Source organism: Lytechinus variegatus, chromosome 14 (genome assembly GCF_018143015.1).
Source record: "Lytechinus variegatus isolate NC3 chromosome 14, Lvar_3.0, whole genome shotgun sequence".
NCBI classification, from domain to species: domain Eukaryota; kingdom Metazoa; phylum Echinodermata; class Echinoidea; order Temnopleuroida; family Toxopneustidae; genus Lytechinus; species Lytechinus variegatus.
The window spans coordinates 31,572,688-31,683,588 of NC_054753.1; the positions used below are offsets into that span (position 1 = coordinate 31,572,688).

General features: G+C 35.7%; 3 protein-coding genes across 5 annotated transcripts in view; 2 read left to right on the forward strand and 1 right to left on the reverse strand.

The window, feature by feature from the left end:
• The first annotated feature begins 11,138 nt into the window (after window positions 1–11,138).
• On the forward strand, window positions 11,139–26,021 carry LOC121427380 (protein RER1-like). The gene is made up of 7 exons (XM_041623742.1): window positions 11,139–11,264; window positions 19,169–19,259; window positions 19,744–19,848; window positions 20,454–20,553; window positions 21,463–21,544; window positions 24,226–24,361; window positions 25,375–26,021. The coding sequence occupies exons 2-7, from the start codon at window positions 19,182–19,184 to the stop codon at window positions 25,465–25,467; spliced, it is 594 nt and encodes a 197-aa protein (XP_041479676.1). The 5' UTR covers window positions 11,139–11,264; window positions 19,169–19,181; the 3' UTR covers window positions 25,468–26,021.
• Window positions 26,022–38,568: 12,547 nt separating this feature from the next.
• Window positions 38,569–98,761, reverse strand: LOC121427396 (TELO2-interacting protein 1 homolog). 3 transcript variants are annotated; one of them, XM_041623767.1, is made up of 27 exons: window positions 98,749–98,761; window positions 89,711–89,907; window positions 82,221–82,360; window positions 79,093–79,168; window positions 77,847–77,986; window positions 74,734–74,846; window positions 72,755–72,766; window positions 67,816–68,075; window positions 64,999–65,207; window positions 64,165–64,221; window positions 62,725–62,841; window positions 61,097–61,201; window positions 59,321–59,504; window positions 58,305–58,494; window positions 55,459–55,544; window positions 54,636–54,686; window positions 52,973–53,095; window positions 51,801–51,843; window positions 50,820–50,947; window positions 48,727–48,919; window positions 47,862–47,967; window positions 46,651–46,733; window positions 45,142–45,257; window positions 44,400–44,487; window positions 44,001–44,087; window positions 41,610–41,732; window positions 38,569–39,321 (listed from the first exon to the last, which is right to left on the reverse strand). In XM_041623767.1, exons 2-27 carry the CDS (start codon window positions 89,896–89,898, stop codon window positions 39,256–39,258), a joined length of 3,084 nt encoding a protein of 1,027 aa, XP_041479701.1. In that variant the 5' UTR covers window positions 89,899–89,907; window positions 98,749–98,761; the 3' UTR covers window positions 38,569–39,255. The 3 variants fall into 3 exon arrangements, with proteins under 3 accessions (XP_041479701.1, XP_041479700.1, XP_041479702.1); XM_041623766.1 differs by lacking the exon at window positions 98,749–98,761 and adding an exon at window positions 90,311–90,483; XM_041623768.1 differs by lacking the exons at window positions 79,093–79,168; window positions 89,711–89,907; window positions 98,749–98,761 and having other exon boundaries at window positions 82,221–82,302.
• A 10,525-nt stretch (window positions 98,762–109,286) lies between these two features.
• Window positions 109,287–110,901, forward strand: part of LOC121428059 — a 2,167-nt gene continuing 552 nt past the window's right edge. The window contains exon 1 of the mRNA XM_041624635.1: window positions 109,287–110,901. This exon is cut by the window's right edge and continues 552 nt beyond it. Within this exon, the coding sequence (XP_041480569.1) occupies window positions 109,421–110,901 (1,481 nt within the window). The 5' untranslated portion in view covers window positions 109,287–109,420.

The following is a 110,901-nucleotide window of genomic DNA, read 5'->3' on the forward strand; positions in this document are numbered from 1 at the left end:
ACCCATTCACCTCACCTGGGTCGAGTGCAGCACAATGTGGATGAACTTCTTGCCGAAGGAAATTACGCCTTGGCTGGGATTCGAACCCACGAACCTCTGTTTCAAAGTCCGAAGACTAATCCACTATGGGCCACAACGCTCCATATCTTCAATATTTGTTATGAAATGTTATAGAACTGTACGTATTATTTTGAGTATGTATTATTTTGAACATGTATTTCCGCTGTGCTTGGATTATATCTTTTGTTTGAACGGAAATAAATAAATCTGAAAATAAATCTAACAGGTCCCTTTTCGATCAGGCCAGATAGTATATTAAAACTTTTTGCTCGCGCTTCGCGCTGGCAGTAATTGTTTAATTACATTCGAATCTTGTCAGGGATCACAAACATTGCCCAGAATGTTCAATTTTCAATACAAAATACATGAAAAAAAAATAGCTCGCACCATTTAAATAGAGCTTATGAGATTATTGTATACTTTATTTACTTATATTGTTTTAGATAAGAATAAACACATTAGGACTACCCCTTAAAATAAACAAGCAAAATTCAACTCTGAGCGGTCGATCGGGGAAAAATACGGGTGGAGTTTTTTTTTGCCCCCCCCCCCCGCGGATCCAGCTTTTGCCAATAGGAGGGTGAATCAACTCCCTGAACTATTTTAGGGGCCATTACGCAGCTCGAAATTTTCTGACCGCGCCGGTCAGAAAATTTTTACTTTCAAGTCTTGCGCAACTTTTGTTTCAAAGAAGATTGTTAGGAATGCTATAAAGAATATGTACACCAAGGTTAAGCATTCTAGGAGCTTTATCAAGTGAATAAGAACAAAAAGTAACATTAGTGCTGGAAAATAAAAGGATTGGGAGGGAATTCCATATTCGAGGACTAATTGCTTTAATGCATAAAGAGTTGACTGAATGATACAGGGTAATGGAATTTATATCGGGAACGAGTATTTATTGATAATACTTCATAATACATAAAATTTACATAGCGCACTTTCCATCTTGATTAGATGCTCAAAGCGCTTCAGAGCAGAACAACAAAAACTATTTACATATACATGTAATACATGTCTGAACAATAAGTCAATGTCTATCAAAAAAAAAATACTTTTATACAGGTATGTTTTCAGGATGCCCTTGAAGGTGGTCACTGAAGTGAGTCCGGGTTTTCAAACTGTGTGGGAGAGAATTCCACAGGCTAGGTCCTGCATGAGCAAAGGCACGCTTCCCGCATGATTTCTTAGCAACTGGAATTTGTAAAAGATTAAATGATGAGGATCGTAAATTTCTTGAGGGTTGGTAATGACGCATCAAAGACTTATTGTAAGTGGGGGAAGTTCCACTGACTGTATGAAATATCAAAAGAAGGATTTTACAGACTATGAGTTCTTTCAGGGGCAACCAGCGAATAGATTTCAATATAGGGGTGATGTGGTTGCGCTTACTAGATAGAGTTACAATACGCGAAGCTGCATTTTGCAACCTTTACAATTTTCCAAGTTGAGAATCTGGTAAGTTGTAAAGGAGGCTATTACCAAAATCGAATCGTGAAGAAATGAGTGAATGTACCAGTTTCTCTGTTGCTGAGCGAGTGAGATATTTTCTTATGAAGCCAAATTTGCGCAATTGATAACGAACTGATCTGCAAATGTTTGTAATTTGGTTGGACATGGACATGTGAGCATCAAAAATAACTCCAAGATTGCGACATGATTTTGACAAGGGGATGTAAATGCCTGAGATAGAAATGGAATCAATGTTGAATTTGTTAAGTTGAAACTTTGAGCCAAAACTAAAAACTCACATTTACTATGGTTCAAAAGTAACGAGTTTGACTTCAACCAAGTGTCAATGTCCATTATACATCTTTCAAGATTACACAGGGCTTGTGTGGCACTAGTTTGATCGGGTGAAAACGATACAAAAATCTGAATATTATCTGCATATAAACGATAGTGAACAGAGTGACGTTTAAAATTATCTTGAAGCCCTGTCAAATCAATGGAAAACAAAGTGGGCCCTCCAACAGAGCCCTGGGGGACGCCGCAGACCAGTGGTCTAGATGAAGAGGTAACACCATTTATGAGGACTGACTGTGAATGGAATGAGAGATAAGATTTCAGCCATTGTAGGGCTTGCCCTGAACACCTAAACTAGTCAGAGTGTTGATAAGTAGGGTGTAGTCTACGGTGTCAAATGCGGCCGACAGATCTAGGAGTACCATTACTGTGACAGATCCACTGTCCATTTTCTGGAAGATATAACTAGAAACATTAGTTAGGAGCGTCTCGACACTGTGATGAGGTCGGTAGACAGACTGAAATTGGTCAAATAAATCATGTTCTAACAAATAATCTGTGAGTCTTGAAAAGACAACCCTCTCGAGAATCTTGAACAAAAAAGGAAGATTACTAACTGGTCGGTAAATTTTGAGTGATTCACAATCTTAAGATGTTTTTTTCAGTAAAGGAGGAATAAGGGCCGTTTTCAAAGTTAATGGGACAGTGGCCTCATCTATGCTTCTGTTTAATATCAGAAATTGTTGGGGCAAAAGTAGAGGCACAATCTTTTAAAAGAATTGTAGGAATCTGATCTAAATTGCAAGATTTTGGAGGCAGTTTACGAAGAAGATTAAGGATCTCATCTGCAGAGGTATGTTCGAAAGTATCCAGCGTGGAAGTGATGACAGGTTCAGGATTTGGGTAAACAATATTAGGACTCAAACTATGACGAATATTCTGAACTTTCAAACCAAAATAATCAATAAATGATCCAGCCAATACTTTACTATCAGTAGGCTTAGGTAGAGGAGAGGATTGATTGCGGTTCAAAAGTCTGTTGGCCACATTGAAGAGCTTCTTGTTGTCTTTTCCACAGTCATCGACAAGATTGGTGTGATAAGACCGTTTAGCCCTGGAAACAAGAAACTTGATCTCGTTGAGCGCAGAACTGCTCGCGATCCACCTGAAGTTATCTCCTCTCAAGTCTTCGTCGCTCTTTCTTTGCAGCAGATATTGCAGAGTTGTACCAGGGACTGGACTGATGGGATTTTGCTCTTCGTGTTCTCGCTGGTGCATGGGAATCTAGAAGCTTGATGAAGTGCTGAATTATATTGGCTGACAGCATCATCGATATTGTCAGTAGCCGAATAAATGTTGATTCCAGAAACACTGTTGGCAAAATGGTACCATTGCAATTAAAATTTCATGATTATATAAAAAATCAATGTGTTTAATTTATGAAATAATGGGCGTGACGGAGCAAAGGAAACGAGTTCTAACAAATGCGTAAACCATGTTTGAGTATTATTGTATGGTCGTACTTGATGCTTGGTATAGGAGTTCCTGAGGATGGCTGGGATATTACCAGGAAGGGAGACGATGCCAGTCTTATATTTCTTGGGGGGGGGGGAATGAGTTTGCATGTGTATCCGTGTTTGACATAGAACTGCTGGTCATGTCCCGACTTAATTGCTCGATTTTCCTTATGTGATTCCTTGTAGTTAATATCCATTCCGGGAGGATCCGGCCTTCGCCAATAAGGGGAGGGGGGGGGGCGGCCCGGATTGTTTTATTTTTAGCCACATTTCCCCGATCGGCCGCTCAAAGTTGATTTTTTGTTCTGTTCAAAAATTTTAGCATTCTGGGCAATGTCTGTCTGGAGTCATAAACAAGATGTGTATACAGTTCAATAATTACTGCGAGCGCGAAGCGCGAGCAGAAAATTTTTAATTTCAAATATGTTTTGATCTGATAAAAAAGGATCTGTTATCGTAAACTGTTAACATTTCAACAATCAAATTGTGCGAAGCGTGAGCTGAAAATTTAATATTTCTACCTGAAAAATGGAAATTCTAAGCACTTTGTGTAATCATGAAAAGGATAAGTGAACCTAGCTTCTGCATTCTGGACCCTTCAAGGTTTTTTTTTAATGTTTGTGGTTATGCAGGGATCCCAAGCTGAAGAAGCAAGATGGGGCTTAACCAGCATAGTAGGCCTACATTTATTTTCCTTCGCCTTAGATGAGGACTGGTTCCCTTTCAAGATACGTCTAGTCATGCATGGCCTTTCTTTCTAGTAAGTCAAGTTATAAACCGCCAAATGCTCAATTAAATAACCTTTATTGTCATGCTTGCGATTTTTTTTCAGTGAATTCCAATTAAACTAAGAATTGTCTAAGGACTTACTTTTATAATGAAACGATGCACTGCACATAAGCCTTGACCTACTCTTCATCTATATGGTAGCGTAATAGAAACTCGTATAATATCACGATCCAAAGTACATGGTACTAAAAAGTTGATGAACCTCTAATGAAAATAAACATAAAGATTCCAAATTCTGCCATCTTTTAGATATTCAATATGTGAATTCAGGTCATAAAATATTACATTCGATATACAGTAGTTTGTTTCTTTTAGCTTGCTGGTTCGACACCATAGCCTGTGTGTTGGCTCAGCTCTGTTGGTAGAGCGTCCATCGGGAGGTCGGGCCCGGGTTCAAATCCCGGCCTATAGTCAGACCCTTTGATAGTTGGGAGTTGCTTCTACCCTGTTTGGCGTTCAACAACAAAGGGATAGAGCCTCGTCGATCTGGGGCTGCACAACGGCTGCCGGGCCCACGATTGGGAAAAGCAAATTCTCAATTCTCGGAGTATTTCATATTTCATGTCTATTTTAGAACAATAAATTAATATGGATTTTCAATCCATTTTCATTTTTGTCTACTTTGAAAAAGTGGTGGTTCACTAATGGAGCCGATCATTATCGAATATAGTAGCCTAATCTCTGAATCACACATTTTTTTCAGTAAAACCTGGTGAAAATACATCGGCTATTAGATTTTTTGAAAAAGCGCTATATTCTATTATAAGAAGAGTAAGAAAGTGATTGATGGTGAAAATGCTTGAAAAGTGGTAGAGTTGGCAACTATGCATATAGGTCAAGTCCACCCCAGGAAAATGCTGACTTGAATAAATAGAGAAAAAAATCAAATTAGCATAGTGCTGAAAATTTAATCAAAATCGAATGTAAAATAAGAAAGTTATAGCAATTTCAAGTTTAGCTTAAATGTTTTTCACAAAACAGTGATTTTGCACAAGCTAGGTGAGTCAGTCGATGATGTCAATCACTCACTATTTCTTTAATTTTTATTGAGTTAATTATACAATATTTCATTTTTATAGATTTGACAAAAAGGACCAACTTGACTGAATCATATAGTATTGAACAATACTAATTCCACATGTTCAGCGAGGTATTAATCGTATCCCTTGACAATGAGGAGAAAATTAGAATATTTCACATTTCATCTAGAAATTGTGAGTGGATGACGTCATACTCTCCTCATCTGCATATCAGCAAGGATGTGCATACAACTGTTTTGTGAACTTAAGCAAAACTTTTAAATGTCATAAATTTCTTATTTTGCATCCGATTTTGATGAAATTTTCAGTGCTTTGCTTGTTCGATTTTACTCTTTTTATTCAAATAAACTTTTTTGAGGGGGGTGGACTTGTCTCATACTGGGTTCCAGATAATTATGTTAGCTTATATCTCTGTGGTTCTATTAATCGATGTAAAGTAGAAACATAGATTATGCAGAAAATACTTTTGTAGCAAAGGTTGTAAATTCAGTTCATGAAAATAAAGAATAAGATTTTGAGTGTATCGAGTTGTCAGAATGAGGCAGCCTATGTACCCTGGACAAATTAACCTGGTCGAGATGTCCAGGATCAATGGGTCGAGCTCTCTTTGGTTGTCCGGTGGGCGCGACTCGGTGGACGGGCTGTCCGGATCGGACAAGCACACAATGATACTTTCAAAATCATATCATAACAGATAAATTTGAAATATCTTTATTATAAAAAATAATAAATAAAAAATTAAATAAAATGTTTTTATTTAGATAAAAACAGTCCAAAATACTTTTTAAAAAATAGTTTTATCGACATTTTTAAAACTTTTATTGATTGAGTCTGATCAACGTGGAACCAACAGAATTCAGATCATAAATAAACAAATCGTCACATATCCGACTCGACCCTTAAAATATTCACAAAACTGTCATTCGGGACTAGACTACAATCGCTTCGGGATATTCATTAAAGGGGCTAAAGCAGTGGCGGACCGTCACCCGGAGGAGACAAAGCATTGGAGGGGCGTTGTATTGTTTGTGAACAATGCTGTGCCCCTCCAATGCTTTGTCTCCTCCAGGTCACGGTCCGCCACTGGGCTGAAAGGAAGAAAAAAAAACGCAATTCGAAGATAAAGTGAAAAAATACAAACAAAACACTAATATTTTTTCAACAACAGACAAGCATTTTTGTATATCGAGAATTTCCTTTGTTCTCGAATGATCGCTCAAAGATGCAGCATGCATCGTAATTCATACTCTCCTCATCTGACTGAGGCGGTCCAACTCCTATATTAGACCAAACTTTCGACCGGCCGTCTTCATCAGGGCTTTGAGGGATAGTATTCAATTCAATTCAATTTTATTTATTTCATTTAATTTATTTATAGTATTAACTAAAATAAACCGAGAGTCATGCAACAAAAACACAATCTTAATTATCACGCAACTGAAACAAAAAAACAGAACAAAAGAAAACAATGATTGTGTAACATAAAAAACTTAATACATATTACAGGATTTCAAAAAATTTCCCACACAGAATTTCCATATATTTTTTGTTTATATATGTATGTGTGTATACAAAAATAGGACAGGTATATTTATAGTTTTTATTTATATTTATAATTTTGAGTCACTAGTGAGCGCGCGAAGCGCGCTCAGTTGCCAGGTATACTGACCTAATAGAGTCACTTTAAGGACAGTGCCATTAAGCGGATATGTATTTCATTGGTCAAATAATGTACCCGCTCGCATTAAAATTTTTGATATTCAGACCTAAAAAAGGGACACTATAATCAATCTTTTGTAATCATGATACGTACCTGTCTCACTAAATAATGCGAGCGCGAAGCGCGAGCTGAAATTTATGTAAATATTGACCCCAAACAGGAAGATTTTAAGGACTATATTTTAGGAATCCATTAAGAGTATACACATCTCACCATAGTCATCTAATGCGAGTGCCAATAAGCGCTTGCTGATTTTGTTAGAATTACATCTAAACATGCACATAATGCACTTGAATTATGATTAACATACCATCTCACTAATCAAATCTTGCGAGCGCGAAGCGCGAGCTGAAAATTTAGGAAATTCAGACCCGAAGAGGGGCATTGTTTGTAGGAATTCAAAAAGACCATACGTAGTTCACTTACCATATGATGCTTACGCGAAGCGCGAGCTGAAATTTTTTGATATTCAGATCAGAAAAGGGACATTTTAAGGACTGATTCTAGGAATTCATGGAAAGCAGACATATTTCACCAATCCACTACTGCGAAGGAAATGTTTTATATTAAGATCTTAAAATGGGGCAATCACTTTGAGTAGTCATGAAAAAGAAGCATACTATTGTACATAAAACAAGGAAATATATTTGGCAGTATATGCTGTATGTTGACTTGAAAACGGGAGGATTTAGCATAACAGGGTTATATATCTCGTTAAACAGACAATGCGAGCACCAGGAACAATGAAGACATAGACCCTGAGCAAATTATGTTTCGTAAAGTTATGAAAAATGTTTCTTATGTAATATAACATAACATAATTACGATATAATATGACATTATAATGAACAATAATATTTTTTTTCCCACTACGTTTATCTTCCTTTCTCCCTCTTTTTCTTCTTTTCCCCGTTTTTTTTTTGTCAGCCGATGGGGGGGGGGGGGGGACACGTGCCCCCCGTAGTTACGCCACTGGCTACGTATATACAGTGCGTATCAAAAAAAGGTTTACACTTTGAAAAAGCCCTGGGAATTAAAATATATACAACATGTGGGTAATTTTTCACATATAATACTGGGTTTGGGTCTCATCTATCCAATGAAAGTAAAAGTTTTGACAGAATGTTACACTTGAGTGAGCTCTGTCCATTTTTGTAAAGCTCGCAGAAATCTGTTTGCGCAGAAATGCTCGTTTTCACGCTGTGTCAAGGGGAAAGGGCGATATCAATTACTTACCCTGCAAAACATTTCTCATACATTTTCCTTGCACTTTCAGTCAGTTTAGATAAAACGGATACGTTCAAGCATTTTGTAGTAATTTTGCCACCCAAATTGAAATTTCAACACTTAGTAAGCACAACCTTCACCTTTTATGTGCCAGCTGGATCTGAGGACATAACTGAATCTGAACAAAAGTTTATATCAGACATCTTCAGCATTTTTTCACTAAGTTTTTATCATTTAAAGTGGGTTTACATTTCATTTTTCATTTAATACTTGATTCTCCACACTTTTTCAAAGCTTGGCAATGATTAACAAAATGAAAATCAAGCCTTATATAGCCATTACATGCAGTGGCGTAACTACGGGGGGGCATGGGGGGGCACGTGCCCCCCCCAATCGGCTGGCCAAAAAAAAAAACGGGGAAAAGGAGAAAAAGAGGGAAAAAGGAAGAGAAACGTAGTGGGGGAAAGAAGAAATTGTTTATCATAGTGTTATATTATGTTATATAACATAAGAAGCATTTTTCACAACTTTATGAAACATTATTTGCTTAATTGTGTCTTCATTGTTCCTGGTGCTCGCATAGACATTTAACGAGATATATAAACCTGCTGTACTAAAGCCTCCCGTTTTCAAATCAATATACAACAAAATAATATATTTCCTCGCAATTAGAGTTATTATTGTTTTAAGTAGTGATATATTCTTCTTTTCATGACTACTGAAAGTTATTGCCCTATTTTAAGGTCTTAATATAAAACATTTCCTGTCCGTGCTAACGTTCGCATTAGTGGATTGGTGAAATTTTTGCTCTTCATGAACTCCTAAAATCAGTCCTTACAATGTCAATTTTTCTGATCTGAATATCAAAAAATTTTAGCTCGCGCTTCGCGCTCGCATCATTTGGTTAGTGAAATACGTGGGATCTTAGTGAATTCCTATGAACAAGCCTTGGAATGCCCCTCTTCATGTCTGAATTTCCTAGATTTTCAGCTCGCGCTTCGCGCTCGCAGTATTTCATTAGTGAGATGCGTATAATAATCATGATTACAATGACTTCAAAAAGTGCTCCATGTGTTTAGATGTAATTCTAACAAAATGAGCAAGCGCTTGGCACTCGCATTAGATGACTATGGTGAGATATATATACTCTGACTTAATGGATTCGTAACTATAGTCCTTAAAATATCCATGTTTGTGGTCAATATATACAAAAATTTCAGCTCGCGCTTCGCGCTCGCATCATTTGGTTAGTCGAGTACGTAGGGTCTTAGAGAATTCCTACAAACAACCCTTAGAATGCCCCTCTTCAGTTCTATATTTCCTTAATTTTCAGCTCGCGCTTTTGCGCTTACAGTATTTGATTAGTAAGATGCGTATGATAATCATGATTACATGACTACATGTAATGTACTCTGACTACATGTAATGTACTCGCGCTTCGCGCTCGCATTGTTTGTTTACCGAGACAGTTAAGTATCATGATTACAAAACAATTCGCTTATAATGTCAACTTTTAGCCGTCAATATCCAAAATTTTCAGCTCGCGCTTCGCGCTCGCATTATTTAATCAGTGAGATACATATCCATTTGATGGCACTGCATGTCCTTAAAATATCTCTATTAGGTCAGTATACCTGACAACTGAGTGCGCTTCGCGCGCTCCCTAAGTGACCTGAAATTTTTGCTGGTGCCCCCCCAATGCCGTGACCCACGGTACGCCACTGATTACATGTAAATCACAGTTCAGTGTAAAGCAAATATCGTCACGATGGCTTTGGTGTGTGGGGGAGTGGGGCGCAATGCACTCTTCGAAGTGTTTTGGGCAAGGAAACAAGTTTAATAAGGTAAAAGATATCTTCAAATAAATTTTACTAGCTAAATTCTTCATGTTTTTCATGATTAAGGTCAACTTTTGTTCGCATAACTATTTCAAGGTTCTGCGCAAATCATTTTTCACTAACTTTTCAAAATTAAGTGGTGCTCACTCAAGCGGAAATATTTCTCGACAGTTTTATCGTCATTTACTTAAATGGATCTGTACCTATGTTAAAATGTGGAAAAGTCTTCAGAATATTACAAATGTATAATTTAACAGGGTTTTTTCTAAGTGTAAACTTTTTTTTGATAAGCACTGTATATATATATATATATAGGCCTATATATATATATATATATATAGGCCTATATATATATATATATATATATATATAGGCCTATACAGCTCCACAATTATTCTCCGGCTCAGTATGTGTTGTACTTATGAAGAGCTCCCGGCCTGTTGCAAAATTTGCTAAAATAAATAACAATGTACCGTACACAGGGGTATAATAATCATCACGCTTTCCATTTTAATTGTGCTGCTTAGTGAAAAATAAACTGAATTTATTTTTTGAATACTGTTATTATTCTTTCTAAACCCCCATACCGCAGAGAGCGAGAAATGACCCGAATGACCGTTGGCTTGATCTTCGGAAGGCCTGATGAACTTTCAAAGATATAGGCTATCAAAAGTCTTGGCACGATTTTATGGATCTTTTAGTGGTCTTCGTGATCCCGCGTGATTCCAAAAACTTTTTCAACGGTTCAAAATAGTCTTTCAGGAAAATGGTCTTCTCGTGGTCTTAGCGATGAACTTTCAAAGTTCTGGGTATTTTGACTGCAGTCTCTCAAGATTTTTTAGAGCTCACAGAAAGACTCATAAGAGATCATTAAAAGATATTGAAAGAACAGGAAAAGTCCATGGAAAGAATTCGGATCGCTTGTTGCATAAAAGATCTCCGAAGACCATTGAAAGATAAAGTCTAATTTCTGAGTATCAATCATTCTTTCCCGCAGAGATATTTGGGGAGCCATTCCACAGAGATGAAAAATGTCAGTGATCTTGGAGACTGCTGTAAGACCTTGTCAAATTTTGGTCTTTTAAAGGTGTCTCGCCGAAGATATATAGGAGCCTAAAATAGACTCAGTTTTCGGGCTTTGAGAGACCCGGGTCGAAAGGAAGAAGACGGGCGAATAGCAGGCTAGTCTAGCTGCAGAAACAATTCGTGGACGAGTTGTATAGATCTACACTGGTACTTTGACGCCACTTCTCCTGATCTGAATTTTTAAACTCAAGACCGAGAATTTGGTTTTCCTCATCAATTGATTCTCGAAGTTGTATTGCTGGTACGTCATAAATATAATATTCATTATGAGAGTAATATAAAACCGTTAAAACTGGACATATTTGTTGATTCCTGTGAGTCCTATCCTTCATTTTAATTGCGAGATTTGTTTAGCTTGCCTTTGCGGCAGCTGCTGCATCAGCGACCGGGGAGCTTCGGCGAGCTAACCCTTACCGTATAGCCGCATGTTATGGGGTTTGGCCCAGTGTATTACATGACCATGGCATTGCTAGGACCACTCTAGGCGACACCGCAATACTTACCCGTGTTAAGAAACTGAGACTCCACTCACGCGCATTTGGGCAGCCCTAGCTTAGAACTAAGCTTTCTTTCCGTAAAAAATCTTTATTCTTATGATTCAATAAATGTTAATGAATATATAATTACTCTTAAATCGGTACTCACCGGTTCTTTTCTTGAATTTTCTGCCAAATTCCCACGCTTCTGGCTTCAATTCTGCGATGGATTCTGTTGCCATAGACAGCTACACATGCAACTCTATTTATAAATGTAGCGCCCCTTACGAGAGTTGTTAATGCCGCGGAAAAATTGTTAGGCATTTTGGCCTGTGGTCAAGGCGTTCTTTTGTTCTATTTTTTTTATAGGTATGAGATCGAAATCACAGCGACTATTCACACTGTTCCATAATGATTCCGAAAGGAGGTGCAGCACCCCCCACCCACATGGGCGCAAATCCCAGGGGGACACTTCCCCCTAACCCAAAATAGTAGGGGCACATTATCAAATGTCCCCCTACTATTTTTGTTCTTTTATATATGATGGAAAGAAATAGGCCTACATCATTTAAATCGAAGTAAAACATGTATTTTGGACGAGACGACCTTCTTTTGGGGGTGATAAACCTTCCTTTTTGTTTTTTTTTGTTAGTTTGTTTTTGTTTTTTTTGCCTGTTTTCCAGCCCCTGGTCCCCTACCTTAGATTTCCACCCTTGCCTCCCACTACTCTTGATATTGTTTGCGAATCTGTTTTGTAAATTAAAGGGGAATTTCACCCTGATAAAAAGATGATGAAAATATGAGAAAAATCATTTCAAAATATCGATGAAGGTGTTATTTGACAAAAAATGGAGTTGATAGAATTTAGAATGCTTGATTTATTGTGACGTCTATAACGAGCAGTTGCTCTATCCTAAATATAAAATGCCCAAATTTCCCATTTTTAATGGTCCGTAACGACCCACTTTTTTCTTTTTGATAACAAGTATGAATTGATATAGGCCTACTAAAATGTACCATAAAAATCATTATCATGTATTTCTTGACATTTCATTTACTTTTTTACCATAATAATAGCTGCTTGCAAAGGCCTACGCCGTCACAAAAAAAACCGGGGGGCGGGGGGGGGCACTTACATTGACGAGTGGATACCATGCGCGACCAAAAAAAAAACGTAAAAAGGATGTCCTTTTCACGATAGGGCACGTTACCTACGTAACGTGATAAGGGTGTCAAAAACACAAAAATAACGAAAAAAGGGTATCTATTAATTTGCTAGGAAAACCGTCGTGTTTAGGGTCTAATTTGCGGGGATGATAAAACAAAATCAAAATGTTTTATAAAGGATGTCCTTTTTGCTCCAACACTTCGTGTTTAGAGTCCGATTTGCGCGAGGTGTAGAAGGTGGGGTCGTACTAAACCAAATAAGGTAAAGCCGACGACCGAAGGACCCGTAACAATAAAACATTCCTGTACTTGTTTAGGGGTTCATTTCAGGGAATATTTGCCAAGAGTATCGTTTTGTTTCCAATACTTGTTAAGGGTAGGGTTTCACACGCCAATACTTGTTAAGGGGTGCATTTTCAGAATATGGAAATTACGTGTTTAGGGTGCTTTTCGAGACCCCATGGTCGCGCATGGTATCCACTCGTGAATGGAAGTGGCCCCCCCCCGGGCAAAAAAAAAAATCTTACCTTTGAAAAAGATTGGTGGGGGATGGATTTTCCTCGAATGCATACCAATTTTTTTTCTGCTATTTTCATAATAAACTTTAAATGAATTCAACTTTGCACTACTTAATTTTTTCAAAGACAAAATAACAAAATTACATCTCGTCATCATCATCACCACTATCATTAGCATCACCATCATCATCACCACAACCGTCACCACAACCATCATCATCACCAAGATAATTTTCATCATCGTCATTGCCATCATCATCTTTTTTTTTCTTTATTTTTTCCCCATCCCTTCTTTTTTTTTTCTTCCAATATTCCTCCTTTTTTTTAGAGCGGCACACCGTCATGCTCCCTCACTGATTATCCGCCTCTATATGCTTGGTGTTGTATAAATTGGCGGATACCTGAATGAAATACTGAAGAGAAAATAAGGAAAGGGAAAAAGTAAGAAGAAAAAGAAGATGAGGAGAAGAAAAAAAGAAAGCCAAACAAATGAAACAAAACAATGTCAAAATTTCGTAATAAAGTCTTCTACATGTACGTCAGTTTAATAATGATGTTTTCATTGAAATGAGAACAAAAAAAGAATTGAAACCGTAGGCGGCGGAAGCGGGGACGTTCCCCCCTAAATTTGTTGTTGACCTTTTTTTTTTTGCTTGTCAATTTATTTTCCTACGTCCCCCCTAAAATGTTTGGGTTGAGAGCCTTTTTTTTTGCTTGTCAAAATTTTTTAGGTTGTCCCCTCCTAAAATTTGGGGCTTCCGCCGCCAATGATTGAAACAGGACTACATTATAATATAGTGTAAAGAAATAGAGGGAAGCTCCGAGACAATAAAAAGGTTGAAAAAGAAAAAAATGTGAAAACACAAAGCTCTCACAACATGAGCATAATAACAAATAATAACAAATAAGCGAGGACAAGTAGCTGAGGGACCCCCCCCACCACTCTCTCTCTCTAGTTATCTATCTATCTATCCGACTCGATTATATAAGAGAAGAATTTACTAATCAAAATATTATGAGCAAAAAGCACGAGCTGATATTTTTTATGAATATTCAAAACTGATAATAATAATATAATAAACACATTATAATGTAGTCCTGTTTCACAGCATAGAGAGACGCAATCGAATTATTCGATTGCGACAAAATTGATGATCTGAGAATTTATTGTTTTTAGGAATTCATTAAAAGCATAAAGTTGATCAGCATTAAAATATGGCAGGCGCAACGCATGAGCTAAAGCTTTATAGGCATACACCGATAAAAAATTTTAAGTATTTTTGGTAATCATGAAAAAAATTGATATTTCATGAAAGAAAGCTCAAATCCCGAGGAGGAATATTCTTATGAATTGACTTTAAAAAAAACTGTGGTAAGCCCCATTTAATATTTGATTATAAGTCGAATAAAACAGTAAAAGCTGACAAACGTTCGCGTGATATTTGGCAACCTCCCCCCCAAAAAAAAATAAATAAATAAATAAAAAATAAAAAAAAGTTTTTAACTATAATAATGATCGAAGGTAATTTTGTCTCGCGTAGAACTGGACAAATGAAAAAAAGATTGTCACTAAAAAATGAAGGTAATTTTGACCCACGTAAAATTTGGCGAGCCCCCCCCCCCCAAAAAAAAGGAAAAAAGGTTTTAACAAGCAAAAAATGCTAAAAAGGAGAAAGAAGAGACAAGAATAATTATGAACGAAATATCCCCATTACAAATAATGCTGTGATCATCATAAGGGAGGGGTCGCATAACTAGTATGAACAACGTATTTAATTCCAAAATATTTACTACAAATCTCAATAGGGGGATCGGGCAGAAATGCTCACCCCCATCCCCCCCCCCCCCCCCGATCCGCCACTGATTCCAATCAATAATGACATTTATCTGCAATACTGATACTTTGGAATCAAGATACTGAAGATTGATACGCTTTACATAAATTATGAACGTCTGACAAAAAGATAATCTACCGATCACCTGACCGATCAGCTGACCAGTTCGCGTATCACTTCGGAGTTGATCACTCGTCGCAGCTGTGTGGAACGCTCACCGAAAATCAACAAAAAGGGCCTGAAATGTAAGTTTAATGATAATATATTTTAATTTGAACTACTTAATTAATACTTTTAATGTCTCCCCAACAAATGAAAGTCATATCACGTAACTCCAATTTGTATTAAGGCGTACATTTACCAAAGTCTTGGGTTGGAAATCAGAACAGTATTGTCTAACCCATATTTTTGGGTAATGTCGCCTATGAGGTCCATACATGTTAATGTTTGGACCTCATTGGTACTAGGAGTGGCTAGGACCTAGGTAGACCAAAAGCTTCAGTCTCTGTATTTTGGTTGTTCCGCTGAACTGCGTTGGCTCCACTCACCATACATAGACTGAAAAGCTGCATGGTCCGTGGCTACAGACAACGTATAGTGAACTAGGCCTAGCGTTTTATAGATCGCGATTTAAAACTGTTTTTTGAGTGAAAATTATAATATAATGACATACATTATCAGGGAAATACAAACAATTTAAGTAATTGCATACCTTGGACCGGAGATATAAAAAAAATCCACTGGATGATTGAGAAATCTGTCATCTAACTTCTAAGCCATTTTCTCCTGACCTGACGGTTTATCTTGCAAGTTGCCATCTTGAATGACGTCATTATCGCTAATGTCTCGATATATCGCGATTATAACTATTATCGTTTGTCTTCGTGAGTGTATCGTATCGTATTATTGCCTTGTAGGTGTGCTGGTGGAATGCAATATCGATATCACATTCGTACATTGTTGACGCCCTCTCCGTTCGTTTGTAAATATTTCATAGTTTGGCTGCCATTTCGACCTGTTTTCCTGGGTCGTACTCAACTAAACATTGGTAAAGTATCATTTTCATGCATTTTCATCTATATCGTTTAAATAATCTGAAAATTGAAGAATCAAATATTTTGCAAGTTTAGTTTTCACATCCTTAGATTGTAACTTCGATGTGAAATATTACACCAAAGTTTGGACTCTGGTCGGACAAAGGTGCTGGTGTTATAACGAATGGGAGCCCACACGGACACTTTACCGTCGGTAAATGGGGATTACAGTAAAATGGCAGAAATTGTTGAATAAATCCCCAGAAACGACGGTTATTCCTGTCTACGACCTAGGTAGCATTGCGATTGCCATTGCATTGGCATTAAATTGGGTGCGGCCTTTTTACAATACATACTCAGAGCTGAGTCGGAGTTTGGCCCCTAACCATCACAATTGCCTGGAAACAGTACTGGTAGACCCTAGTCCAGTAGATCCAGAGGCGCACGGCCAATATGGGAGACTGTCTCCCATGACTGGAGTGGAGAGATTATCTCCAATATTATCAGAGACATAAAATTTGGGTATCAAATTCAGAGACAGTCTCCAGATTGGGAGACCAATTTACTTTGTTTACATTTGTTGCCATAGGATTACCTTGGCAGGAAATAAAATTGTGATAAGCAGATTCCTCATGAAAAATTACCCCTTTTCACCATCTACAAAAATTCACCGTCTACTTTTGATTTGATAAGGATTTTTGTTGTCATCCACACACAAAACAAATGGGCTTCTGACCTCAGTCAAACAAAAATTTGTGTGGATAAAATGCTTTTGTTGGTGTTTCTTTTGTTCTTTTGCAAAGCAAGTCTCCAATTTGGGAGATTGTCTACCATATTGGCTGTGCGCCTCTACTTGGAAACTTGTCATGAACTACATGTATGACCCATGGAGCTCGTCCAAGAGTAATAATAACATATAATAACATATAACATAATAATGTCAGCCTACTGCTTCAAGAGCACCTGAGCTTCGACAGAAGGGATCCGAATGCAGCATGTACGAGGAATTTCAACCCCCTGACTCTTGAAACCCCATTCTCAAGAACTAATTACTATAAGAAATCCTTCCCCCAATATGGCAAGGGATTGGAATACCCTCCCATATAACTTAATTTCTATAACCAGCTCACAAACATTTAATAACAAATTGATAAGTCTCCAGCTTGACTGGGATGGTCTTCTCTAGCCGACCTCTATTTCCTCCAAGTTGAGTGATGTTCCAGCTGGAGCTTTTCAACATAGCTACCGTGAAACCGGAGTCGTCCATGTAATACTCGTGAAACGTTTATATTATTACTGTTACTCGCCAAAATGGGGTAGAATAGGATCGGAATAGCACTTCGTATAAAAGGGGAAATATAAATTATGCACTAACCTCGATTATATGGATGAAGGTCTATCGTGACACAGCTATCCGGACATCGAGGCACAAACTGGACCCTCAAAAAAAGGAAAGGCTAGACGTCTATGTCGTCGGGTTCATTTTGGTATTGATCGGCCATTTTGTTTTTAATTTTGACAGAAGGAAAACAAACGAGAAAACTTTTCATTTTTTTGACAAGTTTGAGGGTCCAGTTTGTGCCTCGATGTTAGGATAGCTGTGTCACGATAGACACCATGCAAACCCCCCCCCCCCCCCCCCCCCCCCCCGTCGGGGCTCATCAATTTTTGTCTTTATTTCATTAAAATATATAAAGATAACTTGTCCAAAATAAAGATTATTATTGTGTTTTGGCCTGAAACGCACCAAAACGGGGAAAAAATTAAACGGGGATAAAAACAGTGACTTTCTTCAGCTGTCGCATAACTCCCTCTTCCTGGTTTATCCGAACTTAATACATAAACATGGCCATTGAGTCCCTGTACAGATCGAGTTGGAACTTCAGTCTTCAGCGGAACAACCAACATATACAGAGACCGAAGCTTTTTGGTCTAGGCGGACATATGCTCTCCAAAATGGGGTAGAATGGAGTCACAATAGCTCTCAAAATAAAAGAAGAAAATATTAATTATGCACTTACCTCGATATTCGGATGAAGGTCTATCATGAGAGTGATGAGACACAGAATCCTGCTATTGAGGCACAAACTGGACCCTCAAAAAAAGGAAAAGTTTTGTCTCGCTTGTTCTCCTTCTGTCAAAATTGAATACAAAATGGCAGATCGATACCGAGAATGAACGCGACAGAGGTCTAAATTTTCCTTTTTTGAGGGTCCAGTTTGTGCCTCACGATAGACTTTCATCCCTATAATCAAGGTAAGTGCATAATTTATTTTTCCCCCTTTTATTTGGAGTCCTATTGCGACCCCATTCTACCCCATTTTGGAGAGCATATGTCCGCCTAGTATTACACGGATGAGTCCTGGAGCTCCCTGGGTTAAATTGGACCAAAACAAATATACAATCATTGAATCATAAAAATCATGTTTATTTCTATAGTACAAATGTTGAATATTAATGTCATAAAAAATATTCGAAAAATTATGGTCAACAGAAATTATTTACTTACTACTAGAAGCTTGTTTTTTGCCAAAAAATCGGACGTGTAGAGTTGTGTGCCGCAATCAGTTTTGGCGATTTAAATTGCGCTCTAGACTAGACCCCCAAATTATTGCTTAATTGTTGATAAAATGATTTATTTTAGCTGCACAAATGCTGGAGTTTGGCTCCACTCGCTAATACACAGACTGAAGTGTTGTTGGCCTCTATGTAAGCTAAAGACAACGTATTAGCAGTAACGTTAGATCTAATATTCGGCGGAAACCCGATTTTCAGATTTTTTTATACATAAAATGTCACATTATAAAAAAGGAATTACATGTAACTTGACAAGAAAATATATAAATTTTAGAAATATCGTACCTTAATTTCTTCATGTTTGAAAAATGCTAAACTTGTGTTAATTAAAAAAGTGTGGGATTTGAGCATGCCAGCGATAATAAAAATTTGTTCCTCATGATTAGGATTTTTTTTTCATTTTCAAATGTTGACTGGCCTGGCATGTTGTTATTCCCATACTTCAATAACCCCTCCCTTTATTTGACCATCACACTCAGTCTCAAACTCTAACATTTTAAGGATTTTTTTATCATTTGTTTTATCTCATATGTTTTAGCAATATTGCAGCCATGAATGATACCAGTAAAGCAAGTGATACAATCTCTCAACCAAGCTTTTTTAGCAGAATTGGGACTGGTATATCACAGGTAATTTTGTTTTTAATCTCTACTGTGCCAATTGTTTTTAAATTGTCTTGTCCATTTGAAGCAAGGTTTTATTCACCTGCAAAAGAATTTGTGTATTTTTTAATGCACTACAACAAAATACAGGTCAAGTTAATTAAAAGTCCACAAGTCAAAGGGTGAATTTTTGCAAGGAAAATTGTGCTTACACCAAACAAAGTTGACTAACTTTTAGGATATGTGTTTCCACAAGTTATGTTTGAATTCATTAGTAAATGTTTGTGCGAGTATTTCATATTTCTTTGTTAATTTATATATTGCTTTGACTTATTTATTACATTTGTCATATTTTTAGGGCTTTGATGTTACTTGACAATATCAGAAAATAAACTGAAAATGTGAATGATTGAAATAATAAAGAACCTTGTTTAGGGTGTAATGTAATGTGGCATCCATTCATTTCTACATTGATTTGCCCTTTTTCTCACTCTCTATCTCTCCCTAACAGAGGTATCAAAGTCTTTTGGATCGATCTGTACCCTATGCCATTCCTAGGTGGATTGGATTTGTCAGCTTTTATATCATTTATTTAGTCAGGATATTCTTCATTCAGGTAAGCACATTTTTACCATTTTTGTTTTAAATATTTTTTTGAGTAATTTGGAATGTATTTGTAATTTTCTTATACGAGGTCCATTCTGAAGACAATTCATGATAATAACAGGTAACGTTGCTGATAACTTGAAAATGATAAGTTTCTTTTCCCTATAAATTTGACATAATAATTTTCAAGTGTCACCAAGCAGCAAGGCAAAGGCCATTGAAAATAGCATCAAGTTTCATCATACAAAAAAGTTACTTTTGAATGGAAACACGCACTAGATTACCACAGAACCCAAGGCCTCGAAAGACAGGGAACTTCTTCTGACTGTGTCAAGTCTACTAATATAACTAGATGGCATCAAGGCCATAATGTGGGCATCAGAGACCATGGCTTTGGGTTGCTTTGAATTTGATATCTGAATCAGTCTATAGGATCAAGGTCAAAGGTCATTAGCCATGATACCTAGCAGAGGCTATCATCATTGGCTAAAGAGAATTTCAGTTTTATTTTAACAGATACAAAGGGGATGGGGTTAAAGAAAGACAATGGAATCAGCAAATTGGATGGAGTGTGCAGAATTGAAAAAAATATTTATTTTTCCTTGTATTTTTCAGGGCTGGTACATTATAACATATGCTCTGGCGATATACCACCTGAATCTATTCATTGCCTTCCTATCACCCAAGATAGATCCAGCAGTTACAGATGATCCAGGTATGTTTACAATGCTTATTGGAGCAATACAATCAATAGATCAGATGGTTGATCTGTACTCATATAGCATGGTGTCTTCATTATCCATTTAGCCTTTAAATTATGCTTTTCCGTAGATGAACTGTAAAGCAAGAATGCGTAGATCTACATGTATGATGAGTGGCTGGTAATGTCATGTCCCCACTTTCTCTTTTCATATACTAGTATTATTAAATGAAATCATTAAAATGGAACAGAAGTCCTTGCCTTACATCCCTATGACATCACCAATTCGGCCAATTTGAAGTGTCCATATAATTATTATACTTCAAATTGGCAGAATTGTCCATGTAATTATCATAATAATAATAATTACATGGATTACAGTATGATAATAGTTGCATTATAATACATGTAATAGTAATTGCCAATTTTTACAACTTAGATTCATATCATTCTTATTTGTCTGATATTGTTCAAACTTGTAATTTTGTATATTTCCGTTTCCTTTAAAACAATTTAAACAATAATTTTAGAAGTGCATGATTCTCAGACTTATGAATAAATTTCTACTCACACAAAATATTTATTGTGAAATGTTATCTGATTTTCAGTATTTTTTCGCCATTAATTCAGTTTGATTCAATAAATGTGTGTCTAATGATCATCAAGCCTGATCTAATTGTTTGTCTTATTCCAAGTAAACATGATCAGAAAATTATATACACACCCTTCATAGAATACAAAAAAAAGATAAAATTGAAATATTAACAGCTGTCATTCCAAATTATAATTTTGTATAAACTATTAATTACAAAAATTTTTAATCAGAAAGCTTGGTACAGAAATTATGTTGTTTTTTATGACAGGTACATGTATGTTCAAGCATGAATTAGCAATGAAATAAAGAAACTCCTTATTATTTTTCAGATGATGATGGGCCTGCATTACCCACCAAATCAGGACAAGAATTCAGACCTTTCATTAGAAGATTACCAGAGTTTAAATTTTGGTAAGTATCTCTGGTGTTTTCCAGTAGCCATGGATTTGTCTGTCTACCCATCCTGTATTAATTCTTGCAATACTATAGTAAAGTTTGACAGATCATTTTTAAACTCGGTCCATGTATGTAGGAGTACTCATGATCTGATTAGTTTGGGGGTGTCATGAGTTCAAAGATGACAGAGGTCATTGTCGTGGCAACTTAACCATTTTAAAGGACCAATTTTTAAATTGGCTCATGCATTTTATGCGTATGTAAGGATGATCTGATTAGATTTTAGGGATCACATACTCTATGGTCCGGGTCTTCACATTCATGAAAATTTGTTGTCATAAATATAACCACATAACAGTTGAGGGATATACTTGCCTCATGTATAGAGTGACAATGGTTTGAGATTTTAGGGATCACAAGGGTCATAAATTTTAAATAGTGTAGACTGATGTGGTCTGTTAGTTCTGACTCTTGCCTTTGTTACAAAGGGCATTGCGTTTGAATTCTAGCCATGGCATAATTTCATTTAGCAAGAAATTGATCCACATTGTCCTGCACTTAACCCAGGTGGGGTAAATGGGTACCTACATGTAGCAGGATTAAGCTCCCAGAAGCTGGGAGCCAAAGCTAGGGTAATACATGGTCCTGCTTCGAATGGGCGATTAGTAGATAATCAGCACCTCATATAATTAAACATGAATGTCAGTTATGGTAGCGATTTCATAATTAGAACACAAGAATTTGTATGAAATCCAATGAAATGACTGCTGAAGTAGGTATAAATGAAAATGCCAAATGTTTCTGAATAAAACTGTAATTGACAAGAAATGCACAAAAGAAGCATGATGTAGAGACATTTTCCTAGCAACAATAATATTTACACTGTGCCACATTTACTTATTTGTGTTGGTGATCATCAGTGTGATTGTTTTTGTCTCACATGCATAGCAGAGTGAGACTATAGGCGCCGCTTTTCCGACGGCGGCGGTGTCAACATCAAATCTTAACCGAAATGACAGTATAACTTAGAAAGTTAAAAGACCTAGTTCATGAAGCTTACACATATAGGTTAATCACGTTTGACTGAACATCCTGCCTGTGTTTCAAGTCACATGACCAAGGTCAAAGGTCATTTAGGGTCAATGAACTTAGACAATGTTGGGAAAGTCAATATCGAAATCTTAAAGCCTGTGTATAGCTTTGGTAAAGGGTCAATAATGTGATTGATAATCGAATATCATCTAATATGACAGTCTTACTGAAGCGTAGAGACCATTAGAATTCCAACTGCACTTCTCTGAGAAAATTTCAAATATTCAAATCTTGGATATATAGCGCCCTCTCTCGGCGATGCTTGTTTTAAATTTAAAAAATGGGCATTCAAGCACTTATCTTATAAATTTAGTGATTAGATATCCAAAAGTTACAGACAAAGAACATATCTTGAAAGTTTCAGCCCATTCCATGATTTGGAATAGGATTTCATTGAAAGACAAAAACACACAGATATTTTAATTTGATCGGGTGACCCGATCAAGTTAAATTTCCATGTAAAATCGCAAAATTTATCCTGTAAAACACATTTTCATTTCATTTCCTCCACATCATAACTGTTATAGGGCATATCCATTCATATTAGCTAGCAATGAATTGGAATAGTGATAGGTGCATTTTGGTGGATTTACCAAAACTATACACAAGCTTTAAACTAAGGTTAAGTTTTTGAAATGTCATCATAACTTAGAAAGTTGAAACTTAGCCATAAGGGTAATCAAATATTACTGAACATCCTGCCTGAGATTCAAGTCACATGACCAAGGTCAAATGTCATATGAACTTTGGCCATTTGTTGAATTACCATCATAATTTTGATTGTTTATCTGATTAATAAAACTTGGACATAAGAGTAATCAAGTATCACTAAACATCCTATTCAAGTTTCAGGTCACACGACCAAGGTCAAAGGTTAAGGTCAATGGATTTTGGCCATGTTGGAGGGAATTATTAAATTGCTATCATAACTTTCAAAGTTTGTGGATATAGTTTATGAATTTTGGACATAGGGGTAATCAAGCATCACTGACAAGTCTTAGGTCACATGATCAAGGTCAAATGTCATTTAGGATCAATGAACGTCGTACATGTATTACATGAATGGTGCTTTTTGTGAATAATTATTTTATAGTTGATTTCAAAGTAAGCACTGCTGCTTAATTGAATCGCTTGTTAAGCTTAGATTTAATGATTTCACAAAGTTCAGTTAATATAACTACCAGATTGAGATCTGTGATGATATGACAACCATGGTTTCCAGATTTTTTCATTATAATCAGTGTCTACTGCAACTAATTTTTGTTTCATTTATTATTCAAGTTTAGGAGTTATGTTGGTGGATTGTTTGGAATATTTTGGGGCAGTTGAGAAATAAATAAGTTCCTTCTGTCTATATATAATTTTATATTGCATCCATTGTTTTCTAGAATGATTGAATCCGATGGCCAGGGAATAATAAATCTGTATTGAAGCACAATTTAGATACATTTGATGTACTCTCAGGCATCATAAAAGTTGTATTATGTATTTTTTTCCTCTTGCCTTTTGTAACATTTTGAATGCCATATTATATTCAATATTTATCTCATATATAAGAAAATAAACAAAAACAAAATTATGACTCTGTTCATCTTTGATTTCAGGCATTCTGCAACGAAAGCTATATTGATAGCTATGACTTTAACATTCTTTGAACTCTTCAATGTTCCTGTTTTCTGGCCTATCTTAGTTATGTATTTCTTCCTGCTTTTCTTCTTAACAATGAGGAGACAAATTGAGGTAAGCATACTGTAGTACTGTGACAAAATAAATACATGTATTTGCTTTTAAAGACATACATTGATTTCTTCTCCCAAGCAATTGATGCTGATACGTGCCAGCCATCCCCAACCACCAATAAGTTGCCAGGGAAGGTTCTCTGTAATTGCCAAAATAGTTTATTGGTCTTCAAAAAGCAAAAATTTGAAAATGAGCTTATCGGAAGACTCCTTTTATTTCTTCTTCTTTATGCTGTAAGACTTCCTAATTGTAAAGTTAATTAAAAGACAAGAAAATACAAGTTTGTTTGACACAAGTTTTGTGGACTGCTTGGAAGTTTAATTCAAATTGTATGGTGTGCACATCTCATGCTTGAGTGAACATAATCTTCAAACGTTTGAAGAATAACCCTTTATTCTTACTTAGTCAGTTTACACAATCAACCATAGAAATGACTTACTTTACTTTGTCAAAATAGGACAGAATAACCCTTTATTCTTACTCGGTTAGTTTACACAATCATCCATAGACAGGTTTGTACCATAAATGGACACGTTAGAATTAGGTGATATTCAAATAGTAAATTTCTGAGAGGGAGATGGGTTTATTTTTTTTCAGTTGAATCATTTCTTGAGCATTTTTAAAATTATGTTCAGAAAATTCAGAAGTGAAAGAATTGGCACCGTCTTCTAGAATAAAAGTGACTCGTGTGATTTGAAACACGTGATTTTTTTTTTTGGGGGGAGCAAAGTTGGTTCTGGAATGGCTAAGATATAAAACATTGAGAATTATTCATGAATTTTCATTCTATGAGATTTTCATGTGAATATAAATATGATTTATTTGACCACACCCACAGAAATAATCAGATAATTGCATGGACTGTGATGATTGATATATAATCATTATGAATTATTTTGATAAAAAAAACAATGAAAATGTCAAATGTCTTTTCATAAAATTTAGATAATATGAGACCACTTGTATGCTAATTATGCTTGAACTATAACTGCTTTGTTAATTTCATTTGACAGCATATGATCAAGTACAGGTATCTACCTTGGACACGTGGTAAGACAAAGTACAAGGGAAAGGAAGATACAGGCGATGTGATTGGCTCACAATGACATAATGCCCCTAGCAGCGCAACCAATCAGGACACAGATAAACCAACATAGATCTTCTTGAGGTTGTTACAGGTCCCCAAATCACCCATTGTATGTCTGCTTGATATCTGCCTTGAGTGTTTGTCTCAGTAGACATTATCTTACTCATACGGCAATTTCTTTCAAGATCAGTTGTAAATTACAATGGAAATTGTCATTTTGGAGTTGTCCTAAAACCTGTTCAAGTTGTTTCTATCTTTAGTTGGGGTTGTGCAGCACATAGATACATGTATATGTTTTTATCTTTTCCAAAGATTTACAGATTTGTTTTTTGTATCAATTAAAGCATGAGACGGATGCTGAGTCCAGTTGGTCTCATTTTTATGGTGATTCACAGTGTGATTGGAATCACTCTTAAATGTTTTATGCGGTATGTAAGGTATCACTGCATTGGCCAATTAAAGCTATTGAAGAGGACGCACGCTATTGCTTATTAGTAAGATTGTGCATTGTACGCATTGGCATTTAAGCATGATTCTAACTCACCCTCCAGGTATCATTTTATCCTGTTCTGATCTCTGTAGAAAAATTGATACTATCTGAAACTATAGCTTTCCGTCTTATTTCAGCTTTCTCGCAATATTGGAATGCAGTCATGAACTTGAATCAAATGGAAATCAGGAATAATGATCTGTATCCAATCTTGTTTATTTTTAGTGCGAATGGTTCTGTTTCACGGTTATAGATGTATTATTATACTGTGCAGCAAACAGCATGCCTTCCATAATTAAAACTTATATGAATTTAGAAAACAGAAAAATAAAAAGAAAGAACACTGGTTAATCCTGTTGAAATCAGTTAACTTTATCTAAGGCCAATTATGTGTGATCTTAGCTATTCAAAGCACCACTTATGAATCTATTTAATGAATAATGAATTAATTAAACAAACAATAAAGTGCAAATAGCAATATTTAAGATAAAGTTAGATAGTTTTGTCCTTACACTACATCACTTAGCATTAGACCTAACCTATGTGCCCAATTTGAAATCCTTGATATATATATTTTCTCCAAATTGTAATTTTCTTACTGCTCCATTTTGTCAAACTTTCACAATTCTTCCTCTCCCCTTTTGTTTTAAAATCTTACAGAACAATCTGCCATTTAGTTTGCCTTAAGAATTTAAAAAGAAGTTAAAAACCGACTTTGGTATGTTGTTTTTTAACACCAAACTGGTAATTTCAATCATTTAAAGGTTTTTTGTCTTGTCTGCATGCATAGCATAGGCACCGCTTTTCCGGCAGCGGCGATGGCATAAACATTTAAATCTTACCAAGTTTTTGAAATTCCACCATACTTAGAAAGTATAGTAACCTAGTTCATGAAAATCAGACTTGGGTTAATCAAGTATTACTGAACATCTTGCCTGAGTTTCAAGTCACATGACCAAGGGCAAAGGTCATAAGGTTCTATGAACTTAGTATTTTATTATCACGTAAGTGGTGTTTTTTGTGAATGATAATTCATCTTAGTTGTTTTCAAAGTCAACACTGCTGCTATTTCGCGTAATGCAGAAGAAACTGCCAGAGGCGTTCCAATAGTTTTTAGGTTGACATTTGGTTTCTCTCTTTACAAACTTGCTGATAAATGGCTGATACTGCTTTAAATAAGTTCATTCCAAGTAAGTGGTTTCTGAAAGTCGACTTTATAAGTTTACATATTTATCCTTTGTTATGGGTTTCAGTTTTATCACCTTATGAAAGATCAAATTTTCTGATTATTGAAATCAAACTATTTTTAATGCATGCCCTTTACTTGAAGTTTTGATAAGACTTGCCTTTTAATTTATAGTGAAAAGGGATTCTTAATGTTGCACATTGAGAAATCTGTTCATGAAGTGATAGATTTTGACCAGGCGTATATAAAACATTGGGATGTGATGAGTGTGCATCATCAATGTTTTTAAGATGTATATTCGGCATTTTCTTTTTTATGAATTACCAAAGCAAAACCTTACGCAAAATTGCAACATTAAAAAAATTATGATTTTCAATTTTCTGCCAGTTATTGAAATAAGACAGGATACGGTATGGTATTGAAGATTAAATATTTCTTCCTTTTCCTTCAGTTGTTTAAAACCTGTATGAACCCTCCAGTATCTACACAAGAAAAGGGTAAACATGTGAATTTCAAGATATGAATTTTATAAAAAGAAATACATGAAAAAAAACATAATGAACATGTTTTCTGATCTCATTTAATACTGATCATGTTATCATTGTGGGGGGGGGGGCATTTTCAGCCTGCACCCTTACTCTATGCAAGCCACAAGAATGGAGTCTCCAATTAACATTTTGAATTGCCAATTCAGTTTAATTTTCCTCTATATATTCCACTATCAAGAGTAACTATCAAGAATACTATCAGGAGTAATTCAACTATCAAATAAGTCTTTGTAAGACGGGGGCTCAGAGATATGAATATTTTTCACACATTTAGACCAATATAGATAAGGATTGTATTAAAATGTGTGTTGGCTATTAAAGTGTTTTCAACCCATTACAACATATTTCAATGATATTATCAGTATTTTGCTTAAATTAGTGTTTATTTATTTAAACCATCTTGATATTGTCAGCTTGATCACCAAGTACATGGCTATGGATTTATTAGTGTTCAAGTTCTTCCTGTGAGTAGAAACCTATTGTAATTAGAATTTGAAGCTCCCCGAATGATCTCCTTAGTGGTAATCATGTCAGGTCTGTATACAGACCTGATGGGTGTTTCATAAAGCTGTTTGTAAGTTAAGAATGACTGGTGAACCTTTCTTACGCACTAAATTATCACAAATGAACATTATATGATGAATATCATTTACCACAAGACATGCACCAGGCACATTACTGATTGTTCCATTAAGACTGACTTTGTTCTTATCTGCATGATTTACCCACCAGCCCATTGCATTGACTTGATGAAGGAGTCTTGCACATATTTGTTTAAGGACAAGTCCACCCCAACAAAAAAGTTGATTTGAACAAAAGGAGAAAAATCCAACAAGCATAACATTGTGAATTTCATCAAAATCAGCTTTAGAATAGGAAAGTGTTGATGTTCTAAAATTTTGCTTAACTCTTCATGCGTTACGTTCGCATTATGGCACATCCGTAGGCGTGTTTCGTTCGCATTTTTGCACAACCACACATTTCCCATAGACGTCCCCTGTCCCATTGTTTTCGAACAATCGCATACCGTACATGTGTACCGATCGACGGATTATCGCAGTTTACAAATAACAGAATCGTTGAGTTTTCCCAAAAAATCAATACATCCTGATCACAGCCAGGAAGTTCATTGAAAAGGAGAGGATAAAATCAATAACCCTCCTCACAAACAATAACATGGCCAGGTTTATTGTTAGGAGTCTGTGACTCATGGCACGAATGTGAATGAGACCCTAAAATAATGCAACACACACGGGGTTTACAGGTGAACGCATGAAGAGTTAATATCACAAAATAGTTATACATGTATGCACATCCTGGTTGGTATACAAAAGAGAAGATTGATTCCATCACCCATTCACTATTTCTATTTGTATTTTACTATTTCTTGTGTATTTTACTTTATGAAATATGAAAATTTTTAATTTTCTCCTCATTGTCATGTGAAACAAAATTTCATTACTCCCTGAAATGTAGAATTACCATTGTTTTAACATTCTGTGGTTTAGTCAAGTGGGAACTTACTGTCAAATCTGTAAGAAATGGAATATTTTTTAATTCAAACAATGCAAAACAAAAGAAATTGTGAGTGAGGGACATCATTGACTATTTATTTGCATGTCAATGAGTTGAGCATATAACTGTTTTGTGAAAATAATTGAAACTTCAAATAAAAAAAAATAAGTGAAACTTCAAAATTTCATAACTTTCTTAGTACATTTTATCTTGATGAAATTTTCAGCATTATGCTCATTTGATTTTTCTTTATTGATTCCAATGAACAATTTTCTGGGATGGACTTGAATTGATGTGGTCAGGTCTCTTTATTCCTTTGAGTTGAAGTGAGTAATCATAGATGTGACAAATGTCATGAAGTTTTGTGAAACATCCCACATTCTTTCTATTAAGTTTTATTAAACTTAAATTTGATAGAATGAATTTCTAGTCTTACATTGTGATGTTATGTTTGAAGGGATTATTTTCATGTTTAAACAAAGCTGTCCCAATTAATATTTATTGCTGTAAAAACAATTTTTGTTTTATTCAATCAAGACAAATTACTGAAAATGTACATTTGCTGTTAAGTAGGTTTTTAATAACTTCTTGAATGATATAACTACACTGTATATTTGTGGCCCATTTATTTAATATAATTGTAAGTAATATTGCCAGGGCATGGTTAAGTACACTTACTTTTGCTTTAAATTGATTAACTTTGTGCCCATCTAGGCAGCTTTTTATTTAAAAGATACTTTGTTATACTTGGATTGGCACCTGAAATGAGGGTGCTCTTATTCTGTACAACTGTGGTCTCAGACTGTACAACACCAAGATAGAAGCTGAATAACAAAGCAGAATTGTAGCGCACACTATGTTATGCGATTCAATTGTACTAAGATCCTTTTGGTAAGAGCACACATTGCAACAGCTCCATGGCACCTCCATTTTACATATATGTTGTCTGCATTGAAGCAGCGCAGCTAATTGGTTGTGACATGATCCTCTTGGACATTATCTGATTGGCTCTGATTATCAAAATTACAGAAGAATCACAGGAAGATGTCAAATGCCTTGGTCTGCGAACCTTCTGCCACAAATGTTGCAGTGTAATTTTGTTGCTATCTGATCTTAATGCATTTGTGTTGCAGAGTGTGAACTGGCCTTAAAACTGATATGTTTAATGTACAGTGCTTACAATAGGATATTATTCCCACTCAAGTGTTTGTTTTTATTATACTCTTAGTTGTAGAAATAGTTTTAATGTAGTTGTATCATATTATTGCACCATTAACTTGACAGCCACTATGAGAATGAAACATGGCAATGACAGACCCCAAATTAATAGGTACATGTAAAGGGAGTCTTAGCACTGTTTTATAATTATATTCTTGTTTACTTAGACAAATTCTTTATCAGATCATTGTTTACATTATGATTATGACAATAATAGAGTTATTCTTGTATTGCATATTTTAACATGCATCCAGCTCATTGTTGAAACATGTTATGATATCAGAGAAGAATTCAGGTACAAATAGTTTATATGGATTCTTGTTCATGTAAATGTATTTAAATATAAGGCATTTTTTTACCATGAACTGAAAGAAGAAGAATATGTGTTAAAGATTTGTGAATTATAAATAGTAAATCTGTCTTCCTGCATTTATTATTTTGGCTTATTTTTCAATCTGCTGACATTATATACCCATCGCAAAGTCTGCTGCATTCAGGAGTTGGTTGGTTTAGATAGAAACGAACACATCCTTGAAGCTTTGGTTGAAAAACCGTCTACATTTTTATTTGTTTTATGATATTACTAGCAAGCGGCTCCGTCATTCAATTCATTTCTAGTAAACATTTTCTTCCATTTCACAAATTTCCACATTAATTTTATACAGAAATCAATTTGTTATGAATATAAATATGTACATGTTAGGCTCGAAGAAGGAGGCGTACATGTATATCCTAAAAGCAAAGGCTTGTGGCAGGATACGCCTATAGTCATAAATACAATACAGTAAACATTAAAAAGAAAGAGGAAGGGCTAGAAAAGGGCAGAGAAAAGAAGAGCAGGAAAGGGAACGAGAGAGGAAGACGTGAGTAGGGAGGCGGGCATGAGTTACAAAATAAGAGTGTTCAACAATGTATCAGTGGGGGCAAAATATAAATTATTATATCCTACATAAATTAAATCATGTATGCTGATCTGTTTAAAAACTTCGGATAACCAAACATATTCTCACTATTTTGTGATGATGTTGAAAATGAAACGCCCACTGAAGAAAAATTGCTATTCCATGACGTCAATGATGGATGACGTCACAGATCATGATGCCGCAGGCACTAATACGCGTTCTGCATGCTGAGCGTGTGGCTTCAGGGAAAGTAAGTGCTCGCAGCAGGGTTATCTTGATTCAGATTAAAAAAGGATGAACTATGAGTACAAGAACTAGATTGTCAAGATCTAATTTATTAAAATAGGATATAAAACAAGGTCTTAATTTCGAAAGTATTGAGGGAATTATTCATTTTGCTATTCCATGATGTCAATGATGGTTGTACTGGCAAAATGACTACTTTTCCCTTGGGGCGAATGGGGAAAAAATAGTAATGCCAGTCCAACCTTGGATGAATAATTCCCTCTATACTTACTCAAAGCCTGGTTTATTGGTATATATTACTATAAATTGCCTTTTTCTGATGATTTATAAAAAGACCTTTTATTGTAGAATATTGTGACTGATAATATGTTCAGAGAAGATTATTGAACATTTCTATTAGATAGGCAGTTTATGGAAATTACATGCACAGAACATGTATTCAGAAACCACCTGTACCGACCACACAGAAACGTTGTTAGCACTAACAGCACTGTTAGCGAGGTTTTGCCCGCACTAAAGCATAATGTGAGCCCATTGCTAATAAGTCGCACAGAAGCTAACAGTGCTGTTTGAACTAGTCACTAACAGTGCCAAGAGCACCGATAATGACAATGTTTATAGTGGATATCTCTTGCGTAAAACTTTTCTCCTTTTTATATCAAATGCCATAAAAAAGACCTAGATCGATTTAAAAGGGTACTCCAGTCCAGGGGCGGATCCAGTTTCTTCAAATAGGGGGCACATTTTCCCCAAGAAAATTTTTGACAAAAATGTTTTGAGCAAAAAAAAAAGTACATCTGAAATTGAAGGTATTATTGTCCTAACAAAAATTGACAAACAAAAAATAGGGCACTTCATTGCTACCAGGGGAAGGGGGGTACACTTGGGTAAAAATTAAATAGCTGGCATGATTACATTAAAAAAAAGATTGCTATGGATCTGCCTGTGCTCCAGTCCCCAATACATATGAGAGACAAACAGTATGAAATTAGATGGAAAATAAATAAACTGAATGAAGTGAACACCTTAGAGTATTTTTGAAAACAATGATGCCTATCCATGCCACTATGTATATCCTAGAATGGAATTACGAAGCCTAGTCAGCACATGAAGCACGAAGCCAAGTTCCATTTTAATTTTTTCATGATTGATATCATTACCTTGATATTACATTATTTTCCCCATTAAGTAGGTATACTTAACCCCCCCCCACTCCTCTCAGGAGCCAATGGGACAGATGCATATAAAGTAGCAGATGCTTTTGCTAGTAAGCTCAAGCAATTGCTTGACATCTAAAGCTATTGCTTAAAAGAGTATGCATAAACCAAACCATTTGCTTGTGCGTTAAGCATTTGCTTGGGGTTTTTCAAGCTCCGTAAGAGCAGCTTGAGCGTTTGCTTGACCAGGGCCTTTGTGTTTTGTTATAACATTTATGCACGAGTGAATCTCAACATTGGCACGGGGGCCACCATACAATTTTTTGACAAGAAAAAAAAAGTTACCAACAAAAAATTTGGGGGGGGGATCATCCCCCACCTAAAATTTAGGGGGGACATATCCCCCATCCCCCTGCGACCACAGGCTATGAATCTCAAAGTAGCTTATATTTACATGTTTTCTTCCTCGTAATTGCAAATTGGAACCAGTTATATAAACAAGTGGCAGACTGCCTCTGGAAGTGGCGAGACAACCTCTGGCAGTCTTGCCTGCATTACGAGATTCAATACACATGAAGCAGCAGTGCTGACTTTGAAAATGACTATGACAATTATTCACCCCCCCAAAAAAAAAACACCATTCATATAATATGCTTCTCCGTTAATTGACCCTAAATGACATTTTACCTTGGTCATGTGACCTGAACCTTGGGCAGTATGTTCAGTTTAAGTACAAGCAAAGGGTTATATGCATAACTAATAAAGCAATTTAGGCATGATTGCTTTTGCTTTTGCTAGCGATTGTTTTTACTTGAAGCAATTGCTACTTTTTATGTATATCACCCAATGAATCAGATAGTACAAGCAAGTACACACAAAACTGTTGATGACGTGCATTTTTATTACAAAAATATAAATTTCATCTTCATCAGATTACAGGTAAATTGTTTCTTACAACAGAAAAAAAAGTATTGTGAGTTATTGGATTTTTTTTATACACAAAATTAATGGCCAAGTCCACAACAAGTTGATTTAAACACAAAAACAAACGGTGAAACCAAACATAAACACTATAAGTTCAGCAAAAGATAAAACAAAGAAATAGCATTCTTTAGTTTTGCTTAATAATGTCATTATGCAAATGAGGGAACAAATTATGAACACACTCACTATTGCTTACATATTTCCTTTAATGAAATATGCACTTTAATATCTTCAAATGTAAAGAAAGGTTTGACTTCTTGTATATGTGGAATCGCCATGAAATTTGTAACTTATAATTCCTATAGTCAAGAGCTTATCTTATTATCAAATCAATACTAATTGAAATATTTCATATAATATAATGGAAAAGAAATAGTGATTTTGAGACATCATCATCTCTCTCATTTACATATCACCAAATTAATTTCACAAAATTACCATTTTGTGAAATTGAAAATACCATCACCTTCTTAAATCACATCTGATTTTAATGAAATTTTCCAAGCTCTATGTACAATTCTCTGTTGAGTGGATTTGTGCAAAATTGTAGTCAGGCAGCATATGTCATGATTTACCGGCTTCTTCAACAATTTGGCTAAGTCTGGTTTTCACTTTTATGTGATTGGTGACATCACAAGGAACAACTTTCAACTTGGTGACAAATTTCTAATGGTCATCTTGACCATCTTAGGGGTCAAATGGGGTCAATTATTTAAATTGCTCCAATTCTGTTAAGTGACACATAAAATTGTTTGTCTTGTTATACTAAACAAGAAAATGCACACAACCATATACTCTTGACCTCCCATTAAAAAGTTATGACCGGAAATGTCAAAAGGTCAACAAACTTTTGATTAATGGCAAATTACATTAAAGGTGTTAAGAAAGCTAATTTTTTGTGTTTTTTTTATGTGTGCTGCTTGACTAATATTTCACATAAAACCATCATTTGCTTTAATATGAGTTTCAAGCTGAGTCATACTAGCTTAAATTTGTACTTTGTAGTCTACAGTGGCAGGTTCTAGAACTCATAAACCAGAACATTATAAATGAAGAGAAAATAAAAGAGAAGTTGAGGACAATTCAATTCTTTGGCATACTTTTATAAGAAAAATCAACTGTTCATAGCACAATCAGGGGTTATTGAATGGTTCTGAAAGAGGGGGCTGACCATATAAAAAACAATAAAATTGTAATTTGTACGTTCTTCTACATGTATATTGACAAGGGCAGGGGGAGGCAGAAATATTATATTTAACAAGCATCTGAATGAAAAATGATAAATTCATAATTTTTCAAAGTTGATTAAGGCTTAATTAAGTGCAATTACATACAGCTTTATCAAACAACCCCTAAACAGCTTAGACATTCAAATCATAAATGTTAGTTAAATTTTCAAAAGAGTGCAAAATTCTGATTATTATGACACTATCCAATGGGATAGTATGCCATAGTGGCTTCATCTTGTGAGAGTTAGAACCTCATCATTTAATATGCTTTCACTCATCACACTAACAGCAGAAGCCACTTTTATATAAATGTAGCTTGGAAAACAAAGAAACAACAAGTGGAATGCCTCTGGCCGTCTCACCTGCATCACGCAGTTCAATATAGCAGCAGTGCTGACTTTGAAAACTACTCTAACTCGCACAAGATGTTCAGTGATACATGGTTACTCTTATGTCCACTTTTTATGAACTTGACCAATAAACTTACAGAGATATGATGGTTATTCAACAAACAAGTGGAATGCCTCTGGCCGTCTCACCTGCATCACGCAGTTCAATATAGCAGCAGTACTGACTTTGAAAACTACTCTAACTCGCACAAGATGTTCAGTGATACATGGTTACTCTTATGTCCACTTTTTATGAACTAGACCAATAAACTTACAGAGATATGATGGTTATTCAACAAAAAACCCAACATGGCCAAAGCTCATTGGCCTTACATGACCTTTGACCTTGATCATGTGACTTGAAACTCGCACAGGATGTTCAATGATACTTGATTACTCTTATGTCCAAGATTCATGAATCAGATCAATAAACTTTCAAAGTTATGATGGTAATTCAACAGTTACACCCAATTCGGCCAAAATTCATTGACCTTTGACCTTGGTCATGTGACGTGAAATGCGCACAGGATGTTCAGTGATACTTGATTACTCTAATGTCCAAGTTTAACGAACTAGACCAATAAATTTTCAAAGTTATGATGGTAATTCAACAGATACCCCCAAATCGGCCAAAGTTCATTGACCCTAAATGACCTTTGACCTTAATCATGAGACCTGAAACTTGCACAAAATGTTCAGTGTTGCTTGATTACTATTATGTCCATGTTTCATGAATCAGATCCATAAACTTTCAAAGTTATGATGGGAATTCAACAGATACCCCCAATTCGGCCAAAGTTCATTGACCCTAAATGACCTTTGACCTTGGTCATGTGACATAAAACTCACGCAGGATGTTCAGTGATAATTGATTAACCTTATGTCCAAGTTTCATGAACTAGGTCCATATATTTTCTAAGTTATGACATTTCAAAAACTTAATCTCAGGTTAAGATTTCGATGTTGATTCCTCCAAAATGGTCTAAGTTCATTGACCCTAAATGACCTTTGACCTTGGTCATGTGACATGAAACTCTAATAGGATGTTCAGTAATACTTGATTAACCTTATGGCCAAGTTTCATGAACTAGGTCCATATACTTTCTAAGTTATGATGTCATTTCAAAAACTTAACCTCAGGTTAAGATTTGATGTTGACGCCGCCGCCGCCGTCGGAAAAGCGGCGCCTATAGTCTCACTCTGCTTCGCAGGTGAGACAAAAACCCCAACATGGCCAAAGTTCATTGACCTCACATGACCTTTGACCTAGATCATGTGACCTGAAACTCCCACAGGATGTTCAGTGATACTTGATTACTGTTATGTCCAAGTTTCATGAATCAGATCCATAAACTTTTAAAGTTATGGTAATTCAACAGATACACCTAATTCGGCCAATGTTCATTGACCTTTGACCTTGGTCATGTGACCTGAAATGCGCACAAGATGTTCAGTGATACTTGATTACTCTAATGTCCAAGTTTCATGAATCAGATCCATAAACTTTCAAAGTTATGATAGTAATTCAACAGATACACCCAATTCGGCCAATGTTCATTGACCTTTGACCTTGGTCATGTGACCTGAAATGCGCACAGGATGTTCAGTGATACTTGATTACTCTAATGTCCAAGTTTCATGAATCAGATCCATAAACTTTCAAAGTTATGATGGTAATTCAACAGATACCCCCAATTCGGCCAAAGTTCATTGACCCTAAATGACCTTTGACCTTGGTCATGTGACGTAAAACTCATGCAGGATGTTCACTGATACTTGATTAACCTTATGTCTAAGTTTCATGAACTAGGTCAATATACTTTCTAAGTTATGACGTCATTTCAAAAACTTAACCTCAGGTTAAGATTTTGATGTTGGTTCCCACAACATGGTCTAAGTTCATTGACCCTAAACGACATTTGACCTTGGTCATGTGACATGAAACTCTAATAGGATGTTCAGTAATACTTGATTAACCTTATGGCCAAGTTTCATGAACTAGGTCCATATACTTTCTAAGTTATGATGTCATTTCAAAAACTTAACTTCAGGTTAAGATTTGATGTTGACGCCGCCGTTGACGCCGCCACCGCCGCCGCCGTCACCGTCGGAAAAGCGGCGCCTATAGTCTCACTCTGCTATGCAGGTGAGACAATAAATGAACAAATATTGCAAGATTTCATTTAAAAAGTAGCAAATTTGTATATTTAAAAAGCAATTCTTTTACTACATTGCCAATCTAGCTCCAGATTAAAAGATTATTATAGCTCCAGTTTAAAAGATTATTATAGCTCCAGAATAAAAGATTATTATAGCTCCAGTATAAAAGATTATTATAGCTCCAGAATAAAAGATTATTATTTACAGCATACTGTGCTGAAAGATTTTTTTCCCTCGAACTATATTCCAATTACTAGCATACAGGATCATGAGTAAGTGTTACAGTATCTCATACAAGAGTAGTTTCATAATTCATTCAAATTGAAGCAATTTACCAACTGACATGTATATGTACCGTATGTGGCCTGTTTTGATCTTTTTGACCATTAAGCACCCTTTGGAAGTGTGTAGGACAACAAAATGTAATATGTACTATTCAAGAACTGCTTTTTTATCATTTGGAGAGATTAAAAAAAGCGATAAGTTGAAAATAACATCATACTTCTGATGGTACCTATGGACATGTTAGTTGGTTGATTGTTTGAATGACAAGCCAATGTATAGCCCACTCATGTATAGCCCACTAATGCAAGTGATCCTCTGCATCAATAAATCACCATTTTGAATGTGTGAAGGGGGGGGGGGGGTTAGCCCAGGAAGAAAAAAACTGGTAATTTTTTCAATTGGTAACAATTGGTATTACAATAAAGAACAATTTTGGATATATTAGTGAACTGGTTTATTACAGGTGTACAAATGAAGGTCTTTTTATACATGGTAGATTGGTAGGTAAAAAATAATTTGAAAAGAAATTCATGGTTTGATTTGAATACACTTTTATTTTTAGATAACTCTTTGCCCTCTTAGTTTAACTAGAGTTACATTCAGAGGAATGCCAACTTCAACATGAGTCAGATATCACTCACAGTACAAAGCTTTTCTTTACAATAAAGAAATCAAATGCTATTATGGGTTGAACAGGGGTGTGAGTGGTCACAAAAAAAAGATCTAAAAAAAAAAGCTGAAGTGTTGAAAAAGTCTGAATAGAAAGTGCTCCCATACTTTTTGTACAGAGGAAAGCCAAAATAAGCTGAAATTAAGCTGAAAATCAAAACAAAAAAAATCTAAACTCTCACACCCCTGGTTGAATTAGCAAAGTCAATGCAAAACCAAGAATGCATCTTAAAATAATGTGGCACAAGAAGAATGGCAGGCAAAAAGTTAACAGATCTTGACCAATATTCCTGTGCATTGTTGTTTTAAAATTAATAATAATAATAATAATGCTCATTTCTTGTATAGCGCATCACACATAGAATAGCATGTCCTTATGCGCTTAAGGAAGAAATAGTGAAAGGTAAGAATAAAGTAATCAAGATTTTTAGATTGGATCATTAGTTCAAAGTTGGTATTTTATGCATTGAAAAGATATGCTTTGAGGGATCTCCTGAATGTACATAAATCACTTTGATATCTCACTGAATTCGGTAAAGCATTCCAGAGGACAGCAGAGGCATGAGTAAAAGCACGCTCACCATACATGTATGACTTTGTAAAGACAGAGGGAACAACAAATAATGCTTTTGAGCTTGATCTAAGTTTGAAACTCCAAACATAAAAAAAAGGTTTCAAGATAGATAAAAAATCTAGTTATAAATGGAAAAATAAATGGAAAAACATAGTTTTCTGAAGTAGGAAAAAAAAAATTTGGATACTTGGTTTGCTTTTTTTTTCTAAGAAACCTGTACCTCTGTATTGACCATTGCAGTAGGAGTACTTGCTTTCATTGTTTTCCAAGAAGTTTGTCAATATTGCTCCACTCATGTGATTTTGATGATTCACTGCCAAACTGGAATGAAATATATAAAAAAAACTTTCATGTTATTGTTCATCATAATTGAGACTAAATACATGTACAGTAATCATTATTTGTTTTATTTACCTCAAACTCTTTGATTCAAAATACAAAAGTATTTCGAGATATAGGTATATTCTTTAATTTAATAAAGATTTTCAAGAAAGATATGTATATTCTAAAACTCAATAAAGATTTTCACCCAAATAGAATCACAATAAATCAAACATTCTTTACCCCCAAAATAGAAACTAGGAAGGTATGTAACAGAGTGCATCCCTGAAAAAAAAAATTGAATCATTTATCACAATGCTATAATAGCCTATAAAAGTCTCTTCTTTCATTTGGCATTATATAGATTCTTCATTTATGTATGAGTGAGTAAAAATAATTTGAAGAAAGGATACAAAAAAGTCATTTGGTTGGTGGTATCTGAATTTCAATAAGAAAATCATAGGCATATAAAGTTCAATATTTGCTCTGTAACTTGATACCTCAATCACACAAAATATTCCGGAAATAAAGTTATGTTTATAAAAAATAATGCTTGAATTCAAACTATTTTTAAATATAAATACAGCTGTTGGACTTTCTTAACACTTTGTTTTGTTGAAGATCAAACATGCATAAAGACTATTTCAAACTGTATAATGTCTTTAGGAGGGTATCTTTAAAAATATATTTGTTCATAATCACTCATGGGTGAATGAAAAATCTTTTGATTTAATGAGAGAGGAGACTAAGCTTTACAATGATAGGTCATTCGTCTATTGTATTGTTAATGTGTTATGATAAATCATGAATACTTCTCGGTTTTTTTTTGTGGGATGCAATGAATTTCTTAAAGGAATGCACTTCACAAGCTAATTTGGGCTTATGTCGGTCTGTATTACACAACAAGTGGAATGCCTCTGGCCGTCTCACCTGCATCACGCGGTTCAATATAGCAGCAGTGCTGACTTTGAATACTACTCTAACTCGCACAAGATGTTCAGTGATACATGGTTACTCTTATGTCCACTTTTTATGAACTAGACCAATAAACTTACAGAGATATGATGGTTATTCACCAAAAAACCCCAACATGGCCAAAGTTCATTGACCTTACATGACCTTTGACCATGATCATGTGACGTGAAACTCAAACAGGATATTCAGTGATACTTGATTACTCTTATGTACAAGTTTCATGAATCAGATCCATAAACTTTCAAAGTTATGATGGTAATTCAACAGATACACCCAATTCGGCCAAAGTTCATTGACCTTTGACCTTGGTCATGTGACCTGAAATGTGCACAGGATGTTCAGTGATACTTGATTACTCTAATGAACTAGCCCAATAAACTTCCAAAGTTATGATGGTAATTCAACAGATACCCCCGATTCGGCCAAAGTTCATTGACCCTAATGACCTTTGACCTTAATCATGAGACCTGAAACTTGCACAAAATTTTCAGTGATGCTTGATTACTATTATGTCCAAGTTTCATGAATCAGATCCATAAATTTTCAAAGTTATGATGGGAATTCAACAGATATCTCCAATTCGGCCAAAGTTCATTGACCCTAAATGACCTTTGACCTTGGTCATGTGACGTGAAACTCATGCAGGATGTTCAGTGATACTTGATTAACCTTATGTCCAAGTTTCATGAACTAGGTCCATATATTTTCTAAGTTATGATGACATTTCAAAAACTTAACCACAGGTTAAGATTTCGATGTTGATTCCTCCAACATGGTCTAAGTTCATTGACCCTAAATGACCTTTGACCTTGGTCATGTGACATGAAATTCTAATAGGATGTTCAGTAATACTTGATTAACCTTATGGCCAAGTTTCATGAACTAGGTCCATATACTTTCTAAGTTATGATGTCATTTCAAAAACTTAACCTCAGGTTAAGATTTGATGTTGACGCCGCCGCCGCCGTCGGAAAAGCGGCGCCTATAGTCTCACTTTGCTTCGCAGGTGAGACAAAAATCACAAATAAATATCTTTTCAACCTAAATTAGAAGCAATCTCTGAATAAGTACCGGTACACCTACTGTCATGACAATCTGATATTACATCCTACATAAAGCTTTTTATCATGCAGCAAAGTGTACCTTTTTTCATTTTCTCATTACGTCAATTCATTTGCAAAAAATAGAAAATATCGATATTATTTTGTGACAATGGTGATGACAAATCTGACAGAAATCAAGTTTGGAATTATAATTCCAATCTTTACAAACTTGATTTCTGTCAGTAAGATGTGTAACTACATGTACTATACCTTAATATAATGAAAACATGGATGAGGTGGTTGTAACATTGATGAACTATTAACGTCTTGAAGACTCAACCAAACAGCATCAGGATCAAGTCTAATAAAACTATCAAATGTTGACATACAAACCTACAATAAAAAATAAATCAATAACTGATTCAGTTGCTAATTCAATTATGATAGTAATTATTGAGGTCGGACATGTAAGGCCTTTCAGAGTGGTCACAGTTATTCTGCTGTTTACTTACAAAGGAAGCAAGTCTGATTTTATTTGTCTTTTTTTAATTGACTTGTTTCTTGATTTGAGATATTTTTTGTATGTGCTACATAATGCTTAAGGAACTGGAGCCCACAATTTCTGAAATATAGATGTTTCATTAACAAACTCTTTATTATATTTCAACATAAAACAATGACATATTTCCTCATTTACTATTTCTTTTGCCACTGGACAGTAGAATAACTGTAACCAATTTGAAAGGTTCATAAGAATCTTAATCTTCATAATTAATCTTAAGGAAATGGAATGATATTTAAATAAGTGGAATGCCTCTGGCCGTCTCACCTGCATCACGCGATTCAACATAGCAGCAGTGCTGACTTTGAAAACTACTATAACTCGCACAAGATGTTCAGTGATACTTGGTTACTCTTATTTCCACGTTTTATGAACTAGACCGATACACTTACAGAGATAGAATGGTAATTCAACAATGTTGCCAAAATTCATTGACCTCACATGACCTTTGACCTTGATCATGTGACCTGAAACTTGCACAGGATATTCAGTGATACTTGATTACTCTTATGTCCAAGTTTCAAAAGTCAGATCAATAAACTTGCAAAGTTATGATGGTAATTCAACAGATACCCCCATTTTGGCCAAAGTTCATTGACCTTTGACCTTGGTCATGTGACCTAAAATGCGCACAGGATGTTCAGTGATACTTGATTACTCTTATGTCCAAGTTTTATGAACTAGACCAACATACTTTCAAAGTTATGATGGTAATTCAACAAATACCCCAATTCAGCCAAAGTTTATTGACCCTAAATGACCTTTGACCTTGATCATGTGCCCTGACCTCATGTGATGTGAAACTCATGCAGGATGTTTGGTGATACTTGATCAACCTTATGTCCAAGTTTAATGACCTAGGTCCATATATTTCCTAAGTTATGATGACATTTCAAAAACTTAACCTCAGGTTAAGATTTTGATGTTGATTCCCCCAACATGGTCTAAGTTCCAATGAACTTAGGGTCAATACTTAGGGTCAATACCCTAAATGACCTTTGACCTTGGTCATGTGACATGAAACTCTCATAGGATGTTCAGTTATACTTGATTAACCTTATGGCCAAGTTTCATGAACTAGGTCCATATACTTTCTAAGTTATGATGTCATTTCAAAAACTTAACCTCAGGTTAAGATTTGATGTTGACGCCGCAATTTTTGGTCTGACATGCACTTACATAATGTTGTGTGATTTTGGAACCACATACCCGGGTGACACAAAACTGGTCCAAAAGTTGCGCAAGACCTGAAAGTAAAAAGTCAATGAGCGGCGCGTTCAAAAGATTTCGCGCAGCAAATATCGCACAATTCGTTGAGGGGGGGCCTCCGAGGCCCCCCCCCCCGCCTAGATAGGGTTACCGGTAAGTCTCACTCTGGTCTCGCAGACAAAAATTATAATTTTCACAAAAAATACCATTTATTCCATGCTAAATTACCTAGTTTTGTTGACCTTAGACATTGATCATATGACCAGAAACTCACGCAAGATAACTGTGATTACTTTTATGTCTAACTCTCATGAAATAGATCCATTTACTTTCAAAGGTACATTTGAAAAAACATAGACTAGACTTGATTATGATTTCAATGTTGATACTACAACATGGTCATTGACCCTAAATGAACTTTGACCTTGGTTATGTGACATAAAACTCATGCAAAATCATCAGTGATACTCACTTGATTACCTCTGAGTTCATGTTTAATGAAATCGGTTCATACGTGTACACTTTCTGAGTTATGATTACATTTCAAAAACTTAACTTTGGATAACATTTCAATTTTGACACAGTCATTGCAGTAGGAAAAGTGGTCCCAATGTCTCGCTTCTACTATGCAGGCCAGACAAAAATAGGCAAGTCATGCATGATATAAAATTTGCTTTAATGAATATATGTAGAAAAACTACAGAAATATTAATGTATACATATACCCAGAGTGGAGAAACTTGTCATTGGGAGTGTACTTATGAAAAAATATGCAGCGGAATGAGAATTGGAGAGGTTGGCTCTGGTTAAATGCTACAGGAGTGTTTTGCTCATGGAGAAGAGAAGAGAGAGACAGAGGCTGGGTGGGGTGATATGGACTGATTGGTTACCTCTTGTAATACCAATGGTTGACATGTATTAAGATATGGAATACAAGCTTCAACCATTAATAGTAGGTCAGCATCACAGACATCAACCTGTACAAAATAGAAAACAATGATGGTTAGTATCTATTCACTTTAATCGCAGCTCAATGCGGTAAATATCTAGACATTAGTAATAATACTCATATTTATGGGTTTCTTTATTCTGTTATCTCTCAGTAAGGAGTATAAATAATTGGAACCCTGTGACAAATGAAATAGTCAATGCTGTCACCATTAACCAATTTAAGTTATCCATAAAAAGGTAGTGAAAGACTACTTAGTTTGAACCATACTTGAGATGGGGTGGGACAGTAAAGAGGGGCCAAAGTGACTGAAATATTCAAAGAGAATAACTTAAATTACCTGTAAACATAACTGACCAATTCCAGATAGAATGGAATGCTGTAATTTGTAGTAAGCTGTATGGAGATAACTTGATCCAGCTTTCAAACTGCATAAAAGGCAATGAATAAGAACATTCTATATCAGAAAATAATCAATGTTACATAATAGTATCTTTTTTATTTAGGCATCTATGAATCTTATACACTATGTGTATTATCCACAATCATCACTAATCCCTCAGACAACTTTGAAAGGAAATTCTTATTATTTATTTTATAATGCAGGAGACTGCTCATGATGGTGGTCTCCTGCATTCATTTATAATCTTGTTTTGAAAACATATATAACACATCTTCTTTTGTTAATATTTATTTACAATATTTATACTATGCGACTATTAATATTTTGTTATAATCATGTATTACCTTTGTAAATATTGTATATATTTTGTAATTCTGATATTGATGTGAATGCAGAAATAAATCAAATCAAATCAAATCAAATTTTTCCTGTTATTTAGGAATAATGTTAAAGCAAGAAAAATCAAAGTGATTGCCTATCTGATACCCTCACATCACAAGACCCAAAACAGCTGAAATATTTTGGTCAAACATCATACGTAGTCCCATTTATGCAATTCTTTGTTCGATGCATGTTACTCTAAGCATCCTTCAAAGTCTGGTGATTCACAAATCTTAAACAAACAATGTGTCTGCAAGAATGAAATGAGTTTAGACCAGATATCTGTTATGATACTAACCTGACAGATGCTTGTGTTTGTAGGAAATATGTAAGCTTGGGCCAGATATCTTTCACAACTCTCCTGCGAATAAAATCCCTTGCTCTTTCAGCTAAAATGAGAAGAGTCTCAAACGCCTGAAAAGGCAAAGAATGAAGATAAATACACAAAACATTTTTGCAATGTTAATGTATCAAAGGAAAATTAAATGAAAAAATAATTTTGATAGTGATTTGATAAGACTTTACATGCCATTCAACGTCAAAATATAGTTTTCATGCAATATGACACAAAGGCTCTAGTAAACCTTTAAAATCAATGTTAATTGCCACCATATCATTGTAGATCTGGATCTCCTAATTTAAAACGAATAATCAATAGCACCTATGCAAATGGCTATGTCGAAATATTATCGTTCTTTGTTCAAGAACCACGAGTCACACCTGATTTTGCAATCAATACAATATGCAATGATCTTTTGACCCCTAGATGACCTCCAACCTCATTATCCTCAGGAACAGATGTGTGGTATTGTGTGTATTGGTTTTACCCTTTTCTTTTTGTCATATTGATTTTTAATTATGCATTGATTGATTTTTATCATTTGTTTATGTAATTATTGTATGTTTTGTACCTTTTTTAATGGATGTGAATAAAGTGAATTTGAATTGGTATCACCAAATGATTATTTGTACTAAGTGTAAACACAACTGATGTATAAATAAAGATATGAGAGCAAAGCAGAACAAACACTTAAAAAAATGATGGATATGACCTCAAATCATTTGATCTTTTGACCCCTTGATGACCTTCGACCTGATCTTAGCATCATTTGCATCTAATTCATCATCAACAACACACATGTGGTATTACCTAAGGATCATATGTAGCAAGTATGAACACAATTGACGTAGAAAAAAAGAAATGAGAGATAATTGAACAACAACTTAAACATTTTTGTAACAGACCCACGCACATGTACTAATAGGAAAAGTGGCAACTGAAACTTGCGTACTTAATATGCAAATGTGTGCTCAGCAAATTGTTGTACCTGCAATGCACTGATAGTGCACTTGAAAGGGTGACATGCTTTGCTAATTGCGCATATTGAGAATGCGGTCAGGGTTGTTGAATTTCATATGGCCTGTTGTACTGAGAAAGTCTAAGCAACTCAAACAGATAATTAACTTAAAGCAGATTATTATTATTATTAAACCAAAATTACAAGCTTGTAGGTCTTTTGCAACATTTTCTCAGATTCTTGATATTGTGTCAAAATAAAGATACCAATGTCTTGGTCTTTTCTACCATCATTTTTTTTTCTAGCAATGAAAATCTTGTAAGGATGAGAACAAAAGTATGGACATTATGATAAACTTGTGTTGATTTTCTCTGAAATGGGTTTGCACTGTTGTATCTGCGACAGAGTGAATTGGATGACCGCCATGGAAATGGCTGTGTATAAACATGTTAAAGGAAAATCTCACCTGCTCAAGATTTTTGTTATTTAGACTTACATATGACACTTACCTTACATGTGACAAGCGTCTCTTGATCAGTAAACCTTAACACAAAAGATGGCCACAGTTTGTGCACAAGAGGTAATAACACATCTACAAATAAATACAATGTGAATAAAATGGATAATTATTTCATAATAGGAAAGTGTTTATCATTCAGAAGACTCAAAATCCTGTTATGAAATCAAGGGCTAAATTCATTTTAATTAAAATGTGCAAGGCATGTACAATTCATCAAACAAGCCACCTTTAACCAAATATCTTTCAAAATACATTATATATGAAATTATCTTTTACATTCAACATAATGAAATGTAGAGAAGAGTTATTTCAAGATTAGAGATATCACTACATTATTTGTATCAATCCACACATATATGTACAACCCTAGTTATATTCACAAAAAGATATATCAAGCAAATAATCATGGTGATGGACAAACTAACGAGGCAAGCTGAACTGAGGAAAGGTAGTATGTACTTCCAATTTGCAGTCTATTCATGTGAAATCAACAGGTGATGAATCAATGGGTACCGGTAAGAAGTAATTCCTTAAAAAGCTGTGTGCGCTATGAACGCCTAGCTTAGCCGGGTAATGAGCGCCTTGAGCACCTAACAAGGTGGATATGTGCACAATATAAATATCCTATATTATTATTATTTATTATTATTTGCTTTATTTATTTGAAACCTAGATAGGCCTGAATAAAGAAGCCATTATAGATTCTTCAGCAGGGAAGTCTAGCTATACTTTCTCAGAATGATGCTTAAGTTGATGTTCACATGTATGAACATGCAATTGTTGGAAATGTATAATTCATAATCAAATTGTTTTCTCAATGTGTTCAAGTTCCTGGCAGATATTCAGAAAACCATAACCCAACTGACTGACACAACACTATCAAAATTAACAAGGAAAATGCAATCAGATTCAGAGGAACAAATCAATGACACCATCTGCATCAATACTTATGACATGACAAGGTTATAAAAGCTATATAAGCAGGGGTTTCAAATTTCCTTGACCCTGTTACAATTCACACTTTATGCGCTAGTGCCCTTTGGTAAAGGCAATTAGCATCACTACCAGGTCCCTCTGAGAGGACCCATAGCCTTTGATCCTCTGGTTGCTTGCTTGCTTACAAGAATTCAGACTTTCTTAACAATCAGGAAAAATCCCCACCAAATTACAAATAAAAAATGACAAAATGATGTGAATTACCTTTGTGTTGATGCAGAGACTGTACACCTGATTGGACAGTAGTTAGAACCTGAAGTCTTAGGCGTGGGTTTGATGAAGACATCACATGAACACAGTGATTTAATACCTACAACAAATCAAGTAGTTTTAGTATCCAGGTTTTAAATCTAACTAAGGGGGTTTCACCTTGCATTCACTGAAATCACATTCACCTCCTCTTCACTTTATAGAGCATCCTTCTCCCTCAACCCAACCCTCCTACTCTTCTTCACTCACCCCTTCTCATCTGACCAGCCAACCTCAATGCAAGGTGCCCTTCTCAAAACATGATCAATATCCCTCCTCAACATTTTCGTACCAATGTGTTATATTACAAATTAACCACACTAATAACAATACACTGCAGGTTTCAATTTGAGCATAATGCTAATATTAGCCTACATTTTATTCCCATATATCAAAACCCAAGTTAACTAGAGCTTAGGGATCAATGTAAAGAAAACTATATAGACACTTGAATGAGTGCTGTTGAAATATATGCCTCCATCATGGCAAGATCTTGTATTCTTTATTTCTATTCTTAAGAAAATTCTATAATTTGAACCAAGTTTAAAATGTGATTTAAGTATGTATTGTATCTACATAGCGATGAACCTTCACCATCCCTCATCAAATCCTAGGCTAAATGCAAAAAAAATATGTCATGTTAGAGGATCACGCCACATTGTTATGTGACAAGTTTATTTTCAAGTGCAACTGTTGTGACCAAATTTGAGCAAAATTAATAAAATTTTATTCATTTCTAAAACTAAAGACTAACGTACATTCAAACATTCAATCGTGAAACACTACAAGAGGTCATATCATCAATACTAACAAGCCTTACCTGTTTAACATTCTCAATATGAAGAGGTAGTTGTTTGGGTTTATCAGGTTCATCCATCAATATATCTTCATCTGTGTTCGTGTTTAGATTCTTTACATCATCAAGGTTTGCCAGATCTTCCTCAGCTTTATTCAAAGTCTTGATATAATCATTGTAGAAGGCCATGATAGAACTCACTTCATCGCTTTCACAGCTGTAAACAAAAACAAACAAGTGGAATGCCTCTGGCTGTCTCACCTGCATCATGCGATTCAATATAGCAGCAGTGCTGACTTTGAAAACTACTATAAAATAATTATTCACAAAAAACACCATTCATATAATAATACAATACTACGTTCATTGACATTTGACCTTGATCATGTGACCTAAATTTTGTCAGTGATACTTGATTACCCCTATATCCACATTTTATACACTATATCTGTAAACTTTGAAAGTTATGACAGCAATCTCATAATTACCTCTAAAATTGCTAAAGTTCAATGACCTTAAATGACCTTTGACTTTGGTCATTTGACCTGAAACTCACACAAGATGTTCAGTGATACTTGGTTACTCTTCTGTCCACGTTTTTATGAACTAGACCAATACACATACAGAGATATGATGGCAATTCAACAAATACCCCCAATTTGGCAAAAGTTCATTGACCCTAAAAGACCTTTGACCTTAATCATGTGACCTAAAACTTGCACAGGATGTTCAGTGATACTTGATTACTATTATCTTAAAGTTTCATGAATCAAATTGATAAACTTTCAAAGTTATGATGGAAATTCAACAGATACCCCTCAATTTGGCCAAAGTTCATTGACCCTAAATGACCTATGACCTTTGACCTTAGTCATGTGACGTGAAACTCAAGCAGGATGTTCAGTAATACTTGATTAAGCTCATGTCCAAGTTTCATGAACTAGGTCCATATATTTTCTAAGTTATGATGACATTTCAAAAACTTAACCTTAGGTTAAGTTTTTGATGGTGATTCCCCCAACCCCCTCATCTAGGAGACGCAGAACCAGTTGACCATAAATGACCTTTGACCTTAATCATGTGACCTAAAACTTGCACAGGATGTTCAGTGATACTTGATTACTATTATCTTATTAAAGTTTCATGAATCCAATTGATAAACTTTCAAAGTTATGATGGAAATTCAACATATACCCCCAATTTGGCCAAACTTCATTGACCCTAAATGACCTTTGACCTTGGTCATGTGACCTGAAACTCAGGCAGAATGTTCAGTAATACTTGATTAACCTTATGGCCAAGTTTCATGAACTACGTCCATATGCTTTCTAAGTTATGTCATTTCAAAACTTAACCTTAGGTTAAGATTTGGTGTTGACGCCGCTGCCACCGCCGTAGCCGCTGTAGGAAAACCAGCGCCTATAGTCTCACTCTGCTATGCAGGCGAGACAAAAACACTGTACAGTATTATACCTAAATGAATATTTGTCAAACTATAAAAAATATGTAATAATAAATGGGGACACAATATTCACATTTTAACTAAAGCCTTGTAATCATAATTTAGCCCGTCATTGGGAGAATTTACGAAACTAGCATAATACTACTACTAATAATAGGCATTTATATAGCGTCATCTATCTAGAAATAATCTATTCTGAGGCGCAGTGTTCATTATTATTATTACCCCTGCTTTAGCTTGAGCTGCCTTTCAGCGCATTCAAGGATTTAATCCTGCCGGGTACCAATTTACTTCACCTGGGTTGAGTGCGGCAAAATGTTGATAAATTTCTTGCTGAAAGAAATTAGGCCATGGCTGGGATTTGAAACCACTGTTTCAAAGTCAGAAGACTAATCCACTTGGCCATAACGCTCCACAATACATATCAAGTATTGCTGTAATTCTCCATAGTGGAGAAAGGAAACAACTCCTGTTCTTTACAGATTAAACTAATTTTTGACTGATTCACTCTAAAGGCTTGATAAAAAAACAAATACATTTTCTATTTACAATATCTAATCTTCCACATTCATTTTATTTTAATCATTTATTTTTCCTTATAATTTTTCAGATAGATGACAGAACACTCATCAATGACTGTGCACAAAGTACTAACCTTGGTACCTCTTTACATTGACTGTCTTGACTAGGATACCATCTATTGATTGATGATATAAGAGACTCAAGAACACTCATTAAAGAGGTTGCCTGATCCAAATGATGCTCATCCATGAGATGAAATACCTGAAATTAAAACAAAACTAGAACTTTCACTGAAGGAGATTAATACCCCCAGTGTACACCATTACCATGGCAACAGTTTTCAACACATGGAAAAATGTGTCTAGCCTAGTATTACCCAAGACCAATGTGTGAGCTAAATATCATGAGAATTGGTTGAAATGGATGAAGTAGTTCAAACTGGAAGATTTTTTGCCTTAATTTTTGACATATGTTTTTACCATGGCAACACAACTTCCAACAAATGGAAAAAAAAATATGCCTTGCACATCTTTACCTCAAGACCAATATGTGTGCCAAGTTTCATGAGAATTGGTTGGAAGTGGTTTGATGCACAAGATTTACAACAGACCCACCGACCAACTGACCGCCCGTCTGACCGTACACTGATTCCTATATACCCATTTCAAACTTTCTTTTGGCAGTGGTATAAAAATCAGTATTTCATGAGGCTCATCCTCACTCTCAATTCACAATTTTCTCCCAAGAGACCCCCCCCCCGCACCTTCAGACCCCCCCCAGTAATGTGCCTCTGAATAGGTTATTTCTTAGAAAGATTAGACTTATATAAATGCCTATTATCATCATTATAATCTTGAATAATAGACAATTTGAATGTATGGCTCTCTGTGTCAATCACAGATAATAAATTAGCATCAGCAATGAAGCTTGCAACCAACATGGGTTGCAACAAACATGTCCTAAAAAACATGAAAATGGCCATCAACCGATGATATTCTGTATATTCAGCCCACCATCCCAAACTCACTACTTTGATAATTGTTGTGCAGCCCCTGGAATGCATTAATTATGTTTGTAATCAAGTTGTTTTTATAAAGTCAATACAAACAAATACCTCTTGAATGGTATCCTGAAGCAATGGTAGTATATCACATGTGCTGAAATAAAAATGGGAAATTGAGAGAAAAATGGTGTTTTTTATTTTTTGTAAGTCTATGGATCGTATGTGATAACAACATATATATGAAAATATTACAATATTTTGACATTTGAACTGATAGTTAATAGTTGGCCAAACTCTCCTAGTGACATGTAACATTACACTAATATTGAAATAAGTAATCTATGATAAACCATAAGTCTTGTTTTACACATTTATTTCAGTATGTGGCTTGAACTATTATTGCTTACTATAAACTAATCCCATTGACTGCCATCAGGTGCAGTCTTCTAACCAACTATTTGATTTGTTAAAAAAGGGAAACAATAGCATGTTAACATCGCATTACAGCTCTATTCTGTTTATACAAAGTAGAAATAACATTTTAGAATGTTTAGGAAGAGATTGATTTACACTTGTTTATAATTTACTGGTGATTATTGAAATCAATAGAAGGAAATTCACTGTAAGTAATGAGTTGAAGTATGTGACCACTCATGTTGACAAAATTGGATCCACACACCAAATAGATTCCACAATGAAATCTACAGTACTTGACCCTACCGTTGGGTTAAATAGAGGCAGATTGTACAAGACAATCAATGTTGATTGTAGGTCATAGAAAGGGTAGGACCTTCTAAAGTACATAATAAATCAGAATACAAATTGAAGAATTTAGAATGTGGAGGCAGTATTTAGTAAACTTCAGCCATAAATTTTGTTGGAATAGTTGGAAGTTTAAACAACTGTTTTTCAAAAGGCAGTTATATACTAGTTAATGTATAGATGTACATGCATAATTTTTAAGTAAGATCTACCATCAACTGTTTGGTGAACACTGAACACTTGGGTATCTGTTTTGTATGTTGATAATAATAATTGGCTTTTATATAGCACTTTATCAACTACTGCTTCTCAAAGTGCTTCACAATTATTATCACAATGTCACTGGATTCATAGCTTAGTTGGTTGTCATCCTGAACATTATTGGCCAGTAAGATCATTGATGATGATAACCAAGTGTTCTCCCTAGCTATCTCCAATGTATTCCACATAGCTACAAGAATTGATTAGCCCTATAAATGTTTACTACTACCCAAGATAAAAATGACATTGACATGACCTACCTGTGTTGCAAGGTGACCTTGAGAACTAATGGTGCTTTAGGATTCCATTCATAATGTCTTAGTCTAGCTGATACAGAATCAGTCAAGTAGTCTACATTCATCAGTAACAGCTTACTCACTGAACTGAATGAAAAATGTATATATTAGGAACCTTTATTACTAACTCAGAGCAATGTCTTACCCACAGGAATCTTGCAAGGATCCAGGCTATCTCTACAAGAATAACAGTGGTGCAATGTGTGATGAGTCAGAGCAGGAATCCAGCTAAGATGCCATTATATGTGGCTTTCCCTGCACTCATAATTTGTCTAAATATTGATATAGTGATGAATAGACCCTTGCTGCTCTGACTCTTGGTACTTCCCACTTATTAATCCAATGTCTTCTTCAAAGAAGGCCATCATTTAAGACGATATTTGTAGACATAGAGGGAGCATTGTAATATCGAAATTGCACGTCAAATGAGGATCACCTGCGCCCAAACCGTATAATATAGTGAGTATTGGCGACCACCATTCATGGAAGACAAAGATAATTACAACATGCCCAGAAAAATGAATAAGTACTCCAACATGCCGATTGAACTTCAATAATTTCATTTCATAGCTTATCACATTGAATGTCAATAAACTGAGAAATCAAAAACCAAATAAAAAAAACTATATTTTTAAGCTCTCTATAAAACGTTCCAATGTATATTTGTTTGCACCTATGAGTGGAAGCTTTCAGGTGGGTCACACCAATAGGTACCTATGACTTGTTGACAGGACTATTCTTAGGAAAAAGAATCTCAAGTTCTCGGATGAATAATTCAGCTCTAGGTCAAATTTGTCCATCTTTGAATTCATACATGAAGGAAGGGTCTATAAGAATTAGAAATATTACTTTGAATTCATACAATCAATATGAAGGAAGGATCCAATACTTACACAAATAGAAAGGACAAAATTCAAAGGGGTGGTTTTGAAAACCAACGGTTGAGTCCATGGTTTACGCAGATTTCCTGTACAAATAAGGCTTAACTTAGCGCGTATCGGGCACGTGTATACAAAAAGCAAAATGCTGATGCACGCTTTTGTCACAATGCGCTAAATTGACGCCTGTTGCTGTGGTTATCCACGCTATTTTATTCATGATTCCACTCTTCAAACAGTGGATTCATGAATAACCATGGTAACAGGCATCAATTTAGCACACTGTGACAAAAGCGTGCATCAGCATTTGATATTTTTTAAACATGTGCCCGATAAGCGCTAAGTTAAGCGTAATTTATACAGGAAATCTGCATAAACCATGGATACAACCGTGGGTTTTCAAAACCACCCCTGTGAATTCTGGCCAAAATGTCAGGCATGTCTTCACTCCAAGACCAATGTGTGTGCATGTGAGCATTGAGAAAAAACTAAGGAAGTAGTTCAATCAGCAAATTTTACACTAGACCAACCTCCCTTCCGACTGTATGCTGATTATAGTATATACTCATTCTTTTTTTAATGGGAGTATTCAAATATTCAGCCAATAAAACCTTCAAAAATTGCTTTTAAGATTCATTACCTATTATAGTATACTGCCATATTGTTTACCTTCCCCTTTAAATTAATTGACTGAAAAGCAGGTGGTATTTGACTGAATGAATGGGAGTATACATCAGTGTATTACTTACCTATATTCACAGGCCTGTGAGATGATAGCTAGGGTTGTATTGGCATGGTAGCTAGAATCAAAAGAAGGTAATATCATTCATGGTTTACTACTTAATATTCTAATGCTAATAAAACTGATTGGAAAAGGGTATATGAATTATACTCAAATCAAATGATTGTTATTAACCCATTAAACATTGCAATAGTGTATATGTATTGTACTGAAATTAAATTGTGTTTTAAAGGGTTTATCAAGCAGATGACTGACAGTTTTAGATCCTCTCCAAGGGACCTGGTAAAAAATCTATTATTACTACCAATAGTCATAATTCTTAGATGATTGTTCACTACTTCAAACCCAAGTCATTCATTCATTTGCATACTAGTATCACATACAATATGTGCTCTCCATCCAGGTGATAAACCCAGTATGATGTGAAAGTCACATGTCACAGTATTGTATGCACCATAGTGTGGACTGGATGGAATACTCCCCAGGAGTGCAGGATTGAGCACATTGTGGAAAGATTAAATCCAATGACCTGAGCTCCATAACAAAAAGGTTTGCAAACAATTGGTAAATACCAATGACAATCAAGATCCTTGTTGCATGTGCACTCTGTTTAAAATACTGACCACAAACCAATCAGTGCAGTTCTGGTTGCAATTCATCGCAAAACTTTGTTACAGAGCCCTGGTAATTAATAATCAATCTGTAAGAGCTTAGATATATGCAAAGTAAGTATTTAGTGCTGTATGAATAGCCAGATAAATATCACCAAAATTACTAGTTCACAAGTATTAAAAACATATTTCAATGATAATGGAAATGAGTTGACTAACCAAACCAGACTCCTTTCATCTGCCATTCTTTCAAGTACTGGATAGAGGCAATGCATCAAAAATTGATTAAACTCAGCACCTAAAACCTGTACATAGTGAATGAATAAAGAAAGCTGTAAAACCCATTGGATCAAAGAGATGTAGCTATTACTGATGATACTACTACTACTTCTACAAAGAAGACTAACTGAATAATATAAACAAGTGGAATGCCTCTGGCCGTCTCACCTGCATCACGCGGTTCAATATAGCAGCAGTGCTGACTTTGAATACTACTCTAACTCGCACAAGATGTTCAGTGATACATGGTTACTCTTATGTCCACTTTTTATGAACTAGACCAATAAACTTACAGAGATATGATGGTTATTCAACAAAAAACCCCAACATGGCCAAAGTTCATTGACCTTACATGACCTTTGACCTTGATCATGTGACCTGAAACTCGCACAGGATGTTCAGTGATACTTGATTACTCTTATGTACAAGTTTCATGAATCAGATCCATAAACTTTCAAAGTTTTGATGGTAATTCAACTGATACACCCACTTCGGCCAAAGTTCATTGACCTTTGACCTTGGTCATGTGACCTGAAACGCGCACAGGATGTTCAGTGATATTTGATTACTCATATGTCCAAGTTTAATGAACTAGACTAATAAACTTTCAAAGTTATGATGGTAATTCAACAGATACCCCCGATTTGGCCAAAGTTCATTGACCCTAAATGACCTTTGACCTTAATCATGAGACCTGAAACTTGCACAAAATATTCAGTGATGCTTGATTACTATTATGTTCAAGTTTCATGAATCAGATCCATAAACTTTCAAAGTTATGATGGGAATTCAACAGATATCCCCAGTTCGGCCAAAGTTCATTGACCCTAAATGACCTTTGACCTTGGTCATGTGACGTGAAACTCATGCAGGATGTTCAGTGATACTTGATTAACCTTATGTCCAAGTTTCATGAACTAGGTCCATATATTTTCTAAGTTATGATGACATTTCAAAAACTTAACCTCAGGTTAAGATTTCAATGTTGATTCCTCCAACATGGTCTAAGTTCATTGACCCTAAATGACCTTTGACCTTGGTCATGTGACATGAAACTTTAATAGGATGTTCAGTAATACTTGATTAACCTTATGGCCAAGTTTCATGAACTAGGTCCATATACTTTCTAAGTTATGATGTCATTTCAAAAACTTAACCTCAGGTTAAGATTTGATGTTGACGCCGCCGCCGCCGTCGTCGGAAAAGCGGCGCCTATAGTCTCACTCTGCTTCGCAGGTGAGACAAAAATGCTCCTTCAACTTATAAGATGTCTAAGGTAACTACTATAATAATACTACTGCTCAAATCCATTCAACCATATACAGCTGTAAACGGTACTTTTCTGATTTAAAGCAGTAGAAATTTTTGCGTCTGCGTGTGCCACATATGAAAAGTACACATTCAAAACAATCTAGTCATTATTTATTGTATCCAATATTGCAAGAGTGGATATTATTTGTATGTATAACTTCTAACAAAGATACTACAAGGGGAAGATCGGACACTTGGCGAAATTTGAAACGCTCGATAAATGCTTGTGGGGTAAGACGCCCACTAGCGTTGAGTAAGTAAGCCTTCACACATCGGCACGCTGCTTTGTATAGTAAAACATATGGGGGAAATTAGAAAGCGGATTTTGGAGAGAGGTCAAGGGCGGCGTATGGGAATAATTCCATCTTTTACTACCCAGAAACCTCTGAAATATATTCATCTTTAATTCAAGAAAAAAAATTATAACATGTAAAATTCATCTCTCCTTCATTCCTTTACCATTTCTCTTGTATGTTTTGTACACAACCAGGGAGCCGTAATACAAAGGTTAGCGGTTAATCGCTAAATGAAATGACCAATCAAGATCTTTGTTGCATGCGCAGTTTGCTAAGTAGACTGACTATAAACAAATCAGAATTATTCTTTGTAATTAGCAATCAATTGCTAACCTTTGTGTTATGGGACCCTGATCACGATATGCAAAGGTAAAAAAAGGTTGTTACTTACTCAAGTAACTCACTTACACTGTAGGGCGCTCTTCCCAAGAGTTTCATTGCACGGTCTATGTACTCTCCGATCTTCCCCTTGTAGTATCTTTGCCTGTAGCTACTACTACTTTTACTACTACTCTAACTAACAACAACAGCAATAATAGTAATAATAATGATGATGATGATTAAGATGAACAACATTTTTATAGCGCCATTTATCTGTAAAACAACACTCAAAGGCACTGGCTTTGAATATGTCATATATTATTTACAAAGTTGCTGGAAAAGATAAGTTTAGTTTAAGTCTTTAGTTCAGATTTGAAGGTCTCAATGTTGTGACAATAACAACATTGCATTGGTAGATAATTCCAAAGACGAGGAGCAACTGATGCAAAAAGCTTTATCAAGGTAGGTTTTTAGACGGGTACTGTACTACTGAGCACTTGAAGAATAAGTCCAGTAGAATGAAGTCAAGCCTGCAGCTGACTTACACTCATTATAAAATGTTACATAACCTGGAGCCAAGTTTAATATGGAGAGCTTTATAAAGCAGCAAGATCTTATACTGCACTCTGTATTGTACTAGGTGCCAGTGAAGCTCACGAAGCGTTAGTGAGATGCGATCAAACTTTCTAATGCTCATAGGCCGGCGGGCCGCAGCATTCTGGACAGCCTGGAGCCATTTGATGGCTGATGATGGTTAACCAAAAAGGAGACAGGTGAAGAAGTCCGGTCTAGCGGGTATCAGAGCATGGATGATATTTAATAATGATAACAAAATAAAAGTGAGAGTTGAATGTTTACCTGAGCACAGACTGCGATACCATCCAAAAGAAGACATTTGAGAAGAGTATTATGATTCATCTGGGATACACTCAAGGAATCATTAGATGAATGGCTCAATATCAAATTAGTAGCAGGTTGCCATGACAATGATGATTGGCAAGTAGGAACATCCCAGCAAGAAGACGACAAGTACTCATCAAGTAACAAGCTGTCAAATATCAAGATAAACCAAATTCAAAGGATAATATTCAGAGATTATTATAAAATTGCAACTCTAACTGACCATAATATGAATAAGCATCTCCCAAGTTTTTCATTCATACAGTATACAAGTGTATCTGACATCATGTATGGCTCACTACATTCATTTGAAAAAATAACAGGTACAGATTCCATTTTGGTCAAATGATTAAAAGAAATAGAAACAGTCAGCAAACACGACCTTATCAACCTTGAATTCATTACAAGAGCCTACAAAAGTGACCATGTCCACCGGCAAAGAAATCACACAGCTGATCAAGCACCAGTCAAAGTTTCATCTTAGCCTCACTTGCAAAAACTGGGAAAATTTTGAATTCATACCTGTTGTCTTCAATATCAATTAATTGAGTATGCAGGGTATTAGAATGAGTGTCATTCAGCAACTAATAGCATAAAACTTACAACATGAGTTTCACCATCAAATCATTTCCTTCCATTGTGTTTTGTATAAAAATATTCCCCTCAGTTAATTTGCGTTGTAAATCATGTTGTACTTTAGTACTAGTATATGTTTTTAATTTTCAAGATTATTTGAATTGGCTGACATTGTAGGCAAGTTGTATATTTCTAATTAATCTACATGTTTTCACTTTTGTAGTCTTGGTAGTTATTTCCATAAATTACTTGTATATTCTCATTTCTTTTCTTTTCTTTTTTTTACCACTCAGAAACTTTTGTATAAAGTGCTTTATAAATTTTATATATAATTATTATGTGAAGCTATGAGACCTCTATCAAATAAAACTTTTAATCTGTTATTGAAATGTAGTTACCTGACGATTGATTTCAATTCATCTTTGTTTGTTTCCTTCTCTTGCCAGATAGATAGTTGATGATTGGTAGAAATAAGTAGAGTTCCTTTCATGATCTCACTCATGATCATAGTTGATTCTTTCATATATGATGGATTCTCATGGAAATACATCAAGAAGTTATCAATCAGAAGAGACACATTCCCTGTTATACACACACAAAAAAGTAAGTTACCCCTTTAAAAAAAAACTAATTTCCATACTACTGGGAGTTTTTAATATATTTTTACACTAGTGTGTAGATAATTTTATAAGCTACCCTATGAGCGAATTTACAAGCATATTTTATTTCATGCTTCAGCGAGCACCGCAAGAAGGAAAGATTGTCACTTTTTAAAAGTCACAAGCCAAATATCATGACTTTCATTCCATTCTGTTGGAACGAATTCCATATCCTCATCATGATATATCGTCAGAAAACCTGTAAAATCTGTTGACAGAAGTAACAAACACCGTCCATCTTCATTTCACGTTTGTTAAATTTCTAATTTCCTCTCCATTGGACATTGTATACACTTTGGGTGCATATGTTTAAGAATAAGTAACCCCTTATTCAAAATGGTAGAACTTTTTTTTGGCAGTAATGTTGATAAACCTTTGGGCAGAATTCTGTGCAAAATGAAATCACTTTTGTTTATTTATACTTTAAGTGAGCACGGATCAAAGGGGGGAAAATGGCATTTTCAATGTCAGACTCATTTTGAGGGGTTATAAATATAAAGTGAATAATTGGGGCAAATTCAGTGTCAAATGTGACTTAATTGCTGCTATTTTTATCATCCATCATTTTTATCACCACACACTTCCAGACTTTTTACACTTTCATGTCACAAACATACACTAAGGAAAAATACTCTTTATATTGCAAAATGCATTATTTTCCTAACAATTTCTCAGGATCGGTTGAATTTTTGGACTAATCAGTGGTGGATCCAGAATTTGAAAATGGGGAGGGGGCCGAGAAATGGGAGGGGGGGGAGCCACTAACAGTTTCAAATTTTAACATATTTTTATTAAGTTATAGAGGATACTACCATTACCCCTATGATGATATGTCACAAAAAATTGTGCTCACTCAACCATGAAATGTGTTATCCAAATTTTGGGCGAAGTGGCTAGATGATGGATAGTAAAACAGCATTAGCATCATAAAATTCACCAAAAAACAACCTATGCTGACTTTGTAATTACACAATCTGCAAAATGACTCTTGTGACTTTTAAAAAAGTCATTTTTAATTAAATCTTTGATTACTCATGCATGACTCAACTGATCAATCTCATTTTATCCCAGGAGTTGCATAATGAGTATGGAAATCTACTTTAGAAATATTACATCTCAACATTATTCTGTTCAAAAGTTACAGCATTCTGATTTAGGGGGACTTACCTTTTTTGTTGTGTATAGTTACCTTATTGTTATTATTCATTCAATAACAATACAAATAAAAAGGAATTCAATACAACAGAAAATCAGTAAAAACAGAATATAGTTCATATTATCGCAACTCCCAGAGAGCTAAGTGTCCAGTGGTAGATTTTTCATAAAAAGACCCACACCCAATCCTAGTCAATGAAATGAACACTCCATCTTTCTTTTTATTCTTCTTTTATTACACCTTGAGCACTGTAAAGAGTGGAATCAGTGCATTATAAAATCATTACTATTATCATTATTAGATAGATTGCTTGTGATTTAATTGGACTGGTGGCAGAGCAATTGAACAGAGTAACTCACCATAGCGGCCTAAAAGTTGGCAGAGATCAAATATACCTTCATAGATCTCATTGTCAGAGAAATGTGTGAAATTTCTTAAATGACTGCTCCTCACCTCACTAAGTTCTAAAATGAATGAAAAAGAAAAATTTGTAACACAACTTGAACTCTAACATTGCAATCTCTTCTTCTAATGTAAGACCTGGAATATTATAAAAACCATTTATGAGCAATCAATGCATTTTTAACACTTGATTTGGATACTTGATTTTTTTTTCCTCTATAGTATGCATATCTCTACACAAACTCGACAGAAGTATATCTAAAATATAGTACTTGTAGTAAAAGAGGATTGAAAACCTGACCTTTTTAATAAGCAAGTGGAATGCCTCTGGCAGTCTCACCTGCATTATGCAATGCAATATAGCAGCAGTGCTGACTTTGATAAAACAATAATTGAATAATTATTCACAAAAAACATTCATACTGTACTATGTTTATTGACCCTAAGTGACCTATGAGCTTGGTCATGCGACCTGAAACTCATGAAAGGTGTTCAATGATACTTGATTGCTCTTATATCCAAGTTTCATTAACTAGATCCATAAAGTTTCAAAGTTATGATGGCAATTCAACAAATATCCCCAACATGGCCAAAGTTTGACCTTTGACCTTGGTCAGTTGACCCGATACTCGCGTAGCATGTTCAGCGATTACACTATTATCCTTATGTCCTAGTTTCATGAACTAGATTCATAAACTTTGAAAGTTATGACAACAATTCAAAATAATAACTAAGATTTTGATGCTGATTCCCCCAACATGGTCAGAGTTCATTGACCTTGGTCATGTGACCTGAAACTCAGGCAGGATGTTCAGGAATACTTGATTACCCTTATGTCCAAGTTTCATGAACTGGGTTCTCCATATACTTTGTAAGTTATGATGACATTTCAAAAACTTAACCCTGGTTAAGATGTTGATGATGCCGCCGCCCTTATAAAAGCAGCGCCTAATAGTCTCACTCTGCTATGCAGTCAAGACAAAAACCATATGGGATAAATATCAAAAGGTAAAGATATCTAGATTGTACAGTGTCCAGTATCATGAACCATAATGATTGATTGAGCTGATTTGTACAATTGATTACACATAATGTAATGATTAATTGATGAAGTTTGTTTTATGACCCTGCTTTAATAGTTCTATAACATTTGTACCAGCAACAATTGCTCTGCTATGAATTCCACACACTATAAGTAACATCAATCCTGGGTGTAATACTATACCCCATCCTAAACCTAACCCTAAATCTTAGATGAAATAAAGCCGCAGGTTCAAATGCCATGTCACAGCTTTAACAACAAAGCTGACTGGTGAATGTTTGCCAGAGTTAAACAATTATCCTTGAACGTAATCTTTCCAAGGTGTAAAATACTTACTTCCAAGGCCTTACCATAACCTAACAAAAAGTGTAATTATAAAATATAGTCTATTGAGTGCTTATTTTGCAATATATAACACCATGGAAATTTAAGGAAATATTCAAAGGTTGTAACTTAACTCTCAACAGTTTTCTTTGACCCAGATTCAGAATACATTGACAATTATTTACAATAGAAATTATGAAAGTGAAGGGTGATGAGTACCTGTTGTGGTTTCTAAGATTCCTGTATCTCTAATATTGAGTTGTAAAGCTTGTAACAAAGCAAGGGATAATCTTTTAAGATGATGAGCTGAGTTGAGAAGCAAGTCCAAACGATCACCTAAACAAAATCAAGATATCATGAAGAATGTCGCAAAATCATCTTAGAATAGTGACTTCAATCATAATTCATTCATAGCCTACATCCCTTGCAGGGATGTAAGAGCATCTAGTAATCGACTCTTAAGCCAAACACACACTATCGACACAATCACACTAAGATCAACTTGCAAAAAACTTGCAATGTGCGCCAACCTGCAACTCAATTTGTTGCAGAAGAATTGCAGACCAAATCTCAGACAATATACATGTACATGCAAAAGAAGAGGCACCATGGACATACAGTGCATTGCAGAGCTATTGCAACGGTGTGTGCTGGCCTGCGGTGTGATTGCACTGAGATGGGATTGGAAACTTGTTGTAATCTGATCTTGGTGCAATTGCATCGCATTGTGTGCGCTGGTCTTTACATACATGCATTTTATCTTTCAGTGATCCACTTTTACATATGATACCTCCAGTGATCCACTCTTACATATAATACCCTCCAGTGATCCACTCTTACATATAATATCCTCCAGTGATCCACTCTTACATATGATACCCTCCAGTGATCCACTCTTACATACAATACCCTCCAGTGATCCACTCTTACATATGATACCCTCCAGTGATCCACTCTTACATACAATACCCTCCAGTGATCTACTCTTACATATAATACCCTCCAGTGATCCACTCTTACATATAATACCCTCCAGTGATCCACTCTTACATATAATACCCTCCAGTGATCCACTCTTACATATGATACCCTCCAGTGATCTACTCTTACATATAATATCCTCCAGTGATCCACTCTTACATATGATACCCTCCAGTGATCCACTCTTACATACAATACCCTCCAGTGATCCACTCTTACATACAATATCCTCCAGTGATCCACTCTTACATATAATACCCTCCAGTGAGCCACTCTTACATATAATACCCTCCAGTGATCCACTCTTACATACAATACCCTCCAGTGATCCACTCTTACATATAATACCCTCCAGTGATCCACTCTTACATACAATATCCTCCAGTGATCCACTCTTATATACAATATCCTCCAGTGATCCACTCTTACATATAATATCCTCGAGAGATCCACTCTTACATATAATACCCTCCAGTGATCCACTCTTACATATAATATCCTCCAGTGATCCACTCTTACATATGATACCCTCCAGTGATCCACTCTTACATACAATACCCTCCAGTGAGCCACTCTTACATACAATATCCTCCAGTGATCCACTCTTACATACAATACCCTCCAGTGATTCACTCTTACCCTCCACTCTTAAATATAATACTTAAATATTATACTTACCAAGGAGCTTCACATATCCAATCATGGCTTTTACTTTCGATAATTTCTCGTCATCATCTGTCAGTCAATTATTAGGATAAAATATAAAAAAACTTGTATTATACTATTTTTCAAGAAATGACTTATTATTATTATAATAAAGTAAGGGTTCACAAAATAAAAAGTGATGACAATTGACTTCTTGAGTCTTCAGTCCATTGTCAATAGCGATTGGTATCGGTCAAATCATCAGTGCATGTCACACTAACTAGTGGTCTACTAATAATATGATACACACCTCATAACAGTTCATGCATTAGGGTGCAACATGTCCCTCCCCCATCCCTCAGTCAACCACCAGTTCATGAGTCTCCACTTAACTTCAGAAAGACATTGGACCACAACTGTGCAACTCTAGACCAAGGTTATGTAAATAATACAAGTATATTTACGATTTGTATCCTCAGGCAAGAAAAGCACTATATAAATCCAGTTACTATTACTGTTAAAGTGTTTGGTTATAGTATCTTAAGTGTTTGGTTAAAGTATCATAAGTGTTTGGTTATAGGATCTTAAGTGTTTGGTTATAGAATCTTAAGTGTTTGGTTATAGTATCTTAAGTGTTTGGTTATAGGATCTTAAGTATTTGGTTATAGAATCTTAAGTGTTTGGTTATAGTATCTTAAGTGTTTGGTTACAGTATCTTAAGTGTTTGGTTATAGTATCTTAAGTGTTTGGTTATAGTATCTTAAGTGTTTAGTTATAGTATCTTAAGTGATTGGTTATAGTATCTTATGTGTTTGGTTATACATGTAGTATCGTAAGTGACAGTGTTTGGTTATAGTATGATCTTACCGGTTATTCTGATAATCCTTGGGAGTTGAGTGATGAGAAGATGAAGGTTGTCCTCAAGTAATTCACAAAGCATTTTGCTCTCACCACTCCATGATTCCTTAGCTAATGACCTGAGTATGACCTGACTAGGAATAGATACCTCATCATATGGGTCTTGGGCTAACATGACTAATACCTCTAACAGCTTACCCAAACTGCATGACATAGACCTACAGCAAAACAAAGATAAATTGAAATAGTTTCAGTGAACACAAGATCAATGAGAAGGTCTGTAAAACCAAGATAAATTGCCACTCTATCAACACTGATCTACAGTTATGTACACTAAACTTTCTCATTATTGCTTAGAAAAAAGAAATGACATCTACATGGAATGTCATACTGATTTCACTATTAAATTTCTCAGTTTATTTCACATTTCTTTGGCACTTAATTTGTTAACTTTTTATAGATGCAGACACTTGGGGTGATCACTTTGTTGGATTCTGTACAAATTTGTTTTTACAAACTGGTAATTCTCTTTAACAAATAGTAATTATACTCATAATAATATAATGAAGATAATTATGATTACATTAATGAAAAATTAGTTTAAAAAAAAACCACCACCACAAATAATCAAACACATGTACACAAAGTTTTAAAACATAGCATCTGCGATCATTATATAAGGAAACTCAAAGCTACATGTAGCTTCTACTTCACACTCACTAGGAAAAATTTCTAGCACTCAATGTCTGGAACAAAAGACAAAATAGTGATTGTGAAATTCTCATAACCCTCATTTTTAAAAATTACTTGAAGTTGACCTGTTTACTGCATTATGTAATTTTTCATCTGTATGATTTTTTATGTTAATATTAAATTAAGTATCATTGTTAAATGTAAATTATCAACTGAATCACTATGATTAGTGTTGTAATCAGACATTGCATGGCAACCATTAATGGTAATTCAGTAGCTACCTTTTCTGTAATACATTCTTCACTATCTCTATTGTGTTTGTGCACATGCCCAGCATGATCAGTTCTGAATGTTAGAGATTCCAATCCTAGGCTGTGCCTGCTTGATTGATATCCAGATATTCAGGGAGTCTGCAATTAAACTTCTCTCCAACTGGACCTATTTAGTTTCTCTGCCTTTACTTTCAGTTACTGTACATATATATTTGTTCAAGAACCCACGATACAATTAGAACTGCCAACCTTTGAAACACAAATTAGTACCGGTAATCAGTACCTCCAGGATGAGTATTTTTATTCCACCAGCCCTCTTCTCGACTAGTTCAAAATATAAATTTTCATAACCCAGTGCTACATGAAGTAAAAATGCAATTGCGCATACAGGCAAATTGCCCATTGACTGAATTCAACGGACAGCTCCGAACAGCAATTCAGAGACCACTACTGTATAAGCTGTAATTTTCGTGGATTTCGCGAATTTTACAACACGCAAAAATATTGACACATTTCCTAGTCAGTGCCAATGCCCCCAATAGCAAAGCTTTGCTAATGAAAACATCCTGCATAATGAGAAATTGGAGATATACACCTCTATATGTACAAAAAATAAGGCTTAGAAAGTACAGTTAGTGATTCAAAAAGTTAGCTAGAATTTCACTTTTTTAATTTCTCAAACAAAATCAGGGCCTAAACTATTTTCTAACATTATTTTATCAATATTTATACACTCACTGTAATATTAAAATGTATTTTCCATGAAACAATTTGATTTTATTGTCATCTGGTTGACTCTACACACGTATTGGTAGCTAATTGCATATCATTAATATTCATAAGTCACATGACCAGAATTTTGGAGGTGAACATTCTGTTCACAAAATTCCACAATTTTGCACTTTTTACCAACTTTTTGAAAAATGAATCGAACAAAACACAAATTCCAAAGATTGCTTAACCCTATAGATCCTGTGGCATGATGAATTTTTAGATCTAAAGGTTAAAAAAGTGAAATTTAAGCCACATTTTTCCACAATTTGTAACTGTTTTTACAGGGACAAATTTATGTACAAAAGACATATCAGCATGGTGATGTTGAGGAGTGTAGATTTGCACATTAATTGCACAAGTTTTGCTTCTTTGAAATGCTGTGGAAATGTTTCGTACATCTTCCGCGAATTTAACAACCCGCGAAAATGTCGGGACCCCGCGATTCGCGAAAAATTCTGTACGCGAAAATAACAGCTTTTACAGTAATTGATTCATCACGCAGATCGTGTCTTTAATACATTATCACAAAAATAAGAGAATGTGCGAAAGGTGTATTGCTAGCAATAACAATATCTGGCCACCTTTAATGATAATAATAATAATAATATGCAACATTTGTATTGTGCTTAATACAAATAAAGCGCTGCATACTACTACCCCTGCTTTAGCACGACTATCCTGATCTGGTGCTCGAGCATTCAAGGAACTTCTTCTTACCAGGTATCAATTAACCACACCTGGGTGGAGAGTGGCAAATGTAGATAAATGCATTGCCAAAGGAAGCAAGTGCTGCGGTGGGATTTGAACCCCAGACCTTGTGGTTCAAAGTCCAGAGACTTATCCACTGAGCCACAACACCTCTTGATAACACATGAATGGTCGAGGCATATGATCGGATCGGTCAAGTATAGATAACAAGTGGAACGCATCTGGCAGTCTCACCTGATAATTTCCTTTACCAAAATATACCTTTGTTGTAATCTTTTGCAGCTCTGTATGATACAGTATTATTGCTCTTTGCATGAAATTCCTTTAACTCACCCAAAGAGATTACATTACAATTATTTGAATGATCTCATTTACTAACCTCTTTGATTGGATGATGATGGTTTCTGCAAACTTTACTAGAGCAAGCCTCACTCTCCAGCTTCTACTTGTTACCATGGTAACAATCTTTGAGATTAGAATGTCTAGTTTGGATGTAGTTTGACTGATCCAATCCTGTGTCTTAGTTACTAGTAGAGATTGATCATTTAATACATCCTCAGTTCTCTCGTCTTTGTCAAGAGGTAGGAATCTATCATCCATCACCATGGCAACATGTTTGGACCAGCATTCAATTGCATTCTGGGTGAAAAATAAAATGTTATTTGAGATGTACACAAAAAGCAAACAGATGAATAGATTATGATTAATGCACACAAATAAAATGACTAGTACAGAACAGTATAAGATACAATATGTGCTATATGTAACCAGACCTGCCAACCTCTTGGAATAAACACGTGTAGGGGAGACCGGGGTTAGTTGGAACATGGGGTAAGTTGAAACATTGTAATTTTCTTTAAAGCCTGTAAAATAAATTTATGCAATACTGCCCTCAAATTATTGCAATAATAATTCAACACTGTTGTATTATTGATAGCAATAAATTGAGGGTAGTATTGCATAAATTTATTTTACAGGGTTTAAAGAAAATTACAATATTTCAACTTACCCCATGTTCCAACTAACCCCGGTCTCCCCTATTCTGTGATAAAAAAAGTGTATTTTTCCCACAAAAAGTGTATTTCATAATAAAACGTGTTGGGCACTCGCTCATCGTGGCAGCAAGCTGCATTCAAGCTAAAATGTGCACTGCTCTTGCAGAAATAAATTTTCAACATGTGTATATCTCATCCTGGTTTTAACAAAATGAAAAAAAACAAGTTACCTGAAATTACATTGATGTAATAACCATATTTGTGTAAGTTTTATGAAATAGAGACATATAGAGATGATTTTTCTCAATAAATTACATTTTTGTAAAAAAAAAAAAAAAACGTACTAAATATGCCAAAATGTACTGGTTGGCAGGTCTGTCTAACCCCAATAATGCAAAAAAATCAGAACTATACTTTAACTTGTGTCATCACATGGCAATGTAAATGTAATTCATACAAAACTTTGAAGCAATGTAACATAGAAGATTTATGGGCTTCATGAGGATTTCTTAAGACTAATATGACCTGGATATAAAAACCTTACAACCCCTATGATTTTACAAAGGAAGGGGGGAGTTAAAATATGAAGTAGAGTCAACCTTATCAAATTCTTTCCCTTTTTCACCTTTATATACATTATGCAGAGCTAAAAACAACAACCAAAAAAAAAAACGTTTATTGGGATACCAAAGCTGCTAAAAATAAAGTATCCCATTCCTCCACATGTTGATGACATTTATCATTAAACCTCTGCTTATTGCAAGAATGTTTACACAAAATTAGCCTTGTTCTAAATCTCATACTTCCTTTCCATAAATAAGGATGAGGAAAACTTGTTAAAAATATCTATAAAATTAAATATGTGTAATATATTCAAGTTTTTTCCCATAAATTGGTGATAGTCTCTTCAAGCGGATGACGATATGACTGCTGACAAAAGTTTCAGCTTTAGTCAGCACCTTGTAATTTTCAAGAGTTTGAGAAAATTGACTTGCCCACCTTCCACATCTTCATGTAGTCCATTGTGATATATATGATTTAGTTATGAACAGCATGAAATAGGCTTGATTTACTTCTGTATTTTGTTGAAGTCATGCTAGGGAAGTGTACAAACAACTTTGAAATTAAATGTAAAATCCTTATTAGGCCTAGGACAAATGTCATTTTTACTAATTGATTATTTCCTGAAAGAACAATCGAATGATTTGATTTTTCGTTGGAATCACGTCTTCTACATGTAAGTCACAATAGTTGACCTACTTATGACCCCTAATGCAGAAATTCTCTGGTAAAGCCACATGTAACAAATTTAGACAGGGTTCAATTATTGAACATCTAGGGTAAAGACGGAGGGTAAAGAGTATTGTCTGTTTCTCAGTAATGAAAGTAGGCCTTTTGTTCCCATTCTCTTTGATTTATATGTCAAAAGAAACTTAATGAAATGAGATTAAAACTTTTAGTTCAGTGTTCCAATTAAAAATCTTTCCTAAATCAATGCTTGTTTTATGCATCCCTCCAAGTGTTTCACTCCTGCATATGAATATATCCGGGGCCTGTTGCATGACGAGATGAGCGATACGTAGGAACGTCCTAGGACCATTCTTTCGAGATAGGAAGATTGGCGACAAATCAGCGTAAACCGTTTCACGACGGCAATTTTGTCTTCCAAGTCCGCGACATCATGTAATATCGATAGTATCGGAAAAATATTTAGTCTTCATTGTCACCTGAAACATTTATTTCGGAATGACGACTTTTTATGAAATCATTTATTTCAATAAACTAAGATCAAATGATGTTTTATTTATTACTGATTGTAGAATTGATGTATGGAGCTTACTTTATGAGGTAAAAAGAGAAAAAACTTTAAAGATTCGCAAACATAACTGAATAAAATCGAAATTTTCATCATTTCCTTTATTTAGAACACGGTGTCCTTTTAGAGACACCTTTCATTGATATTTCAACGAAAGAGACCCTTGTCCTATCTAAAAATTAATTGAATTAAGTAATTTCTACATTTTATATGTTCAGTATTCTCTATTTTTTATAAAATACTTATATATAATGATATTTTTGCAAATTATGCGTTAATATGTTATTTGTGAGGTAAAATAGGGTTTCAATGGAGTAAACAAAATCAACAGTGTCTGATTGTATGAGACTAAAAAGGAAAATATGAGAGGCTGTGTGTGAAAAATCTAATCATTTATTTTATTTGTCAAATATTACGCAAGACATAAAAATGTGATTGTTTAGAGTATAAACATACAGTTGCATGATGAGCAACCGAAGACAGAAAAATATGAACATTGCTGACAACATGTCCAAGTGAATGCCTTGCAATGATAATTAAATTATAGAAAAGGTTGTGCAATCCTCGATGGAAAAATACTATTAACAGAAATAATGCTAAAAATTCCAACGATCATAAACATTGGTCATATTTAAAGTTGATCACTTAATTTATGGAAGTTTATACAAAATAAGGTTTAAGAATATGCAAAATATATAATGGTCAACATTTCAAAGTGAAGGAGTAGAGACTACCGTGATTCTTTTAACATGACATCACATAGGAGCAAAAAGGGCCTACCCGACGATTTAAAATGCGCCTCTTCGTATGGACTTTCCATAATCTTTTCATTGATGAACTTATCTTCATGATGATTGTGATGGATTTGTAACCTATAGGCCTAATCTGTATCTTAAATTTAATTAGCTATTTTGTTACTGCAGATTTTTGTTTGTTTCACTGTTTCACATCTCAATTAAGTGATCCCAAATCCAAGAATTAATTTTCATTGATAAAATTAATCTCATAAACAAATAATAATAATGAAAATTAAATAAAAATATAAATAAATGATTTAGCATGTTTAACATCCTAGTTTTGTATGGTTTTTTTTTTGCTGAACGTTATAAACACGTTTTTTTCCTTACATAATTTCTTTTAAAGAAATTTATTTTCATGTTTAATTTATAATGTGAAAGCATGAGGGGTCAGAGAGATAGTGCCGTCCATTTCGATAGTTCAAGTTTATTTTTTTAATGGAAAATGGGTCGGTATAGGACGGAAAGAGAATGAAAGAAAACATATTTTAAAAAAAAAATATACGGGGCCTTACATTACCCCCGGAGAGGTTAAAATGACATCCGTTTTTGGTCGTCTTGTTGACCTGAAACTGATGACCACTAGCCCCCATATAAAAAATAACTTGGCGCCATCCCAAATAAATGCATCATCAACCCCTAAAAATATAAAGGTGATATGTCAGAGTGGCTTGCCGTAACCGCATTTTCTCTCAATGACGACGGTGGCGGGCGGTGTGCAAAGAAGATTATGCCTACGTAGGACATGTCTGGAGGTGTCTTTCCAAGGACCATTCTTCGTATCGCCCAAATCGGCTTTGTGAAACAGTTGAGCGATATCTCGTTCTTACGTAGAATGGTTCTACGAAAGACCATTTCATGCAACAGGCCCCAGTTTTACAAAGACAGGTAATGTTCATTCAAGTGTCTATCACACACCTGCCAACATTCTACAACAAAAAAATCTTCTTAGAAGGAAAAAAAAGTATTTTTGACAAAAAAAGAATATCTAAAAATAGCCAGCCTTTCATAGTGAGATCGGTAAAAAACATGTGAAATAACTCTACTTGAAAATTCACCATTTTGAACATGTACTTGTTGGCAAGAATATACTTGTTCTATTCATGCAAAATGTTACTAGCCAGACAGTGATTTTTACCAGTCTGGAACCGTCGGACCAGCGCTATTGTTGCGCGTTGTGTATAATACATACTCTATGATCAGATTTTTTTTTAAGTAAAATTCATACAAAAAAGTATTGGCGTATTCATAGCAATAAAGAGGAACAAACAGTTGGCATGTCTACTATCATATCCATAACCTTACTTCCATTTAATAGAAGAGACCGTAGTTCAAGAAAATGAATAACAAAAAATTATCCCCATGTTGCAACCATTTCAATTGTCAGGACTTTTCCAAAGTGTAAATTTTTTATTGAAAAATACTGTAGTTGAAAATGCATCTATTTATTCATTTATTCATTAACATATTGCTAACATGACAATAAAAAAATGAAAGAAGTACAATTAAATACACAATTATACATCAATTAAATACTTACAGACAAGTGGGAAATACATAACAATATAAAATGTACATTAATATCAGGATGAAAAGGAAAATGGTCTGTATGAATTGAGAAGACATGGGAAGACGTGCAAAGAAAAAGAAATATAACAGATAAAGAAGTGGGAATATGAAGAAGTTACAGAAAAATATTCTAATACTCACCACTGTTACACTCTGGAATGATATAAAGAAATATACAATGTAGTTGTTTACAATATCATCAACAATTAATTTAAAAAGAATCATATACATATTCTGATTTTCAAAATCTTTACTATGTCATCCTCAGAAAAATGAAGGAAGTCATCTGTTATACAATTGATATTTTCTTATTAAGTACACCACACAATAGTTCTAATGCATACAAAATACATGTAGCAACTGAATTTTGTCTAACCTTTTGCTACTCATTTATTTTGATAAGTAGGCATACATGAGCAATTGAGAGAATAAATGTTTTGTTAACAATGGTTTAGTGGCATACATGCCTTTCTCATTCATTCACTTTTCATTCAGACCTTGGACTGGCTTTTACTTTTGGTTTCAGCAATTTTAGTCATACTGATGTTATAATGAGTGTCAGCCTTCTCTCATAAAACAGTGAGTAAAACAATACATTTATCTTTTAGCTTTATTTCTCCTGGCAATTCTCAAAACCTCTTATACAATGTCACTTCTCCAGTTCTCCTTTAAAGCTTAAAGGGAAGTTCACCCTGACAAAAACTTTATTGTAAAAATAGCAGAAAAAATAATAAAAAATATTGCCGAAGGTTTGAGAAAAATTCATCAAATAATTAAAAAGTTATTAGAATTTCAATTATTGGATTTGTGACGTCATATGCGAGCAGCATTCCTACATAGCGAATGGTAAAAAATCAATAAAATGTCATTTTCTCAGAAAATTGAAAATGGTTTTCACTGTACCTTTAGTATATCAATAGACAAATTATTTCACACCCGATCATGAATAGAAAACAAAATTAAGTCATCAGGAACCATGCAAAATTTGAAATTCATGCATTTTATATTACATAACACATGGGGCACCTGCTCGTTTATGACGTCACAAATCCAAAACTTTGAACTCTAATAACTTTCTTACTCTTTAACAGATTTTCCTCAAACCTTCACAAATATTTTTTACTATTTTTTCTGCTATTTTTGCAACAAAGTTTTCTTCAGGGTGAACTTCCCCTTTAAAGGAAATCCAAACTTGGTCACAAAATGTTTTTTTGAAGAGAATACAAGTAAAAGTGAATGGCTATAGTTTGAAAGAAATCAGACAAGCAATTAGAAAGTTAGGGCTGTTGAAAAATTGAGATTCCTAAGACTATGTAAATTTCAAACTAACAACTAGGAAAGTAAATTATGACAATGTGGTAGGGGCAACTCTCCCACGGGTTATTTACTTAGGCCTAATTATCAGGGGCTTTTGGTTTTTCTCCTAAGTATCCATTGCCCTGAGCCAGTAATCAAATATAATACAGATATTGTTTTAGGTCATCATGAAAAAAAAAATATAATATGATGTAGAATGAAAAATTACTTTTCATCCATTGCATGTATTGAGTAAATGGAAGAGTAGTCCTTGCCTTTACAACATTATGACATCACCAATACAGCCAATATGAAATCTCCATAGAGAAAGTGCTTATCAATTTTTAAACTTGTAAGAATTCATAATTCTATTGTTGTTTGTCTGACATTGTTTAAACTTTTACCTATCTACTTTCTGAATTTTCTTTTTCCTCTAAAAATAACTTTTCATTAGGGTTGGATTTCCTGTTAACCATGACTCTAAAAAATTCAACACTCTAGATTAAAATATTGCTCAAGCTTGCAAAACCTAGCTTAACCTCCCCCCCCCCATCATCCCTTTATGCATACAATTAATTCTTAAAAGGGATGTTCATCCTGAATAGGTTTTAACAAAAGCAGAAAAAATAGAGAAAAATATTAAGGTTTGATGAAAATCTACCAAAAAATAATATCAATAATTTTCAGGTGTATAATCTGTGACATCATATGCAAGCAGCTTGCCCTATGTATCATGCAATATTAAGTCCAAATCTTTAACTGAATATAATGAATGCAGGGGATATGAAATGATGTGTCTGATCCCCCAACTGCATTTCACATACCTGAACTTGATTTGGATTGTCTAATATCACTCTGCTAACGGCTACTGAGAGACCAGGTAAGAAGGATGCAAAGGATTTACTAGCTTCTCTGTATACCAATGATTTATCATCATCTTCAAAAATAAGAATAGTATTAGGAATTAGACACTCAAGTCTATTGGATATCAAATCAGGGTGATGTTTCAGAAAGATGATTTCATGATCATACATGACTGATGACCAAGGACAGTTTCATAAAGCTGTTCATTCATTTACAAATGATTTCACAATCATACATGACTGATGACCAAGGACAGTTTCATAAAGCTTGTAGGTTAGGTATGACTGATGTTACGCACAGCTGTTGACCGTTTCTTGTGGTATTATGATTTTACAGTTACCACTGTTAAGGCTTGGTCCCTCTGCACTTACGGATGCAGAGAGGATGTAAAGAGCAAAACAATTATTTTTAAAATCGGGCAAGCAGGTTTTATCGGCAAGCAATTTTTTAATCACTTTTTTCATCATTTTTTTCCCACATTTTTTTCATGAAAAAAAGTTTGTAAGGGCCTGAATTCATGTCACTTTTTGTCAATTTTTCCCTTATGCTCGCATTGCCTATTCGATGAAAGAATATTTTGTTTATTAGACTGATATGGACCTTATGATATCAAGCTTTTAAGTCACAGCGGACATCAGACTTTCATCATTTTGTTTGATTTACAAATTCATTTTTTAAAAAGTGCTCTGTAAAATGTTTGTTTCATGGTCTGAATATCAACATTTTTAGCTCGCACTGCGTGTTCGCATTATTTGATTTGCCAAGTACCTTATTGTATAAGTTATAAAGTTTTAAAAGTATCTTTTTTCAGGTCTGATTGTCAAATCATATCAGCTAACGCTTCGCATTCGCATTTTGTTGATTGGTTCTAACAACTACTTGAAATACCGTTTATACAGTTTATCAAAAATTTCAGTTCGCAATTTGTGCTTGCATTAATTGTTTAAAATATGAACCATGCATCCTATTCATAATTACGATAGTGCTTATAATTTCCAGTTTTCATGCCTTAACATCAACAAATTTTGCGCTCTCATTAGGCTTATTAGACTAATAAATAAGATAATATTTTCAAGAATTATTCCTAATAACTAAACAGTCCCGTTTTTTAAGATGGAATATCGACAAGTTTCATCTCATGCTTTAAAGGAAAGGAATAAAAGATAGTCATCATTTTCATATGATGACACAATGTCCTGGAATGTCCCGGTCCTGGGTCAAAATAATGATAAACAAGAGTGTCACTAGGGCGAGCATCATATGCCTGCTTGTAACCAGGTGGTCACAAATAAAAAAATCTGAAAAAAGCTGAAGAGTGCTGAAAAAGTTTGAAATAGAAAGAGCTCCAACATTTTGTACAGAGGGAAGCCAAAATAAGCTGAAATTAAGCTGAAAAATTAAAAAAATCTGAACTCTCACACCCTGCCTGTAACGCAGAAAATGGAGTTATTGGTCAAGCAAGAAAAGTGAAAGGTGACGACTTGACCTTTTGATTTAAAAATCAATAGGCTTCCTGGGATCAATGCTAGAATTAAACACACCAAATTATTTGAGCCTAGCTTAAGTTAAAATGAAGTTATCACATCTACAAGGACTGCAAAAGGGTAAGATGAAAACATGTCAGGGACCTTGACCTTTGACTTTTTCACCTCAAAATCAATAGGCTTCCTGGGATCAATGCTAGAATTAAACACACCAAATTATTTGAGCCTAGCTTAAGTTAAAATGAAGTTATCACATCTACAAGGACTGCAAAAGGGTAAGATGAAAACATGTCAGGGACCTTGACCTTTGACTTTTTCACCTCAAAATCAATAGGCTTCCTGGGATCCATGCTAGTATTTTACACATCAAATTATTTGAGCCGAGGTTGAGTCAAACTGAAGTTATTGCGTTTACAAAGAAAAGTTTACGGACGGACAGATGGACGCCAAGCATGATACCTAAATATGTCCCATCTAGGACGGGTGTATAAAAAATATCAGCTCGTCCTTCTTGCTCTCATTTATTAAGTCAGATCCACATTCACTTCACGATTTTCTTACAGTGCTTGAAATAGTGCTAAATTTTACCCTTTTTCAGAATGCAATACCAAATACTTTCAGCTCTAGCTTTGTGCTTGCATTGTTGATTTTCATGAAAAAAAATGGATTCAGAATGCCCAGATTCTAGGTCTAAATCTAAAACATGCACACGCATGTTTGAGATTCGCAGCTTGTTCCTTATTCATTTAAAACGTGCTTAAATCATTCAGTTTCAGATCAGAATATCAAAAATTTTCTGCTTGGACTTCGCACAAGTACTGTAGGAAGATACCCCTGAATTACACATCCTATTCATGATTCACAAAATATAAATAGACATCCCGTTATTCGATATGAAATCTAATTTTTATTTCCGCTCGCACTTCGCACTTGCATCAATTGTTTTTAGTCATATATATATATATCCTGTTCATGATTACAAAAGTGTTTAAAATGGTATTTTTTTAGGTTGGAATGTCAAAAATTTCCCGCTTGCATTATTTGATTGTTAAAATATGTATCATCTTCATAGCTAACTGCAAACTGTCCTTGTAACAGGTCCCTTTCAGATCAGGCCAAAACATATATAATTTCTGCTCATCCCAGTAATTATCTAGTTACATACGCATCTTGTTCAGGATCACAAGCATTGCCCAGAATGTGCAATTTCGGGACAAATACACATACTTTCCAAAAATTTTAGCTCCCACTTGCACTATTTAGGGCTTTTGGGATTACATTACATATTTATGTTGTTTTATCAGAATAAAGCTATAAAGAGTCTGTAGGACACCCCTTCAAAGAAACAAACAAAACCAACTTTGAGAAGCGGGGAAAATATGGGTGAATTTTTTTTACCACCCCCAATTCGTAAATCCTGGATCCACCCATTCTTGTAACAGTATATTTAAGCCCCGGCTGCACATCATGTGAATTTTCAATCAATAAACAATTACAATGCTATACTACAAATATACACTACATAAGAGGTGTCACTGCCTCACTTTCAGATCTATGTGTTAACATAGTTGAAATAGTGTCATTTTTACCTGGCACGAAGTTAGTAAGACATTTTAAAGCAGCAGCTTGAAGTTCTTTCATTTTCTCAGCTTGGGATAGATGAAGAAGAAGAGACATGCAATGTCCTAACATTGGTAAAGACTCCGCTGACATTAGTTGTAACATAATCCTACATCACAAAAGGTTAGTTCAGAGAGAAAAAAAAAATACTAATGATACATTTAATTAACATATAAACTAATCTCCTATAAATCAGGGGAGCGTTTCATGAAAGGATTTGTCAGATGTATTATCCGACAAGTCACATTTTATCCGACAATTACCATAGTAACATTGCTTATCAGCCAATCAAAATCAAGGAAAGATGTCAGATCTGACAACATGTCGGACGAAAATGTTGATGAAACACTCCCCAGAATGTTTTGCAATCTGTTCAGTTTCTCAATTATAAATATACTACACTCTAAAACATGAAGACAACAGAATAATCAAGAAAGGAAGTTGACTATCAAAACTAGAAATATCACTGAAGGTGATTAATACCCTTGCCCTTTGGCATTACCATGGTAATGCAGTTTTGAACACATTTAGAAAATAAATTTTGCATGTCTTTACCCCAAGATGAATATTTGTGCCAACTCATGAGCACTGGCTAAAGACTGGGGAAGATTGATCAACAAGGAATTTTCCTGGACGTTTGGCTGTAAAATGTGGTTACCATGGCAATGCTATTTCTGACAAACACACAAAAAATGTGTCTTGCGCATCTTTACCTCAAGACCAATGTGTGTGCCAAATGACATGAGAATTGGTTAAAAACTGAGAAAGAAGTTTGAACTGCAATATTTTTACCTCATTTTTGCCATAATATATTGTTACCATGGCCTATCTTGAAAAAGACATCCTTTTACGTGTTTTTTGGTCGTGCGTGGTATCCACTCGTCAATGTAAGTGGCCCCCCCCCCCCGGGCATAATTTACAATACATGCAAAAAAATGCGTCTAGCACATATTTACCCAAAGACCAATGGATGTTCAAAATTTCATGAAATTGGTTAAAAGTTGAGGAAGTAGTTCGATGCGCAAAATTTTCAACCGACTGACCGACTGACCACATGTACATTTCCTATATACCCCCTTCAAACTTCATTTGGCAGGGGTATGGAAACTGAAGATTGAGTATCTTCGATACATATATGGCCAAAACCACTGATAAAAATTTAATCCATGTTTCACTTTTTTGTAAGGTCATGCCCAACTAAAAGATATTACTCACGATGGATTAGCAGATCTGTGCATAGCTGTTAATGCCTTGACTACGGATAGCTTAAACTCCTCTGAACAGTCTGAGGCTACAAAATACAATAATAAAAGTTTCATCAAAATATCTACAAGACCTTGTCACGCCTTATGCACCAGCTCGTAGCCTGAGATCATCACACCAGCAACTTCCTAAAGCCCCAGTCACATATAAACACGGATCCTCACGGATCAACACGGCAATGCCGGCATGATCCGGGGAGGTCCGGGATAGTTTTGCCCCGGATGACTGTAAACACGGCATCAACACGGCAGCTTCACACGGATCAACACGGACCATGCCGGCAGAGCACGTCGTCAACACGGACCAACACGGACCAACACGTCAGCAACACGGACCTACACGTCAGCAACACGGACCAACACGTCAGCTACACGGACCAACACGTCAGCAACACGGACCAACACGTCAGCTACACGGATCAACACGTCAGCTACACGGACCAACACGTCAGCTCAAGGATCAACACGGCAGCTTTATTGACCAGCACGGCAAATTAAATCTGCTCATAATAATGAGCTCATATTTATTTATTTATCAACTATTTCTCATCCTTGTCGCAACGTTATATTATGCTGTTTTTAAAAAAGATATCAAAACTCAAAACTTTCTTAACCAGTAAAAACGCTGTTTTTTATACAACACAGTTTATGGTTTTAACAGTAGTGTTAAGTACTTCAAGTCTTGAACGACAAATTTAATTTCGATTCGATTCACTAGCATACCTACGGGGGGCAGAGGGGGCAGTTTGCCCCCCCCCCCTGACGAGCCACCACCCATATTTGTGATTGAAAACTTTTTTTTTTGCTTGTCAATTTTTTTTCGGGTACGAAATCCTTTATTTGTGATTGAAAACTTTTTTTTTTGGCTTGTCAAATTTTTTGGCGAACGATTTTGCCCCCCCCCCCGTGGAAAATCCTAGGTACGCCACTGATTTGATATTTTATTTGATATCACTTTATTGAAATCACAATAAAGGAAAGAAATTTACAAAGTCAATAGAAAACATAATAAAAATTAAGATAGGCCCAGGTCCTGACACATAACAATCGATGAAGGGCGGTAGTATAAAACTTAATGTACAATTTCGATGTAACAGGTACATAACATATACATATAACATATTGAAAAAAAATGAAATGTGAAATAATATTAACAGACATAGTTGGGGTAAATATTAGAAAAAAATAGAAGAAATTATTCATACATGCACTTAGTTTACAAATATTAGGTTGGGGCCAATCTCCAAAGCGTAAGAAAATATCCTAAATTATTTAATCATCCATTTAATCATAAATAAATTAAGCATGTTTGTGTCAACTGTTTAACAACTACTGAAAAGTTCATAAAGTAAATAGCATTGTAATGATTTTGATGGGAAAAAAGAACACGGACTGCCAAGGATACTCCAGGCAGCCACACGGACCTACACGGCAGCTACACGGACCTACACGGCAGCCACACGGACCTACACGGACCATCCCGGATGGCTTTGCCAACCCGGCAGTCCACGGATGACGCCGGATGTTTTTGACAGTCAAAAACTGCCGTGTTGGCCTCCCGGACGTTCAAGGACCAACACGGACCACCCCGGACCTCCAAGGATGCCCAAGGCGCCAACACGGATCTCTCCCCGGACCACCCCGGATCAGATCCGGGATGGTCCGGGGTGGTCCGGGCTCTATATGTGACTGGGGCTTAAGACTCCCAAGACAAGTGTAGCATATGGTGCTCAAGCTTTCTCTGCCTCAGCACCTTCTCTCTGGAATAATTTGCCGTTAAATTTAAGAATTATACAATCACTGGAGATCTTCAAATCTAAACTGAAGTCTTATCTTTTTTGAAGTCTTATCTTTTCTAACAGTATTAGATATATGCACTTTGACACTCATCCAAACTTTCTAATTCTTTCTTTTCTTGTGCACCTCGGAATAGAATATTTCTAGATGGATGGCGCTATATAAATGCCTATTATTATTATCATTATCACTTCAAGTCATGAGACAAAAATGGCCAGGTCAGAAAAGCATCTGCCTGTCCAACCAAAGGTCGTGGATTCGATGTCCACTATGGGCGGATGGCTGAAGACTGCATTGTGTGTAAACGTCTCTTCCCTGTTCCATTGGATAGGATGTTAAATGGAGGCCCCATATAGAGGAGAGTCACCACCTTAGCACGCTAAAAACCCACTGCATTATTCGTAAAAGAGTAGGGGAAACCCCGTTGTAGTGGTCCACCTGCACTCCCCCAATCAGTTATATCGGGAGGAGAGACCTGTGGTCATATTGATTCAGGTCACTTTTCACCTCCCATGCACAGGTCATGGCCCAAAAAAATAATGATGAAAAGTCTGGTGTAAAGCAATAAATTTCAGTTCATAACGATACAATTAATGAGTTTGAAAAGAATCCAACAAAGTGGGGCAAGACGAACTTAATTTGACACATTTTTATTCCCAATTAAACTATACACAACCCATATCTTTTATTTATTTCTTTCTTCCTCTCTCTTCTTTTCCCCCTTTTGTTCACTCAGAAAATAATGTAGAGCAATTACCCTCCCCAGAATAGATCACATGTCTGTAGATGGTTCATATTCATATTTGTTGTATGAATTACAATGATAAGATTTGAATGAAGCAATCATCACTCTTGAATCATGGGCAATTGGGCATGCATTATTTGCATCATATCATGTCATAATAGACAATGTAAACACCTTACATAGTAATATTGCAAGTGGTGTTAACATTGATATTTCTGTTTACCTAATGTCTAATACTGATAACCACCTTGAATTATTATCACAAGTCTTGCATTAACCCATGGCAATTACCTTGATTACCCATCTCATTAATTGCCTTGCTGCCCCTGTCAATCCCCTAACTTCAACAGTCAGTAGATCTTTGTCCTTATGAGCGGTAACTACGAGTACCATTGCTATAGCAAGAAGTATAAAGCAGCCAAAAGTTGCCTGTCATAAAAAAGATTTGTATGAATTCCCCCCCCCCCCCTTTAATTTGATCTAAAGTGCCTTTAACATGGAAAGAGTGCTATATAAACCATATGTATTATCACTGTTACCTTGGCCATGAGCTTGTTTAGAGCTGATTGCAATACATAGTGCTGTGAATATATCAGAGAACATATCCCAATTGTCCAGAGTTGTCTTCTCTATAATACATTGCATGCATAGTACACCCGCTTCACATACTGCACTAGACCTGGATAAAGAAAAAACAAACACTCAATTTCAAATAATAACGACAACAACAACAATAATAATAATAATAATAGAAATAACAATAAACATTTTATTATTCTATCAAACTCCTTGATACTTTACTACAAAAGTTAATTGAGTCAGCCTGATTAAACATCTAATGCTAATCCGTGATCTATCATCTTAAGATTCTAGAAACAAACAAAAATACAATAAGAAGCAGGGTTGGCTGATTTAAATCATCATTTCAATCTTGATTTAAATCAATGATTTTAAAAAACAAGTGGAATGCCTGTGGCGGTCAAACCTGCATCACACAATTCAATATAGCAGCAGTGCTGACTTTGAAAACTACTATGAAATAATCATTCACAAAAATCACCATTCACATAATGATACAATACTACATTCATTGACATTTGACCTTGATCATGTGACCTAAAACTTGTCAGTGATACTTGATTACCCCTATATCCACATTTTATACACTATATCTATAGACTTTGAAAGTTATGACAGCAATCTAATAACCTCTAAAATGGCCAAAGTTCAATGACCTTAAATGACCTTTGACTTTCGTCATGTGACCTGAAACTCGCATGAGATGTTAAGTGATACTTGATTACTCTTATGTCCAAGTTTTATGAACTAGACCAAAATTCTTAGTTTCAAAATAGGAATAAATGCCACAAAAGCAGACCACCTAAAGGTACTCTTAGTACCCATTGAGAGAAATAAAAACCTTAGTGTAGTTAATGAACTGACTGTCAAGAAGGATATTGGAAAGGCTTGCAGGTCTCCCCCTGACTTCATTAAGTTTGTACGTGGTGGGAAGGGTCTCTTAGTAAAGTGTAAAAATGAGAAGCAACGTAAAGCCTTAACTCAGATACCAGAGATTGGCAATATTCCGGTCAAAATAGAGGAAAAAACCCACGCCTCGAAAGGGGTCATATTTGGAATTTCTCTAGAAACCTCTGAGGAAGATATTCTGAAGGAGCTAGAAATTAGCAGAGTAGTGAAGGTTGAGAGAATGAAAAAGAGAATTGAGGGTGATTTGAAGCCCCTAAAGACCGTAATATTGTTCTTCTCTACCCCCCAAGTTCCAGAGCATGTTGAATTTTGCTTCCAGAAAATAAGAGTCAAGGAATATATTCCACCAGCACCCAGGTGCTTTAAATGCCCGTATCTTTGGCATTTAGCTAGTGGGTATAGTGCTAAGGAAAGGTGCCCCAGATGTGGCCTAGGACATTCGGTAGAAAACTGCGAGCTGGAGCGACAACACTTCAAATGTGTAAATTGCAATGGTAACCATTCGGCTGCTTATAAAGGTTGTGAGGCCTCAAAAGAAGCACAAGAAGTGCAGCAAATTAAAATACAAAATCATATCTCATATGCACAAGCAGTGAGACTACGCTCTGAACAAAATGAGGAAATTAAGCAGGGAAAACATCTTGTAAACAAGGCAGAAATAATAAAAGTAACAAATCCAATCAATAAAGTAAACACTCAGAAAGGAAATGCAGATTCTGATCAAACCGAAATGGAAATCGTCTCGGATTCGCAATTTTCTACCAAAACAGAGGTGACAGGTAAAATGTCTGAGAATGTAGGACAAACGCATAGTAATTTCTTGAAAGGTGCTTCAGACATCACACTTATTTCTTTCATAATTAGACTAATCAGAATAGTAACAAAGCCTGACTGTAATCCATTTGATGAAATAACACATATTTTGAAAGATACTCTGGGTTTACATCCCTCAGACGTTGATTTACAGTCAATTCGCAGCCTATTCTACTAGTCTGATCACCCTCGTGGCATTCAGCATTCTCCAGTGGAATGCACAGGGTCTTGAATGCCACGGGGATGAGTTAATTAGATTTTTGAATCAACAAAAAAGACCCTTAGAAATTATTTGTGTACAAGAAACTTGGTTAGAAGAGGGGAGAGTCATGCAGATACCAGACTATATATGTGAATATAGGAATAGAAAAGGAGGGTCCCGAGGGGGTTGCGCTATATACGTCCATTCTTCATTAAACTACAAAAGTGTTTTTAAACACGATGATCTGGAGATAATATCATTAGAAATTTTATTGGATGATGAGGTTTTAAATGTAGTTAATTTCTATAACCCCTGCAGCAAACTTAGCACAGACTCGCTGAATGAACTTTTCAAGAATGTGAGGGGAAAAAACTTTGTAATATTGGGAGACTTTAATGCTCATAATACATTATGGGGCAGTAAAAAAACAGATGCAAATGGTAAAGTAGTGGAAGATTTTGCAAACGAGAGAAATCTTGTTTTCTTAAATGATGGAAGTGCCACTAGAGTAGACTACCACACAGGTAATTTTTCTTGTTTGGATCTAACATTAGCCCCTCCCAGTACAGCGAACAAAGCAACGTGGCAGGTCCTGAATAATAGTTTTGGAAGTGACCATTATCCATTGTTAAGTGAGTTGAACATACTGAAAGGGAATGGTACGCAAACAAAGATCGACCACTCCCATTCAATCAGTTCAATTTTATCCACAAAGAATGTAAATTGGGATGAATTTAGGCGGCAAACTGATGAGCAATGGAATACCTTAGAGAAAGAAGACAAGGTCATAGAGTTCGATACTTTCATGGAATCAATTAAGATTACCCTGGAAAATTTGAAAGGACATCGAGCTGCCAAGTATATCAAGAAAAACCCAGTACCATGGTGGAATAAAGATTGTTCCTCTAGAATAAAAGAGAGAAATAGAGCAAGGAGCAAATTGAAAAGTTATGTAATACCCCCTCCAGATTTATTGGAGGATTTTAAGAAGAAAAGATCTATTGCCCAGAAAACTTTAAGGCAAGCCAAAAGGGTTTACTGGGAAAAGTACTGTCAAGACATTGATCGTTTTACCCCTTTATCCGAGATCTGGAATATGATTAAAAGGATCAATAATGATGGTATTTCGCCCAGGAAAAACATTGTTCTCATGAGAGAGAATAGTTCCGTTGTTACTGGCAATGACGTTGCGGATACCTTCGCCAACCACTTTAAAAACATAAACGATAGTTTTAAGGGCAAAGTTTTTACCCCTGAACAAATAGATATTGTTAAAAAATGTGAGGATATCATATCATCTTTTGGTGATGCTAAGGAATGTTGTGTCCTTAATGAACCCTTTACCATGTACGAATTGAGTATATCTTTTAAAAAATGTAAAGAGTCTTCTCCAGGTAAAGATGGCGTTGGGTATGAAGTATATAAAAATCTCTCACACAAAGGGAAAGGTATAATGTTAGCTATAATCAATAACATATGGGAAACAGGAATTGTTCCCCTCCAGTGTAAGCATTGCGTCATAGTCCCAATATTGAAACCACATAAGGAAGCTACAGACGTTTCTTCCTACAGGCCTATCGCTCTTAATGACTGTTTCATTAAAATAATTGAGAAAATCATCAAAGAAAGAATGGTATGGTTTACGGAAAAGCATAGTTTATTGCCATCTTGCCACAGTGCTTTTAGAAAGGCAAGAAGCACTAAGGACAATATAACTCAACTTGAAAATGACATTCAAAAAAGTATTGGGAATAAAGAACATACCCTGGCCGTTTTCTTTGACATGGAGAAGGCTTATGATAGACTATGGAAGGAAGGCTTGATATATAAACTTAATGAACTTGGTTTCCAAGGCAACATAGTTAAGTTCTTATGGAACTATTTAAGCGGGCGCTCTTTCCAGGTCCGGGCAAATAAGTACCTTTCAGGTATACAGGACATAGATGAAGGGCTACCGCAGGGTAGTTCCCTAAGTCCCGTCCTTTTCAATTTAATGTTGTCGGACATACCAATGGATGAATCTGTCAGTATTTCTATATACGCAGACGACTGTGTTATATGGAAAAGTGGAAAAAACATTGATTTTCTAAAAAGAAAAGTACAAACCTATGTGAATATCCTAAATGAGTGGTTCAACAGATGGGGTTTTACCCTTTCTAAAGAAAAATCTGTTACTTTGCTTTTTAGTAACACTAACAAACGTGTACAGATTGATTTAGATGAGGTCCCCTTACCACAAAAGGACGAACATTCATTTTTAGGAGTATTACTGGATAGAAAGTTAACATGGAGACCACATATAAATATGATTGTAACAAGAGCAAAAAAGAAAATAAATATAATGAAAAGACTAGTGGGAACAAAGTGGGGAAGTAGTTATAAAAGCCTTTTGAATTTTTATAAAGTGGTCATCAGGCCATTGTTGGATTATGCAGCAGAAGCATATGATTCAGCTCATGATCATGTGAAGAACTTCTTGTTGACAATTCAATACCAGGCTTTAAAACTGTGCACAGGGGCGTTACCGGGCACCTCCCTGGAATCCTTACAGGTAGATACTGGTGAATTACCACTTGATCTGAGAAGATATATGCTTAGCAAGGTTTACAAAGCAAAAATAAGACAAAACGCCAAACATCCACTCCAATCATCATTGAAGAACTGTTGGCAATTTGAATACGAAAAAAATAAGAAAGCACGAAAACCTTTTGGATTAAGAGTTTTGGAAGATGAGATACTCTACACAACTGAATCTTTTCAGTCTTATACTCCCATGCCTCCTTGGCATCTCTCTCCACCAGAAGTGTCATTGAAGCTGCATGAGCTTGTGTCCAAAAGTGACAACATTTTTTATCAATACAACACAACTGTGGAGTATATTAATACAACTTGGAAAGAGAATCTCCATATTTACACTGATGGTTCTAGAGACCTGGCGCACGGCAATGCCTTTGCTTGTTTTTACGTGCCTGCTATGCGGGTAATCGAAAGTAAAAGAATGCAAAATTTTACTTCATCATATAGATCGGAATTGGTCGCCATAGTCTTGGCACTGCAGTGGTTGGAAAATTTGAACGTTTATAATAAAGTGGTAATTTTTACCGATTCTTTGAGTGCTATTGAAGCGGTGAAGGAAAACAATGAGGATAATTTCGTTAGAGAAATCATAATTACCGCTACTTGTCTAAAATATAAAGGTATATTAATTTGCATTGAGTGGATTCCATCTCACTGTGGAGTTAGTGGAAACGAAACGGCTGACTTCTATGCAAAGGCAGCCCTAAAACAAGAAATAGAGATTAATAATGGTTTGAATATCCAAGAAACAAAAAAGATTGTAAGAGTTCTTGCAAGAAAGGAATGGCAGAAGAGATGGGACAAGTCAACTTCAGAATTAAAAAAATACCAGAAAGCTGTCTCCGAAAAAACTCCCTTTGATTATCTCTGCACAGATAAAAGAGGTGAAAAAATGATCCACAGATTAAGTTTGGGAGGTTTGGGTTTAAATGACTTCCTTTTTAAGAAGGGAAGACACACGACTGGATTGTGTGAATTTTGTAATGAAAGAGAAACGATATACCATTTCTTATATGTTTGCCCTAAATTTATTATTCAACGAGCCCTATTACTTGCTGAATTAAATGTTAACAATATCCCTGATGCGGAACGTAAAGTGGAGAATCTCACACTTAAGACACAAAGTGCTCTAATCAGATATTTCAAAAGGACTCATAGATTTCAAATTGGCTGCCCGGATGGCAACCATCTTAACAGGGTGTAGTCAAGAGTAAAGAGTTCTAAACTTTAGCAAATTATTACTTTCGTGACCAGAATACCTTGCTGAGCAAAGTTTTTATAATTATTCATATTTTTCGGGGGTAATTCTTTATGATGTTTTCACCGAATTAATCTATTGTGCACCTTTATTGTCACTGTCACTTTATCACATGGCCCTTAAATGTCAGTATTTACTCTACTATAAATGTTTTCGTTTTTAAAAAAAATAATAATGTTGATATGGTTCCGATCGATTTGACATAAATTTGCACCTGCGGAATTTAAATCAAGTTCCACGAGGTATTGAATAGAGCGCCCCCTGCTCACGTTTGAGAGACATAGGGAATACAATTTTTTTGTACTCCTGAGACGCCCTCGAAATGCACCTCGAGCGGGCTTGTCAGGATAACGTACTAATACAGGGCAGGAGAGGTGGTCTTGCACAATTTCCTGGGAACTTTTCTTTCCTTTCTTTCTTTTACTTTTCAAACTGACATAATTTGAACAAAGAAATTATCATATTTTGGAAAAAAAGAAAAGCATATTTATAAGGCAACAATAGTCAAAACTGACTAGTTTGCCTATTCAAAATAACAACAACAACAACATCTTAGTTATGATGGTAATTCAACAAATACCCCCAACATGGCCAAAGTTCATTGACCCTAAATGACCTTTGAGGCTTTGACCTTTAATCATATGATGTGAAACTCATGCAGGATGTTCAGTAATACTTGATTAACCTTATGTCTGAGTTTCATGAACTAGGTCCATATATTTTCTAAGTTTCCGGTATGATGACACTTCAAAAACTTAACCTTAGGTTAAGATTTTGATGTTGATTCCCACAACTTGGTGTTAGTTCATTAACCCTAAATGACCTTTGACCTTGGTCATGTGACCTGAAACTAAGGCAGGATGTTCAGTGATACTTGATTATTCTTATGTCCAAGTTTAATGAACCAGATCCATACATTTCAAAGTTATGAGGACATTTCAAAAACTTAACCTTTGGTTGAGATTTGATGTTGATGACGCCACCGCTGCCACCATCGGAAAAGTGGCGCCTATAGTCTCACTCTGCTATGCGTCAAGACAAAAATCATTAAAAATTTATTCATTAATATTAATGAATGAAATATGTAAATTTGTAACATTTTTGCGTATATCTAACACCCGATTTCTCTTTTAAAAGACTTCTTTTTTTCCAGATATTATCCAAGTAATCTTATCCTATATATCTAGGTTTTACAAAAAAACAAGTGGAGCGCCTCTGGCAGTCTTGCCTGCATTACGCAATTCAATATAGCAGCAGTGCCAACTTTGAAGTGCTCAAGGCACTCCTATTTTACCCTGGCTAAGCTAGTCTACCGATTCTGGTGCTCACAGATTTTTGAGAAATTACTTCCTGCCGGTACACATTTACCTCACCTGGGTTGAGTACAGCACAATGTGGGCAAATTTCTAGTAGAAGGAAAACACGCCATGAATGGGAATCAAGCCCACGTCCTTTAGATTGAAAGACCAGGGTCTTAACCACTAGAACACAACGCCCCAATGGGGAAAGTTGTATGTGTAGAACATCCCAGATCTTGGTCACATTGCTATTGGGAATCTATATAACATGATCTAAATATTATTCTTACATCTATCTAACAATTCAATTTTTCTCAAACTTTCATTGATCTGTTTCTTTGATTTTTCTCTGTTAAATGAATTTGATGGTTTCAAGGGTTCATTATAACTTACAGATTTGTTTGGTTCTTGAGAAGGATCCTGAGAGGAAATAAGATGTATTGTTGCAATGATTGAAGACTCTCATTATCTACATCTTTGATGTACTTTGCTACAGCCTGGATGCTTTCCAATGTCTGTTCTTTCATCAGCACCACACACAACGGTCTCAGGGAATTGAATGCATTGCTGTTCCTATCCATTATTTTAACCTGTGAGTATAATTCAAACAACACTGTAGAGACAGAGACATCCAACATAACAAGTGGGTTTTATAAACTGTACACATGTATTCAAGAATCATTATGAATCAGTCTGAAACAATTCATTTAGTTCATGAAAATTCAAACTCCAATGTAATGGCCAATGTTACTTATCTTTCCCTATCACACTGCTAGTACTGTGATTAAATAATCAATATCAATTGGCAAAGAGGGCAATAATAGGGGCCTTTTCTGGGGTAGGGGTGGGTGGTTATGGTAAATCAATAAAAGTTGGAAGGGATGAAGAATGTTAGGCAGAGTTAAAATAGACTAAGATGGGTGAACTGATGTTCAAAGAATCAGGAAAATCAATCCTGATTTTATTACTTGCTAAATGAATTTATGTACCTACGTATTTTTAATTCGCCCCTGAATTTGCCTCATTCAAACCAATGCAAGTTGTCAAATGTGCGCGCATGTACTTCAATTGCGTGATGCAGCAGAAGACACCATACAGTATTCCTCTTTTTCTGTTTGCAGTCGATCTGATCAGACAAGTACAGATAACTTGTCCACCAAATTCTGTAAAAAAAAAAAAAATCAAAATCATTGCCAAGCCCCCAATTACAACCTATTTTCATTGATAGCTTCCATGCCCTTGGCCCGGCATGCCCACACATCCACACCACAAACATTTTTAGCATTTCGGGAGCAGCAGGACGAAATCGCCCCCCAGCCCCCTTAGGCCTATACATGTAATTTTTCCCTGACCCAAACATCCCCACCACAATGTCAAAGAAATTGAAGCATACTACAACTTAAAACTAAGCTCTACACCAGGACAAATTAATATAAAACATAAAAACAAAAAACAATTATTAAACAAGTGGAGCGCCTCTGGCAGTCTCACCTGCATCACACGATTCAATATAGCAGTGCTGATTTTGAAAACAACTATAACATAATTATTATTAAAAAAACACCCCAATTATATTATGACAAAATATGACGTTCATTGACCCTTAATGACATTTGACCTTATATATTGATATAAATTATTTATGATCACGAAATAAATTTTAATATTTGTTAAATAAGATTTTTTATCTCTAAATTGTTCGTTAAGACGGCATTGCTTTCCGGAAGTACGTCATACATAAGCGGTTCAAGGGTCGACGCTATTGTATTTCCGTTGTGTACATTTGGAACGAGGGGTCTACGCGGGATCAGTTAGGTAAGAAATCTTCATTTTTTTACATTTTTTAAAGTAATATTTAAAACCTTCCTACGCATTAGGCGTAGGAAGGTGTAAGAATTAATAAAATTAACAAAATTCTATTGAGTTCGGTTTAAAAAGATGGATTTTTGGGGGGAATCCATCTTTGTTTTGGTCATTCGCTGAAGACACTATGGAGAGAGTGTCAAGACGTCAATGATGAAGAAGTATATGACATCTCTAAAAAAATCATCATCATTGCGTCCTCAAGACTAGGGAAAGACACTGATCATAATTTGATAAGATGTACTGGCATGACTTGTACTGTATCGTAGTTTGCGATGTAATGGCAGTGCTGTGTGTGTACATTGTGACTGTGAGGTGAGTGAGTGTGTATAGTTGCCGTTCTTTCTTTCTAACATTTGTAGATGAATTGATCAAGAACAGCATATTTCTGCATAGGCCTACCGGTAATCTCTTTGGATACTTTGAAATCTTAAAAACTTAGATTTTGTTTCTTCGTACCTCAAATATGCATGTAAATGTGAGAACATTTTTTTTTTTAGTCCAAAGTTGGGGGTGCGGTTAATACACCGTTACTTACGGTATTGATAAAAGTCCTCTGGATGATCCAGATTGACCAGAAACCTTTCATCTAAGACATTTTCACCTGAGCTGACGGTTTTTCTTGCAAGTTGCCATCTTGAATGACGTCATTATCGTTAATGTCTCGATATATCAAATGTTGTCTGCTACCTGTGATCGTAGCAGTTTAGCTCGCATGTGGAGCAGATCGCATTATAATTTATATCGAAAGCAATAATCCCAATATCGATATCACATTTGCAAATTGACGATGCACTCTCCGTTCGTTTGAAATTTTGGCTGCTATTTTGGGGGTGATTCTGGCGTCCAAGTCGCAAGAAAACATCGGTAAAGTACCATTTTCATACCTTTTATTATATATATTTGACATTTTTTCATTGATTAGAAATTATGAATTGATATCTTGTAGGCCTAGGCCCCCTAGTTCAGTTGATAAATCCTTAGTGTAAATTCAATGTAAAAAAAGCACATCGAAATCTGGAAAGTCAATCGACAAAAGGGAGGGCATGATTACACATGCGAGCTTACACTGGCATACTCGTGATATAGGCCCCGCTCGAGAAAAAAATTGTAATCGATCATACCTCAATATCTAGGTTGCTAACTTCAGCTCACTATATATACTCGTGATATAGGCCCCGCTGCTGTGTTGAACGGCTTGGAATGTCCGTGCGCGGGGCCTGTTTCACGAGTATAGTACTATAACCGTTATATAGGCCCCGCGCTACGGCACTGCAGACACTCCAACACAGTAGCGGGGCCTATATCACGAGTATATATTAAGCTTGCATTTTAAGATAGTCGCGAAACAGGCCCCGTCCAATGCGCTTGTCCTAACATTCGCACGTGTGTGGGGCTCGGATGACGGCTATATAGTATACTCGTTATCGAGGCCCCTTACACTGTTATGTAGAGGAAAATAACGTGGTCGTGGGGCTTGTTTCCCCGCGCGGTGGACGATGAGAATTATGACGGGCGGCGTCCCCCCCCCGGGGGGGGGGGGGTGGGCTCCAATTTGTTTTCCAAATAAACAAGGAAAGAATATCATGGGCGGCGCCAGTTTAGGGGGCGGGGGGGGGGGCTCCAATTTCCTTTTTCAGAAATCTATCTGTCGATTTACTTATGTATGAAAATAGTTTTTTATTATTCATTATTCATTTATCAATCTATTTGTATTGATTAATTAATGTATTCATTAATCATTTAAGTTATTTGTGTTTGGTGTTTTTTTTTCTTTTGTGATCTATTTATATTGATTAATGAATGTATTCATTTATCATTTAATTTATTTGTGTTTGGTTTTTTTTTTCTTTTGTGATGTATTTGTATTGATTAGTTAATGTATTCATTAATCATTTAATTTAATTCAATGTTATAATAAGGACAAAAGTATTTCGTTGGCAAATGGTGAACTGGCTCTTTATTTGCATTTTATGATCCAATGATAGGCCTATTGTTTTATTTGTTAAGCGGTATTTTAGGAAGAATTTTCACCAACAAACCAATTATCTCTTGTGATTTTTTTCATTTCTTCAGTAAAAAGTGGGGGGATGTTTGTACTGGCCACCCCCCCCCCTCGAAAAGAGGGGGGATATATCCCCCCATCCCCCCCCCCCGGATTTACGCCAGTGCAGCTGACTACATCGAGATTAGGAAGGAAAGAGGAGGGTGCAGGTCCAAGCAGTCGTCAACCAGCCACGGCAAACAACTACTCAAGGAGCGCCTTTACCTGGGGCGAAGGCGATGACAGCGACTTCGAATGACTCTCAGGAGTCATTTTGGCTTGAGATTTAATCTCGCCTCTAAACACAACGGCTCTTTTCAGAGCCACCAAATTACCAAGAAAGAAACTGAATAGATATGTCTCTATTTACCTCTTAAACAAAAATTAATAAACACCCTACATTGTTTTCTTCAATTAATACTTATGGGTAAGCGATTAATTTCTAACCAAGAAAAAATACAGTATAAACAGATGCGATTTTTAAATATGATATATAATTGGCAAATTTATTTAATAAAAATAAATAATATAACTATAAAGACGGGGTTAAACCTCAATGCACCCCTAATATAAGGCACCAGTTTCCTCAATGAATTATGGTTAAGCAATTGATTTTCAACCTAGAAAAAATAACAATATCAACAGATGCGATTTTCAAATAAGATAAACAATTGGCAATTCTCTTAAAAGAATAAAAATAAAAATTTAAAGACTGGAATCAACTTCAATACACCCCTAATAAAAAGTAAGAAAATCGATCTCTCAACATGAGTAACAGTGACCGTAAATCCCCCCCCCCCCCCCCCCCCCCGAAAATATTAATGAACAGTGAAGTGATAATTTACGATTGCTTAAATATTGAGAGGGATCACCCGAAAAAGTCCCACAAATATAATAAGAACGACAGACTGGACTTAGAAAGTGGGTAATGGAAAGAATCTCGTATAAACGTGTTGGCTAATAAACTTTGGGCAGAAAATAGTATGATTTGTATGCCTACAAGTAAAGAAAATTCAGATAAACAAAATACTGAAAATATGATCAAAATCGGACAAGGAATAACAAAGTTATCGCATTTTGAAAATTTGCATCAATCCGATGAAACAGTCATGGGTGTGTCATCATCATAATTCAATTAGCAAATGTGACGTCATATCACCAATTGTTCTTTTGTATTATGAAAATTAGGTTGATTCAATTTTTTTTCTACGAAGAACTTAAATCATTGGATTGGCAACTGATTTAGTGCATTACATATTCATTGCTGCGACTTATTTCATTATAAAGGAGACGCATTATTCACAAATATATTGTGAAAAAAAAATCGAGCAATGATTTTGTTTAATAACATAAGGAAAAGGAAAGTGGGGTCGTGACATCAGCCCACCTAATGAATATTCATGACGACTGTTTTAACAAAATATTACTACTTTAAAATTCAATAATTTTATTTGATATCCGGTTTTGAGGAAATTTTCGGAATTTTGCTTAGTAAATTCTACTCTATATATTAAGCTATAAATACTTTCAACACGGACCATCCCTTTAAGTTTTAAAATGACTGCAGGATGGGGAAATAGGTTAGCTGAAGAAATACTGGAATATCAATGAACGGTATTGTAAGCTTTTTAAAAACAAAACATGAATAAATTGATATTTGGGTAAAAAAGTAGGGCCTACTATATACCCAAAATAGATAATATACATAATGAAAGGCCGATCCCCAATTGTGGGGCGGGGGGGGGGTAAGTCTCAGTAAAATATAGATTAAGTTAAATATAGTGTAGATATCCCTCAAGCAATAATAAAATTGACCAAACCAAAAGAAAATTAACAAATCTTCCCCGAATGATTATGACTATTCGTTTTCTTTTCTGAACTTAAATGGATGAAAAGTTGGGAAGCGGGGGGGGGGGGGGGGGGTACATTTATGAAAGGAATGAAAAATACAAATCGATAATACACACGAAGCCAGATGAATGATTCAATATTGAATAAGAGAAGAAAGCCGATTTGACAAAAAAAAATATATTGACTTCTTACATCCAGGTGATTACATGAATGAATAAATGGAAGATTGGGGGAATTATACAAGAATTATATAATTTGATTATTGATGAACCCCTCCCTCCCGCAAAAAAATAATCAAAATGAAATGTGTGTGTGTGTATTTGAATTTTGTCGGACGTGTATCAGATATGATTATTTACGTCTGCATTGGACCGACCTTTAACGTCACCATCCGTGACCAGGACTCGAACCTCGAGCCTCCGCTTAAATTTGTAACTTCCCCACAGCTTGGATTACAGGCGCACGCCACAACGCCCAGAAATGCGGGGGGGGGGGGGGCTCCAATTTATTTTCCCCAAAACAAGGGAGATAACAATGAACTTCCACACATAAAAAAAATAAAAACGAATTATACCCCTGATTCCATATCAAAAAAGAAAAGAATATAGTAAATAATTAATAAATTTATATTTTTTTAAACACAAGTGCACACCTAGTTACCAATAATGCATATAGCATTTCCATTTATTTGAATGCAGGATAAAAGAGCATTGTAGGTGCAGTGGCCGAGGATCGAACCCCGGACTTTCCATGTACAGCCAGGCGCAGACCACTCGGCCACGGCTTCTCCGTGGCCGAGCACCTTCGATTAAGATTTTTTTTTAAAGGATGTTTTATTATATTCTCTCAAATCAAAATACACAATCAGATTCTATAAACAATTTGTACAAACTATTTGAAACATAATTATAAATTATACAATAAATCCATTACAATATAATTATACAACTTATACATCAAACTTCAAAAATACTAGAAATTAATACTAATGCGTTTCAGCAATTACAAAATGAAATATTAACAAAATATATGACATGATCAGAGAGAAAAAAAGATAAAAATGTTCCACCTCCCACCCCCCCTCCCTCCCCAGGTTAGGAGCATTCTCCCCTTCATACTCTACATGGAAGGGACTGCAATTCTCCGTATTGGTTTTTTCTGTGTTTTTATTTATTTTGTTTTGTGGCTTTGTCTCTCGTATGTATACCTTTGCCTCACTCTCCCTATTTATTCTTTTAATTAAGATTTTCCCATTTCCTTAAATGAAGAGACATCTTGCCTCCACCTAGCGCCAGCCTTCTTTCTTCCAATTCTTCTTTAAATTTCCTTTTAATTTCATCCATGGTTATATGTGCACCCTTTTCCCTCCCTATGAAGATTAAAAATTTAACAAAGATTAAAAAGTGATTGCGTTTTCCTTCGTCCTTTAATTCTACCCCTACAAGAATTTCCCCCCCAGCTTAAATTACCGGTAGAAAAAAAACCAAACATCTCCTTACAATTATCCCAAACCAGACAAGCATATTCACATTCCACAAAAGATGGCGATATGTTTCCTCCTCTTTTTCACAATAACAACAAAGGTTATTTTGTGAGATTTTAAAACGGAACAAGTGATGATTTGTGTAAGCAATGCAGTGTAACATTTTAAACTGAAATTCTCTTAATCTACTGTTCAGAGTACATTGTCTTGGTCTCATAAAAATGTGTTCAAAATACATTTCTTAATCGATTAAAAAAAGACTGACCAAAAATCTAAATGAACTTCCACACATAAAAAGAATTAAAACGAATGATATATATCTTATTCGCTATATCACAAAAAAAAACAAATAAATCCTATAATTAATAATACATTAATTAATCAATTAAAAATAAATTAGATGAACTTCCACAAATAAAAAGAATTAAAAAAACGAATGATACCTCTGATTCTCTACATTACAAAAGAAGAAAAAATGAAAACAAATAAAATATAAATCTAATAATCAATTAAAAATAAATTAGATGAACTTCCACAAATAAAAATAATTAAAAACAAATTATACTTCTGACTCTCTATATCACAAAAGAAAAAAAACACTGTAGTTAAAATAGATTGATAAATAAAAAATTGAATGAATAATGGATAAATGTAAATGCATTTATTAATCAACATAAACACATTAATTAATCAATTAAAATAGATTGAAATAAATAAACTCCCGCACATAAAATGATTAAAGATTAATGATACCTCTGACTCTCTATATATCACAAAAGAAAATAAAACATTGAAAACGAATAAATTGAATGATCAATGAATATGATATATTAATAAAATAGATTGATAAATAAATTAATGAAATTTCACGCACAGATATAATTAAAAACGAATGATACCTCTGACTCTCTACATCAAAAAAAGAAAAAATGAAAACAAATAGATTAAATGAAAAAAATATCAATACATTATTAATCAATATAAATACATAGATAATCAATAAAAAAATTGAAATAAATGAACTTCCGCATAAAAAAATTAAAAACGACCTCTGACTCTCTCCATATATATATATAACACAAAAGAAAAAAACACTGAACACAAACAAATTAAATGACTAATGAATACATTAATTAATCAATACAAATAGATCACAAAAGAACACTAAACACAAATGAATTAAATGATTAATGAATACATTAATTAATCAATACAAATAGATCACAAAAGAAAAAACACTAAACACAAATAAATTAAATGATTAATGAATACATTAATCAATACAAATAGTTAATGAATGAATAATGAAAAACTATATTCACACATAAGTAAATCGACAGACAGATTTGTGAAGAAGTAAATTGGAGCCCCCCCCCCTAAACTGGCACCGCCCATGATATAATTTCCTTGTTTATTTGGAAAACAAATTAGAGAGGGGGGAGGAGGCGCCGCCCGTCATAATTCTCATCGACCACCGCCCGGGGAAACAAGCCCCACGACCACGTTATTTTCCACTACATAACAGTGTAAGGGGCCTCGATAACGAGTATACTATATAGCCGTCATCCGAGCCCCACACACGTGCGAATGTTAGGACAAGTGCATTGGACGGGGCCTGTTTCGCGACTATCTTAGGATGCAAGCTTAATATATACTCGTGATATAGGCCCCGCTACTGTGTTGGAGTGTCTGCAGTGCCGTAGTGCGGGGCCTATATAACGGTTATAGTACTATACTCGTGAAACAGGCCCCGCGCACGGACATTCCAAGCCGTTCAACACAGCAGCGGGGCCTATATCACGAGTATATATAGTGAGCTGAAGTTAGCAACCTAGATATTAAGGTAGTATAATCGATTACAAGTGTTTCTCGAGCGGGGCCTATATCACGATTTTGCCCTTACAATAACTTACCGTCGGTGAATGGGGATGATAGTAAAATGTCAGAAATTGTTGAATAAATCGCAAGAAACGACGGTTATTCCTGTCTAGCCAGCGGCACCATGAAGGCAGCTGGCACGTTGTGGCAGGCAGCAGCCGATCCGCGCCCCGCCTCAGGCGCGGCGCAACCACCGCACCGGCCCGATCTCGTGCCGCTGCGACCGTACGTACCGGTACTCAAAAGTCAACGTTCAGCCACATAAAAGCGCTACCAAATAAACATTTTTTCAACATAAAAAAGTGTACTCACTAAAAGAGATGCCAGACACGGCATTATCACACTTTATGTCCCAACAAACTTACCATTGAAAACGATGATCTTTCTCCGTCTACCAAAATTATTGAAAGTAGTTCCGGTGCAATGTTTACGTTTTTAGCTCGCTTCAAGGTGAACTTCAGCCAACTTGATTAGATGCGCGGAACGCGCATAAAGACAGTTGGCTGACCTGGGAATCCAGAATCAACTCTCTTATTTATACTCATACTTTATGTCCCAACAAAGAAATTTCACTGTGCGCGCATATGGTGCGCGTTATGTCAACTATAGTGTGAATGGGGGTGGGGGACATAAAGTATGAGTATATTAAGAGAGATGAAGATTGGCTTTCAAGGTTAATGAATCGTTTTGAGATCTCATGAATATACATGGCTAGCTGTCAAGCTGAAATCGTATTAGGAAGACGGTAAGTGCGGCTTGAATTGAAAAACAAGGGGAAAATGGGGTTTATAATATACACGTGCTGATTACGGCATATTAATTCAGCAAAAGGTGGGGGACATAAAGTATGAGTATATTAAGAGAGATGAAGTTTGGTTTTCAAGGTTTAGCCAACAGGGTTAAATGCGCGGAACGCGCATAGTGTAAATGGGGGTGGGGGACATAAAGTATGAGTATATTAAGAGAGATGAAGATTGGCTTTCAAGGTTAATGAATCGTTTTGAGATCTCATGAATATACATGGCTAGCTGTCAAGCTGAAATCGTATTAGGAAGACGGTAAGTGCGGCTTGAATTGAAAAACAAGGGGAAAATGGGGTTTATAATATACACGTGCTGATTACGGCATATTAATTCAGCAAAAGGTGGGGGACATAAAGTATGAGTATATTAAGAGAGATGAAGTTTGGTTTTCAAGGTTTAGCCAACAGGGTTAAATGCGCGGAACGCGCATAGTGTAAATGGGGGTGGGGGACATAAAGTATGAGTATATTAAGAGAGATGAAGATTGGCTTTCAAGGTTAATGAATCGTTTTGAGATCTCATGAATATACATGGCTACCCTGATAGCAGACATGGTCATAATCACGTGTTAATTACGTCGTATTCTCGGCATACTGGTCGTAGACAATAAATATGACGTCTTTATGACGTAATTGCGACCATTTTTAACGCCGAGTTTATCTTGCATTTTTATTTGACCAGATTATGACGTGATTATGACGTCATTAATTCACCAGTCAATGACGAGTAAATTTAAAATTTTTCATGACCAGAATACGATGTGATTATGACGTCATTTATTGACAAATCAACGACGAGTCTATCCACAATTTTACGTGACCAGATTTTGACGTGATTATGACGTCATTAATTGACCATTCAATGACAAGTAAAATATACAGTTTTGCATGACCAGAATATGACCTAAATATGACGTCATATATTGACAAATCAAAGACGAATATATTACAATTTTATATGACCAGATAATGATGTGATTATGACGTAATTAACCAGTCACAAGTAAATTTACTATTTTGCATGACCAAAATATACAACGTGATTATAACAATAATATGCAACATTTATATAGCGCTTAATACAAATGTTTCTAAGCGCTGCATACCATTACCCCGGCTTTAGCACGGCTACCCTGATCGGGCGCATCGAGCATTCCAAGGAATTTCTTCCTACCAGGTACCCATTTACTACACCTGGGTCGAGAGTGGCAATTGTAGATAAACGCCTTGCCAAAGGCGTGCTGCGGTGAACCCCGGTCCTTGTGGTTCACAGTCCGCAGACTTATCCATTGAGCCACAACACCTTCACAACGAGTGCATTTACAATTTTATATGACCTCATTATGAAAACATTTATATATATATATATATACAACCATAGGCAGCGAAAGCGCAGGGGGGGGGGGACAGAAGGGGGGGGGACGTTCCCCCCTTCTAATTTGTTTGTTGATATAATAACCTTTTTTTTGCTTGTCTACTTTGTTTCCTGCATGCATCCCCCTTAATTCACGTGGGCCCCCACCTAGGCCCTCCCTGAAATGTTTGTGTCCCCCCCCTCCCTAAAACTTAGGTTGATAACCCCCCTTTTTTTTGCTTGTCAAATATTTTTGGCAATCCACTCCCCTAAATTCAAATGTCAATTTTTTTGCCTGCGTCCATCCCTAATTTTCAGATGGACCATGCATCCCAAAATTTCAGATGGGCCCCCCCCCCTAAATTTTGTTGGCTTCCGCCGCCAATGCATACTACAAATACGTTTTCAAAATGTTCCCTTTATTTTTCTCCCGGTGTTTTCTTTAGCCTAAATGTTTAAAGGTTCTGTAGGTCGCCCGGGTAGGTCGTCGTCGAAAATTGATAATTCATTTGACACTTCAACCAAAACATGTTTCGAATGAAGACTAAATGCCAAGTCCGATCGTCAGCAGAGCGCGCACGTGATTCGTGTATTTGAAAATGCAACCGTTAATGAACGAAGTCGAGTCAAAGTGCTGGATCGTGCAATCGACGTCCGTAATAACTTGTTCTCAATTGACTGCCTGCCCTTTTTTGACATGTCAAGACACTTCAGGGTAAGCATTTACATGTAAACTAATATTCTAAATATGTCTAAATTAGCTGGAGTATCAGTAGAAATCAGAATAACCTATCACTGATGTCTGATGAAGTTATTTCAACCTGCGGTATCGTGCGTGCCGGCGTAAGTACCGCACGGTACGGTACGTGAAGTCGAACCCTAGAGTTGTGGCGATGACAACGGCTCTCGAGCCGTGGCGTTTGCTGTTTTGACTGTGAACATGTAAAAACTTTTTCTTTGCTTTCATCTTTAAAACCAATCATCAAACGTTGAAATACATTCTTATGACTTCTTAAATTTGATCTCAAAGAATAATTTTAGACCCTATTCTCTAATTTGTATGGTGTGGACGTTGTGGCGCTAATGCAGTTTCGCACCGGCCGATTACCAGCACACCTAATCACCAATACTTGTTACCAAATGTCATGACAAGTCTCTCAGTCACATTTCGATGTCAATATATCCACCACTTTTCAAAATATTGTGATCGGGAATGGCTGTATTTCGTCTTTGATCTCAACGTCGTTGATCGACATCGCTTCGCGGATCGCTTGGATTCACTGTGCACCGTAATGTTGATATGAACTGAAGTTAGCAACCAAATCATGCGAACATAGATTCGCATGCGGCATGCTGGCAGTTTGTTCGCCACATTTTCGCATGATTTGGTTGCTAACTTCAGTTCATATCAACATTACGGTGCATGGTGAATCCAAGCGATCTGCGAAGCGATGTCTACGCCGTGTCGATCAACGACGTTAAGATCGAAGCCGAAATACAGCCATTCCCGATCACGATATTTTGAAAAGTGGTGGATATATTGACATCGAAATGTGACTGAGAGACTTGTCATGACATTTGGGAACAAATATTGGTGATGAGGTATGCTGGTAACCGGCCGGTGCGAAACTGCATTAGCGCCGACGTTGTCAGCCATGGCATGGTGGTGGTGCTCTGCACAGTGCCCTTTCCTTGCCTTTTTCATAGGCCTAAGGCTTTGGCTTGGCCTACATTACATGTACCTTCAATTCAAGTGATGTTCGTGCAGGCTCCACTTAACCACCGCTACACTGCGCTCCACCTACCCGAACCTCAACTCGGTGAACTCGTAATTCGGATACTCCGAGTTTCAAAGGTGGGAAAAATAAAATGAATAGGCCCTATTTATTGTAAAAATTACCCCCCCCCAACCAACAATGCATTAAAGTTTAAGGCGCTAATGCAGTTTCGCACCGGCCGATTACCAGCACACCTAATCACCAATACTTGTTACCAAATGTCATGACAAGTCTCTCAGTCACATTTCGATGTCAATACATCCACCACTTTTCAAAATATTGTGATCGGGAATGGCTGTATTTCGTCTTCGATCTCAACGTCGTTGATTGACATCGCTTCGCGGATCGCTTGGATTCACCGTGCACCGTAATGTTGATATGAACTGAAGTTAGCAACCAAATCATGCGAACATAGATTCGCATGCGGCATGCTGGCAGTTTGTTCGCCACATTTTCGCATGATTTGGTTGCTAACTTCAGTTCATATCAACATTACATTGCACGGTGAATCCAAGCGATCTGCGAAGCGATGTCTACGCCGTGTCGCTTCGCGGATCGCTTGGATTCACCGTGCACCGTAATGTTGATATGAACGGAAGTTAGCAACCAAATCATGCGAACATAGATTCGCATGCGGCATGCTGGCAGTTTGTTCGAAACATTCTCGCATGATTTGGTTGCTAACTTCAGTTCATATCAACATTACGGTGCACGGTGAATCCAAGCGATCTGCGAAGCGATGTCTACGCCGTGTCGATCAACGACGTTGAGATCGAAGCCGAAATACAGCCATTCCCGATCACGATATTTTGAAAAGTGGTGGATATATTGACATCGAAATGTGACTGAGAGACTTGTCATGACATTTGGGAACAAATATTGGTGATGAGGTATGCTGGTAACCGACCGGTGCGAAACTGCATTAGCGCCAAGTTTAATTTCTTACTCTTGACTTAGACTTGGTCTTAGAGCCAAGGTACTTAGTGCATAATGTGTGGTGGGCATGTGCCGCAGTGGGGACCCCCTTTTTTACACTCAAATTTCCATTTCAAGGCATAGCATTTTGTCTTATTGAGGTAACCGGAGGATTAGAGCAAGAAATCCAGCTTTTATTTATTGTTGATGTCTTTTGGGGGATATTTTTTACAATAAATATGCATTTTTCCCCACCTTTGCCACTCAGAGTATCTGAACGAGTTCACCGACTTGAAGTTCGGGGAAGTGGAGCGGTAATGAAGAGGAGAAAAGCCTGCTCGAACATCACTTGAGGTAGGCATGGCCTTGCTTATAAATGTAATTGTACATAGACCCTATTCAGAAGAGATGTGTTTTTTCTAAAAAAATAATCCCTGTCTGAAAATTGGTAGTGATGGACACTAACCAAAAGTGGCAAATCATATATTAATTTACTATGATTAGAAAATATCTCAAACCAAAATATCGCTTCCATCTTTTCCAAACACCTTTAAATTTTGCCACCCGATTTTGAAGGTGTCCTTATAGCTACTACACACTCGATTTATCATGGAATTTTTTTTTCTTGTTCCTCAGTTCTCAGTTTTTAACCCTATCTAGGCCGGGGAATTTTGGGAGTTCATATGGCCGGGGGGGGGCCTCCCATATTTCTTTTTTTTTAAACAAGGCAAAATTAATAATGTTTAATCAGTAAAAGTAGAAATAATGATACGTTTCTGAAATTTTGCTAAATACCCGGTACACTATTTGCATTGGATTTGTACATGAAAAATACACTTACATTTTGACGTGTAATGTCGTAACCGCGCACCCGGGTGTCACAAATTTGGTCTCATAATTTATGCGAAACTTAAAAGTAAAAAGTCAGTGAGCGGCGAGGTCAAAAAAATTTGCGCAGCAGATATAGAAAAAAAATGTCGAGGGGGGGGGGGGCATTATGGCCCTCTCCCTCCCCTGGCAGAATTGGGGTTAATGAAAAATTTCAAAAGACTAGTTTAATAAATTTTTCTCTGAAATTAAGCATAAAATGATGCAAAAGTGACATCTTAACAATGATAAGAGTATTGTTTGTTTTTGCAACTTAGACAATTTTTATGATGCGAAATAGACATCTAAACAATGATAAGAATAAGAGTATTGTTTGCTTTTGCAAAGACAATGACAATGATTTTATTGGACCATGTTACTCTCTTTCGGGGGATTAGGGACACTATTAAACGACATTACACATCAATTATGCAATTTTACATATGTAACTAATTAAAAGATTAAATCCACATCTGGCGTAAAAGATTTTCATTGGATGAATGAGATGAGACTGCTCCATTTTATTTACAGCCTTTCTCATTGGATGTTGCTTCACAAATGGGTGTGTCTTAGAGAGATAATAAAATGAAGATGAAATTGTTCTTAGAAGAATATCAATTCAAAGGGATTTTAAGGGATTCTTTTTTCAGAGATGAAATGGATCTCAAAATACTACCCCTGTTCCCTTCTATGAGTTTTTCCTTTAATTGAATATTGATTCAAATTGTCTTTATTGCACTCTTGCGCTCCTTTTTTATAGTGAAATATCTCTTCTGCAGTGTCCCCTCTTTCACCTCTTATTAAGTGCCCCATTTATGCCCTCATTTATTTTTTTTCTACTTCTAAATGTTTAGACTGGTAAACAAAGGTGAATGCAATTAGCACCCTTTCATTTTTACATATTTCATATAACAGAATATGAAAGTTTTCAGCTGAGCGATTGGAATAAAATAAACTGAATAAGCAAATGTCCTCCCTCACCTGATGTTGATATTCATATCAATGGATATTGATATCGATAGTGATAATGTAGATCACTGACTTTTGGCAATATGCGATAAAAAGAATTGATAATTGAAACCATTAAGTTTTGCATGCAGATGAAATAGTTTGGCTATGTTTATTATAAGTTTCTCAATACCCCCTTTTATTTTTTTACAGGTGTCACAAGATAAAGTACTTCCTTGATGAGTTCAGAGATGGATGATCAATCAAACATAGAATATGGTTTCTAGCAACCCTGCAGGTATCCTTCATACGCCAATGAGAGTGCATAAAGCTTGCACATATTATAAACAGTATCTGTGCTATCCCCAATATATAACATTAGACCAAATACATTGCCAAATTACAATGGAGCCTATCAAAGAAAAGGTAGACTCCAGCAAAACGTAATTTGAATATTAAAATAGAGAAAAACCAAAGAAGCACTGATAATTTCATCAAAATCTGACTAAGATAAGAAGGTTATGAAATTTTGAGTTTCAAAAAACATTAATATGCAAAACACAGGTCAAATGAGGATCAAAGACGTTCTTTTGTATTTTATCATATGAAACATAGAACAGATCCATTGTCTTTGGCAGAGAGTAATTGGTCTACCGGTAATCTTATACTTAGGGGGATAATAATTTAAGAGATGCTTTACATAGGAATAAATGATTATGTAGTACAATACATTTTTCAGGAGCAACTTGGTCTGCTCATCATTAGAGTGCAGTGGGCTGATTCATAAATCTGTTAGTAAGTTAAGATTGATTTTAAGAACGACTAGTGAACCTTTCCTTTGTGCTATTTGATTATTAACCATAAATAGACTGGGCTATTTCAACACCTAAGAAGACTGGGGGGGGGGGCCTGATTCAGCCCCCCCCCCTTATGATCTCGGTCGTCCATCGCGCGATCGCGACGGAAATTGGCACGCGCGTTACCCATGGCATTATCTACAAAATTTTAATATATATAATTCTGTGAAAAATCTCATTGCTCATTAATTTGCCAATATATGCGTAAAATTATAAGTTTGCTCTAATCAATAAAATAATGCCCCTAAAATGCTACTTTTTGTTTCACATAATCTAGATAGGCATCTGATCAAATTTATTTTTAAAAAATTTCAACATCACATTTATTTTCTTAAGCATTCTATTGTTTTCTAAATTTCTTATGTATTTCTCTGTTTTTCGACTTTTTGTTTTTTATTGTTTTTTCAATGGAAATTGTCAGGGACTTCATTTTGACCATAAAAAAGATAAATTTAATTGATTTTAAGCAGTAAATGGAAAAATGATACAATCTATGAATTTTGACTAAAAACACTATTTGCATTGGATTTGTACACAAATTCACGTTTTTGAGTTATTTTGGGTCTGCATGCACTTGCAAAATAATGGGTCGTTCGCACTGATCCTTATTGTTACATACTTTAAAGGAGAAGTCCACGCCAACAAAAAGTTGATTTCACTTAAAGGAGAATGAAACCATTGGAACAAGATAGCTTGTGTGAAAACAGAAAAATCAAAGAAACAGATCAACAAAAGTTTGAGAAAAATCAGACAAATAATGAGAAAATATGAGCATTTGAGTATTGCGATCACTAATACTATGGAGATAGCAAATTGGCAATGCGACAAAGATGTGTGATGTCACTTGTGAACAACTCTAGATATATTTCACTTGAATTGCCTCTTTTATCACATCTATCCATAGATCATGTGTTCTTTCTACATGAGGGCATGTAATACATATTTTTTAAGAATACTTCATGGAGAAAAGAGTTTGTATCATCATAAGAAAAAGCAAAAAGAGACATTTTGAGGGTATTTTATAGTCCACCAAAGGGAAAGTTGTTCATCAGTGACATCACACATCCTTGTCGCATTGCCAATGGGAGGATCTCCATAGCATTAGTGATTGCAATATTTAAATGCTCATAACTTTCTCATTATTTGTCTGAATTTTCTCAAACTTTCTTTATTCTTATTCTTTGATTTTTCTGTTTCTACACAAGCCTATTTGTTCCAAAGGTTACATTCCCCTTTAAAAGAGAAAATTTATTTTATGTGGTATTTGATTTACTCATTTTAGTTAAATTTTTGATACTTGTAAGCAATTATTTCTTATATATCAGCATTATATTCAGGCAGTACAACTCATGCTACACAATATCGAGAAATATTTTAACTGGGTCAGGCTCTGGTGTCAGGAATTTCACTCATGTATGCAAGTGAAGTATTCACCTTAAACTTGGGTGTTTTTCATTATTATGTATATATGGAAAACTGCTGTTACCAAGGTGAAACTTTTAAGCGACAATCACAAACCATACTTAGTTAAAATGAATACATGTTGCTTACATCCAAATAAATATGAGCTCCCATTTGAGTATCGCTGCAAATCTGGTATTATTTTCACAGACATATTGTTCAGGGTAAGCCATTTCTTGTTTAAAATAAGGTACTTGGAAGCCATATTTCTTGGACATCAGTATTGTATTTACCTTAATATCTCAGACTCTACATGGGTTTATCAGTCTAACACTATCATTTGGTTTACCATCAGTTCGTCCACCCACCATTTTTTCTGAATAACCAATTGGTTTAATTGCCATACCATTTGGTCTAATTGGACTAAGTGTAATAAGTGTTAATCGGACAAAATGAAGGAAAAGAAAATTGGTATTAGACCAACTGGTTATGAGATGAAATGGTCATAGACAAGCTGGTGATTAAGATTATTGGACTAAATGGTTGTTAGATATTTCGTTGATGGACCAATTGTCATTTGACTAAATGAGGTAGGCCATGATCACAGTGGACGAGTTGGCAATAGATGAATAGGCAATTTATCCAAATTGTATCTCTGTATTTGTTAACAGACATTGTAACTGGTTTCATAGTTCTTTGACCAGACACGGAATGGGGGGGGGGGGGGTGCCAATTCTGAAAGCCAAATTACCTTTTTTTTAGCTTGTCAAACTTGGGAAAGCAATCCGCACCATGTAAGAGTAAAATCCAACTTGTTGTATATTGTATCTACAAAAATACACCACTTACTGTATTCTTAAAGGAAAAAAAGTTTTGTTACGCGATTTCTTGAATTAATAAAATATTTGTAACTGAGTTCATAATTGAAATGTGTATTTGATTTATCGTTTAATGTGTGTGACTGTGTGTATGGGTGTTTGTGTTTTGTCTGTTCTTGACAAGTCTTGGACCTACAGTCAATCTTGCAATCGTAAAAATATTGGAACTGATCAACCCATGATTTGTATTTTGAACTAAGCTAGGTTAACTGTACGTTCGAGTTGTGTATTCATGTACAATTTCATATGTAAATCATTATCACGTCAAAATAAGTCAAAATTCCGTCATTATGACATCGTAGTCGACTATTAAAGACCTTAAAATCATGTCCAGATGACGTCTAATACTGGTCATAAATATGTTGCAAAGTGACTATTAATTACGTCATAATCACGTCATAAAGATGTCATAAGTGACCATTGATGACATCATAATCACGTCAATATACGACGTCATTCTGACGTATAATACTGGTAATGAATAGGTTATAAAGACGTCATAAAGACGTTGTAAGTAACCATTAATGACGTAATAATCAAGTCATAAAGACGTGTAATACTGGTCAGGAATATGGCGTAAAAACGTCATAAAGACGTCGTATTCGACTTATTAAGACGTCATAATCACGTCATTTTACGACGTTGATATGACGACGTACGTTGGTGCAAATTCTTGACTTTAAGACGTCTTTTTACGACGTCAAAACGACGTGATACTCGTCGTAAAATAACGTCAATATGACGTCTTTTTACCCAGTTTTTGCTATCAGGGTAGCTGTCAAGCTGAAATCGTATTAGGAAGACGGTAAGTGCGGCTTGAATTGAAAAACAAGGGGAAAATGGGGTTTATAATATACACGTGCTGATTACGGCATATTAATTCAGCAAAAGGTGGGGGACATAAAGTATGAGTATATTAAGAGAGATGAAGTTTGGTTTTCAAGGTTTAGCCAACAGGGTTAAATGCGCGGAACGCGCATAGTGTAAATGGGGTTGGGGGACATAAAGTATGAGTATAGATAAAGGATAAAGGTCAAAAGAAGTAATCATGACGTAAACAAAGAGAAAACGCGAATGTCCAGTATTTAGGCGCAAGTAAAGTCCTGTACGCGGACGGGTACTATGGTGATATACGCTACTGGTAGTTGGTAGTGGGATGCGCTCCCGGATGGTAAGAGATCGAGATGCGTAACGATGGTAGACGCGGAAAGAAAGGTTGGTATTGGTTCATTTTATCATTTTTATTTTGCTCCCATAGTGATAATCAGAAGGTAAGTACATCTGTTTTTCCCTGGGTATCACAGATCGTCAAAATGGCATTCAGCAAACGTTTGCGAGATCCATTGACTGTCAGTTTTACGGAATTTTCAAACCCGTGGAATTTTTTCGCTTTGTTTGGATCATCGAGCGAGGAAGAGATTTGGGAGTGGCTGAGGGATAATGGCCTTGTGGCGAGATCCATGATTTGCGAGGTGTGCGGACGGCAGTGCAGCCTCCAAAAGAAAGCTGGGAGGACATCCGGATATGTCTGGAGATGCAGGCAAAGAGGAGCAAATGCCCACGATAAGACATACTGTGTGACTAAGAACTCATTCTTCGAACACTCTCACTTTGATGTGAGAGACATACTTCTATTCATGTGGCTCTGGCTATTCAACCCTAGTCTAAAGCAAGTGTCAAACATGTCAGGGATAGGATACTCTGTCTCATCAGTCAACTGGGCAAATTACATGCGAGATATCTGTAGGCAATTTGTCAACGACCTATACTACAAGGACACTGAGAGATTGAGAGGTGAAGTGGAGCTGGATGAGAGTTTCTTCGGGAGGAGGTGCAAATTCAATCGCGGGAATCCAAATCCTGGCCATAAAGTTTGGATCTTCGGGATGGTTGAGAGGGAGACGAATCGGCTGATCATCTATCCAGTCGACAGGAGGGATGAGGAGACATTGGTGACCCTTATCGAAAGACACGTTGAGCCAGGGACAAGAATCTACAGTGACGGATGGTCGGCGTACTCATCTTTGAATGAGCGAGGATATGAGCACTTCACCGTGATCCATAAGTACGCTTTTCAGAAGAAATACAGGAATGTGCTAACAGGAGAGGTCATCAAGGTGCATACGAATAGGATCGAAGGAGCATGGAAACACGCCAAAGACCACTTTAAGAGGATAAATGGCACCAGTATGGCTAACTTTGAGGCACACCTTGCCGAGATTGTGTGGAGAAACCGAGTCTGCAAACGGAACATATTTCATGCATTTTTCGAGTTGTTGAAGCAGCACTACCCCCTGGATGGACCTCACCAGCTGCAATGTCGAATTCCACTGTTCGACTCATGGAGCGCTGGACTAATGCCAGATGCTGGAGGCGATGCAAATGAGTCGGTAATCCGGTGTGAGGAATCAGCTGAAGCACTTGTAGATAGCAGTGACAATGACACTCCTCCTCCACAACCTCCACCACCACCACCTCCATCACCACCACCACCACCACCTCTACCCCAGCCTCAACCAGCTTCACCACCATCACCTGCACCACTTGCATCGTCCACTCCAATACGGACTGTTCCGCCAAAAAGCCGTCCTCCTCGTTATCAATCAAAGTCTAGATGTCCAATCAACTTCGAGCCAATCGAAAATGCTCAGGATCTAAAGCGCCG

Coding starts and splice junctions, on each gene's coding strand:
- LOC121427380 (XM_041623742.1), top strand. CDS start 19,182: ATGAATGATACCAGTAAAGCAAGTGATACAATCTCTCAACCAAGCTTT. Junction 19,260..19,743: donor TTGGGACTGGTATATCACAG/GTAATTTTGTTT, acceptor TCTCCCTAACAG/AGGTATCAAAGTCTTTTGGA. Junction 21,545..24,225: donor TTACCAGAGTTTAAATTTTG/GTAAGTATCTCT, acceptor CTTTGATTTCAG/GCATTCTGCAACGAAAGCTA.
- LOC121427396 (XM_041623767.1), bottom strand. CDS start 89,898: ATGGATAGGAACAGCAATGCATTCAATTCCCTGAGACCGTTGTGTGTG. Junction 82,361..89,710: donor CTCAAGAACCAAACAAATCT/GTAAGTTATAAT, acceptor TTCTTTATCCAG/GTCTAGTGCAGTATGTGAAG. Junction 79,169..82,220: donor TAAACAAGCTCATGGCCAAG/GTAACAGTGATA, acceptor TGTATTTTGTAG/CCTCAGACTGTTCAGAGGAG.